At 46.5% G+C, this 144179-nt stretch overlaps 3 protein-coding genes across 5 annotated transcripts in view; 1 reads left to right on the forward strand and 2 right to left on the reverse strand.

Moving 5' to 3' along the window:
• Positions 1-1580: 1580 nt before the first annotated feature.
• Positions 1581-69805, reverse strand: LOC112238227 (exocyst complex component 6-like; the record flags this gene model as incomplete). 2 transcript variants are annotated; one of them, XM_042317117.1, is given in 14 exon segments in its annotated part: positions 1581-1692; positions 4713-4822; positions 5670-5873; positions 6215-6286; positions 7702-7869; positions 8593-8676; positions 11592-11660; positions 15566-15745; positions 17192-17396; positions 23411-23456; positions 32964-33054; positions 33187-33234; positions 36271-36442; positions 69582-69805. In XM_042317117.1, coding segments are annotated over 14 exon segments (1695 nt in total), but the record flags the coding sequence as incomplete, so codon positions are not given.
• Positions 69806-109768: 39963 nt separating this feature from the next.
• Positions 109769-114568, reverse strand: hhex (hematopoietically expressed homeobox). Its single transcript, XM_042317119.1, has 4 exons — positions 114057-114568; positions 112328-112506; positions 112065-112115; positions 109769-111836 (listed from the first exon to the last, which is right to left on the reverse strand). Exons 1-4 carry the CDS (start codon positions 114409-114411, stop codon positions 111573-111575), a joined length of 849 nt encoding a protein of 282 aa, XP_042173053.1. The 5' UTR covers positions 114412-114568; the 3' UTR covers positions 109769-111572.
• Positions 114569-121655: 7087 nt separating this feature from the next.
• The window catches only part of fh (fumarate hydratase), a 26544-nt gene continuing 4020 nt past the window's right edge, over positions 121656-144179 (forward strand). The window contains exons 1-9 of one of the 2 annotated variants that reach the window (XM_042317116.1): positions 121656-121819; positions 127576-127704; positions 127994-128104; positions 130628-130804; positions 131339-131494; positions 131717-131743; positions 133075-133240; positions 133951-134154; positions 140963-141090. In XM_042317116.1, the coding sequence (XP_042173050.1) occupies positions 121712-121819; positions 127576-127704; positions 127994-128104; positions 130628-130804; positions 131339-131494; positions 131717-131743; positions 133075-133240; positions 133951-134154; positions 140963-141090 (1206 nt within the window). In that variant the 5' untranslated portion in view covers positions 121656-121711. Of the gene's footprint in view, positions 121820-127575; positions 127705-127993; positions 128105-130627; positions 130805-131338; positions 131522-131716; positions 131744-133074; positions 133241-133950; positions 134155-140962; positions 141091-144179 lie in introns of both variants that reach the window. The other variant, XM_042317114.1, reaches the window with a different exon arrangement.

Consider the following 144179-nt stretch of genomic DNA (forward strand, 5'->3'; position numbering starts at 1 on the left):
TGTACCGGTACCCCCTGTATATAGTCTCCACATTGACTCTGTACCGGTACCCCCTGTTTATAGCCTCCACATTGACTCTGTACCGTAACACCCTGTATATAGCCTCCACATTGACTCTGTACCGGTACCCCCTGTATATAGTCTCACTATTGTTATTTCACTGCTGCTCTTTAATTACTTGTTGCTTTTATTTCTTATTCATATTTTTTTAACTGCATTGTTGGTTAGGGGATTGTAAATAATCATGTCAGGTTAAGGTTGTATTCGGTGACTAATACAATTTGATTTGTACCTAATAAACTGTCATGGACACCTTTCAATTAGTGGATTGGGCTATTTCAGCCACACCCATTGCTGACACGTGTATGAAATAGAGCACGCACACCTATGCAATCTCCATAGACAAACATTGGCAGTAGAATGGCCTTACTGAAAAGCTCAGCCACTTTCAACACGGCACCGTCATACATCAGCTTTCCAACAAGTCAGTTCATTCCATTTCTGCCCTGCTAGAACTGCCCCAGTCAACTGTAAATGCTGTTGTAGTGAAGTGGACATGGAACAACAACGGCTCAGCCACGAAGTGGTAGGTACACAATATATAGCCTCCACATTGACTCTGTACCGTACCGGTACCCCCTGTCTGTAGCCTCCACATTGACTCTGTACCGGTACCCCCTGTCTATAGCCTCCACATTGACTCTGTACCGGTACCCCCTGTCTGTAGCCTCCACATTGACTCTGTACGGCTCAGCCAGGAAGTGGTAGGTACACAAGCTCACAGAACGGGGATGTCGAGTGTTGAGCATAAAACAAATGATCGGTTACAACACTCACTACTGAGTTCCAAACTGCCTCTGGAAGCAACGTCAGCACAAGAACTGTTCGTCGGGAGCTTCATGAAATGGGTTTCCATGGCCAAGCAGCCGCACACAAGCCTATGATCACCATGTGGTATGCCAAGCGTCGACTGGAGTGGTTTAAAGATGGACTCTGGAGCAGTGGAAATGCGTTCTCTGGCGTGATGAATCACGCTTCACCATCTGGCAGTCCGACGGATGAATCTGGGTTTAGTGGATGCCAGGAGAACTCTACCTACCTGAATGCATAATGCCAACTGTAAAGTTTGGTGGAGGAGGGATAATGGTCTGGGGCTGTTTTTCATGATTCGAGCCCCTTAGTTCCAGTGAAGGGAAATCTTAGCGGTAAAGCAATGACATTCTAGATGATTCTGTGCTTCCAGCTTTCTGGCAACAGTTTGAGGAAGGCCCTTTCCTGTTTCAGCAGGAAGACCCCCGTGCACAAAGCGAGGTCCATAGAGAAATGGTATGTCGAGATCGGTGTGGAAGAACTTGACTGGCCGGCACAGAGCCCTGACTTCAACCCCATCGAACACCTTTGGGATGAATTGGAATGAAAGCAAGTTCCCGTAGCAATGTTCCAACATCTAGTAGAAAGCCTCCCCAGTAGAGTGGTGGGGGGAGGACCGACTCCATATTAATGGCCATGATTTTGGAATGAGATGTTGGACGAGCAGGTGTCCACATACTTTTGGTCATGTAGGGAATAATGTACTGTACCTCAGTTAGTCCTATATGGGGTTTCTTGATGAGGTTCTGTAGACAGCCACTCAGTGTCCTCGTCAACAACAGGTTGGTGGATTTACGGAGCATGTCATCGATCTCTGTCCAGCTGGAAACACAACCAAAACAAAACGACAAGAGAAGTGATGCTTCACAAAGGTTCTCTACTTTTCTATTCTCCATACTTTCTACAGATTGTAAATTAAAAGATAACATGTTTCGATTAACAGTATTATAATTATTGATCGATTGACTATGACTTTTCAGATCACCCAGCAGTACTATTGGCGGAGTTCACGCCCTTCCTGAACCTGCGACCAAAAAACAAGCTACATATGGACAGTATGTAGACCTGTCTCTTCAGAGCAAAATCTGCAGAGCTGGGATTGTTGTATTTCCAATATACTGTATATAAACATTCTATTTTTTGCAAGAATTGTGAACAATTTAAATAAAAAAATCAAAGTTTTGTGTATCAATTCATAAACCATGTGTCATGGAATTGGTACATTGGAAATCTCTTCCGAACTATTTAGGAATCTATATGACACAGCTGTACATTTCTTGGTCCTTAAATGGAAGCATTATACTTTATTTTTCACAATTTCCTTAAACCAATGCAGGTCTTTAATGCAGGTCTTTAATGCAGGTCTTTAATGCGGGTCTTTAATGCGGGTCTTTAATGCGGGTCTTTAATGCGGGTCTTTAATGCAGGTCTTTAATGCAGGTCTTTAATGCAGGTCTTTAATACAGGTCTTTAATGCAGGTCTTTAATGCAGGTCTTTAATGCAGGTCTTTAATGCAGGTCTTTAATGCAGGTCTTTAATGCAGGTCTTTAATGCAGGTCTTTAATGCAGGTCCGGCCAACAAATTCCCTACTTTCTCCCCTTTCCACTTGCCTCTTCCATTTTTGCGCAAATGCTGCAATTAGTTGGTTGTAATTTTGGATAGAGTAGACTTTTCCATATATTTTTGTGTGACAACTCCACCAGTCCTATTAATGATTTCATTTACAAATATTTTTTATGTAAAGAAAAAAAAAGGTTGTTTTTATCAATTAGTATATTTGAGTATAACCATAATATTGGTTGTAATATTATTTGTCTTCTGGTGGATTAAACTGAAATTTCAACCAACTTTCTATGACTTGTTCTAAAAATAGCGATATTTTTGAGATGATTTCATTTTCAAATAACCGAAAGTGAGAGGTTGTAATCTGAATAAAGGGGAAAAGGCCATTCTTGAACACAGCCTCCCAGTTATTAACCCCTGTACTAGGGACCCTAGTGAGGGAACAGACTCCCAGTTATTAACCCCTGTACTAGGGACCCTAGAGAGGGAACAGACTCCCAGTTATTAACCCTGTACTAGGGACCCTAGAGAGGGAACAGACTCCCAGTTATTAACCCTGTACTAGGGACCCTAGAGAGGGAACAGACTCCCAGTTATTAACCCTGTACTAGGGACCCTAGAGAGGGACCAGACTCCCAGTTATTAACCCTGTACTAGGGACCCTAGAGAGGGAACAGCCAGGCTCTGACTCCCAGTTATTAACCCTGTACTAGGGACCCTAGTGAGGGAACAGACTTCCAGTTATTAACCCTGTACTAGGGACCCTAGTGAGGGAACAGCCAGGCTCCGACTCCCAGTTATTAACCCTGTACTAGGGACCCTAGGGAACAGGTTATTAAAACAGGGCCAGGAACTCCGACTCCCAGTTATTAACCCCTGTACTAGGGACCCTAGAGAGGGAACAGACTCCCAGTTATTAACCCCTGTACTAGGGACCCTAGGGAGGGACTCCCAGTTACTAACCCACTAGGGCTAGAGAGGGAACAGACTCCCAGTTATTAAACCCTGTACTAGGGACCCTAGAGAGGGAACAGACTCCCAGTTATTAAACCCTGTACTAGGGACCCTAGTGAGGGACCAGCCAGGCTCTGACTCCCAGTTATTAACCCCTGTACTAGGGACCCTAGAGAGGGAACAGACTCCCAGTTATTAAACCCTGTACTAGGGACCCTAGTGAGGGAACAGCCAGGCTCTGACTCCCAGTTATTAACCCTGTACTAGGGACCCTAGAGAGGGAACAGACTCCCAGTTATTAACCCTGTACTAGGGACCCTAGAGAGGGAACAGACTCCCAGTTATTAACCCTGTACTAGGGACCCTAGAGAGGGAACAGACTCCCAGTTATTAACCCTGTACTAGGGACCCTAGAGAGGGAACAGACTCCCAGTTATTAACCCTGTACTAGGGACCCTAGAGAGGGAACAGACTCACAGTTATTAACCCTGTACTAGGGACCCTAGTGAGGGAACAGCCAGGCTCTGACTCCCAGTTATTAACCCTGTACTAGGGACCCTAGTGAGGGAACAGACTCCCAGTTATTAAACCCTGTACTAGGGACCCTAGTGAGGGAACAGCCAGGCTCTGACTCCCAGTTATTAACCCCTGTACTAGGGACCCTAGTGAGGGAACAGCCAGGCTCTGACTCCCAGTTATTAACCCCTGTACTAGGGACCCTAGTGAGGGAACAGCCAGGCTCTGACTCCCAGTTATTAACCCCTGTACTAGGGACCCTAGTGAGGGAACAGCCAGGCTCTGACTCCCAGTTATTAACCCCTGTACTAGGGACCCTAGTGAGGGAACAGCCAGGCTCTGACTCCCAGTTATTAACCCCTGTACTAGGGACCCTAGTGAGGGAACAGCCAGGCTCTGACTCCCAGTTATTAACCCTGTACTAGGGACCCTAGAGAGGGACCAGCCAGGCTGACAGCTGAAGGTCAACACTCAACACCTGTTACAGATATTACATCATCTGACCCAGATAACAGTCGGATGAGAAAGGTGTTGACCAGCCAGACAAACCCTTAGCATGCTAGTGTAAATAACACACTGTGCAGCACTGACATTTGCAAACCCACTAAGCAAATAGCACACAACAAGACGTTAGACTGACCCACAGTATTAAATACAACCGCTTTATATGGTGTCCCTATCGGCAACCACTTCCCTACATAGTGCACTACTTTTACACCGAAGCCCAATGGACTCTGGTCAAAAGTAGTGCACGACACAGGAAATAGGTAGTGATTTGAGAAGCAGCCAATGATCCGACTGACTCACCTGCGATGCAGTGACTCGGAGAACTTCAGACTGGCGTAGATGAACTCTTTGACCTGAACGTAGATCTGAGGCACAGACTGAGACATCGGTAGCTTCTTTGGAAAGTCTTGCTGTTGGGCGACAACAAATACAACCCAGGTTATTTAACCCCTTGGACCTCTATAAGGAGCATATAGACCGTTGACTCTACAACCCAGGTTATTTAACCCCTTGGACCTCTATAAGGAGCATATAGACCGTTGACTCTACAACCCAGGTTATTTAACCCCTTGGACCTCTATAAGGAGCATATAGACCGTTGACTCTACAACCCAGGTTATTTAACCCCTTGGACCTCTATAAGGAGCATATAGACCGTTGACTCTACAACCCAGGTTATTTAACCCCTTAGGTTGACTCTACAACCCAGGTTATTTAACCCCTTGGACCTCTATAAGGAGCATATAGACCGTTGACGTTACAACCCAGGTTATTTAACCCCTTGGACCTCTATAAGGAGCATATAGACCGTTGACATTACAACCCAGGTTATTTAACCCCTTGGACCTCTATAAGGAGCATATAGACGGTTGACTCTACAACCCAGGTTATTTAACCCCTTGGACCTCTATAAGGAGCATATAGACGGTTGACTCTACAACCCAGGTTATTTAACCCCTTGGACCTCTATAAGGAGCATATAGACCGTTGACTCTACAACCCAGGTTATTTAACCCCTTGGACCTCTATAAGGAGCATATAGACCGTTGACTCTACAACCCAGGTTATTTAACCCCTTGGACCTCTATAAGGAGCATATAGACCGTTGACATTACAACCCAGGTTATTTAACCCCTTGGACCTCTATAAGGAGCATATAGACCGTTGACATTTCCAAGCAGTTGACATTCCCATCGCATCTCGATGTCGTGAAGTTAGTCCGTTTTTTTTTTAAAGGCTGTTGAATGAAGGACAAACCTTTTCAATTTCTGCGTCGTGGAAGGGGAATCTACTAACGACAGACTTGTACTCTTCTTCAGTCTCCACGGGGATAGGGCTGTAGTTGTCCAGTTCAAAGATCTCCCTGAACACCAGAGCCCATTTCTTCAGCAGCGTTTCATTGTACTGGTCTCTGATCTCAAACAGCAGGTCAAACAGTCTGTTCACTGGGTAGCCATAACCCTGGAGAGAGAGAGAGGGAGGTTACAAACCAGAGGCATCACAATCTGCTCCACTGGTTAATGACCAAACTGCTTGGGTATTGGATTAGGATCCCCCATTAGCTGTTGTGAAAGCAGCAGCTACTCTTCCTGGGGTCCACACAGAACACAGAACACGGAACATGGAACACAGAACATGAAACATGGAACACAGAACACGGAACATGGAACACAGAACATGAAACATGACAATATACAGAACATTAACAGACAACAACAGCTGCTTCACTCATACCTTATACGAGCTCTTGGTTTAATTCATACTATCTTATCACCCAGTCTGAAGAGCTGGACAAGACTCACCTGTAATGTGTCTGCAAATATGACAATGAGGTTCTTCAGCTGCAGCACCAGGTCAGGATCGCTGCAGTACGACTGGAAAGGGAAAGGGGGGGGAGTCCGTCACAATCAAAAGGGAAAAGGAAAGTGTTACTCCCAGCCTTCTGGGTGAGGTAAGGGTTTATCTAGAAGCCTTGGTGTTAGGAATGGTAAGGGTTTATCTAGAAACCTTGGTGTTAGGAATGGTAAGGGTTTATCTAGAAGCCTTGGTGTTAGGAATGGTAAGGGTTTATCTAGAAGCCTTGGTGTTAGGAATGGTAAGGGTTTATCTAGAAGCCTTGGTGTTAGGAATGGTAAGGGTTTATCTAGAAGCCTTGGTGTTAGGAATGGTAACCTTGGTGTCAGGAATGGTAAGGGTTTATCTAGAAGCCTTGGTGTTAGGAATGGTAAGGGTTTATCTAGAAGCCTTGGTGTTAGGAATGGTAAGGGTTTATCTAGAAGCCTTGGTGTTAGGAATGATAAGTGGTATCTAGGCCCTTGGTGTTAGGAATGATAAGTGGTATCTAGGCTCTTGGTGTTAAGAATGATAAATGGTATCTAGGCCCTTGTTCCTGGCAGGCCCTCCCAGTAAGCAGCATTGAGCAGGGTTCCCTTGTTCTAATGAAGACCTCAGGGCATTGCAGCCCAATGGGGACAGACTGGCCTCATGGAGACAGACTGGCCTCATGGAGACAGACTGGCCTCATGGAGACAGACTGGCCTCATGGAGACAGACTGGCCTCATGGAGACAGACTGGCCTCATGGAGACAGACTGGCCTCATGGAGACAGATTGCCCTAATGGAGACAGATTGCCCTAATGGGGACAGATTGCCCTAATGGGGACAGAGTGCCCTAATGGGGACAGATTGATGGGGACAGATTGCCCTAATGGGGACAGATTGATGGGGACAGATTGCCCTAATGGGGACAGATTGATGGGGACAGACTGGAACAAGAACAGCAGTTGAACTAGTGTGACTATGGTAACAGGGCTGTGAGCTCAGAGGTGTGGAGAAAGAGGCATCAGGGGCGGTTGAACATCAGCCAGGGATGATGGTGGTGATATCCCAGGGCTGGGACTCACGGGGTCTCACAGCCTGGGTCCCAGGGGCCAACAAAGGCCTGGTCAAACCCTACTGCTAGGGTTAGTGTGACTGCTACCCCGGTCCTCTCCCACTGATAAGAGGCTTTAGCCCCCTGCTAGGACACTTTCAATGGCAAAAAGACACAGGGCTGAGCACTCCATGACCCCACAGACCTTGTCGAGCCAGGACACTCACTCCCCCTCACATCCAGGGGTGTGTTAGCTGTACTCACAGAGTGTGGTTGTGTATTTAGTGTGTGTGTACTCACAGAGTGTGTGTGTGTGTGTGTGTACTCAGTGTGTGTGTGTGTGTGTGTGTACTCACAGTGTGGTTGTGTAGTTAGTGTGTGTGTGTACTCACAGAGTGTGTGTGTGTGTATACTCACAGAGTGTGTGCGGAGCACGGCAGTGATCTTAGACAGGGCCATGTTCCACAGTTCATCAGTAAAGGCTCTGGTCAACAGTCCCTGTGTGGAGTGCAGAACGTGGTCCTCCACCAGGAAGAAGCCTACGATCTGATTGAAGTACCGCCGGTAACCCTCCACGGTCTCCTGCTGGACCAGGAAACAAAACAACTCACATTATAGGCAGAGGTTTGGAACTACTGATCAGGGGATGAACAAGAGAAGGGAGGGGAACAGAGGGAGGAGGGGAACAGATAGAGGAGGGGAACAGATGGAGGAGGGGAACAGGAGGAGGGGAACAGATAGAGGAGGGGAACAGATAGAGGAGGGGAACAGAGGGAGGAGGGGAACAGAGGGAGGAGGGGAACAGAGGGAGGAGGGGAACAGAGAGAGGAGGGGAACAGAGAGAGGAGGGGAACAGAGAGAGGAGGGGAACAGAGAGAGGAGGGGAACAGATAGAGGAGGGGAACAGATAGAGGAGGGGAACAGATAGATAGAGGAGGGGAACAGCAGATAGAGGAGGGGAACAGAGGGATGTAGAAGGGCTGGTTGTGTCCCTCCTCACCATGTTAGACTGGGGAACAGATAGAGGGGGACAGATAGAGAGGGGAACAGATAGAGAGGGGAACCCTCCTCACCATGTTAGACTGGGGAACAGATAGAGGGGGACAGATAGAGAGGGGAACAGATAGAGAGGGGAACCCTCCTCACCATGTTAGACTGGGGAACAGATAGAGGGGGACAGATAGAGAGGGGAACAGATAGAGAGGGGAACCCTCCTCACCATGTTAGACTGGGGAACAGATAGAAGGGGACAGATAGAGAGGGGAACAGATAGAGAGGGGAACAGATAGAGAGGGGAACCCTCCTCACCATGTTAGACTGGGGCTGCAGCACCAGCCTGGCCTGTTTTTTCCTCTGTTTCCTGTAGTAGTTCTCAAACGTCTCTCTGTCACCCTGGAAACACAGAACAACGAGCCAGATGGTGATGACAGGAAGTCCAGTGGCCGGCAGCGGGAGAAAGTTGGCCGACATTCGGCAAATTGTCATTGGTGAAACATTTAATCTACATCCAGTTCTCTGTTCCCAAAACTATAATCTGTTACGACCAGAGGGGACCGTTCAGTAGCCTTCACCCTAGTTTCTAAAAACAACATTGTTTAGGAGCGCAAAGACGAAGAGTTATTGTACAGGCGCACTTCAGAGTAGTCGTTCCCTCACAGAAATATACAAATAAAGCAGATGTTATTGGTCACATGACCAGCCCTTAACCCACAGGTGTAGACCTCACAGTGAAATGCTGACTGACCAGCCCTTAACCAACAGGTGTAGACCTCACAGTGAAATGCTGACTGACCAGCCCTTAACCAACAGGTGTAGACCTCACAGTGAAATGCTGACTGACCAGCCCTTAACCAACAGGTGTAGACCTCACAGTGAAATGCTGACTGACCAGCCCTTAACCAACAGGTGTAGACCTCACAGTGAAATGCTGACTGACCAGCTCTTAACCAACAGGTGTAGACCTCACAGTGAAATGCTGACTGACCAGCCCTTAACCAACAGGTGTAGACCTCACAGTGAAATGCTGACTGACCAGCCCTTAACCAACAGGTGTAGACCTCACAGTGAAATGCTGACTGACCAGCCCTTAACCAACAGGTGTAGACCTCACAGTGAAATGCTGACTGACCTCACAGTGAAATGCTGACTGACCAGCCCTTAACCAACAGGTGTAGACCTCACAGTGAAATGCTGACTGACCAGCTCTTAACCAACAGGTGTAGACCTCACAGTGAAATGCTGACTGACCAGCCCTTAACCAACAGGTGTAGACCTCACAGTGAAATGCTGACTGACCTCACAGTGAAATGCTGACTGACCAGCCCTTAACCAACAGGTGTAGACCTCACAGTGAAATGCTGACTGACCAGCTCTTAACCAACAGGTGTAGACCTCACAGTGAAATGCTGACTGACCAGCTCTTAACCAACAGGTGTAGACCTCACAGTGAAATGCTGACTGACCAGCCCTTAACCAACAGGTGTAGACCTCACAGTGAAATGCTGACTGACCTCACAGTGAAATGCTGACTGACCAGCCCTTAACCAACAGGTGTAGACCTCACAGTGAAATGCTGACTGACCTCACAGTGAAATGCTGACTGACCAGCCCTTAACCAACAGGTGTAGACCTCACAGTGAAATGCTGACTGACCAGACAGGTGTAGACCTCACAGTGAAATGCTGACTGACCAGCCCTTAACCAACAGGTGTAGACCTCACAGTGAAATGCTGAACCAACAGGTGTAGACCTCACAGTGAAATGCTGACTGACCTCACAGTGAAATGCTGACTGACCAGCTCTTAACCAACAGGTGTAGACCTCACAGTGAAATGCTGACTGACCTCACAGTGAAATGCTGACTGACCAGCCCTTAACCAACAGGTGTAGACCTCACAGTGAAATGCTGACTGACCTCACAGTGAAATGCTGACTGACCAGCCCTTAACCAACAGGTGTAGACCTCACAGTGAAATGCTGACTGACCAGCTCTTAACCAACAGGTGTAGACCTCACAGTGAAATGCTGACTGACCAGCTCTTAACCAACAGGTGTAGACCTCACAGTGAAATGCTGACTGACCAGCCGTCATAGGATGCCACCTTTCCAACAAGTCTGTTCATCTCATTTTTGCCCTGCTAGAGCTGCTCCAGTCAGCTATAAGTGCTATAGTGCTGTTATTGTGAAGTGGGTATGTTGTTACCTGGTACTTCCTGTAAAAACTATATAGAACACTACTGTTAACCAGAGCCCTATTCCCTATATAGTACACTACTGTTAACCAGAGCCCTATTCCCTATATAGAACACTACTGTTAACCAGAGCCCTATTCCCTATATAGAACACTACTGTTGACCAGAGCCCTATTCCCTATATAGAACACTACTGTTGACCAGAGTCCTATTCCCTATATAGAACACTACTGTTGACCAGAGCCCTATTCCCTATATAGTACACTACTGTTAACCAGAGCCCTATTCCCTATATAGAACACTACTGTTGACCAGAGCCCTATTCCCTATATATAGAACACTACTGTTGACCAGACCCCTATTCCCTATATAGAGCACTACTGTTGACCAGAGCCCTATTCCCTATATAGTACACTACTGTTAACCAGAGCCCTATTCCCTATATAGAACACTACTGTTGACCAGAGCCCTATTCCCTATATAGAACACTACTGTTGACCAGAGCCCTATTCCCTATATAGAACACTACTGTTGACCAGAGCCCTATTCCCTATATAGAACACTACTGTTGACCAGAGCCCTATTCCCTATATAGAACACTACTGTTGACCAGAGCCCTATTCCCTATATAGAACACTACTGTTGACCAGAGCCCTATTCCCTATATAGAACACTACTGTTGACCAGAGCCCTATTCCCTATATAGAACACTACTGTTGACCAGAGCCCTATTCCCTATATAGAACACTACTGTTGACCAGAGCCCTATTCCCTATATAGAACACTACTGTTGACCAGAGCCCTATGGGTCCTGTAGTATCCTTAAAGGCTTCTTAGAGTTGCGACTCATGAGACTTAAGTACGGTTTAGTATTTAATTGTAACTTAGAATAACATTCTCCAACGCACCTGGCTTAAGCTACCTGAAAGCTTTCTTAATCACAGTTATATAGGCAGACACAGGAAATAGCTACGGATAGCGGGAAGCAAACCCCCGTCTTGAGTCAATACTGCCATCTATTGGTAAACACAAATATACCAGGTTACTAAAGGTCCTATATCAGGAATAGGGAGCCGTTTGGATGGCACGTTAAGGAACAGTAAATAGTGTACATACCAGAACGGTGTAGATGTGGAGACATCTGTAAACAGGAGAGAAGTCCACCAGGTCCTGGGCTGTTAATACCTGGGAGGTTAAACCACGTTATGTTAGATAACACAGTCAGGAGGTTAAACCACGTTACGTTAGATAACACAGTCAGGAGGTTAAACCACGTTACATTAGATAACACAGTCAGGAGGTTAAACCACGTTACGTTAGATAACACAGTCAGGAGGTTAAACCACGTTACATTAGATAACACAGTCAGGAAGTTAAACCACGTTACATTAGATAACACAGTCAGGAGGTTAAACCACGTTACATTAGATAACACAGTCAGGAGGTTAAACCACGTTACATTAGATAACACAGTCAGGAGGTTAAACCACGTTACATTAGATAACACAGTCAGGAGGTTAAACCACGTTACATTAGATAACACAGTCAGGAGGTTAAACCACGTTACATTAGATAACACAGTCAGGTTAAACCACGTTACACAGTCAGGAGGTTAAACCACGTTACATTAGTGAACCACAGACAGGAAGTTAAACCACGTTACATTAGTGAACCACAGACAGGAAGTTAAACCACGTTACATTAGTGAACCACAGACAGGAAGTTAAACCACGTTACATTAGTGAACCACAGACAGGAAGTTAAACCACATTACATTAGTGAACCACAGACAGGAAGTTAAACCACGTTACATTAGTGAACCACAGTCAGGAAGTTAAACCACGTTATGTTAGCGAACCACAGTCAAGAAGTTAAACCACTTTACGTTAGCGAACCACATTCAGGAAGTTAAACCACGTTACATTAGTGAACCACAGACAGGAAGTTAAACCATGTTACGGTAGTGAACCACAGACAGGAAGTTAAACCACGTTACAGTAGTGAACCATAGTCAGGAAGTTAAACCACGTTACATTAGTGAACCACAGTCAGGAAGTTAAACCACGTTACGTTAGATAACACAGTCAGGAGGTTAAACCACGTTATGGTAGTGAACCACAGTCAGGACTCAGGAAGTTAAACCACGTTACATTAGTGAACCACAGTCAGGAAGTTAAACCACGTTACATTAGTGAACCACAGACAGGAAGTTAAACCACGTTACATTAGTGAACCACAGTCAGGAGGTTAAACCACGTTACATTAGTGAACCACAGACAGGAAGTTAAACCATGTTACATTAGTGAACCACAGTCAGGAGGTTAAACCACGTTACATTAGTGAACCACAGTCAGGACTCAGGAAGTTAAACCACGTTATGGTAGTGAACCACAGTCAGGACTCAGGAAGTTAAACCATGTTACAGTAGTGAACCACAGACAGGAAGTTAAACCACGTTACATTAGTGAACCACAGACAGGAAGTTAAACCACGTTACATTAGTGAATCACAGACAGGAAGTTAAACCACATTACATTAGTGAACCACAGATAGGAAGTTAAACCACGTTACATTAGTGAACCACAGTCAGGACTCAGGAAGTTAAACCACGTTACATTAGTGAACCACAGTCAGGACTCAGGAAGTTAAACCACGTTACATTAGTGAACCACAGTCAGGACTCAGGAAGTTAAACCACGTTACATTAGTGAACCACAGTCAGGACTCAGGAAGTTAAACCACGTTACATTAGTGAACCACAGTCAGGACTCAGGAAGTTAAACCACGTTACATTAGTGAACCATAGTCAGGACTCAGGAAGTTAAACCACATTACATTAGTGAACCACAGTCAGGACTCAGGAAGTTAAACCACGTTACATTAGTGAACCACAGTCAGGACTCAGGAAGTTAAACCACGTTACATTAGTGAACCACAGTCTGGAGGTTAAACCACGTTACAGTAGTGAACCACAGTCAGGACTCAGGAAGTTAAACCACGTTATGTTAGTGAACCACAGTCAGGAAGTTAAACCACGTTACATTAGTGAACCACAGACAGGAAGTTAAACCACGTTACATTAGTGAACCAGGACTCAGGAAGTTCGTTACATTAGTGACAGGACTCAGGAAGTTAAACCACGTTACATTAGTGAACCACAGTCAGGACTCAGGAAGTTACACCACGTTACAGTAGTGAACCACAGTCAGGACTCAGGAAGTTAAACCACGTTACAGTAGTGAACCATAGTCAGGACTCAGGAAGTTAAACCACGTTACAGTAGTGAACCACAGTCAGGACTCAGGAAGTTAAACCACGTTACAGTAGTGAACCACAGTCAGACATTTTGGGGATATAAAGAAGGAATGTATCGAACAAAAGGACCATTTGTGATGTTTCTGGGACATTTTGGAGTGCCAACAGAAGAAGATCTTCAAAGGTAAGGCATGAATTATATCGCTATTTCTGTGTCGCACCTGGCTGGTTGAAATAAGATTTTCATGTGTTTGTATGCGGGGTGCTGTCCTCAGAAAATCGCATGGTCTGCTTTCGCCGTAAAGCCTTTATGAAATCTGACACTGCGGCTGGATTAACAAGTTTAGCTGTATTTTGATGCATAACACTTGTATGTTTAATGAATTCTTATTACGAGTATTTCTGTTTTTGAATTTGGCGCGCTGCAATTTCACTGGATGTTGTCAAATCAATCCCGTTAACGGGAGTTGAGCGGGAATGGGGGTGAAGGGATCCCTAAGAGGTTGAAACATGTTGGTATTACAGACTCGGACAGGGAGAGGTTGAAAATGTCAGTGAAGACATTTGCCAGTTGGTCAGCTCATGCTCGCAGTACACGTCCTGGTAATCGGTCTGGCCCTGCAGCCTTCTGAACTTTGACATTACTCACATCGGCTGCGGAGAACATGATCACACAGTCTTCCGGAACAGCTGGTGCTCTCATGCACATTTCAGTGTTATTTGCCTCGAAGCGAGCATAGAAGTAGTTTAACCCTTCTGTTAGGCTTGTTTCACTGGGCAGATCTCGACTGTGCTTCCCTTTGTAGTCTGTATTGGTTTGCAAGCCCTGTCACATTTGAGGAGCGTCAGAGCCGGTGTAGTACGATTCGATCTTTGTCCTGTGTTGATGCTTTGCCTGTTTGTTGGTTCGTCGGAGGGCGTAGCGGGATTTCTTATAAGCTTCCAGGTTAGAGTTCTGCTCCTTGAAAGCGGCAGCTTTAGCCTTTTCCTCAGTGTGAATGTTGCCTGTAATCCATGGCTTCTGGTTGAGGTATGTACGTACGGTCACTGTGGGGACAATGTCATCAATGCCCTTATTGATGAAGCCAGTGACTGATGTGGTGTACTCCTCAATGCCATCAGAGGAACCCCGGAACATATTCCAGTCTGTGATAGTAAAACAGTCCTGTAGCTTAGCATCTGCTTCATCTGACCACTTTTTTATTGATCTAGTCATGGGTGCTTCGTCAGACGTTAAAATAAAAATAAAAGGATTCTGTTAAAGGAGAAAAAGGATTCTGCCAGTCCGTTGTGAGTAATCGCAGTCCTGAAGTTATTTTTGGTCATAAGAAACGATAGCGGCAACATTGTGTACAAAATAAGTTACAAACAATGCAAATAAACAAACAAAAAAACACAATCGATTGGGGACCTAAAACATCAGCCTTCTTCTCCGACGCCATTGTACAATGTAGTGGACCACAGTCAGGACTCAGTCATTCACTCATTTCAACAGTTTCATGATCCCTTTGGTTTTTCTTGTAAATAATGTACATGGTGCCTTCACATTAAGGTTGGATAACTTCACTGTGTTGTTTTAACACTGGACCAAAGAGGATGAAAAAGTGGTTCACCACGTTACGTTAGTGAACCACAGTCAGGAGTCAGGAAGTTAAACCACGTTACATTAGATAACACAGTCAGGAAGTTAAACCACTTTACATTAGATAACACAGATGATCCCTTGGGCTTTTCTTGTAGATAATGTACAGGGTGCCTTCACATTAAGGTTGGATAACTTCACTGTGTTGAAAAAGAGGTCTGAAAAGTTACTTTGAAGAAGAGTCCTCTCTCACCTCCTCCTCCGATTGGTCCTCCTCCACTCCCTCCTCCTCTGGTTGGTCTACTCCCTCCTCCGCCGCTAGGCCGTTGTGCTGCGTTGGCGTCCGGCCGTTCAGGGAGTAGACTGGCTTGGTGTAGCCCATACCACTGTCATGCTTCTGAACCACAATGTTAAACGTCCTGTGCTGCTGAGCCTGGGAGGTACAGACAACACAGTCAGACCTCTCTCCTTCTCAGAGCAAAGCTTCCTAGCATAAGATCAGACATTTTTTGTTCATTTTCTATAATTGATTTAAGATTTTTGATTTATTTCACCTTTATTTAACCAGGTAGGCTAGTTGAGAACAAGTTCTCATTTACAACTGCGACCTGGCCAAGATAAAGCATAGCAGTTCGACACAAACAACAACACAGAGTTACACATGGAATACACAAAACATACAGTAGAAAATAATAAGAATAATATACACACACACACACACACACACACACACACACACACACACACACACACACACACACACACACACACACACACACACACACACACACAGTGTGCAAATGAGGTAGGATAAGGGAGGTAAAGGCAATAAAATAGGTCATAGTGGCGAAGTAATTATGATATAGCAATTAAACACTGGAATGGTAGATGTGCAGGAGATGAATGTGCAAGTAGAGATACTGGGGTGCAAAGGAGCAAGATGAACAAATAAATACGGTATTTGGATGGGCTATTTACAGATGGGCTATGTACAGGTGCAGTGATCTGTAAGCTGCTCTGACAGCTGGTGCTTGAAGTTAGTGAGGGAGATATGAGTCTCCAGCTTCAGTGATTTTTGCAGTTCGTTACAATCATTGACAGCAGAGAACTGGAAGGAAAGGCGGCCAAAGGAGGAATTGGCTTTGGGGGTGACCAGTGAAATATACCTGCTGGAGCGCGTGCTACTGGTGGGTGCTGCTATGGTGACCAGTGAGCTGAGACAAGGCAGGGCTTTACCTAGCAAAGACTTATAGATGACCTGTAGCCAGTGGGTTTGGCGAACAGTATGAAGCGAGGGCCAGCCAACGAGAGTGTACAGGTCGCAGTGGTGGGTAGTATATGGGGCTTTGGTGACAAAACGGATGGCACTGTGATAGACTGCATCTAATTTGTTGAGTAGTGTTGGATGATATTTTGTAAATTACATCGCCGATGTCGAGGATCGGTAGGATGGTCAGTTTTACAAGGGTATGTTTGGCAGCATCAGTGAAGGATGCTTTGTTGCGAAACAGGAAGTCGATTCGAGATTTAATTTTGGTTTGGAGATGTTTGATGTGAGTCTGGAAGGAGAGTTTACAGTCTAACCAGCCACCCAGGTATTTGTAGTTGTCCACGTATTCTAAGTCAGAGCCGTCCAGAGTAGTGATGCTGGACAGGCGGGCAGGTGCGGGCAGCGATCGATTGAAGAGCATGCATTTAGTTTTACTTGTATTTAAGAGCAGTTGGAGGCCACGGAAGGAGAGTTGTATGGCATTGAAGCTCATCTGGAGGTCAGTTAACACAGTGTCCAAAGGGCCAGTCTCATACCTGTTTAGCACCTGTACTCTGCCTGTTTCTATATAATAATAATAACAATAACAACAACAACAACGTCTCTTACCTGTTTCATGGCGGTCTCTCCGATCTTGTCCGAGTGTTTCCTGATGCTCTCCAGGAAGTCCTTGAGGTCGGACATGGAGATGTCCTTAATGTCCTCTCTGAGCTTGGGCAGGTTCTCAGCCATGATCTGACAGAAGCGGTAGCGGCTGACCCGGGGGATGTACACCTTCTCCAGCTGCTCCATGGTCTTCAACGCAGCATAGTATCTGGAACACAGATACCTGCCGTCACATTTCATCCCTCCTCTCTAGTCTGGTTGGCTTTCATACTGCTACTGTACAAATGGATCACTCTGCTGACCGAGGGTTTTATTACTGGAAACACTGTATATTAGTTGAAATATACAGGATGTGGCGTCATACAGTAGATTCAGTCTTTTATCAGTGTAACAGAGTAAAGGACTGTTTATGTGAAAGGCCTGGGCTGGGTGGTGTTTACTGTGGGTGGTGTTTACTGTGAGTGGTATGACAAAGACCTGGGCTGGGTGGTGTTTACTGTGAGTGGTATGACAAAGACCTGGGCTGGGTGGTGTTTACTGTGAGTGGTATGACAAAGACCTGGGCTGGGTGGTGTTTACTGTGAGTGGTATGACAAAGACCTGGGCTGGGTGGTGTTTACTGTGGGTGGTGTTTACTGTGAGTGGCATGACATGTCACAATGTCTTAACCCAGTGATGACATCACAACATAATAACCCCCCATGTCTTAACCCAGTGATGACATCACAACATAATAACCCCCCATGTCCTAACCCAGTGATGACATCACAACATAATAACCCCATGTCCTAACCTTTATAATTTGCTCTGCCCAGAGGCCCCCTGAGAGGCCCCCCTGTGGATAGTCCCAGTACCCCAGGGGTCCTAGTAGTCCTGAAGTCCCCCCCTGTGGATAGTCCCAGTACCCCAGGGGTCATAGTAGTCCTGAAGTCCCCCCGTGGATAGTCCCAGTACCCCAGGGGTCATAGTAGTCCTGAAGCCCCCCTGTGGATAGTCCCAGTACCCCAGGGGTCATAGTAGTCCTGAAGTACCCCCCCCTGTGGATAGTCCCAGTACCCCAGGGGTCCTAGTAGTCCTGAAGTCCCCCCCTGTGGATAGTCCCAGTACCCCAGAAGTCCCCCCTGTGGATAGTCCCAGTACCCCAGGGGTCCTAGCAGTCCTGAAGTCTCCCCTCCCCTGTGGATAGTCCCAGTACCCCAGGGGTCCTAGTAGTCCTGTAGTCCCCCCCTGTGGATAGTCCCAGTACCCCAGGGGTGCTAGTAGTCCTGAAGTCCCCCCTGTGGATAGACCCAGTACACCAGGGGTCCTAGTAGTCCTGTAGTCCCCCCCTGTGGATAGTCCCAGTACCCCAGAAGTCCACTCCAGCGGGAGTAGAGGCCCCCTGTGGATAGTCCCAGTACCCCAGGGGTCCTAGCAGTCCTGAAGTCCAGAGGGAGGCCTAGAGGCCTGTCCCTGTGGATAGTCCCAGTAGAGGCCTGTCCCCCAGGGGCGCTAGAGGCCTGTAGTCCTAGAGGCCCCCTGTGGATAGAGGCCAGTACCCCAGCGGGGGGCAGCGGGAGAGGCCTGTCCACTAGGAGTCCTGAAGTCCCCCCGGGTGGATAGAGGCCCAGTCCACTCCAGGGAGGCGGGGTCCCTAGTAGAGGCCTGTCCACCCCTGGGAGGCGCTAGAGGCCTGTCCACTCCAGCGGGAGGCGTAGAGGCCTGTCCCCAGAGGGGGGTGCTAGCCTGTCCACTCCAGGGAGCGGAGGCGCTCCAGAGGGAGAGGCCTGTCCACTCCAGCGGGAGGCGCTAGAGGCCTGTCCACTCCAGAGGCGGGAGGCGCTAGAGGCCTGTCCACTCCAGCGGGAGGCGCTAGAGGCCTGTCCACTCCAGCGGGAGGCGCTAGAGGCCTGTCCACTCCAGCGGGAGGCGCTAGAGGCCTGTCCACTCCAGCGGGAGGCGCTAGAGGCCTGTCCACTCCAGCGGGGAGGGGAGGCGCTAGAGGCCTGTCCACTCCAGAGGGAGGCGCTAGAGGCCTGTCCACTCCAGAGGGAGGCGCTAGAGGCCTGTCCACTCCAGCGGGAGGCGCTAGAGGCCTGTCCACTCCAGCGGGAGGCGCTAGAGGCCTGTCCACTCCAGCGGGAGGGAGGCGTCCACTCCAGAGGGAGGCGAGAGGCCTGTCCACTCCAGCGGGAGGCGCTAGAGGCCTGTCCACTCCAGAGGGAGGCGCTAGAGGCCTGTCCACTCCAGAGGGAGGCCAGTCCACTCCAGCGGGAGGCGCTAGAGGCCTGTCCACTCCAGCGGGAGGCGCTAGAGGCCTGTCCACTCCAGAGGGAGGCGCTAGAGGCCTGTCCACTCCAGCGGGAGGCGCTAGAGGCCTGTCCACTCCAGCGGGAGGCGCTAGAGGCCTGTCCACTCCAGCGGGAGGCGCTAGAGGCCTGTCCACTCCAGAGGGAGGCGCTCCAGAGGCCTGTCCACTCCACCAGCGGGAGGCGCTAGAGGCCTGTCCACTCCAGCGGGAGGCGCTAGAGGCCTGTCCACTCCAGCGGGAGGCGCTAGAGGCCTGTCCACTCCAGCGGGAGGCGCTAGAGGCCTGTCCACTCCAGAGGGAGGCGCTAGAGGCCTGTCCACTCCAGCGGGAGGCGCTAGAGGCCTGTCCACTCCAGCGGGAGGCGCTCCACTCCAGAGGCCTGTCCACTCCAGCGGGAGGCGCTAGAGGCCTGAGGCCTGTCCACTCCAGAGGGAGGCGCTAGAGGCCTGTCCACTCCAGCGGGAGGCGCTAGAGGCCTGTCCACTCCAGCGGGAGGCGCTAGAGGCCTGTCCACTCCAGAGGGAGGCGGGAGGCGCACTCCAGGGAGAGGCCTGTCCACTCCAGAGGGAGGCGCTAGAGGCCTGTCCACTCCAGAGGGAGGCGCTAGAGGCCTGTCCACTCCAGCGCTAGAGGCCGCCAGAGGGAGGCGCTAGAGGCCTGTCCACTCCAGAGGGAGAGGCCTGCAGCGGGAGAGGCCTGTCCACTCCAGCGGGAGGCGCTAGAGGCCTGTCCACTCCAGAGGGAGGCGTCCACTCCAGAGGGAGGCGAGGCCTGTCCACTCCAGAGGGAGGCGCTAGAGGCCTGTCCACTCCAGCGGGAGGCGCTAGAGGCCTGTCCACTCCAGCGCGGGAGGCGCCAGAGGCCTGTCCACTCCAGCGGGAGGCGCTAGAGGCCTGTCCACTCCAGCGGGAGGCGCTAGAGGCCTGTCCACTCCAGCGGGAGGCGCTAGAGGCCTGTCCACTCCAGAGGCCTGGGAGGCGCTAGAGGCCTGTCCACTCCAGCGGGAGGCGCTAGAGGCCTGTCCACTCCAGCGGGAGGCGCTAGAGGCCTGTCCACTCCAGAGGGAGGCGCTAGAGGCCTGTCCACTCCAGCGGGAGGCGCTAGAGGCCTGTCCACTCCAGTCCACTCCAGGGAGGCGCTAGAGGCCTGTCCACTCCAGCGGGAGAGGCCTGTCCACTCCAGAGGGAGGCGCTAGAGGCCTGTCCACTCCAGCGGGAGGCGCTAGAGGCCTGTCCACTCCAGCGGGAGGCGCTAGAGGCCTGTCCACTCCAGAGCGGGAGGCGCTAGAGGCCTGTCCACTCCAGAGGGAGGCGCTAGAGGCCTGTCCACTCCAGAGGGAGGCGCTAGAGGCCTGTCCACTCCAGAGGGAGGCGCTAGAGGCCTGTCCACTCCAGCGGGAGGCCTGTCCACTCCAGCGGGAGGCCTAGAGGCCTGTCCACTCCAGCGGGAGGCGCTAGAGGCCTGTCCACTCCAGCGGGAGGCGCTAGAGGCCTGTCCACTCCAGAGGGAGGCGCTAGAGGCCTGTCCACTCCAGCGGGAGGCGCTAGAGGCCTGTCCACTCCAGAGGGAGGCGCTAGAGGCCTGTCCACTCCAGAGGGAGGCGCTAGAGGCCTGTCCACTCCAGCGGGAGGCGCTAGAGGCCTGTCCACTCCAGAGGGAGGCGCTAGAGGCCTGTCCACTCCAGCGGGAGGCGCTAGAGGCCTGTCCACTCCAGGGAGGCGGAGGCGCTCCACTCCAGAGGGAGAGGCCTGTCCACTCCAGAGGGAGGCGCTAGAGGCCTGTCCACTGTCCACTCCAGAGGGAGGCGCTAGAGGCCTGTCCACTCCAGAGGGAGGCGCTAGAGGCCTGTCCACTCCAGAGGGAGGCGCTAGAGGCCTGTCCACTCCAGCGGGAGGCGCTAGAGGCCTGTCCACTCCAGCGGGAGGCGCTAGAGGCCTGTCCACTCCAGAGGGAGGCGCTAGAGGCCTGTCCACTCCAGCGGGAGGCGCTAGAGGCCTGTCCACTCCAGCGGGAGGCGCTAGAGGCCTGCCTGTCCACTCCAGAGGGAGGCGCTAGAGGCCTGTCCACTCCAGAGGGAGGCGCTAGAGGCCTGTCCACTCCAGAGGGAGGCTAGAGGCCTGTCCACTCCAGCGGGAGGCCTGTCCACTCCAGCGGGAGGCGCTAGAGGCCTGTCCACTCCAGCGGGAGGCGCTAGAGGCCTGTCCACTCCAGAGGGAGGCGCTAGAGGCCTGTCCACTCCAGAGGGAGGCGCTAGAGGCCTGTCCACTCCAGAGGAGCGGGAGGCCGCCAGCGGGAGCGCTAGAGGCCTGTCCACTCCAGCGGGAGGCGCTAGAGGCCTGTCCACTCCAGAGGGAGGCGCTAGAGGCCTGTCCACTCCAGAGGGAGGCGCTAGAGGCCTGTCCACTCCAGAGGGAGGCGCTAGAGGCCTGTCCACTCCAGCGGGAGGCGCTAGAGGCCTGTCCACTCCAGCGGGAGGCGCTAGAGGCCTGTCCACTCCAGCGGGAGGCGCTAGAGGCCTGTCCACTCCAGAGGGAGGCGCTAGAGGCCTGTCCACTCCAGAGGGAGGCGCTAGAGGCCTGTCCACTCCAGCGGGAGGCGCTAGAGGCCTGTCCACTCCAGCGGGGGAGGCGCTAGAGGCCTGTCCACTCCAGAGGGAGGCGCTAGAGGCCTGTCCACTCCAGCGGGAGGCGCTAGAGGCCTGTCCACTGTCCAGCGGGAGGCGCTAGAGGCCTGTCCACTCCAGAGGGAGGCGCTAGAGGCCTGTCCACTCCAGCGGGAGGCGCTAGAGGCCTGTCCACTCCAGAGGGGAGGCGCTAGAGGCCTGTCCACTCCAGCGGGAGGCGCTAGAGGCCTGTCCACTCCAGCGGGAGGCGCTAGAGGCCTGTCCACTCCAGCGGGAGGCGCTAGAGGCCTGTCCACTCCAGAGGGAGGCGCTAGAGGCCTGTCCACTCCAGAGGGAGGCGCTAGAGGCCTGTCCACTCCAGAGGGAGGCGCTAGAGGCCTGTCCACTCCAGAGGGAGGCGCTAGAGGCCTGTCCACTCCAGAGGGAGGCGCTAGAGGCCTGTCCACTCCAGAGGGAGGCGCTAGAGGCCTGTCCACTCCAGAGGGAGGCGCTAGAGGCCTGTCCACTCCAGAGGAGGCGGGAGGCGCTAGAGGCCTGTCCACTCCAGAGGGGGAGGCGCTAGGGAGGCCTGTCCACTCCAGAGGGAGGCGCTAGAGGCCTGTCCACTCCAGAGGGAGGCGCTAGAGGCCTGTCCACTCCAGAGGGAGGCGCTAGAGGCCTGTCCACTCCAGAGGGAGGCGCTAGAGGCCTGTCCACTCCAGAGGGAGGCGCTAGAGGCCTACCCATTTTCAGTTTGTCTACCGCCAATAAACATATAGAAGAAAGTGGTCTACTTTAAAATATAGATTTCCCTCAGTGGCGCTGATGATGTCACAGAAGCCATCGATGGCAAAGCTAGGAAGTCTCTTTCCAACTCTCTAACCGGCGCCTGTGACAGCAATGTTGTCTAGGCCAGCGCTGTGCTGTGAAGAAGGGCACACACAAGGTCAACTGTCCTGCGTTTGAATGGTGACCTCTCCCCGTGATGTGTTGTGACTGATTAAACAGACGTTAAGCGACGGGGAAGGGTCATCACTGTCAGGTTCAGCGTGAGCTTCACTTCCCCTCTGCTTGGTTCCATTGAAATAGCTTCTATGCACAGTTTCCTTCAGTCATTATTTCTGTGAATTGTTCAGAATTCTGAGACGTAAAGCCTTTTGATTGTGAGCTATATTGAGCCAGAGAGGGTTTCTAGGAAAGCGTTAAGGTCTTACTGTCCAAAGCACCATGTTGTCTAGAGACAGGGACTTTATTGTTAATATATTGTGGTGGAGTAACATTGATGACGACAACAGTGAACATAGTGAGGAGAGTAAGGAGGTGCACATACCTTTTGGATTCCAGCTGCTCCTTCAATTTACTGTACATTTCTAGGACTGCAAAAAGGAACAATAAGAGGGGAGAGTTAGATTTTAGAACAGAGGGAAGAGGTAGCTGTTAGAACAGAGAGAAGAGAGGTAGCTGTTAGAACAGAAAGAAGAGAGGTAGCTGTTAGAACAGAAAGAAGAGAGGTAGCTGTTAGAACAGAAAGAAGAGAGGTAGCTGTTCCAGAGGAACAGAGGAGTCCAAGAGAGCGTAGCTGTTAGAACAGAAAGAAGAGGGAGCGTAGCTGTTCCAGAACAGAGGAGAAGAGGGAGGTAGCTGTTCCAGAACAGAGGAGAAGAGGTAGGCTGTTAGAACAGAAAGAAGAGAGGTAGCTGTTAGAACAGAGAGTCCAAGAGAGGTAGGCTGTTAGAACAGAGGAGTCCACTCCAGAGAGGTAGCTGTTCCAGAACAGAAAGAAGAGGTAGCTGTTAGAACAGAGGGAAGAGGTAGCTGTTAGAACAGAAAGAAGGAGGTAGCTGTTAGAACAGAGGGGAGAGTTAGATTTTAGAACAGAGGGAAGAGGTAGCTGTTAGAACAGAGAGAAGAGAGGTAGCTGTTAGAACAGAGGGGAGAGTTAGATTTTAGAACAGAGGGAAGAGGTAGCTGTTCCAGAACAGAGAGAAGAGAGGTAGCTGTTAGAACAGAAAGAAGAGGTAGCTGTTAGAACAGAGAGAAGAGAGGTAGCTGTTAGAACAGAGAGAAGAGGTAGCTGTTAGACAGAAAGAGAGGAGCTGTTAGAAAGAGAGAGTAGCTGTTAGAACAGAGGGAAGAGGTAGCTGTTAGAACAGAGAGAAGAGGTAGCTGTTAGAACAGAGGAGAAGAGAGGTAGCTGTTAGAACAGAGGGAAGAGGTAGCTGTTAGAACAGAGTCCAAGAAGAGGTAGCTGTTAGAACAGAAAGAAGAGGTAGCTGTTAGAACAGAGGGAGAGAGGTAGCTGTTAGAACAGAAAGAAGAGAGGTAGCTGTTAGAACAGAGGGAGAGTTAGATTTTAGAACAGAGGGAAGAGGTAGCTGTTAGAACAGAAAGAAGAGGTAGCTGTTAGAACAGAGGGAAGAGAGGTAGCTGTTAGAACAGAGAGAAGAGAGGTAGCTGTTAGAACAGAGGGAAGAGGTAGCTGTTAGAACAGAGAAAGGGAGAGGTAGCTGTTAGAACAGAGGGAAGAGGTAGCTGTTAGAACAGAAAGAAGAGGTAGCTGTTAGAACAGAGAGAAGAGAGGTAGCTGTTAGAACAGAAAGAAGAGAGGTAGCTGTTAGAACAGAAAGAGAGAGGTAGCTGTTAGAACAGAGAGAAGAGAGGTAGCTTTAAGAACAGAAAGAAGAGGTAGCTGTTAGAACAGAGGGAGAGTTAGATTTTAGAACAGAGGGAAGAGGTAGCTGTTAGAACAGAGAGAAGAGAGGTAGCTGTTAAGAACAGAAAGAAGAGGTAGCTGTTAGAACAGAAAGAAGAGAGGTAGCTGTTAGAACAGAAAGAAGAGGTAGCTGTTAGAACAGAAAGAAGAGAGGTAGCTGTTAGAACAGAAAGAAGAAGAGGTAGCTGTTAGAACAGAAAGAAGAGAGGTAGCTGTTAGAACAGAAAGAAGAGAGGTAGCTGTTAGAACAGAAAGAAGAGAGGTAGCTGTTAGAACAGAAAAAGAAGAGGTAGCTGTTAGAACAGAAAGAAGAGAGGTAGCTGTTAGAACAGAAAGAAGAGAGGTAGCTGTTAGAACAGAGAGAAGAGGTAGCTTTAAGAACAGAAAGAAGAGAGGTAGCTGTAAGAACAGAAAGAAGAGAGGTAGCTAGAACAGTTAGAACAGAACAGAAGAGAGGTAGCTGTTAGAACAGAAAGAAGAGGTAGCTGTTAGAACAGAAAGAAGAGAGGTAGCTGTTAGAACAGAAAGAAGAGAGGTAGCTGTTAGAACAGAAAGAAGAGAGGTAGCTGTTAGAACAGAAAGAAGAGAGGTAGCTGTTAGAACAGAAAGAAGAGAGGTAGCTGTTAGAACAGAAAGAAGAGGTAGCTGTTAGAACAGAAAGAAGAGAGGTAGCTGTTAGAACAGAAAGAAGAGAGGTAGCTGTTAGAACAGAAAGAAGAGAGGTAGCTGTTAGAACAGAAAGAAGAGGTAGCTGTTAGAACAGAAAGAAGAGAGGTAGCTGTTAGAACAGAAAGAAGAGAGGTAGCTGTTAGAACAGAAAGAAGAGAAGCTGTTAGAACAGAAAGAAGAGGTAGCTTTAAGAACAGAAAGAAGAGAGGTAGCTGTTAGAACAGAGGGGAGAGGTAGCTGTTAGAACAGAAAGAAGAGAGGTAGCTGTTAGAACAGAAAGAAGAGAGTAGCTTTAAGAACAGAAAGAAGAGAGGTAGCTGTTAGAACAGAAAGAAGAGAGGTAGCTGTTAGAACAGAAAGAAGAGGTAGCTGTTAGAACAGAAAGAAGAGAGGTAGCTGTTAGAACAGAAAGAAGAGGTAGCTGTTAGCTGTTAGAACAGAAAGAAGAGAGGTAGCTTTAAGAACAGAAAGAAGAGAGGTAGCTGTTAGAACAGAAAGAAGAGAGGTAGCTGTTAGAACAGAAAGAAGAGAGGTAGCTTTTAGAACAGAAAGAAGAGAGGTAGCTGTTAAGAACAGAAAGAAGAGAGGTAGCTGTTAGAACAGAAAGAAGAGAGGTAGCTGTTAGAACAGAAAGAAGAGGTAGCTGTTAGAACAGAAAGAAGAGAGGTAGCTGTTAGAACAGAAAGAAGAGAGGTAGCTGTTAGAACAGAAAGAAGAGAGGTAGCTGTTAGAACAGAAAGAAGAGGTAGCTGTTAGAACAGAAAGAAGAGAGGTAGCTGTTAGAACAGAAAGAAGAGAGGTAGCTGTTAGAACAGAAAGAAGAGAGGTAGCTTTAAGAACAGAAAGAAGAGAGGTAGCTGTTAGAACAGAAAGAAGAGAGGTAGCTGTTAGAACAGAAAGAAGAGGTAGCTGTTAGAACAGAAAGAAGAGGTAGCTGTTAGAACAGAAAGAAGAGAGGTAGCTGTTAGAACAGAAAGAAGAGAGGTAGCTGTTAGAACAGAAAGAAGAGAGGTAGCTGTTAGAACAGAAAGAAGAGAGGTAGCTGTTAGAACAGAAAGAAGAGGTAGCTGTTAGAAGGTAGCTGTTAGAACAGAAAGAAGAGAGGTAGCTGTTAGAACAGAAAGAAGAGAGGTAGCTTTTAGAACAGAAAGAAGAGAGGTAGCTGTTAGAACAGAAAGAAGAGGTAGCTGTTAGAACAGAAAAAGAAGGTAGCTGTTAGAACAGAAAGAAGAGGTAGCTGTTAGAACAGAAAGAAGAGGTAGCTGTTAGAACAGAAAGAAGAGAGGTAGCTGTTAGAACAGAAAGAAGAGGTAGCTGTTAGAACAGAAAGAAGAGAGGTAGCTGTTAGAACAGAAAGAAGAGAGGTAGCTGTTAGAACAGAAAGAAGAGGTAGCTGTTAGAACAGAAAGAAGAGGTAGCTGTTAGAACAGAAAGAAGAGAGGTAGCTGTTAGAACAGAAAGAAGAGAGGTAGCTGTTAAGAACAGAAAGAAGAGAGGTAGCTGTTAGAACAGAAAGAAGAGAGGTAGCTGTTAGAACAGAAAGAAGAGAGGTAGCTTTAAGAACAGAAAGAAGAGAGGTAGCTGTTAGAACAGAAAGAAGAGAGGTAGCTGTTAGAACAGAAAGAAGGAGGTAGCTGTTAGAACAGAAAGAAGAGAGGTAGCTGTTAGAACAGAAAGAAGAGAGGTAGCTGTTAGAACAGAAAGAAGAGAGGTAGCTGTTAGAACAGAAAGAAGAGAGGTAGCTGTTAGAACAGAAAGAAGAGAGGTAGCTGTTAGAACAGAAAGAAGAGAGGTAGCTGTTTTAGCTGTTAGAACAGAAAGAAGAGAGGTAGCTGTTAGAACAGAAAGAAGAGAGGTAGCTGTTAGAACAGAAAGAAGAGGTAGCTGTTAGAACAGAAAGAAGAGGTAGCTGTTAGAACAGAAAGAAGAGAGGTAGCTGTTAGAACAGAAAGAAGAGGTAGCTGTAGAACAGAAAGAGAGGTAGCTGTTAGAACAGAAAGAAGAGAGGTAGCTGTTAGAACAGAAAGAAGAGAGGTAGCTGTTAGAACAGAAAGAAGAGAGGTAGCTGTTAGAACAGAAAGAAGAGAGGTAGCTGTTAGAACAGAAAGAAGAGAGGTAGCTGTTAGAACAGAAAGAAGAGAGGTAGCTGTTAGAACAGAAAGAAGAGAGGTAGCTGTTAGAACAGAAAGAAGAGAGGTAGCTGTTAGAACAGAAAGAAGAGAGGTAGCTGTTAGAACAGAAAGAAGAGAGGTAGCTGTTAGAACAGAAAGAAGAGAGGTAGCTGTTAGAACAGAAAGAAGAGAGGTAGCTGTTAGAACAGAAAGAAGAGAGGTAGCTGTTAGAACAGAAAGAAGAGAGGTAGCTGTTAGAACAGAAAGAAGAGAGGTAGCTGTTAGAACTAGTTAGAACAGAAAGAAGAGAGGTAGCTGTTAGAACAGAAAGAAGAGAGGTAGCTGTTAGAACAGAAAGAAGAGAGGTAGCTGTTAGAACAGAAAGAAGAGAGGTAGCTGTTAGAACAGAAAGAAGAGAGGTAGCTGTTAGAACAGAAAGAAGAGAGGTAGCTGTTAGAACAGAAAGAAGAGAGGTAGCTGTTAGAACAGAAAGAAGAGAGGTAGCTGTTAGAACAGAAAGAAGAGAGGTAGCTGTTAGAACAGAAAGAAGAGAGGTAGCTTTAAGAACAGAAAGAAGAGGTAGCTGTTAGAACAGAAAGAAGAGAGGTAGCTGTTAGAACAGAAAGAAGAGAGGTAGCTTTAAGAACAGAAAGAAGAGAGGTAGCTGTTAGAACAGAAAGAAGAGAGGTAGCTGTTAGAACAGAAAGAAGAGACGTAGCTGTTAGAACAGAAAGAAGAGAGGTAGCTGTTAAGAACAGAAAGAAGAGAGGTAGCTGTTAGAACAGAAAGAAGAGAGGTAGCTGTTAGAACAGAAAGAAGAGAGGTAGCTGTTAGAACAGAAAGAAAGAGAGGTAGCTGTTAGAACAGAAAGAAGAGAGGTAGCTGTTAGAACAGAAAGAAGAGAGGTAGCTGTTAGAACAGAAAGAAAGAGGTAGCTGTTAGAACAGAAAGAAGAGAGGTAGCTGTTAGAACAGAAAGAAGAGAGGTAGCTGTTAGAACAGAAAGAAGAGAGGTAGCTGTTAGAACAGAAAGAAGAGAGGTAGCTGTTAGAACAGAAAGAAGAGAGGTAGCTGTTAGAACAGAAAGAAGAGAGGTAGCTGTTAGAACAGAAAGAAGAGAGGTAGCTGTTAGAACAGAAAGAAGAGAGGTAGCTGTTAGAACAGAAAGAAGAGAGGTAGCTGTTAGAACAGAGGGAGAGGTAGCTGTTAGAACAGAAAGAAGAGAGGTAGCTGTTAGAACAGAGGGGAGAGGTAGCTGTTAGAACAGAAAGAAGAGAGGTAGCTGTTAGAACAGAGGGAAGAGAGGTAGCTTTTAGAACAGAAAGAAGAGAGGTAGCTGTTAGAACAGAAAGAAAGAGGTAGCTGTTAGAACAGAAAGAAGAGAGGTAGCTGTTAGAACAGAAAGAAAGAGGTAGCTGTTAGAACAGAAAGAAGAGAGGTAGCTGTTAGAACAGAAAGAAGAGGTAGCTGTTAGAACAGAAAGAAGAGAGGTAGCTGTTAGAACAGAAAGAAGAGAGGTAGCTGTTAGAACAGAAAGAAGAGAGGTAGCTGTTAGAACAGAAAGAAGAGGTAGCTTTAAGAACAGAAAGAAGAGAGGTAGCTGTTAGAACAGAGGGAAGAGAGGTAGCTTTAAGAACAGAAAGAAGAGAGGTAGCTGTTAGAACAGAAAGAAGAGAGGTAGCTTTAAGAACAGAAAGAAGAGGTAGCTGTTAGAACAGAAAGAAGAGAGGTAGCTGTTAGAACAGAAAGAAGAGAGGTAGCTTTAAGAACAGAAAGAAGAGAGGTAGCTGTTAGAACAGAAAGAAGAGAGGTAGCTTTAAGAACAGAAAGAAGAGGTAGCTGTTAGAACAGAAAGAAGAGAGGTAGCTGTTAGAACAGAAAGAAGAGAGGTAGCTGTTAGAACAGAAAGAAGAGAGGTAGCTGTTAGAACAGAAAGAAGAGAGGTAGCTGTTAGAACAGAAAGAAGAGAGGTAGCTGTTAGAACAGAAAGAAGAGAGGTAGCTGTTAGAACAGAAAGAAGAGAGGTAGCTGTTAGAACAGAAAGAAGAGAGGTAGCTTTAAGAACAGAAAGAAGAGAGGTAGCTGTTAGAACAGAAAGAAGAGAGGTAGCTGTTAGAACAGAAATAAGAGAGGTAGCTTTAAGAACAGAAAGAAGAGAGGTAGCTGTTAGAACAGAGAAGAGAGGTAGCTGTTAGAACAGAAAGAAGAGAGGTAGCTTTTAGAACAGAAAGAAGAGAGGTAGCTTTAAGAACAGAAAGAAGAGAGGTAGCTGTTAGAACAGAAAGAAGAGAGGTAGCTTTAAGAACAGAAAGAAGAGGTAGCTGTTAGAACAGAAAGAAGAGAGGTAGCTGTTAGAACAGAAAGAAGAGAGGTAGCTTTAAGAACAGAAAGAAGAGAGGTAGCTGTTAGAACAGAAAGAAGAGGTAGCTTTAAGAACAGAAAGAAGAGAGGTAGCTGTTAGAACAGAAAGAAGAGAGGTAGCTGTTAGAACAGAAAGAAGAGAGGTAGCTGTTAGAACAGAAAGAAGAGAGGTAGCTGTTAGAACAGAAAGAAGAGAGGTAGCTGTTAGAACAGAAAGAAGAGAGGTAGCTGTTAGAACAGAAAGAAGAGGTAGCTTTAAGAACAGAAAGAAGAGAGGTAGCTGTTAGAACAGAAAGAAGAGAGGTAGCTGTTAGAACAGAAAGAAGAGAGGTAGCTGTTAGAACAGAAAGAAGAGAGGTAGCTGTTAGAACAGAGAAAGAGAGGTAGCTGTTAGAACAGAAAGAAGAGAGGTAGCTGTTAGAACAGAGGAGAGGTAGCTTTTAGAACAGAAAGAAGAGAGGTAGCTGTTAGAACAGAAAGAAGAGGTAGCTGTTAGAACAGAAAGAAGAGAGGTAGCTGTTAGAACAGAAAGAAGAGGTAGCTGTTAGAACAGAAAGAAGAGAGGTAGCTGTTAGAACAGAAAGAAGAGAGGTAGCTGTTAGAACAGAAAGAAGAGAGGTAGCTGTTAGAACAGAAAGAAGAGAGGTAGCTGTTAGAACAGAAAGAAGAGAGGTAGCTGTTAGAACAGAAAGAAGAGGTAGCTGTTAGAACAGAAAGAAGAGAGGTAGCTGTTAGAACAGAAAGAAGAGAGGTAGCTGTTAGAACAGAAAGAAGAGAGGTAGCTGTTAGAACAGAAAGAAGAGAGGTAGCTGTTAGAACAGAAAGAAGAGAGGAGGTTAGAACTGTTAGAACAGAAAGAAGAGAGGTAGCTGTTAGAACAGAAAGAAGAGAGGTAGCTGTTAGAACAGAAAGAAGAGAGGTAGCTGTTAGAACAGAAAGAAGAAGTAGCTGTTAGAACAGAAAGAAGAGAGGTAGCTGTTAGAACAGAAAGAAGAGAGGTAGCTGTTAGAACAGAAAGAAGAGAGGTAGCTGTTAGAACAGAAAGAAGAGAGGTAGCTGTTAGAACAGAAAGAAGAGAGGTAGCTGTTAGAACAGAAAGAAGAGAGGTAGCTGTTAGAACAGAAAGAAGAGGTAGCTGTTAGAACAGAAAGAAGAGGTAGCTGTTAGAACAGAAAGAAGAGAGGTAGCTGTTAGAACAGAAAGAAGAGGTAGCTGTTAGAACAGAAAGAAGAGAGGTAGCTGTTAGAACAGAAAGAAGAGAGGTAGCTGTTAGAACAGAAAGAAGAGAGGTAGCTTTAAGAACAGAAAGAAGAGAGGTAGCTGTTAGAACAGAAAGAAGAGGTAGCTTTAAGAACAGAAAGAAGAGAGGTAGCTGTTAGAACAGAAAGAAGAGGTAGCTGTTAGAACAGAAAGAAGAGGTAGCTGTTAGAACAGAAAGAAGAGGTAGCTTTAAGAACAGAAAGAAGAGAGGTAGCTGTTAGAACAGAAAGAAGAGAGGTAGCTGTTAGAACAGAAAGAAGAGAGGTAGCTGTTAGAACAGAAAGAAGAGAGGTAGCTGTTAGAACAGAAAGAAGAGAGGTAGCTGTTAGAACAGAAAGAAGAGGTAGCTTTAAGAACAGAAAGAAGAGAGGTAGCTGTTAGAACAGAAAGAAGAGAGGTAGCTGTTAGAACAGAAAGAAGAGAGGTAGCTTTAAGAACAGAAAGAAGAGAGGTAGCTTTAAGAACAGAAAGAAGAGAGGTAGCTTTAAGAACAGAAAGAAGAGAGGTAGCTTTAAGAACAGAAAGAAGAGAGGTAGCTTAAGAACAGAAAGAACAGAAAGAAGAGAGGTAGCTGTTAGAACAGAAAGAAGAGGTAGCTGTTAGAACAGAAAGAAGAGGTAGCTTTAAGAACAGAAAGAAGAGGTAGCTGTTAGAACAGAAAGAAGAGAGGTAGCTTTAAGAACAGAAAGAAGAGGTAGCTTTAAGAACAGAAAGAAAGAACAGAAAGAGGTAGCTGTTAGAACAGAAAGAAGAGAGGTAGCTGTTAGAACAGAAAGAAGAGGTAGCTGTTAGAACAGAAAGAAGAGGTAGCTGTTAGAACAGAAAGAAGAGAGGTAGCTGTTAGAACAGAAAGAAGAGAGGTAGCTGTTAGAACAGAAAGAAGAGAGGTAGCTGTTAGAACAGAAAGAAAGAGGTAGCTGTTAGAACAGAAAGAAGAGGTAGCTGTTAGAACAGAAAGAAGAGAGGTAGCTGTTAGAACAGAAAGAAGAGAGGTAGCTGTTAGAACAGAAAGAAGAGAGGTAGCTGTTAGAACAGAAAGAAGAGAGGTAGCTGTTAGAACAGAAAGAAGAGAGGTAGCTGTTAGAACAGAAAGAAAGAGGTAGCTGTTAGAACAGAAAGAAGAGGTAGCTGTTAGAACAGAAAGAAGAGGTAGCTGTTAGAACAGAAAGAAGAGAGGTAGCTGTTAAGAACAGAAAGAAGAGAGGTAGCTGTTAGAACAGAAAGAAGAGAGGTAGCTTTAAGAACAGAAAGAAGAGAGGTAGCTGTTAGAACAGAAAGAAGAGAGGTAGCTGTTAGAACAGAAAGAAGAGAGGTAGCTGTTAGAACAGAAAGAAGAGAGGTAGCTGTTAGAACAGAAAGAAGAGAGGTAGCTGTTAGAACAGAAAGAAGAGAGGTAGCTGTTAGAACAGAAAGAAGAGAGGTAGCTGTTAGAACAGAAAGAAGAGGTAGCTGTTAGAACAGAAAGAAGAGAGGTAGCTGTTAGAACAGAAAGAAGAGAGGTAGCTGTTAGAACAGAAAGAAGAGAGGTAGCTGTTAGAACAGAAAGAAGAGAGGTAGCTGTTAGAACAGAAAGAAGAGAGGTAGCTGTTAGAACAGAAAGAAGAGAGGTAGCTGTTAGAACAGAAAGAAGAGAGGTAGCTGTTAGAACAGAAAGAAGAGAGGTAGCTGTTAGAACAGAAAGAAGAGAGGTAGCTTTTAGAACAGAAAGAAGAGAGGGGAGAGGTAGCTTTCAGAACACACAGTGTTTATAGATGTTATATTATATCTCACCAGGTATACACAGCTGTAGTCTCTCCACAGTGGTAGTCATGTTCCTCTGCTGTATCCGACAGCGAATCACCTCCTCCGTTTGGGCTGTCACCTTACATAAGAGAGGTCAAAAGAGTTAAGACCTCCCCAATTACGCAGAGAGGTCAGTCAGAGGTTCTTCCTGTCTCCATCTGTCCTCTAACTGACCACAGGCAACACTGACACGGGAGACGAAGAGTCTTACCTCTCTGCCGGCGTCTTGTAGTCTTCTGTTCGTGTCGGTAACCTGGCCCTTAAATAAAAAGATCACTACTGTCAGACAACTTCCTGTCGTAGCTGCTCACCTTGTAATGAGATCAGCCTCCATGAGGGCACAGGGACAAAGGCAAATTCTGATTCAATCTGCAACGGGAACTTGGAACTGTTGGTCGGCATGGAAGCTTTTATGCGGCGTAATAGATTATGACAGTCCTTCCCCCCCCAACAGATTCTGTGACAAACTTGTCAATTCTACGTTGAGGATGTTTGAACTCTACTTGTCTCTACAGGTCTTGTCAAACAATTCAATTCAATGACCCAATTGACCAGTGGGCCCTTTCCTGATAACCTCAATGAGCTCCATGTGCCATTCATTGTCTACAGTGAAAGAGCCCACTGCATTTTCTGGTAATTAAACATTGGGTTTCAGAGCTGAATACAAAACAGTCACTGGCTGGTTGATTCACAGAGTGGAGGGATCCGGAGATAACAGGCTGAGTTAGGAGGGAGGTAGGCAGCTGCAGGTGCAGGGGGACAGTAGGGACAGAACGACCACACAGGGAGGTTCCCACATTGCGTCTCATTAGCTCATGGTAATAAGGAAGCCATTTATTCTGGGGTTAATTAAAAAGTCTCATTAATCTGTGGGAGAAAAATGGCCAGTGAGCTAGTTGATCTGCTGCAGTACCTGCTGCCCTGTTATCTGAACATGCTTCATATACTGGCTAATGATTGGTCCAGTTACAACCTTGGGTCGACCAATCAGACCATCTACTCATCTAATGACCACTTTCAGCTGGGGAAAGAGAGTTAAAGAGAGCTGGCCTCGGTGCAGCTGGGCTGGGGGAACCTAGACCGGCTCGGTCCTGGGGGAACCTAGACCGGCTCAGTCCGGGGGGAACCTAGACCGGCTCAGTCCGGGGAGAACCTAGACCGGCTCAGTCCGGGGGGAACCTAGACCGGCTCAGTCCGGGGGAACCTAGACCGGCTCAGTCCGGGGGAACCTAGACCGGCTCAGTCCGGGGGAACCTAGACCGGCTCAGTCCGGGGGGGGAACCTAGACCGGCTCAGTCCGGGGGAACCTAGACCGGCTCAGTCCGGGGGAACCTAGACCGGCTCAGTCCGGGGGAACCTAGACCGGCTCAGTCCTGGGGGAACCTAGACCGGCTCAGTCCTGGGGGAACCTAGACCGGCTCAGTCCTGGGGGAACCTAGACCGGCTCAGTCCTGGGGGAACCTAGACCGGCTCAGTCCGGGGGGAACCTAGACCGGCTCAGTCCTGGGGGAACCTAGACCGGCTCAGTCCTGGGGGAGGGAGACAGTGAATGATGTCATCTAGGAGGAGAAACCTCTCATAGTTCCTTCTCTATAAGAACCCTTAAAAGGGGAAGTTCACCCATTTCTACATGTGACCTTCTTTTACGTCCTTCTGTGCTTCTAGTTGATCCTCAAAACTTTGAGGGGGTGAGAGAGGGCTGAGGGGGACGCTATCGCTGGTTCAAGATAGAGGTAGACTAGATAGATCCACTACTATCCCTGGTTGAACAGAGGTAGACTAGATAGATCCACTACTATCCCTGGTTGAACATAGAGGTAGACTAGATAGATCCACTACTATCCCTGGTTGAACATAGAGGTAGACTAGATAGATCCACTACTATCCCTGGTTCAACATAGAGGTAGACTAGATAGATCCACTACTATCCCTGGTTCAACATAGAGGTAGACTAGATAGATCCACTACTATCCCTGGTTCAACATAGAGGTAGACTAGATAGATCCACTACTATCCCTGGTTGAACAGAGGTAGACTAGATAGATCCACTACTATCCCTGGTTGAACAGAGGTAGACTAGATAGATCCACTACTATCCCTGGTTGAACATAGAGGTAGACTAGATAGATCCACTACTATCCCTGGTTGAACAGAGGTAGACTAGATAGATCCACTACTATCCCTGGTTGAACATAGAGGTAGACTAGATAGATCCAACACTATCCCTGGTTGAACATAGAGGTAGACTAGATTGATCCACTACTATCCCGGGTTCAACATAGAGGTAGAGTAGATAGATCCACTACTATCCCTGGTTGAACATAGAGGTAGACTAGATAGATCCAACACTATCCCTGGTTGAACATAGAGGTAGACTAGATTGATCCACTACTATCCATGGTTGAACATAGAGGTAGACTAGATAGATCCACTACTATCCATGGTTGAACATAGAGGTAGACTAGATAGATCCACTACTATCCTTGGTTGAACATAGAGGTAGAGTAGATAGATCCACTACTATCCCTGGTTCAACATAGAGGTAGAGTAGATAGATCCATTACTATCCATGGTTCAATATAGAGGTAGAGTAGATAGATCCACTACTATCCCTGGTTGAACATAGAGGTAGAGTAGATAGATCCATTACTATCCATGGTTCAATATAGAGGTAGAGTAGATAGATCCACTACTATCCCTGGTTGAACATAGAGGTAGACTAGATAGATCCACTACTATCCCTGGTTGAACATAGAGGTAGACTAGATAGATCCACTACTATCCCTGGTTGAACAGAGGTAGAGTAGATTGATCCATAGTTTCCATTTCTTTAGCTCTCTTTTTACGCTACTGCTACTCTCTGTTCATCAAACATGCATAGTCCCTTTAACCATATCTACATGTACAAACTACCTCAATCAGCCTGACTAACCGGTGTCTGTATATGGCCTCGCTACTCTTATTTCAAATGTCTTTTTACTGTTGTTTTATTTCTTTACTTACCTACACACACACACACACACACACACACACACACACACACACACACACACACACACACACACACACACACACACACACACACACACACACACACACACACACACACACACACACACACACACACCACACCACACCACACCACACCACACCATTTTTTTCGCACTGTTGGTTTGAGCCTGTAAGTCAGCATTTCACCTGTTGGTTTGAGCCTGTAAGTCAGCATTTCACTACACCTGTTATATTCGCAGCACGTGACTAATACACTTTGATTTGATTGGGTCTCCTGTCTCACCATCAGTTTCTCTGCGTCGGCACGGACTTTGAGCAGCTCGGTGATGGCGTCCACAAACCCCTGGTGGTGGAAGTTGCACATCTTCTCTATCTCTCTGTCATGGTTACGGATCCTGACCTCAAGCTTCTCCATAAACCTCTTGTGGGCATTAGGCTGGTCATCGTACACAGACCTGAAACACACAAAGTCAGGGAACAGGAGAGTTAGATCTGAAACAGACAAGGTCAGGGAACAGGAGAGTTACAAGGTCAGGGAACAGGGGAGATACAAGGTCCGGGAACAGGGGAGATACAAGGTCAGGGAACAGGGGAGATACAAGGTCAGGGAACAGGAGAGTTACAAGGTCAGGGAACAGGAGAGTTACAAGGTCAGGGAACAGGGGAGTTAGATCTGAAACACACAAGGTCAGGGAACAGGAGAGATACAAGGTCAGGGAACAGGGGAGTTAGATCTGAAACACACAAGGTCAGGGAACAGGAGAGTTACAAGGTCAGGGAACAGGGGAGATACAAGGTCAGGGAACAGGGGAGATACAAGGTCAGGGAACAGGGGAGATACAAGGTCAGGGAACAGGGGAGATACAAGGTCAGGGAACAGGGGAGATACAAAAAGGGGCAACAAGAAATGTCACCTAACCAACAGGGTAGTCTAGGCTGAGATGTCACCTAACCAACAGGGTAGGCTGGGCTGAGATGTCACCTAACCAACAGGGTAGGCTGGGCTGAGATGTCACCTAACCAACAGGGTAGGCTGGGCTGGGCTACCGCCACCTAACCAACAGGGTAGGCTGGGCTGAGATGTCACCTAACCAACAGGGTAGTCTGGGTTGAGATGTCACCTAACGAACAGGGTAATCTGGGCTGAGATACCACCTAACCAACAGGGTAGGCTGGGCTGAGATGTCACCTAACCAACAGGGTAGTCTGGGCGGAGATGTCACCTAACCAACAGGGTAGTCTGGGCTGAGATGTCACCTAACCAACAGGGTAGTCTGGGCTGAGATGTCACCTAACCAACAGGGTAGGCTGGGCTGAGATGTCACCTAACCAACAGGGTAGGCTGGGCTGAGATGTCACCTAACCAACAGGGTAGGCTGGGCTGAGATGTCACCTAACCAATAGGGTAGGCTGGGCTGGACTACCACCTAACCAACAGGGTAGGCTGGGCTGAGATATCACCTAACCAACAGGGTAGGATGGGCTGGGCTACCACCTAACCAACAGGGTAGTCTGGGCTGAGATGTCACCTAACCAACAGGGTAGGCTGGGCTGAGATGTCACCTAACCAACAGGGTAGGCTGGGCTGAGATGTCACCTAACCAACAGGGTAGGCTGGGCTGAGATATCACCTAACCAACAGGGTAGGCTGGGCTGGACTACCACCTAACCAACAGGGTAGGCTGGGCTGAGATATCACCTAACCAACAGGGTAGGCTGGGCTGGGCTACCACCTAACCAACAGGGTAGGCTGGGCTGAGATATCACCTAACCAACAGTGTACGCTGGGCTGAGATATCACCTAACCAACAGGGTAGGCTGGGCTGGGCTACCATCTAACCAACAGGGTAGGCTGGGCTGAGATATCACCTAACCAACAGGGTAGACTGGGCTGAGATACCACCTAACCAACAGTGTAGGCTGGGCAGGGCTGAGATGTCACCTAACCAACAGGGTAGGCTGGGCTGAGATATCACCTAACCAACAGTGTAGGCTGGGCAGGGCTGAGATGTCACCTAACCAACAGGGTAGGCTGGGCTGAGATGTCACCTAACCAACAGGGTAGTCTAGGCTGAGATGTCACCTAACGAACAGGGTAGTCTAGGCTGAGATGTCACCTAACGAACAGGGTAGTCTGGGCTGAGATGTCACCTAACGAACAGGGTAGTCTGGGCTGAGATGTCACCTAACCAACAGGGTAGTCTGGGCTGAGATGTCACCTAACCAACAGGGTAGTCTGGGCTGAGATGTCACCTAACCAACAGGGTAATCTGGGCTGAGATACCACCTAACCAACAGGGTAGGCTGGGCTGAGATACCACCTAACCAACAGTGTAGACTGGGCTGGGCTGAGATGTCACCTAACCAACAGGGTAGTCTGGGCGGAGATGTCACCTAACCAACAGGGTAGGCTGGGCTGGGCTACCACCTAACCAACAGGGTAGTCTGGGCTGAGATGTCACCTAGCCAACAGGGTAGGCTGGGCTGAGATGTCACCTAACCAACAGGGTAGGCTGGGCTGAGATATCACCTAACCAACAGGGTAGTCTGGGCTGGGCTACCACCTAACCAACAGGGTAGTCTGGGCTGAGATGTCACCTAACCAACAGGGTAGGCTGGGCTGGACTACCACCTAACCAACAGGGTAGGCTGGGCTGAGATATCACCTAACCAACAGGGTAGGCTGGGCTGAGATATCACCTAACCAACAGGGTAGGCTGGGCTGGGCTACCACCTAACCAACAGGGTAGGCTGGGCTGAGATATCACCTAACCAACAGTGTACGCTGGGCTGAGATATCACCTAACCAACAGGGTAGGCTGGGCTACCATCTAACCAACAGGGTAGGCTGGGCTGAGATATCACCTAACCAACAGGGTAGGCTGGGCTGAGATATCACCTAACCAACAGTGTAGGCTGGGCAGGGCTGAGATACCACCTAAACAACAGGGCAGGCTGGGCTGAGATATCACCTAACCAACAGGCTTGGCTGGGCTGAGATATCACCTAACCAACAGTGTAGGCTGGGCAGGGCTGAGATGTCACCTAACCAACAGGGTAGGCTAGGCAGGGCTGAGATGTCACCTAAACAACAGGGCAGGCTGGGCTGAGATATCACCTAACCAACAGGCTTGGCTGGGCTGAGATATCACCTAACCAACAGGCTTGGCTGGGCTGAGATACCACCTAACCAACAGGGTGGGCTGGGCTGAGATATCACCTAACCAACAGGGTAGGCTGGCTGAGATACCACCTAACCAACAGGGTGGGCTGGGCTGAGATACCACCTAACCAACAGGGTAGGCTGGGCTGAGATAGCACCTAACCAACAGTGTAGGCTGGGCAGGGCTGAGATACCACCTAAACAACAGTGTAGGCTGGGCTGGGCTGAGATACCACCTAAACAACAGTGTAGGCTGGGCAGGGCTGAGATGTCACCTAAACAACAGGGCAGGCTGGGCTGAGATATCACCTAACCAACAGGGTAGGCTGGGCTGAGATGTCACCTAAACAACAGGGCAGGCTGGGCTGAGATATCACCTAACCAACAGGGTGGGCTGGGCTGAGTTATCACCTAAACAACAGGGTAGGCTGGGCTGGGCTGAGATATCACCTAACCAACAGGGTAGGCTGGGCTGAGATATCACCTAACCAACAGGCTTGGCTGGGCTGAGATATCACCTAACCAACAGGCTTGGCTGGGCTGAGATACCACCTAACCAACAGGGTAGGCTGGGCTGAGATACCACCTAACCAACAGGCTTGGCTGGGCTGAGTTATCACCTAAACAACAGGCTTGGCTGGGCTGAGATACCACCTAACCAACAGGCTTGGCTGGGCTGAGATATCACCTAACCAACTGGCTTGGCTGGGCTGAGATACCACCTAACCAACAGGGTAGGCTGGGCTGAGATACCACCTAACCAACAGGGTAGGCTGGGCTGAGATACCACCTAACCAACAGTGTAGGCTGGGCAGGGCTGAGATACCACCTAAACAACAGTGTAGGCTGGGCTGGGCTGAGATACCACCTAACCAACAGTGTAGGCTGGGCTGCTGTGGGACAGAGTGGAGGGAGGGCTCTGATAGCCAGTGCACTACCTTGTACACAAAGCCTGAAGTTAGTGCTTTAAAGTCAGTGGGCTGCAGAAGTAATGGGTTGATATTAGGAGACTGAGGCTACATGATCCTTCTAACAGAGACTCATGACGCCATCTGATGGCTAAACAAACACCAAGCTGAGGGTGGTGTGTGAACTGGGAACAAAACAACAGGGTTGAAACAGATCTGTCCAGTTTGTGAACCTACGACTCCCCCTACTGGACAAAACGCAGAACACCCACAGCAGAACCAGGAAGTGAAAAGGAGTCGTCTAGACATACTGCAGGATGGAGCAAATAGGGCTATGAACGGTCAAACTTTTAAACCAAATTGGGAACCATAACGCTGAGAAAAATTCCTAACCAATAAAAAAACACAATTAAAATCACGTTACAGTTATCACAAAACCTTATTTTCAGTGTTGTAGCCTAACTAGACGGTCGGCTGTAGAGGCCTGGGGATGTTGTGTCATTTAAATGAAGACTCAGCCATATGAAATAGACACAGACAGTGAACAGCACAGTGGGTCAATTTCCACAACAACTAAGAGCGTTTGGAAGTACGAGGCTCGACTTCTCCGCAGTTTTGGTGCCCTGGTTACCATATATGAAGCAAACCCGTGGACATGGCCAGAAACTGTGTGTGACTGTGTGAGAGTGAATCATCTCACCTCATCTCAATATCCTAGCGAGACATTGCAAGATACAGCTTTTCAATGCTGATAGACAGTCAGAACCGTGCACTAGGCCTGTCTGTCTGGTGGCTGACCTGCCAGTACTGATAAGAGAGGCCTAGTGCACGGTTCTGACTGTCTGCCAGTACTGATAGAGAGGCCTAGTGCACGGTTCTGAATGTCTGCTGACCTGTCAGTACTGATAGAGAGGCCTAGTGAGGCCTGACTGTCTGCTGACCTGCACGGTTCTGACTGTCTGCCAGTACTGATAGAGAGGCCTAGTGCACGGTTCTGACTGTCTGCTGACCTGTCAGTACTGATAGAGAGGCCTAGTGCACGGTTCTGACTGTCTGCTGACCTGCCAGTACTGATAGAGAGGCCTAGTGCGGTTCTGACTGTCTTCTGACTGATAGAGAGGTCTGTTCTGATGTCTGCTGACCCAGTACTGATAGAGAGGCCTAGTGCACGGTTCTGACTGTCTGCTGACCTGTCAGTACTGATAGAGAGGCCTAGTGCACGGTTCTGACTGTCTGCTGACCTGTTCTGACTGTCTGCTGACTGATAGAGAGGCCTAGTGCACGGTTCTGACTGTCTGCCAGTACTGATAGAGAGGCCTAGTGCACTGTCTGTTCTGACTGTCTGCTGACCTGTCAGTACTGATAGAGAGGCCTAGTGCTGACTGTCTGCTGACCTGTTCTGACTGTCTGCTGACCTGTCAGTACTGATAGAGAGGCCTAGTGCACGGTTCTGACTGTCTGCTGACCTGCCAGTACTGATAGAGAGGCCTAGTGCACGGTTCTGACTGTCTGTGCAGTACGGTTCTGACTGTCTGCTGACCCAGTACTGATAGAGAGGCCTAGTGCACGGTTCTGACTGTCTGCTGACCTGTCAGTACTGATAGAGAGGCCTAGTGCACGGTTCTGACTGTCTGCTGACCTGCCAGTACTGATAGTGCAGAGGCCTAGTGGCCTAGTGCACGGTTCTGACTGTCTGCTGACCTGTCAGTACTGATAGTGCACGGTTCTGAGGCCAGTAGTGCACGGTTCTGACTGTCTGCTGACCTGCCAGTACTGAGTAGAGAGGCCTAGTGCACGGTTCTGACTGTCTGCTGACCTGTCAGTACTGATAGAGAGGCCTAGTGCACGGTTCTGACTGTCTGCTGACCTGTCAGTACTGATAGAGAGGCCTAGTGCACGGTTCTGACTGTCTGCTGACCTGCCAGTACTGATAGAGAGGCCTAGTGCACGGTTCTGACTGTCTGCTGACCTGTCAGTACTGATAGAGAGGCCTACTAGTGCACGGTTCTGACTGTCTGCTGACCTGTCAGTACTGATAGAGAGACCTAGTGCACGGTTCTGACTGTCTGCTGACCTGCCAGTACTGATAGAGAGGCCTAGTGCACGGTTGTGACTGTCTGCTGAAAGACGCAAGTGTTTTTGTCCTCGGAAGTACGGCAAACTAATCAGTCTCCTCCGTTCCAAAAACATTGAATCTTCGGAGTCAATTCCTTGCGGAATCAAAATGTTGACAAATCAGAAATGGGAGTCGAGGAACCATGACAACACTTTGAGAAGTTAAATGAGAAGGATATGCAGACTTGGTGAGGTACAGTAACAGAGGTACAGGGATGCTTCCCCATCTGAAAAGGCACCGTGAGACCTAAACCATTACTGACCACAGCTGCCTTGTCAATTCACATGGACATTTTTATTTGCATTTGAAATGGAAAAAACGTTATCAGTTTAAACGTTCTGATTTAGTTTCTTTTCCATTTGTCACATAAGCCACACCAACTCAACGACCTCGACCAGGGAAAGCCTCCCACCGGCTGCAACACCACACGCCAATGGTACAAACACAAAGACAGGAAAGGCCATAAAGAAAGACTATTTGGTTGAGTATCTATAACCGACTATTCCTTTATGGGCATTCAGAGCCACAGAAACACAGCTGTGGCAGGTAGTCTGATTACGCTCACTCTGCTTTCCATAACAGACAAGTATTGTTAATGAATCATTTGTTTGACTTTTCCTCTGAACTCCAGGCAGTGACAGGTGCTGAGGGCTCACCACACAGTGACAGCAACCTAGTAAACACAGTCCACATGGTGGCCAAAGAGGAACACAAGTGTCACAGCCACACTTTGGTTTACCAGAACTGTGTTTCAGCAGGAAACTAACTTCAGTTAACCTCTACTTCCTAATGTGACTGGGATCCTCTTCTGATCGTCATACCGTGTGAGATCACCGGGGTTACTACAGCAAACACATCCAAAATCACCTAACAATGAGCTATAATCCTAACCTAGTCCAGAGAAGCTATAGACCTAGCCCAGAGAGGCTATAGTCCTAACCTAGCCCAGAGAGGCTATAGACCTAGCCCAGAGAGGCTATAGTCCTAACCTAGCCCAGAGAGGCTATAGTCCTAACCTAGCCCAGAGAGGCTATAGTCCTAACCTAGCCCAGAGAGGCTATAGACCTAGCCCAGAGAAGCTATAGACCTAGCCCAGAGAAGCTATAGTCCTAACCTAGCCCAGAGAAGCTATAGTCCTAACCTAGTCCAGAGAAGATATAGACCTAGCCCAGAGAGGCTATTAGCCTAGCCCAGAGAGGCTATAGTCCTAACCTAGCCCAGAGAGGCTATAGACCTAGCCCAGAAAGGCTATAGTCCTAACCTAGCCCAGAGAGGCTATAGACCTAGCCCAGAGAAGCTATAGACCTAGCCCAGAGAAGCTATAGTCCTAACCTAGCCCAGAGAGGCTATAGACCTAGTCCAGAGAAGCTATAGACCTAGCCCAGAGAGGCTATTAGCCTAGCCCAGAGAGGCTATAGTCCTAACCTAGCCCAGAGAGGCTATAGACCTAGCCCAGAGAGGCTATAGTCCTAACCTAGCCCAGAGAGGCTATAGACCTAGCCCAGAGAAGCTATAGACCTAGCCCAGAGAAGCTATAGTCCTAACCTAGCCCAGAGAGGCTATAGACCTAGCCCAGAGAAGCTATAGACCTAGCCCAGAGAGGCTATAGTCCTAACCTAGCCCAGAGAGGCTATAGACCTAGCCCAGAGAAGCTATAGACCTAGCCCAGAGAAGCTATAGTCCTAACCTAGCCCAGAGAGGCTATAGACCTAGTCCAGAGAAGATATAGACCTAGCCCAGAGAGGCTATTAGCCTAGCCCAGAGAGGCTATAGTCCTAACCTAGCCCAGAGAGGCTATAGACCTAGCCCAGAGAGGCTATAGTCCTAACCTAGCCCAGAGAGGCTATAGACCTAGCCCAGAGAAGCTATAGACCTAGCCCAGAGAAGCTATAGTCCTAACCTAGCCCAGAGAGGCTATAGACCTAGTCCAGAGAAGATATAGACCTAGCCCAGAGAGGCTATTAGCCTAGCCCAGAGAGGCTATAGTCCTAACCTAGCCCAGAGAGGCTATAGACCTAGCCCAGAGAGGCTATAGTCCTAACCTAGCCCAGAGAGGCTATAGACCTAGCCCAGAGAAGCTATAGACCTAGCCCAGAGAAGCTATAGTCCTAACCTAGCCCAGAGAGGCTATAGACCTAGTCCAGAGAAGATATAGACCTAGCCCAGAGAGGCTATTAGCCTAGCCCAGAGAGGCTATAGTCCTAACCTAGCCCAGAGAGGCTATAGACCTAGCCCAGAGAGGCTATAGACCTAGCCCAGAGAAGCTATAGACCTAGCCCAGAGAAGCTATAGTCCTAACCTAGCCCAGAGAGGCTATAGACCTAGCCCAGAGAGGCTATAGACCTAGCCCAGAGAGGCTATAGTCCTAACCTAGCCCAGAGAGGCTATAGTCCTAACCTAGCCCAGAGAGGCTATAGACCTAGCCCAGAGAGGCTATAGTCCTAACCTAGCCCAGAGAGGCTATAGTCCTAACCTAGCCCAGAGAGGCTATAGACCTAGCCCAGAGAGGCTATTAGCCTATCCCAGAGAGGCTATGAGCCTATCCCAGAGAGGCTATAGTCCTAACCTAGCCCAGAGAGGCTATAGACCTAGCCCAGAGAGGCTATAGACCTAGCCCAGAGAGGCTATTAGCCTAGCCCAGAGAAGCTATAGACCTAACCTAGCCCAGAGAGGCTATAGACCTAGCCCAGAGAGGCTATAGACCTAACCCAGAGAGGCTATTAACCTAGCCTAGAGAGGCTATAGACCTAACCTAGCCCAGAGAGGCTATAGACCTAGCCCAGAGAGGCTATAGACCTAACCCAGAGAGGCTATAGACCTAACCCAGAGAGGCTATTAGCCTAGCCCAGAGAGGCTATTAGCCTAGCCCAGAGAGGCTATAGACCTAGCTCAGAAAGGCTATTAGCCTAGCCCAGAGAGGCTATAGACCTAACCTAGCCCAGAGGCTATAGACCTAGCCCAGAGAAGCTATTAGCCTAGCCCAGAGAGGCTATAGACCTAGCTCAGAGAGGCTATTAGCCTAGCCCAGAGAGGCTATAGACCTAGCCCAGAGAGGCTATAGACCTAACCTAGCCCAGAGAGGCTATAGACCTAGCCCAGAGAGGCTATAGACCTAACCCAGAGGCTATAGTCCTAACCTAGCCCAGAGAGGCTATAGACCTAGCCCCGAGAGGCTATAGTCCTAACCTAGCCCAGAGAGGCTATAGACCTAGCCCAGAGGCTATAGACCTAACCTAGCCCAGAGAGGCTATTAGCCTAGCCCAGAGTGGCTATTAGCCTAGCCCAGAGAGGCTATAGACCTATCCCAGAGAGGCTATAGACCTAGCCCAGAGAGGCTATAGACCTAGCCCAGAGAGGCTATAGACCTAGCCCAGAGAGGCTATAGACCTAGCCCAGAGAGGCTATAGACCTAACCCAGAGAGGCTATAGAGCTAACCTAGCCCAGAGAGGCTATAGACCTAACCTAGCCCAGAGAGGCTACAGACCTAACCCAGAGAGGCTATAGACCTAGCCCAGAGAGGCTATAGACCTAGCCCAGAGAGGCTATAGACCTAGCCCAGAGAGGCTATAGACCTAGCCCAGAGGCTATAGACCTAACCTAGCCCAGAGAGGCTATAGACCTAGCCCAGAGAGGCTATAGACCTAGCCCAGAGAGGCTATAGACCTAGCCCAGAGAGGCTATAGACCTGACCTAGCCCAGATAGGCTATAGACCTGACCTAGCCCAGATAGGCTATAGACCTAGCCCAGAGAGGCTATAGACCTAGCCCAGAGAGGCTATAGACCTAGCCCAGAGAGGCTATAGACCTAACCCAGAGAGGCTATAGTCCTAACCTAGCCCAGAGAAGCTATAGACCTAGCTCAGAGAGGCTATAGACCTAGCCCAGAGAGGCTATAGACCTAACCCAGAGAGGCTATAGACCTAACCTAGCCCAGAGAGGCTATAGACCTAGCCCAGAGAGGCTATAGACCAGCCCAGAGAGGCTATAGACCTAACCCAGAGAGGCTATTAGCCTAGCCTAGAGAGGCTATTAGCCTAGCCTAGAGAGGCTATAGACCTAACCTAGCCCAGAGAGGCTATAGACCTAGCCCAGAGAGGCTATAGACCTAGCCCAGAGAGGCTATAGACCTAGCTCAGAGAGGCTATAGACCTAGCCCAGAGGCTATAGACCTAACCCAGAGGCTATAGACCTAACCTAGCCCAGAGAGGCTATAGACCTAGCCCAGAGAGGCTATAGACCTAGCCCAGAGAGGCTATTAGCCTAGCCCAGAGAAGCTATAGACCTAACCTAGCCCAGAGGCTATAGACCTAGCCCAGAGAGGCTATAGACCTAGCCCAGAGAAGCTATAGACCTAGCCCAGAGAAGCTATAGTCCTAACCTAGCCCAGAGAGGCTATAGACCTAGCCCAGAGAAGCTATAGACCTAGCCCAGAGAGGCTATAGTCCTAACCTAGCCCAGAGAGGCTATAGACCTAGCCCAGAGAGGCTATAGTCCTAGCCCAGAGAGGCTATAGTCCTAACCTAGCCCAGAGAGGCTATAGTCCTAACCTAGCCCAGAGAGGCTATAGACCTAGCCCAGAGAGGCTATTAGCCTATCCCAGAGAGGCTATGAGCCTATCCCAGAGAGGCTATGAGCCTATCCCAGAGAGGCTATAGTCCTAACCTAGCCCAGAGAGGCTATAGACCTAGCCCAGAGAGGCTATTAGCCTAGCCCAGAGAAGCTATAGACCTAACCTAGCCCAGAGAGGCTATAGACCTAGCCCAGAGAGGCTATTAGCCTAGCCCAGAGAAGCTATAGACCTAACCTAGCCCAGAGAGGCTATAGACCTAGCCCAGAGAGGCTATAGACCTAGCCCAGAGAGGCTATTAGCCTAGCCCAGAGAAGCTATAGACCTAACCTAGCCCAGAGAGGCTATAGACCTAGCCCAGAGAGGCTATAGACCTAACCCAGAGAGGCTATAGACCTAACCCAGAGAGGCTATTAGCCTAGCCCAGAGAGGCTATTAGCCTAGCCCAGAGAGGCTATAGACCTAGCTCAGAAAGGCTATTAGCCTAGCCCAGAGAGGCTATAGACCTATCTAGCCCAGAGGCTATAGACCTAGCCCAGAGAAGCTATTAGCCTAGCCCAGAGAGGCTATAGACCTAGCTCAGAGAGGCTATTAGCCTAGCCCAGAGAGGCTATAGACCTAGCCCAGAGAGGCTATAGACCTAACCTAGCCCAGAGAGGCTATAGACCTAGCCCAGAGAGGCTATAGACCTAACCCAGAGAGGCTATAGTCCTAACCTAGCCCAGAGAGGCTATAGACCTAGCCCGAGAGGCTATAGTCCTAACCTAGCCCAGAGAGGCTATAGACCTAGCCCAGAGGCTATAGACCTAACCTAGCCCAGAGAGGCTATTAGCCTAGCCCAGAGTGGCTATTAGCCTAGCCCAGAGAGGCTATAGACCTAGCCCAGAGAGGCTATAGACCTAGCCCAGAGAGGCTATAGACCTAGCCCAGAGAGGCTATAGACCTAGCCCAGAGAGGCTATAGACCTAGCCCAGAGAGGCTATAGACCTAACCCAGAGAGGCTATAGAGCTAACCTAGCCCAGAGAGGCTATAGACCTAACCTAGCCCAGAGAGGCTACAGACCTAACCCAGAGAGGCTATAGACCTAGCCCAGAGAGGCTATAGACCTAGCCCAGAGAGGCTATAGACCTAGCCCAGAGAGGCTATAGACCTAGCCCAGAGGCTATAGACCTAACCTAGCCCAGAGAGGCTATAGACCTAGCCCAGAGAGGCTATAGACCTAGCCCAGAGAGGCTATAGACCTAGCCCAGAGAGGCTATAGACCTGACCTAGCCCAGATAGGCTATAGACCTGACCTAGCCCAGATAGGCTATAGACCTAGCCCAGAGAGGCTATAGACCTAGCCCAGAGAGGCTATAGACCTAGCCCAGAGAGGCTATAGACCTAACCCAGAGAGGCTATAGTCCTAACCTAGCCCAGAGAAGCTATAGACCTAGCTCAGAGAGGCTATAGACCTAGCCCAGAGAGGCTATAGACCTAACCCAGAGAGGCTATAGACCTAACCTAGCCCAGAGAGGCTATAGACCTAGCCCAGAGAGGCTATAGACCTAACCCAGAGAGGCTATAGACCTAACCCAGAGAGGCTATTAGCCTAGCCTAGAGAGGCTATTAGCCTAGCCTAGAGAGGCTATAGACCTAACCTAGCCCAGAGAGGCTATAGACCTAGCCCAGAGAGGCTATAGACCTAACCCAGAGAGGCTATAGACCTAACCCAGAGAGGCTATTAGCCTAGCCCAGAGAGGCTATTAGCCTAGCCCAGAGAGGCTATAGACCTAGCTCAGAAAGGCTATTAGCCTAGCCCAGAGAGGCTATAGACCTAACCTAGCCCAGAGGCTATAGACCTAGCCCAGAGAAGCTATTAGCCTAGCCCAGAGAGGCTATAGACCTAGCTCAGAGAGGCTATTAGCCTAGCCCAGAGAGGCTATAGACCTAGCCCAGAGAGGCTATAGACCTAACCTAGCCCAGAGAGGCTATAGACCTAACCCAGAGAGGCTATAGTCCTAACCTAGCCCAGAGAGGCTATAGACCTAGCCCAGAGAGGCTATAGTCCTAACCTAGCCCAGAGAGGCTATAGACCTAGCCCAGAGAGGCTATAGACCTAACCTAGCCCAGAGAGGCTATTAGCCTAGCCCAGAGAGGCTATTAGCCTAGCCCAGAGAGGCTATAGACCTAGCCCAGAGAGGCTATAGACCTAGCCCAGAGAGGCTATAGACCTAGCCCAGAGAGGCTATAGACCTAGCCCAGAGAGGCTATAGACCTAACCCAGAGAGGCTATAGAGCTAACCTAGCCCAGAGAGGCTATAGACCTAACCTAGCCCAGAGAGGCTACAGACCTAACCCAGAGAGGCTATAGACCTAGCCCAGAGAGGCTATAGACCTAGCCCAGAGAGGCTATAGACCTAGCCCAGAGAGGCTATAGACCTAGCCCAGAGGCTATAGACCTAACCTAGCCCAGAGAGGCTATAGACCTAGCCCAGAGAGGCTATAGACCTAGCCCAGAGAGGCTATAGACCTAGCCCAGAGAGGCTATAGACCTAGCCCAGAGAGGCTATAGACCTAACCTAGCCCAGAGAGGCTATAGACCTAGCCCAGAGAGGCTATAGACCTAGCCCAGAGAGGCTATAGACCTAACCCAGAGAGGCTATAGTCCTAACCTAGCCCAGAGAAGCTATAGACCTAGCTCAGAGAGGCTATAGACCTAGCCCAGAGAGGCTATAGACCTAACCCAGAGAGGCTATAGACCTAACCTACCCCAGAGAGGCTATAGACCTAGCCCAGAGAGGCTATTAGCCTAGCCCAGAGAAGCTATAGACCTAACCAGCCCAGAGGCTATAGACCTAGCCCAGAGAGGCTATAGACCTAACCCAGAGAGGCTATAGACCTAGCCTAGCCCAGAGAGGCTATAGACCTAGCCCAGAGAGGCTATAGACCTAGCCCAGAGAGGCTATAGACCTAACCTAACCCAGAGAGGCTATAGACCTAACCTAGCCCAGAGAGGCTATAGACCTAGCCCAGAGAGGCTATAGACCTAGCCCAGAGAGGCTATAGACCTAACCTAACCCAGAGAGGCTATAGACCTAACCTAGCCCAGAGAGGCTATAGACCTAGCCCAGAGAGGCTATAGACCTAACCCAGAGAGGCTAGAAGGGCTTTATACATGTATTTATAAAGCCCTTCTTACATCAGCTGATGTCACAAAGTGCTGTACAGAAACCCAGCCTAAAACCCCAAACAGGAAGCAGTGCAGAAGTAGAAGCACAGTGGCTAGGAAAGAGAGAGTGTTCCAAACCTCGACCAATAACAGCTAGTTTCCCCACACAGACCACTCCCAGACAGCCCTAGCTAAATTCCTGCTTGAGAAATTGCTCATTGCTGAGAAGCAATTTTTGGTTTATTTTTGACCATTTGAATGGAATACAATCACAATAAGGTGCTTCATTGTTTCCCAGAAATAATTTGATATTAAAAAGAGGTTAAAAAAACATCTGCATTGAACGTTATCAGCTGAAATCCTTAGTGGTGAAAACAGCCACGTCCATTTGTGACGTTACAACAACAGTTGTTACAGCAACGAGGCGTTTTCTCCTCTCGGACATCATGTCCGATAGAAGAGCACAATATGTACAGCAATTTATTTTACCATACTGCTCCTCAGCTCTGCACCAAAAACATGAACAACGGTGGTGGTGGTGCGGCCGTGGTACCATGTGAGACCACCTACAGCGGATTCCATCTTTGAACAATAGGCCTGCGTAAGGACAAAACGTCAAATATTCAAACTTGAATCATTTCTCAATATATGTCAACAATCCTTCCTCCAAAGGACCCTGTGTGGATTACATCACAATCCTGGTCTGTGTTGTTATAGTCTGGTGAGGAATCACCCAACACCAGCATTTCATGGTAATCAGGCTAGATCGGTTCAACAAGACTCATAAAAAAGCCTCTATTTGTAGTATAGGACGATCCTCTTCCAAAGATTCAAATGATATGACCTCACCCTACATTAGACTGGTGTTATCTCTCTGTAATATAGGCCTAGGCTACCTCACCCTACATTAGACTGGTGTTATCTCTCTGTAATATAGGCCTAGGCTACCTCACCCTACATTAGACTGGAGTGGAGATAGCACCATGTGGCCTGAACAACAGGGCCTTAACTGGTGTTATCCATGCCTTTGTCACTTCTAGGTTAGACTACTACAATGCTCTACTTTCCGGCTACTAAATAAACTTCAGTTAGTGCTAAATACGGCTGCTAGAATCCTGACTAGAACCCAAAAATATATGATCATGTTACTCCAACCCCATTCACTATACTGGCTTCCTGTTAAGGCAAGGGCTGATTTCAAGGTTTTACTGCTAACCTACAAAGCATTACATGGGCTTGCTCCTACCTATCTTTCTGATTTGGTCCTGCCGTACATACCTACACGTACGCTACGGTCACAAGACGCAGGCCTCCTAATTGTCCCTAGAATTTCTAAGCAAACAGCTGGAGGCAGGGCTTTCTCCTACAGAGCTCCATTTTTATGGAACGGTCTGCCTACCCATGTGAGAGACGCAAACTCGGTCTCAACCTTTAAGTCTTTACTGAAGACTCATCTCTTCAGTAGGTCATATGATTGACTGTAGTCTGGCTCAGGGGTGTGAAGGTGAACGGAAAGGCTCTGGAGCAACGAACTGCCCTTGCTGTCTCTGCCTGGCCGGTTCCCCTCTTTCCAGGGCTGAGTCCCTGGCTTACTGGTGCTCTTCCATGTCGTCCCTAGGAGGGGTGTGTCACTTGAGTTGGTTGAGTCGCTGAAGTAGTCTTCCTGTCTGGGTTGTGCCGTGGCGGAGATCTTCGTGAGCTATACTCGGCCTTGTCTCAGGATGGTAAGTTGGCGGCTGAAGATATCCCTCTAGTGGTGTGGGGGCTGTGCTTTGGCCAAGTTGTTGGGGTTATATCCTTCCTGTTTGGCCCTGTCCGGGGGTATCATCGGATGGGGCCACAGTGTCTCCTGACCCTTCCTGTCTCAGCCTCCAGTATTTATGCTGCAGTAGTTTGTGTCGGGGGGCTAGGGTCAGTCTGTATTATCTGGAGTACTTCTCCTGTCTTATCCGGTGTCCTGTGTGAATTTAAGTATGCTCTCTCTAATTCTCTCTCTCTCTTTCTTTCTCTCTCTCTCTCGGAGGACCTGAGCCCTAAGACCATGCCTCAGGACTACCTGGCATGATGACTCCTTGCTGTCCCCAGTCCATCTGACCGTGCTGCTGCTCCAGTTTCAACTGTTCTGCCTTATTATTATTCGACCATGCTGGTAATTTATGAACATTTGAACATCTTGGCCATGTTCTGTTATAATCTCCACCCGGCACAGCCAGAAGAGGACTGGCCACCCCACATATGCTCTCTCTAATTCTCTTTCTTTCTCTCTCTCGGAGGACCTGAGCCCTAGGACCATGCCCCAGGACTACCTGACATGATGACTCCTTGCTGTCCCCAGTCCACCTGACCGTGCTGCTGCTCCAGTTTCAACTGTTCTGCCTTATTATTATTCGACCATGCTGGTAATTTATGAACATTTGAACATCTTGGCCATGTTCTGTTATAATCTCCACCCGGCACAGCCAGAAGAGGACTGGCCACCCCACATAGCTTGGTTCCTCTCTAGGTTTCTTCTGAGGTTCTGGCCTTTCTAGGGAGTTTTTCCTAGCCACTGTGCTTAAACACCTGCATTGCTTGCTGTTTGGGGTTTTAGGCTGGGTTTCTGTACAGCACTTTGAGATATCAGCTGATGTAAGAAGGGCTATATAAATACACTTGATTTCATTATCTCTCTGTCATAAAGGCCTAGGATACCTCACCTTACGTTAGACTTGGGTGGAGATAGCACCATGTGGCCTGAATACAAGGTCTTAACTGGTGTTCTCTCTCTAATGTAGGCCTAGGCTACGTCCCAAATGGCTATGGGCCCTGGTACAAAAGAGTGCACTTTTTAGAGCAGGGTATTCAACTCTGACCCTACGAGGTCCGGAGCCTGATGGTTTTCTGTTCTACCTGATCATTAATTACACCCACCTGGTGTCCCAGGTCTAAATCAGGTCCCGATTAGAGGGGAATCACCCACCTGGTGTCCCAGGTCTAAATCAGGTCCTGATTAGAGGGGAAATCACCCACCTGGTGTCCCAGGTCTAAATCAGGTCCTGATTAGAGGGGAATCACCCACCTGGTGTCCCAGGTCTAAATCAGGTCCCGATTAGAGGGAAATCACCCACCTGGTGTCCCAGGTCTAAATCAGGTCCTGATTAGAGGGGAATCACCCACCTGGTGTCCCAGGTCTAAATCAGGCCCTGATTAGAGGGGAATCACCCACCTGGTGTCCCAGGTCTAAATCAGGTCCTGATTAGAGGGGAATCACCCACCTGGTGTCCCAGGTCTAAATCAGGCCCTGATTAGAGGGGAATCACCCACCTGGTGTCCCAGGTCTAAATCAGGCCCTGATTAGAGGGGAATCACCCACCTGGTGTCCCAGGTCTAAATCAGGTCCTGATTTTGAGCCTGTTCAAATTGGCCAACAAACAACAAGCTAAGTTACACATGAAGTCTACTGGACACATGTTATAAAAAGTACATTGAAAAGTTAGCCGTTTTATAAATGAAGCATTTTAAATGTCCTTCTATGCCACAATGTCACATGGATTATATTTTTTTCCATTTAGAAAAAGCCTGTGTTTTAAAATAGTCTCACAAGTATTTGAATATTAAAACATTTGTTTGGATATTTGAATATTGTAATAACCATGCAGATCCCTTTAGCACACCCCACAGATCACAATTTGTCCAGTTTATCATCTCGTTCCCCAGAATGCCCCTCACATCTCCTGCGTTAGAAAGTAGGAGAGAACATGAAACCACTGCTGTGGTAAACCCAGTGATGCTTGGGAAGGAAATGAAGATGAACACAGGGTGTGGTCCAACAGCCAGAGCTGTTTGTGAAATAACTAAAGAAGTAGAGAGATCACTGATAAGACGCCTAGAAAATCTGTTGATTTGTCCGTTTACATTTTTCCCTCTTTTCTTTCTTTCAGGGTTTCGCTTTCTAAATCACACTTTAATTATTTAGTTTTTTAAACAACAGAATTGGATCTTCCAAGTCTTAAAACAACTCACATCAGGAAACCACTTCTGAGGTCTGGAAGAAAGAAAGAAATCTAAGAAATGTACATTTTGGGGTGTAATTACCCTTGAACCGAAGTGCGCAGCAGCCAGAGACCGTTTGGTGCGCTGTGTTTCTGTAGCTCTCACGTGATTGATGAGTTCAAATGGCCACTGGATTGATGCAAATAACCATGATATCACTCAGCCAGGCTACTTTGTAGTTAACATTTCATTTAGAAGGTGGGAGGGAGTATATCCATCTCTATCAGAAGGTTATCATTAGCATCATTGCACATCATCATCACACATTCCTGTGCCGTTTCTGAAACGTTTCAGAAAGTTGTAGGAAAATACAAATCACTGATGCATTTTGGTCATGTGGTATTGATTAACTTGGTCAAATTATAAAATGTTCCAGTTCAACACATTTAGTTGATTTCCTACTAAGGTCAATACATTTAGTTGATTTCCTACTAAGGTCAATACATTTAGTTGATTTCCTACTAAGGTCAATACATTTAGTTGATTTCCTACTAAGGTCAATACATTTAGTTGATTTCCTACTAAGGTCAATACATTTAGTTGATTTCCTACTAAGGTCAATACATTTAGTTGATTTCCTACTAAGTTCAATACATTTTAGAATATTGTTGAATTTCGTTTTAATGTCTGGATTGTGTGGTTCCATTCTGTGTTCTCCACAACAGACCTTCTAGGACCCTGCTGATAGAGAAGTGATGATGTGTTGCTCTTTACACAGAACAGCGTGACCTGACCATGCTACTTCCCTATGACCTTGTCCAAGAGCAGTTTAACCTCATTATTACCACCTATATTTATTCTCACTAATCAACACGAGGCTGAAACAAAACAGTGAACGTGTGGCGGTGATAAAACGCTCGATGGGGACAGATGTTTTCCTCCGGGTCACAATGCAGGAGGACGACAGCTCGTTTCAGCCTCCAAAAACGGCCTCGGAAAACAGTCCATCTTTCAAACGTTGGAGGGCCTCCCGGGCCCCCTCTGTCATGCAGTGATATCCTGACTGGCTGAGGCAGTTAGAGAGAGAGAGAGAGAGAGAGAGAGAGAGCCAGGCTGCAGGTGCTTCCTGTGGGGCTGAGGGAAGAGCTAGAGCATTATGGGGGAGAGGGGAAAGAACTCAGGCTTCCTCTGGCCTGCGGATTGAAGAGGGTGAGCCACAGAACACCCAGCCTGGCACCATTGTGCTCAACCCCCCCACACCCCGGGACACTGGCTGTGCACGACAACGAGACAAACCAACCGCTCGGTCACTGACATCCAGAACCAGGGAATAACTAATAGAATGTAAATGTAGACCTGTGGAACGCCCTGCACTGACTGACCTTGGCTCCTAACTGCTCGCCAACTGTGATTTGTGAACAAGGACCATTGTGACAGAGCATGACGCCATTAGCAACAGTCTGTCCAAGTTATTGACAGACTAAATGGGTTTTATAAATTAGGCTCCAGAATCCTGCATCGATGTCCTGATCTTGATTCACAGAAACACGTGACTCGCTCCACTAGGAAATGGTCCCTGAAGAACTGATTCCAGTGACATGTGACTCGCTCCACTAGGAAATGGTCCCTGAAGAACTGATTCCAGTGACATGTGACTCGCTCCACTAGGAAATGGTCCCTGAAGAACTGATTCCAGTGACATGTGACTCGCTCCACTAGGAAATGGTCCCTGAAGAACTGATTCCAGTGACATGTGACTAAGGAAATGGTCCCTGAAGAACTGCTCCACTAGGAAATGGTCCCTGAAGAACTGATTCCAGTGACATGTGACTCGCTCCACTAGGAAATGGTCCCTGAAGAACTGATTCCAGTGACATGTGACTCGCTCCACTAGGAAATGGTCCCTGAAGAACTGATTCCAGTGACATGTGACTCGCTCCACTAGGAAATGGTCCCTGAAGAACTGATTCCAGTGACATGTGACTCGCTCCACTAGGAAATGGTCCCTGAAGAACTGATTCCAGTGACATGTGACTCGCTCCACTAGGAAATGGTGACATTCCAGTGACTGCTCCACTAGGAAATGGTCCCTGAAGAACTGATTCCAGTGACATGTGACTCGCTCCACTAGGAAATGGTCCCTGAAGAACTGATTCCAGTGACATGTGACTCGCTCCACTAGGAAATGGTCCCTGAAGAACTGATTCCAGTGACATGTGACTCGCTCCACTAGGAAATGGTCCCTGAAGAACTGATTCCAGTGACATGTGACTCGCTCCACTAGGAAATGGTCCCTGAAGAACTGATTCCAGTGACATGTGACTCGCTCCACTAGGAAATGGTCCCTGAAGAACTGATTCCAGTGACATGTGACTCGCTCCACTAGGAAATGGTCCCTGAAGAACTGATTCCAGTGACATGTGACTCGCTCCACTAGGAAATGGTCCCTGAAGAACTGATTCCAGTGACATGTGACTCGCTCCACTAGGAAATGGTCCCTGAAGAACTGATTCCAGTGACATGTGACTCGCTCCACTAGGAAATGGTCCCTGAAGAACTGATTCCAGTGACATGTGACTCGCTCCACTAGGAAATGGTCCCTGAAGAACTGATTCCAGTGACATGCAGTGAACAAGCTTTATTTTGTGTCACAGAATTCCCTCAAATTAAAGACTTTATCCACCACAGATCTGTCGTTATTTTTTTCAAAAACACGAATTGAAACGGTATTGGCTTCACTTAAAAATAAAGAAAAGTTGTGTTTGGTGCAAACGTCAAAGTACACGTAGAGGCCATATATAAAACATCCAATGAATCCCAACGCTCTCACAAAGATGATCTGAGAGATTGTTCGCTCTGGACACCAAGCTGAGCCAAATCCACGACACGCTGGAGAAACGCCGGAGAAGACGATAAATCGCTAAACGGTGAATAAGAAGTTGGAGGGGAAGACGCTAGAAAACCCACAGCAGAACATGAGAATCATTTTAATTGGATCATGGAATCGAAGCTGGTAGAAATCGACAACTTATTGGTCAAGAGAAGCTTGGTCCTTCCCCCTCGGGTGAACATCATCGCACCGGACCAATGACAAATGGAAACCGGTTTATGATAACACGGCTACATAGCTTTGAAGCAAAACTCATTATTCTTTGTCTCGCAGGAGAGATGGGAACACTGCAGTACCAGGGACAGAGGATCAACATCTACCCCGATACGAGTGCAGAGCTACGGAAACACAAACTACCTGCAATGAGGTGAGATAACTAACTACTAAACCAACCTGTAGGTATGGAGTGGTTCACCCAGGAACGCTGCTGATCACCTAACAACAAGACCCGCCCCTTCAACAACAAGACCCGCCCCGCCCCTTCAACACCACAACCCTCCCCTTCAACAACAAGACTCATATAGACAAATCAATACAGATATACCCTACACCAAACCAAGTGAAACATAATTTCACTCCAAAATGTGATTTAACCTTTAGACCTGCCCAGACGGGAACCCACCAATAGAATATCCCAGAGGGAAATTGAAGAGTAATGATCATAAAAATCATGAGGAGTTGAATGGTTTATACTCTGTCCCTGTCAAACAGCGACTGGACACACAGTGTTAGGTTTATTCTGCTATTTCAGCCACACCCATTGCTGACAGGTGTATAAAATCAAGCACACCGCCATGCAATCTCCATAGACAAACATTTACAGTAGAATGGCCTTACCGAAGAGCTCAGTGACTTGTAACGTGACACCGTCATAGGATGCTTCTACATCCGCATTGCTTGCTGTTTGAAGTTTTAGGCTGGGTTTCTGTATAGCACTTTGTGACATCGGCTGATGTTAAAAGGGCTTTATAAATAAATTGGATTGATTGATTGGATTGCTACCTGTCCAACAAGTCAGTTTATCAAATTTCTGAGACGCCCCGGTCAACTAAGTGCTGTTATTGTGAAGCGGAAATGTCTAGGCGCAACGTCTCAGCGCAAAATGGTAGGCCACACAAGCTCACAGAATGGGACCGCCGAGTGCGTAAAAATCACCTGTCCTCTGTTGCAACGCTCACTACCGAGTTCCCAACTGCTTCTGGAAGCAACATCAGCACCACAACTGTTCGTCGGGAGCTTCATGAAATGGGTTTCCATGGCAATCGCTGATCCATTTATTTACATGTACATATATGTATTAATTCCTTTACATTGTGTGTATAAGGTGGTTGTTGTGAAATTGTTTGATTACTTGTTAGACATTACTGCACGGTCGGAAGTAGAAGCACAAGCATTTCGCTACACTCGCATTAACATCTGCTAACCATGTGTATGTGACCAATAAGATTTGATGGCCGAGCAGCCGCACACAAGCCTAACATCACCATGACCAATGCCAAGCGTCGGGTGCCACCATTGGACTCTGGAGCAGAGGAAACACATTCTCTGGAGGGATGAATCCCATTTCACCCTCTGGCAGTCCGACAGACAAATCTGGGTTTGGCAGGTGCCAGAAAAACACTAACTGCCCCAATGCATAGTGCCCACTGTAAAGTTTGGTGGATGAGGAATAATGGTCTGGGGCTGTTTATCATGGTTCGGGCCCCTTAGTTCCAGTGAAGGGAAATCTTAATGTGACAGCATACAATGACATTCTAGATGGTTATGTGCTTCCAACTTTGTGGCAACAGTTTGGGGAAGGCCCTTTCCTGTGTCAGCATGACAATGCCCCCATGCACAAATCGAGGTCCATACAGAAATGGTTTGTCAAAATAGACGTGGAAGAACTTGACTGGCATGCACAGATCCCGTGTTCAAGGAGCGGGACACTAATCTGGACGCTTATGAGAAATCCCGCTACGACCGCCGAAGAGCCAACAAATAGGCAAAGCATTAAAACAGGACTAAGATCGAATACTACTACGCCGGCTCTGACCCTTGTCAGATGCTGCAGGGCTTGCAAACTATCACGGATTACAAAGGGAAACCCAGCCGCAAGATGCTCAGTGACACAAAAATACCAGACGAGCTAAATGCCTTCTATGCTCACTATGAGGCAAGCAACACTGAACCATGCGTGAGAGTACCAGCTGTTCTGGATGACTGTGCGATCACGGTCTCCATAGCCAATGTTAGACCTTTAAACAGTTTGATATTCACAAGGCCACAGGGCCAAACAGATTACCAGGACGGGTACTCAGAGCATGCGCTGACCAGCTGGCAAGTGCTTTCACTGACATTTTCAACCTCTCCCTGACCCAGTCTGTAATACCTACATGTTTCCAGCAGAACACCATAGTCCCTGTGCCCCAGAATACCAAGGTAACTTGTCTAAATGGCTATCGCCCAATAGCACTCACATCTGTAGCCATGAAATGTTTTGAAAGGCTACCCTGTCTATAGCCATGTTATCATTGACTCAGTACTGCTACCCTGTCTATAGCCATGTTATTACCTCATACCCCCGCACATTGACTCAGTACTGCTACCCTGTCTATAGCCATGTTATCGTTTCTCATTTTGTATTTACTGCAAAGATAGCCTGCAGAGTTCTGTCCTACTATCCAGGTCTGTACCCAAACAATTTGAACTTCTACTTTTAAAAATCCACCTCTCTAAAAACAAGTCTCTCACCGTTGCCGCCTGCTATAGACCACCCTCTGCCCCCAGCTGTGCTCTAGACACCATATGTGAACTGATTGCCCCCCATCTATCTTCAGAGCTCGTGCTGCTAGGCGACCTAAACTGGAACATGCTTAACACCCCAGCCATCCTACAATCTAAGCTTGATGCCCTCAATCTCACACAAATTATCAATGAACCTACCAGGTACCTCCCCAAAGCCTTAAACACGGGCACCCTCATAGATATCATCCTAAACAACTTGCCCTCTAAATACACCTCTGCTGTCTTCAACCAAGATCTCAGCGATCACTGCCTCATTGCCTGCATCCGTAATGGGCCAGCGGTCAAACGACCTCCACTCATCACTGTCAAACGCTCCCTAAAACACTTCAGCGAGCAGGCCTTTCTAATCGACCTGGCCGGGGTATCCTGGAAGGATATTGATCTCATCCCGTCAGTACAGGATGCCTGGGTACTTTTTTAAATGCCTTCCTAACCATCTTAAATAAGCATGCCCCATTCATGAAATGTAGAACCAGGAACAGATATAGCCCTTGGTTCTCCCCAGACCTGACTGCCCTTAACCAACACAAAAACATCCTATGGCGTTCTGCATTAGCATCGAACAGCCCCCGTGATATGCAGCTGTTCAGGGAAGCTAGAAACCATTATACACAGGCAGTTAGAAAAGCCAAGGCTAGCTTTTTCAAGCAGAAATTTGCTTCCTGCAACACTAACTCAAAAAAGTTCTGGGACACTGTAAAGTCCATGGAGAATTAAAACACCTCCTCCCAGCTGCCCACTGCACTGAAGATAGGAAACTCTGTCACCACTGATAAATCAACCATAATTGAGAATTTCAATAAGCATTTTTCTACGGCTGGCCATGCTTTCCACCTGGCTACTCCTACCCCGGTCAACAGCATTGCACCCACCACAGCAACTCGTCCAAGCCTTCCCCATTTCTCCTTATCCCAAATCCATTCAGCTGATGTTCTGAAAGAGCTGCAAAATCTGGACACCTACAAATCAGCCGGGCTAGACAATTGGGACCCTTTCTTTCTAAAATTATTACTATTATTACTATTACTAATTATTACTAAAACTATTACTAGCCTGTTCAACCTCTCTTTCGTGTCGTCTGAGATTCCCAAAGATTGGAAAGCAGCTGCGGTCATCCCCCTCTTCAAAGGGGGGGACACTCTTGACCCAAACTGCTAGCCCTTCTTTGGACACTGTGTTAACAACCCTCCAGGCAAGCTTCAATGCCATACAACTCTCCTTCCGTGGCCTCCAATTGCTCTTAAATACAAGTAAAACTAAATGCATGCTCTTCCACCGATCGCTGCCTGCACCTGCCCGCCTGTCCAACATCACTACTCTGGACGGCTCTGACTTAGAATACGTGGACAACTACAAATACCTAGGTGTCTGGTTAGACTGTAAACTCTCCTTCCAGACCCACATCAAACATCTCCAATCCAAAGTTAAATCTAGAATTGGCTTCCTATTTCGCAAAACAAAGCATCCTTCACTCATGCTGCCAAACATACCCTCGTAAAACTGACCATCCTACCAATCCTCGACTTCGGCGATGTCATTTACAAAATAGCCTCCAATACCCTACTCAACAAATTGGATGCAGTCTATCACAGTGCAATCCGTTTTGTCACCAAAGCCCCATATACTACCCACCATTGCGACCTGTATGCTCTCGTTGGCTGGTCCTCGCTTCACACTCGTCGCCAAACCCACTGGCTCCATGTCATCTACAAGACCCTGCTAGGTAAAGTCCCCCCTTATCTCAGCTCGCTGGTCACCATAGCATCTCCCACCTGTAGCACATGTTCAGCAGGTATATCTCTCTAGTCACCCCCAAAACCAATTATTTCTTTGGCCGCCTCTCCTTCCAGTTCTCTGCTGCCAATGACTGGAACGAACTACAAAAATCTCTGAAACTGGAAACACTTATCTCCCTCACTAGCTTTAAGCACCAACTGTCAGAGCAGCTCACAGATTACTGCACCTGTACATAGCCCACCTATAATTTAGCCCAAACAACTACCTCTTTCCCTACTGTATTTATTTATTTTGCTCCTTTGCACCCCATTATTTTTATTTCTACTTTGCACATTCTTCCACTGCAAATCTACCATTCCAGTGTTTTACTTGCTATATTGTATTTACTTTGCCACCATGGCCTTTTTTTGCCGTTACCTCCCTTATCTCACCTCATTTGCTCACATCGTATATAGACTTGTTTATACTGTATTATTGACTGTATGTGTGTTTTACTCCATGTGTAACTCTGTTTCGTCGTATGTGTCTAACTGCTTTGCTTTATTTTGGCCAGGTCGCAATTGTAAATGAGAACTTGTTCTCAACTGACCTACCTTGTTAAATAAAGGTGAAATAAAAAATAAATACATTTATTATGACTTTTATTATAAAACTTTCCTATTATTTCTCTCTGGTCTTTCTCTCTGCATTGTTGGGAAGGGCCAGTCAGTCAGCATTTCACTGCAGGTCTACACCTGTTGTTTACCAAGCATGTGACACAATCTGATGGTGCTAATGGGACCATTAAAATGCAAAGGCCTGTAATCGTCCTCTACAAACACACACCGGTCGGCCCTAGACAGCCTATGCAAATTACAAAACCGCCAGAACAACCCAAAATAATACAATGACGTTTGTTTTGGGCTCTAAAATGTGTTTATTGTGATCAAGTTCGATCCCCATGATCGACTATTTTATGTTGGCTACAAATAGACATTTAAACAGTGATCCATTCTGACTGCTACATATCTATTTAAATAGTGATCCATTCTAACTGCTACATATCTATTTAAATAGTGATCCATTCTAACTGCTACATATCTATTTAAACAGTGATCCATTCTAACTGCTACATATCTATTTAAACAGTGATCCATTCTAACTGCTACATATCTATTTAAATAGTGATCCATTCTAACTGCTACATATCTATTTAAATAGTGATCCATTCTAACTGCTACATATCTATTTAAACAGTGATCCATTCTAACTGCTACATATCTATTTAAATAGTGATCCATTCTAACTGCTACATATCTATTTAAATAGTGATCCATTCTAACTGCTACATATCTATTTAAACAGTGATCCATTCTAACTGCTACATATCTATTTAAATAGTGATCCATTCTAACTGCTACATATCTATTTAAATAGTGATCCATTCTAACTGCTACATATCTATTTAAATAGTGATCCATTCTAACTGCTACATATCTATTTAAATAGTGATCCATTCTAACTGCTACATATCTATTTAAATAGTGATCCATTCTAACTGCTACATATCTATTTAAATAGAGATTAATTCTAACTGCTACATATCTATTTAAACAGCGATCATTCTGACAGTTGCCTTCACACAGGACCACGTGCTGAGACCGACCGGCAGGCTACGAGGAGGCTCCCGGTTGGCTCTCTCAGGCAGGATGAAAACAACGACATCGACCATGATCCTTAGCGATTTTTTGGTGCTATTCAGCCACATTCAGCAACATGACGCGCTTCAAATTCAAATACTTCCAGCTTCATACGCCATCGGGAGTTTTCCATTGGAACACATGGATGACATCACCATTCATACGCCATCGGGAGTTTTCCATTGGAACACATGGATGACATCACCATTCATTGGTTTTCATGTCTATGCCACCCTGCGCCACAGTCCAGCCCCCAGTCCTCCTGCCTGCACCACAGTCCAGCCCCCACCCCTCCTGCCTGCGCCACAGTCCAGCCCCCAGTCCTCCTGCCTGCGCCACAGTCCAGCCCCCAGTCCACCCTGCCTGCACCACAGTCCAGCCCCCCCCCTCCTGCCTCCAGCCCCAGTCCCTGCCCCCAGTCCTCCTGCCTGCGCCACAGTCCAGCCCCCCACCCACCCTGCCTGCGTCACAGTCCAGCCCCCAGCCACCCTGCCTGCACCACAGTCCAGCCCCCACCCCTCCTGCCTGCGCCACAGTCCAGCCCCCAGCCACCCTGCCTGCGTCACAGTCCAGCCCCAGCCACCCTGCCTGCGCCACAGTCCAGCCCCCACCCACCATGCCTGCGTCACAGTCCAGCCCCCAGCCACCCTGTCTGCGTCACAGTCCAGCCCCCAGCCACCCTGCCTGCGCCACAGTCCAGCCCCCAGCCACCCTGCCTGCGTCACAGTCCAGCCCCCAGCCACCCTGCCTGCGTCACAGTCCAGCCCCCAGCCACCCTGCCTGCGCCACAGTCCAGCCCCCACCCACCCTGCCTGCGCCACAGTCCAGCCCCCAGTCCTCCTGCCTGCGCCACAGTCCAGCCCCCACCCACCCTGCCTACGCCATTGTCCAGCCCCCAGTCCTCCTGCCTGCGCCACAGTCCAGCCCCCACCCATCCTGCCTGCGCCAGCCAGCCCCCAAGCGCCACAGTCCAGCCCCCAGCCCGGGTCACAGTCCAGCCCCCAGCCCTCCAGCCAGCGTCACAATCCAGCCCCCACCCATCCTGCCTGCGCCAGCCAGCCCCCAAGCACCACAGTTCCCAATATAGTGCACTACTTTAAACCAGAGCCCTATTCCCTATACAGTGCACTACTTTAGACCAGAGCCCTATTCCCTACATAGTGCACTACTTTAGACCAGAGCCCTATTCCCTACATAGTGCACTACTTTAGACCAGAGCCCTATTCCCTACATAGTGCACTACTTTAGACCAGAGCCCTATTCCCTACATAGTGCACTACTTTAGACCAGAGCCCTATGGGTCCTAGTGCACTAGGGCATAGGGGGTCATTTGGAAAGCAGATCAGGATGGGCTGAGGAAGTCTGATAACCAAAGGACGACAGGCAGGATGGACAAAACAATGAGCCTTGATGTTGTCAGCACTGGACACAACACACACACTTCAATAAGAGGAAGACTGAAGGTTAACTTCCTAACGATATGAACACACCTTGTTTGCCCTTTGAACTGAAAATCATTAACACACTTTCAGGCTCTACTGCAATGTGAAATGACTGTCTGGCAAACTCAATGTATTGCACAGTGTAGGTCTACAGCTGGAATGTTAAGCTCCCAATGCTATGATGAACTGATGATAAATGATGTATTATGACTGGTGTTAACAGTGAACTGACACGCAACTAGGAAGTAGCCTAACCTCTATACCTCAGAGACAATACAATATCCAGGCTGAAACTGGCTGAACAAGGAAACATACCTGTCATAGTTTTGACAGAAGCAGCAATGACTGAGTAGATAGATAAGTGGCCCCATAACAGGCATGTTAGGCCATAACAGGTATATTAGGCCATAACAGGCATGTTAGGCCATAACAGGCCCCAGGCCATAACAGGCATATTAGGCCATAACAGGCATGTTAGGCCATAACAGGCATATTAGGCCATAACAGGCATGTTAGGCCATAACAGGCATATTAGGCCATAACAGGCATGTCAGGCCATAACAGGCATGTCAGGCCATAACAGGCATGTCAGGCCATAACAGGCATGTTAGGCCATAACAGGCATGTCAGCCCATAACAGGCATGTTAGGCCATAACAGGTATATTAGACCATAACAGGTATATTAGGCCATAAGTGGCCCCAGGCCATAACAGGCATATTAGGCCATAACAGGCATGTTAGGCCATAACAGGCATATTAGGCCATAACAGGCATGTTAGGCCATAACAGGCATATTAGGCCATAACAGGCATGTTAGGCCATAACAGGCATGTTAGGCCATAACAGGCATGTTAGGCCATAACAGGCATGTTAGGCCATAACAGGCATGTCCAGGCCATAACAGGCATGCCATAACAGGCATGTTAGGCCATAACAGGCATGTTAGGCCATAACAGGCATGTTAGACCATAACAGGCATGTTAGACCATAACAGGCATATTAGGCCATAACAGGCATGTTAGGCCATAACAGGCATGTTAGGCCATAACAGGCATGTTAGGCCATAACAGGCATGTCAGGCCATAACAGGCATATTAGGCCATAACAGGCATGTTAGACCATAACAGGCATGTCAGGCCATAACAGGCATGTCAGGCCATAACAGGCATATCAGGCCATAACAGGCATGTCAGGCCATAAGTGGCCCCATAACAGGCATGTTAGGCCATAACAGGCATGTCAGGCCATAACAGGCATCAGGCCATAACAGGCATGGCCATAACAGGCATGTTAGGCCATAACAGGCATGTTAGGCCATAACGATATGTCCAGCCCCCATTAACACACTTTCTTCAGCTACTGCACAGGCATGTTAGGCCATAACAGGCATGTCAGGCCATAACAGGCATGTCAGGCCATAACAGGCATGTCAGGCCATAACAGGCATGTCAGGCCATAACAGGCATATCAGGCCATAACAGGCATGTCAGGCCATAACAGGCATGTTAGGCCATAACAGGCATGTCAGGCCATAACAGGCATATCAGGCCATAACAGGCATGTTAGGCCATAACAGGCATGTTAGGCCATAACAGGCATGTCAGGCCATAACAGGCATATTAGGCCATAACAGGCATGTTAGGCCATAACAGGCATGTCAGGCCATAACAGGCATGTTAGGCCATAACAGGCATGTTAGGCCATAACAGGCATGTCAGGCCATAACAGGCATGTTAGGCCATAACAGGCATGTCAGGCCATAACAGGCATATCAGGCCATAACAGGCATGTTAGGCCATAACAGGCATGTTAGGCCATAACAGGCATGTTAGGCCATAACAGGCATGTCAGGCCATAACAGGCATGTTAGGCCATAACAGGCATGTCAGGCCATAACAGGCATGTTAGGCCATAACAGGCATGTCAGGCCATAACAGGCATGTTAGGCCATAACAGGCATGTCAGGCCATAACAGGCATGTTAGGCCATAACAGGCATGTCAGGCCATAACAGGCATGTCAGGCCATAACAGGCATGTCAGGCCATAACAGGCATGTTAGGCCATAACAGGCATGTCAGGCCATAACAGGCATGTTAGGCCATAACAGGCATGTTAGGCCATAACAGGCATGTTAGGCCATAACAGGCATGTTAGGCCATAACAGGCATGTTAGGCCATAACAGGCATGTTAGGCCATAACAGGCATGTTAGGCCATAACAGGCATGTTAGGCCATAACAGGCATGTTAGGCCATAACAGGCATGTTAGGCCATAACAGGCATGTCAGGCCATAACAGGCATGTTAGGCCATAACAGGCATGTTAGTTTATAACAGGCATGTTAGGCCATAACAGGCATGTTAGGCCATAACAGGCATGTTAGGCCATAACAGGCATGTTAGGCCATAACAGGCATGTTAGGCCATAACAGGCATGTTAGGCCATAACAGGCATGTTAGGCCATAACAGGCATGTTAGGCCATAACAGGCATGTTAGGCCATAACAGGCATGTTAGGCCATAACAGGCATGTTAGGCCATAACAGGCATGTTAGGCCATAACAGGCATGTTAGGCCATAACAGGCATGTTAGGCCATAACAGGCATGTTAGGCCATAACAGGCATGTTAGGCCATAACAGGCATGTTAGGCCATAACAGGCATGTTAGGCCATAACAGGCATGTTAGGCCATAACAGGCCAAGCCCTTGATCATGGGTCTCAGTTCCATTACATGACATAAGAGTTTTCTGTACGGGGGAGTTTTGCAAAGAGCCCCGACTCTCAGTCTAAACGTATCACTTGCAGTACGGTTTTGGAAGCATAAGGACCATCCATATCTCCAAGAAATAATAATCATTTAAAGAAAGGTTAAATTCAGAAACACCTTTTTAGGGTTAGTGTTCCCACACAGTCATATCTCCATGTTAGAGCGTGTGCTTACAGAAAACAGATGGAAGACAGAGTCGACTACCTGTGTGCTAATTAGCTATCTGCTTCTCGGAAGACACGGATCTCACAAATGTGTCATCACTGACAAATACTGTAGACTGTAACTGTGTTAAAACCAGTTTGTGAAATTATTTTGATGTGATATGAAAGTAGAGGAATTTATGTTTCTAGAACAATACCACAATTTGAGAATCAATTCACCTTTAGATGGGAGTATTTGGCTGATTTGGCTTCCAGAACCAATTATCCCTTAAAACAGAACATCTAAGGTCCTTGGGACTATATGGAGTAAAGTTAGGCTACTTTAGTCCATTATTGGTCTATAACAGGCCACACCACTTCCCCCTCTGGCTGGTGTGCTGCTGGCAGGCTTTATTTCAGTTCTGGAGGCAATGGGGCTGGAGTGGTGTCATTCATTCAAATCCACACCATGCCACAATACTCCACATCAAAAACAGCTGGGGCCAAATACAGTGTATCTAGTTAGTCATGGCTAACGTGTAGCTAACTATATTAAGATAATTTACGACTGAATAGACAGCTTAGCCGATGACTTACTTGATTGCATTATGGATTGCAAGCTAACGTTGGCTAGCTACATAGCTAATGATAAATATTGCTATGGATGAAACGTTAGCTAGCTAGCTACTTAGCTAAGGATAAATATAACTATGCTGTAATGTTAACTAGCTAGCTACTTAGTTAATGATACATATTGCTATGGATGTAACGTTAGCTAGCTACTTAATGATACATTTAGCTACGGCTGTAAGGTTAGTTATGTGATTAATACTTGCCCCAGTTTGTTTGATAGCTACTTACCAAGCTAACTATACAGCAACGTTTTAAGATCACATCGATATAAACAACTCAGTATTATCAAATGAAGCTAGCTAGCTAACCTGCTAATGCAACTAGCTAGCTAACCTGCTAATGCAACTAGCTAGCTAACCTGCTAATGCAACTAGCTAGCTAACCTGCTAATGCAACTAGCTAGCTAACCTGCTAATGGAACTAGCTAGCTAACCTGCTAATGCAACTAGCTAACCTGCTAATGCAACTAGCTAACCTGCTAATGCAACTAGCTAACCTGCTAATGCAACTAGCTAACCTGCTAATGCAACTAGCTAACCTGCTAATGCAACTAGCTAACCTGCTAATGCAACTAGCTAACCTGCTAATGCAACTAGCTAACCTGCTAATGCAACTAGCTAACCTGCTAATGCAACTAGCTAACCTGCTAGCTTGCCAACAACCTTGGGCATAACGAGCCACACCCATCTATTGCTATGTAGAGTTGTGACATGTCACCCTACCTGACATTACAACCATCCTATAAAACGTTACAACACATGACATATGAATACGATGTTTTGACGTGTAAACACCGGGTTTGTCTAAAGCTAGCTCACTGTAGCATAGCAACTAAACCCTGGTCACTGTAGCATAGCAACAACGGGCTGTAAGATATGTAGCTAACTAACGTTGAGCTGGCTTGGGATTTGGATGCTAACAAACAAAAGGTCTTTCAGTGTACTGTTCTACTTGGACCACCAACGATAAGATAATAAAATACATTTTTCTTTAAAATACACATTTCCGTACCGAAGTGTCGGACCGACACAAGCGGTGTCGGTGCTCTCAATTTCTTGCAAAATCCGTTCGTGCTCCGTTATACACTCCACGGATTCATTGTCCGCCATGTTGCTGGTAATCATCACAGTGTCGAGCGGTGACGGTGACACTGCGGGGAAACGGGTCAGTACCGGACTCGGTCGGTAAGGGGCGTAACGTTACCGGTGTGTGATGTCTTAGTGACAGCCTTAGGCAGATGTTTACCCTGCTAATAACCTACACATCAGTGTCAAATCTGATTTATTCATCTATACAGTTAACTGGCCTTAGATCAGTAGAGTTCTATGATCTATGAATGAATAGTCCCGACTTATAAATTGATATTAATAGTAACAGAATGAACATCATCACCAAATAGTATTCTGTCCATGCTACATTTCATTTAAAACTTCACTTCCATTGTTCAATTAATTTGAAAAAGTACTGTAGCTATTTGTACAGATAATTGTTTCCTGGTGAGAATAAAACTAATTGATTGTAATCACAATGAGCTATTATGAATAGATGAAAATGTCTCACATTTGACTAATGAATCTGTTCTACAATAGTTTGAACCTTGTTTTTTTATCCACATTTGGATTAAATTGAAAGTACCTTAATGTGGTTCCCAGGGGCAAGTCCACGGATTCAAGTTCAGCAAAAACATTTCCAAAGCCCTTCTCATCATCTCTGCTACCATCATCTTCAGGAATATCTGGTAAAGGTTTCTCCACTCTATCGCTGGACATTTCACAATTTCTAGCTTTGTGGAGAGAGTGATGGGAGATTTGTGCAGTAGGATATAGCTGTGGAGAGTTCCTGGTCACACACCTACTGGGGTCAATCAGGCTGTCAGCAGAAGAAAAGCAACGGAGGGGAAACCGTCAACCTTGTGATCCGAGGAACTTTGAATCCAACAAAAGAGTTCATTGCTTTTTTTGTTAAATAGTGCCACGAATAACCCCATTCAACATAGAACGTTTACAAGACGTATGTAAGGAGTTCATTTCTGGATAAATTGATTTTCCGTGCGGGTTTGAACAACACTCCTTCATAAATACATTTAATATATTTAGGTGAAATTGTTACATTTTAGGCTACGTGTCAAACTCATTCCACAGAGGGCCAAGTGTACTCCCTAGTACATGGTTGATTAATTAAGGTCACTAATTAGTAAGGAACTCCCCTCACCTGGTTGTCTAGGTCTCAGTAAGGAACTCCTCTCACCTGGTTGTCTCAGTAAGGAACTCCCCTCACCTGGTTGTCTCAGTAAGGAACTCCCCTCACCTGGTTGTCTCAGTAAGGAACTCCTCTCACCTGGTTGTCTAGGTCTCAGTAAGGAACTCCCCTCACCTGGTTGTCTAGGTCTCAGTAAGGAACTCCCCTCACCTGGTTGTCTAGGTCTCAGTAAGGAACTCCCCTCACCTGGTTGTCTCAGGTAAGGAACTCCCCTCACCTGGTTGTCTCAGTAAGGTCTCACCTGGTTGTCTGGGTAAGGAACTCCTCTCACCTGGTTGTCTAGGTCTCAGTAAGGAACTCCCCTCACCTGGTTGTCTAGGTCTCAGTAAGGAACTCCCCTCACCTGGTTGTCTAGGTCTCAGTAAGGAACTCCCCTCACCTGGTTGTCTAGGTCTCAGTAAGGAACTCCCCTCACCTGGTTGTCTAGGTCTCAGTATTGAACTCCCTCACCTGGTTGTCTAGGTCTCAGTAAGGAACTCCCTCACCTGGTTGTCTAGGTCTCAGTAAGGAACTCCCTCACCTGGTTGTCTAGGTCTCAGTAAGGAACTCCCCTCACCTGGTTGTCTAGGTCTCAGTAAGGAACTCCCCTCACCTGGTTGTCTAGGTCTCAGTAAGGAACTCCCCTCACCTGGTTGTCTCAGTAAGGAACTCCCTCACCTGGTTGTCTAGGTCTCAGTAAGGAACTCCCTCACCTGGTTGTCTCAGTAAGGAACTCCCCTCACCTGGTTGTCTCAGTAAGGAACTCCCCTCACCTGGTTGTCTCAGTAAGGAACTCCCTCACCTGGTTGTAAGGAACTCCCCTCACCTGGTTGTCTCAGTAAGGAAACTCCCCTCACCTGGTTGTCTAGGTCTCAGTAAGGAACTCCCCTCACCTGGTTGTCTAGGTCTCAGTAAGGAACTCCTCTCACCTGGTTGTCTAGGTCAGTAAGGAACTCCCTCACCTGGTTGTCTAGGTCTCAGTAAGGAACTCCCTCACCTGGTTGTCTAGGTCTCAGTAAGGAACTCCCCTCACCTGGTTGTCTAGGTCTCAGTAAGGAACTCCCTCACCTGGTTGTCTAGGTCTCAGTAAGGAACTCCCCTCACCTGGTTGTCTAGGTCTCAGTAAGGAACTCCCCTCACCTGGTTGTCTGGGTCTCAGTAAGGAACTCCCCTCACCTGGTTGTCGAGGTCTAGGTAAGGAACTCCCCTCACCTGGTTGTCTGGGTCTCAGTAAGGAACTCCTCTCACCTGGTTGTCTAGGTCTCAGTAAGGAACTCCACTCACCTGGTTGTCTAGGTCTCAGTAAGGAACTCCTCTCACCTGGTTGTCTAGGTCTCAGTAAGGAACTCCACTCACCTGGTTGTCTCAGTAAGGAACTCCCCTCACCTGGTTGTCTAGGTCTCAGTAAGGAACTCCCTCACCTGGTTGTCTAGGTCTCAGTAAGGAACTCCCTCACCTGGTTGTCTAGGTCTCAGTAAGGAACTCCACTCACCTGGTTGTCTAGGTCTCAGTAAGGAACTCCCTCACCTGGTTGTCTAGGTCTCAGTAAGGAACTCCCTCACCTGGTTGTCTAGGTCTCAGTAAGGAACTCCCCTCACCTGGTTGTCGAGGTCTAGGTAAGGAACTCCCCTCACCTGGTTGTCTGGGTCTCAGTAAGGAACTCCTCTCACCTGGTTGTCTAGGTCTCAGTAAGGAACTCCACTCACCTGGTTGTCTAGGTCTCAGTAAGGAACTCCTCTCACCTGGTTGTCTCAGTAAGGAACTCCACTCACCTGGTTATCTAGGTCTCAGTAAGAAACTTCCTTCTCCCTCTATGGAGATTGACGCCACGTGTTTTAGACTTTAGTATTATTTTATCTGGTAGATGCTTTGAGAATAACAATATATTACATCATATAAAGACTGACTTACTAATTGTCATTATTATTTCTGATCAAAATTCCTACAATTCTTGTTGTTACCCAATTGAACTTATATACAATCATCTTTCCCAGCCATGAAATGGATTGGCCCATTAGTGGTTGGTTGGGTTTAATATTGGACAGAGACTTCTTTAAACAACAAAAGCCCTGACTAAGGGTTTCCTTATTGCTCTGACAAAAACAAGAAGTGGCCTGATGATTGCAGCAACAGCTCAGAGCAGGAAACACCGTCTGCATCCCAAATGGTGCCCTATTCCCTATCGAGTGCCCTACTTGATCAGGGCCTAAAAAGAGGTGTCTGGTTAAAACTAGTGCACTATGTAGGGAATAGGGTGGCATTTGGGACGCAGTCACTGTCTGAGGGACAGGAACAGGCGGCTGGCTGCATGGTATTGTTCCAACGCTGTAGAGACACTGTTTTGCTGACATCTCTGTCCGAGGCTCGTTTATCAGCCAGATTCAGTGTCAGTACTGATCTTACATCACACAACACTCTGATGCACCGGAGGTTGGTGGCACCGTAAATAGGGAGGACGGGCCTGTGGTAATGGCATCATACAACACTTTGATGCACCGGAGGTTGGTGGCACCGTAAATAGGGAGGAGGGGCTCGTGGTAATGGCATCATACAACACTCTGATGCACCGGAGGTTGGTGGCACCGTAAATAGGGAGGAGGGGCTCGTGGTAATGGCATCATACAACACTCTCGGAGGTTTTAAACAACAAAGGGGCTCGTGGTAATGGCATCATACAACACTCTGATGCACCGGAGGTTGGTGGCACCGTAAATAGGGAACGGGCTCGTGGTAATGGAATCATACAACACTCTGGCCTGATGGTAATGGCATCATACAACACTCTGATGCACCGGAGGTTGGTGCACCGTAAATGGGGAGGAAACACCGTCTGGCACCAAATAAATGGGGAGGTAATGGCATCATACAACACTCTGATGCACCGGATGGCAGGGCCGTGGTAATGGAATCATACAAAAATCTGGGTTAAATAGGGAGGACGGGCTCGTGGTAATGGCTGGAGTTGGAATTAGTGGAATGGCATTTCAAATCCATCAAACACATGATGAATTAGTGGAATGGTTTCAAATCCATCAAACACATGATGCCATTTGATTCCATTTGATTCCATTTGATTCCATTCCAAATCAGATGTTATGGGTCACATACACATGGTTAGCAGATGTTATTGTGAGTGTAGCGACATGATTGTAAATGCTTCCATTTGCTCCATTCCAGCGGATTTCATTTATTATGAGCTGTCCTCCCCTCAGCAGCCTCCCCTGACCCTGACCGATAGACACCTGGCCCAGCGCTGATGCACCTTGATCTGGTGGCTCCCCTCAGCAGACCCTGGGACCGATAGCTCTGTCCTCCCTCAATGGCATCATAGACACAGCCTCCCCTGATTCACCGGAGGTAGACACCTGGCCCAGGCTGTCCTCCCCTCAGCAGCCTCCCCTGACCCTGAATGGGGAGACACCTGGCCCAGCGGTCCTCCCCTCAGCCTCCCCTGACCCTGGCTGGACAGCAGAATCCTCCCCTCAGCAGCCTCCCCTGGATAGACACCTGGCCCAGCGGTCCTCCTCAAAGCCTCCCTGACCCTGACCGATAGACACCTGGCCCAGCGCTGGAATCCTGATGCCTCCCCCCTGACCCCATAGATTCACATTGGCCCAGCGCAAATCAGATGACACCTGGCCCAGCGCTGGGTCACATAGACACCTGGTTAGCTGGAATCCTGATCCGGCCTCCCCTGTGACCGATAGACACCTGGCCCAGCGCTCTGATCCGGCCTCCCTGACCCTGAAAGACACCTCCATCTCCGGCCTCCCCACCCTGACCGATAGACACCTGGCCCAGCGCTGGATCTTCATAGACACCTATTCCGGCCTCCCTGGGAAGCTAGAGTGCCTGACCCGGCCCCTGACCCTGACCGATAGACACCTGGCCCAGCGCTGGAATCTTGATCTGGCCTCCCTGACCCTGAGCGATAGACCCTCTCTCTCCTCCTCTCTCTTCCTGTCCTCTGTTCTCTCTCTCTCCTCTCTCTCTCCCTCTACCCCCAGAGAAGGCCTCTCTCAACCTCTCCTCTCTCCCCTCTCTCTCTCTCTCTGACCTCTCTCTCTCTCTCCCCTCTCTCTCTCTCTCTCTCTCCTCTCCCCTCTCTCTCTCTCCTCTCCTCTGACTCAAACTCTCTCTCTCTCTCTCTCCCTCTCTCTCTTCTCTCTCTCTCTCTCTCTCTCTCCCTCTCTCTCCCCCCCTCTCTCTCTCTCTCTCCCCTCTCTCTCTCTCTCTCTCTCTCTCTCTCTCTCTCTCTCCCTCTCTCTCTCTCTCTCCCCATCCCCCTATGGGATCTGGTCAAAGGTAGTGCCCTATATAGGGAATAGAGTGTCATTTGGGACATTGTCAGTGTACTTGAACTGGTCAGGCTGTACCATTCTTTCCTCCATGTGTTCTTCCTGTCCCTGTTCTAACAGCTTCCTGTGTCTTCCCTCTACAGACAGAGAAGGGCTTTCAACAGGTCCTGGAACTACTGACCTCATGTCAATTCAACTCAACCTACAGCAATGACACAAACAACAGGGGATGTTGCCAGGTTTCATTCGCTGTGGGTAATACAGTATGTATGTGATAAACATTTAACCTAATGTTTCTTGCTGTATTCTCTGATGTCACACGTACAGGAAATGACATATCCAGAGCTGTGAAGGATCTTATAAACCTCCCATTGTTCCTGGTAATGAGTGACCACTACAGGTAAAACACTGACTCCACTCCTCCTGTAATGAGTGACCACAACAGGTAAAACACTGACTCCACTCCTCCTGTAATGAGTGACCACTACAGGTAAAACACTGACTCCACTCCTCCTGTAATGAGTGACCACAACAGGTAAAACACTGACTCCACTCCTCCTGTAATGAGTGACCACTACAGGTAAAACACTGACTCCACTCCTCCTGTTGAGTGACCACTCCCAGGTAAAACACCAACCCACTCCTCCTGTACTGAGTGACCAACAGGAAAACACTGACCCAGGCTCCTCCTGTAATGAGTGACCACTACAGGTAAAACACTGACTCCACTCCTCCTTTGAGTGACCACTACAGGTGAAACACTGACTCCACTCCTCCTGTAATGAGTGACCACTACAGGTAAAACACTGACTCCACTCCTCCTGTAATGAGTGACCACTACAGGTAAAACACTGACTCCATTCCTCCTGTAATGAGTGACCACTACAGGTAAAACACTGACTCTCCTCCTGTAATGAGTGACCACTACAGGTGAAACACTGACTCCACTCCTCCTGTAATGAGTGACCACTACAGGTAAAACACTGACTCCACTCCTCCTGTACTGAGTGACCACTACAGGTAAAACACTGACTCCATTCCTCCTGTAATGAGTGACCACTACAGGTAAAACACTGACTTCCTCCTGTAATGAGTGACCACTACAGGTAAAACACTGACTCCAATCCTCCTGTAATGAGTGACCACTACAGGAAAACACTGACTCCACTCCTCCTGTAATGAGTGACCACTACAGGTAAAACACTGACTTCCTCCTGTAATGAGTGACCACTACAGGTAAAACACTGACTCCACTCCTCCTGTAATGAGTGACCACTACAGGTAAAACACTGACTCCACTCCTCCTGTAATGAGTGACCACAACAGGTAAAACACTGACTCCACTCCTCCTGTAATGAGTGACCACTACAGGTAAAACACTGACTCCACTCCTCCTGTAATGAGTGACCACTACAGGTAAAACACTGACTCCACTCCTCCTGTAATGAGTGACCACTACAGGTGAAACACTGACTCCACTCCTCCGTTCCGCCACTCCCAAAACCAACCCACAATTCATTAGACACAAGATGACAAATACCTAGGCTGTGCTGGAAATGGCCCCCAATTCGCTATACAGTACTCTTTGGGCCGCCCTAGATCAAAAGTAGTGCACTATATAGAGGAATAGGGTGCCACCTGGGACACAGCCAAGGTGTTCGAGACAAGGCTGGTACACTGATCAGCCCTGTTCATTGGCATGGCTGGGATAAGGTCTTCTGTTAGCAGAGGCATTTGTTCTCCTCTCATTGTGTTTCTTGTCAATGCTGTAGATTAGATTAGTTAGGGAGAGGGGCATCGATGGAGGCAGACTGCTATTTACTCACTGGAATCGATGGCTGAGCTTTGAAAAGTTTCAAAGAAAGGCCCCAGGTAATGAGGATAGAATGTTTTGGAATAGCTGATAAACCTATTTGATAAATGTCTTGGCACGGTGCGTTTGAACCTTGGACTGCATCACCTGGGTTTGTCCTGCAGAGGGCACCTGAGGAAGCATGTCTGAATCTCTCTCTTTCTCTCTCTCTCTCTCTGAGGAGATGTAATGTCCTTTAAGATCTCTCTGAGAGTAGATGTAATCTCCCTCTCTCTGAGGAGATGTAATGTCTCTTTAAGATCTCCTCTGAGGAGATGTAATGTTCTTTAAGATCTCTCTGAGGAGATGTAATGTCCTTTAAGATCTCTCTGAGGAGATGTAATGTCCTTTAAGATCTCTCTGAGGAGATGTAATGTCCTTTAAGATCTCTCTCTCTCTCTGAGGAGATGTAATGTCCTTTAAGATCTCTCTGAGGAGATGTAATGTTCTTTAAGATCTCTCTCTCTCTCTGAGGAGATGTAATGTCCTTTAAGATCTCTCTCTCTCTCTCTCTCTCTGAGGAGATGTAATGTTCTTTAAGATCTCTCTCTCTCTGAGGAGATGTAATGTCCTTTAAGCTCTCTCTGAGGAGATGTAATGTCCTTTAAGATCTCTCTCTCTCTCTGAGGAGATGTAATGTCCTTTAAGATCTCTCTCTCTCTCTCTGAGGAGATGTAATGTTCTTTAAGATCTCTCTGAGGAGATGTAATGTCCTTTAAGATCTCTCTCTCTCTCTGAGGAGATGTAATGTCCTTTAAGATCTCTCTCTCTCTCTCTGAGGAGATGTAATGTCCTTTAAGATCTCTCTCTCTCTCTGAGGAGATGTAATGTCCTTTAAGATCTCTCTCTGAGGAGATGTAATGTCATTTAAGATCTCTCTGAGGAGATGTAATGTCCTTTAAGATCTCTCTCTCTCTCTGAGGAGATGTAACGTCCTTTAAGATCTCTCTGAGGAGATGTAATGTCCTTTAAGATCTCTCTCTCTCTCTCTGAGGAGATGTAATGTCCTTTAAGATCTCTCTCTCTCTGAGGAGATGTAATGTCCTTTAAGATCTCTCTGAGGAGATGTAATGTTCTTTAAGATCTCTCTGAGAGTAGATGTAATGTCCTTTAAGATCTCTCTCTCTCTGAGGAGATATAATGTCCTTTAAGATCTCTCTCTCTCTGAGGAGATGTAATGTTCTTTAAGATCTCTCTCTCTCTCTCTGAGGAGATGTAATGTCCTTTAAGATCTCTCTGAGGAGATGTAATGTTCTTTAAGATCTCTCTGAGGAGATGTAATGTCCTTTAAGATCTCTCTGAGGAGATGTAATGTCCTTTAAGATCTCTCTCTCTCTCTGAGGAGATGTAATGTCCTTTAAGATCTCTCTGAGGAGATGTAACGTCCTTTAAGATCTCTCTATCTCTCTGAAAGGAGATGTAATGTCCTTTAAGATCTCTCTCTGAGGAGATGTAATGTTCTTTAAGATCTCTCTCTCTCTCTGAGGAGATGTAATGTTCTTTAAGTGGCTCTTTCCTTGTCTACCATGTGACATGGATGTCTATTGCTCTGCACACAAAACCCTTTCAGAGGCTGTTGATCTCTCTTGAGATGCTGGTAAGTGGGGACATGTTCTGGGAGCAGGACATGTGAAGACGAATGTGAACATATCTTTCCTCTCTCTCTTACAGGGGTCAAGGTGGGAGCAGTCAGACTGAAAAGAAGAGCGGCAAGTCCCAAATGGAGTCATACTCACTACATAGTGTGCCGCTTTGGCCAGAGCCCATGGGGAACCACATACCATGTGATCAACAAAGGAAGAAGTAAAGGGAGGAGACTCAGAGTTACATTCATTCTGATGTTAGACACACAGCCAGCTGAGAGAGAGTGGAGGAGACTCAGAGTTACATTCATTCCTACTAGACACCCAGTCAGTCAGCTGAGAGAGAGTGGAGGAGACTCAGAGTTACATTCATAGACAGTCAGTCAGCTGAGAGAGAGTGGAGGAGACTCAGAGTTACATTCATTCTGATGTTAGATACACAGTCAGCCAGCTGAGAGAGAGTGGAGGAGACTCAGAGTTACATTCATTCCTACTAGACACCCAGTCAGTCAGCTGAGAGAGAGTGGAGGAGACTCAGAGTTACATTCATAGACAGTCAGTCAGCTGAGAGAGAGTGGAGGAGACTCAGAGTTACATTCATAGACAGTCAGTCAGCTGAGAGAGAGTGGAGGAGACTCAGAGTTACATTCATAGACAGTCAGTCAGCTGAGAGAGAGTGGAGGAGACTCAGAGTTACATTCATAGACAGTCAGTCAGCTGAGAGAGAGTGGAGGAGACTCAGAGTTACATTCATAGACAGTCAGTCAGCTGAGAGAGGCAACATAACATCACCTTCTAAAACAACAACATGAAGCCGACTCTTCTTTCTTCATCATGGGTGTGAAATACAGTCAGTCTCTGCCTGTCTCACTACAACCCAATGACCTGAATATAAAACCGACAGATGACTACACCAGTCCACTGAGTTTCCTCTTTAGCCTCTGAGTCGTGTCAGATCAGCCCCCTTGTTCGTCTGTGATTGTTGTGAAATTACCTCCGCCCAACAGCCATGCCTCAGTGATACAGCAGGTGTGTGTCCCAAATGGCACCCTGTTCCCTATATAGTGCCCTAGTTTTGACCCGGGCTCTGGTTGAAAGCAGTGCACTACGGGCAATAGGGGGCCATTTGGTACTCATCCAGAGTTCAGCTGGATAGGGGAAGTGAAACCTGTCGTTCTGAAATCCCACACAACACTGCTCTCCGTCCAGAGCTTCAAGAAGAACCAACAGAGAGATCTGTCACCCTGAGATAGCTGTTGTTTTCGTACACCAGTACATATGCAATAAGGTGATAGGGGGTCCTGAGGTCCCAGGAGGGCTGTTGATGAGCACAAGGCACAATGGGCCCTCTCTCGATCTCTCTCTCTCTCTCTCTCTCTCTCTCTCTCTCTCTCTCGCTCTCTCGTATCTGTTCCAAATGGCACTCTATTCCTTGTCTAGTGCACTACTTTTAACCAGAGCCCTATGGAAGTAGTGCGCTATTTAGTGAATAGTGTGCCATTTGGGCCTCGGTTTCTGTAAGGCAACCTGATCATATGATGAAGCCCTAAACAAACTACAACTGGGAGGAAGTGATAAACACAGCTTCCTGTAGCGAGGCTGGCTGAGATAACACTTTTCCAATGGATGCCACAGTGAGTCAAGGCGCTGAGAGAAACCTTAAGGCCGTTTGTACTGTGTGGAACCAGGGTTGCCCTCTGAGTTCTGTCTGACTGGCAGGGGTCACGGAGAAACAGGCCTAATTCTGCCGTTGTGGATTTGAATGAACTTTCTCTGAGGTAAGATTGGCTGATGATTCATCGTGTTGTATTATGTAATACTTTGAAACAAACCACAGAAGTTTAAGTACCTGCTAGAGTGCAGTGAGCTGACAATGCAGGTCAGAGGTCGGAGGCATGAGCCCCTCACACTTATCCCTGTCTGTCACTGTCTGTTGACCTTCCCTCCTGTCTGTTGACCTTCCCTCCTAGACACTGTCTGTTGACCTTCCCTCCTGTCTGTTGACCTTCCCCCCTAGACACTGTCTGTTGACCTTCCCTCCTAGACACTGTCTGTTGACCTTCCCTCCTAGACACTCTCTGTTGACCTTCCCTCCTGCCTGTTGACCTTCCCTCCTGTATGCTGACCTTCCCTCCGGTCTGTTGACCTTCCCTCATAGACACTGTCTGTTGACCTTCCCTCCTGTCTGTTGACCTTCCCCCTAGGCACTGTCTGTTGACCTTCCCTCCTAGACACCTGAGACACTGTCTGTTGACCTTCCCTCCTAGACACTGTCTGACCTTTGACCTTGACCTTCCCCCTAGACACTGTCTGTTGACCTTCCCTCCTAGACACTGTCTGTTGACCTTCCCCCTCCTGGACACTGTCTGTTGACCTTCCTCCTAGACACTGTCTGTTGACCTTCCCCCTAGACACTGTCTGTTGACCTTCCCCCTAGACACTGTCTGACCTTCCCTTGACCTTCCCTTCCCTCCTAGACACTGTCTGTTGACCTTCCCTCCTAGACACTGTCTGTTGACCTTCCCCCCTAGACACTGTCTGACCTTCCCCCTGACCTTGACCTTCCCTCCTAGACACTGTCTGCCGACCTTCCCTTCTGTCTGTTGACCTTCCCTCCTGTCTGTTGACCTTCCCTCCTAGACACTGTCTGTTGACCTTCCCTCCTAGACACTGTCTGTTGACCTTCCCTCCTAGACACTGTCTGTTGACCTTCCCTCCTAGACACTGTCTGTTGACCTTCCCTCCTAGACACTGTCTGTTGACCTTCCCTCCTAGACACTGTCTGTTGACCTTCCCTCCTAGACACTGTCTGTCGCCCTTCCCTCCTGGACACTGTCTGTTGACCTTCCCTCCTAGACACTGTCTGTTGACCTTCCCTCCTGTCTGTTGACCTTTCCTCCTGTCTGTTGACCTTCCCCCCTAGACACTGTCTGTTGACCTTCCCCTCTAGACACTGTCTGTTGACCTTCCCTCCTAGACACTGTCTGTTGACCTTCCCTCCTAGACACTGTCTGTTGATGTAGATACTTCAGTGGCCCTCCTAGACTTTCTGGAAAAACAAACACACACACACACAAAAAAAACACACACACACACACAAATAAATCACATTTTATTTGTCACATGCTTCGTAAACAACAGGTGTATACTAACAGTGAAATGGGCCCTTCCCAACAACGCAGAGAGAAAGACAATAGAGAAATAATAGAAAGTCATAATAAATACACAATGAAAAACAATAACATGGCTATATACAGGAAGTACCAGGTAATAACATGGCTATATACAGGAAGTACCAGGTAATAACATGGCTATAGACAGGAAGTACCAGGTAATAACATGGCTATAATAACATGGCTATATAGAGGGAGTACCAGGTAATAACATGGCTATATACAGGAAGTACCAGGTAATAACATGGCTATAACAGGGAAGTACCAGGTAATAACATGGTAATAACATATATACAGGAAGTACCAGGTAATAACATGGCTATAGACAGGAAGTACCAGGTAATAACATGGCTATAGACAGGAAGTACCAGGTAATAACATGGCTATATACAGGAAGTACCAGGTAATAACATGGCTATATACAGGAAGTACCAGGTAATAACATGGCTATATACAGGAGTATCAGGTAATAACATGGCTATATACAGGAAGTACCAGTACTGAGTGGCTTGTCACCCAAAATCCTCACTAACTTTTACAGGTGCACAATTGAGAGCATCCTGTCGGGGTGTATCACCGCCTGGTATGGCAACTGCTCCGCCCTCAACCGTAAGGCTCTCCAGAGGGTAGTGAGGTCTGCACAACGCATCACCGGGGGAAAACTGCCTGCCCTCCAGGACGCCTACACCACCCGATGTCACAGGAAGGCCATAAAGATCATCAAGGACCTCAGCCACCCGAACCACTGCCTGTTCACCCCGCTATCATCCAGAAGGCGAGGTCAGCACAGGTGCATCAAAGCTGGGGCCGAGAGACTGAAAAACAGCTTCTATCTCAAGGCCATCAGACAGTGTCTCCTGACCCCTCCTGTCTCAGCCTCCAGTATTTATGCTGCAGTAGTTTATGTGTCGGGGGTCTAGGGTCAGTCTGTTATATCTGGAGTACTTCTCCTGTCTTATCCGGTGTCCTGTGTGAATTTAAGTATGCTGTCTCTAATTCTCTAATTCTCTCTCTTTCTTTCTTTCTTTCTTTCTTTCTTTCTTTCTCTCTCTCTCTCTCTTGAAGGACCTGAGCCCTAGGACCATGCCTCAGGACTACCTGGCCTCTTTCTTTCTTTCTTTCTTTCTTTCTGTCCTTTCTAGTCTCTCTCTCTCTTGAAGGACCATGCCTCAGGCCCTATGGACCATGCCTCAGGACTACCTGGCCTGATGACTCCATGCTGTCCCCAGTCCACCTGGCCCTAGGACCATGCCTCAGGACTACCTGGCCTGATGACTCCATGCTGTCCCCAGTCCACCTGGCCCTAGGACCATGCCTCAGGACTACCTGGCCTGATGACTCCATGCTGTCCCCTGTCCACCTGGCCCAAGGACCATGCCTCACGACTACCTGGCCTGATGACTCCATGCTGCTGCTCTTCTGGCCTTTCTAGGGAGTTTTTCCTAGCCACTGTGCTTCTACACCTGCATTGCTTCCTGTTTGGGGTTTTAGGCTGGGTTTCTGTACAGCACTTTGAGATATCAGCTGATGTAAGAAGGGCTTTATAAATACATTTGATTTGAAATAAATTTGATTTGTTAAAGAGCCATCACTAACACAGAGAGGAGACTGCCTACCTCCAGACTTTGATATCATTGGCCTCTTTAATAAATGGAACACTAGTCACTTTAATAATGTTTCCATATCTCTCATTACTCATCTCATATGTATGTACTGTATACTGTATCCTTCACTATCTATTCTTTACCATCTATTGCATCTTAGCCGCTCTGCCACTGCTCATCCATATATTTTATATTTATATATTCTCATCCCATTTCTTTACTAGATCGTGTGTATTAGGTTTTGTTGTTGAATAGTTAGATATTACCTGTTAGATACTACTACACTGTCAGATCTAGAGGCATCAGCATTTCACAACACAATAACATCTGCTGACCATGTATTTGACAGACATCTAGACCACTGTCCTTCTCCCTCTCTGTTTATCTCTCTCACCAAACAGACATCTACATCACTGTCCTTCTCCCTCTCTGTTTATATCAATTCAATTCAATTCAATTCAAGGGCTTTATTGACATGGGAAACATGTGTTAACATTGCCAAAGCAAGTGAGGTAGACAACATACAAAGTGAATATATAAAGTGAAAAACAACAAAAATTAACAGTAAACATTACACATACAGAAGTTTCAAAACAGTAAAGACATTACAAATGTCATATTATATATATATACAGTGTTTTAACAATGTACAAATGGTTAAAGGACACAAGATCAAATAAATAAGCATAAATATGGGTGTATTTACAATGGTGTTTGTTCTTCACTGGTTGCCCTTTTCTCGTGGCAACAGGTCACAAATCTTGCTGCTGTGATGGCACACTGTGGAATTTCATATATCTCTCACCAAACAGACATCACTGTCCTTCTCCCTCTCTGTTTATCTCTCTCACCAAACAGACATCTATACCACTGTCCTTCTCCCTCTCTGTTTATCTCTCTCACCAAACAGACATCACTGTCCTTCTCCCTCTCTGTTTATCTCTCTCACCAAACAGACACCACTGTCCTTCTCCCTCTCTGTTTATCTCTCTCACCAAACAGACATCACTGTCCTTCTCCCTCTCTGTTTATCTCTCTCACCAAACAGACATCTACATCACTGTCCTTCTCCCTCTCCGTTTATCTCTCTCACCAAACAGACACCACTGTCCTTCTCCCTCTCTGTTTATCTCTCTCACCAAACAGACATCACTGTCCTTCTCCCTCTCTGTTTATCTCTCTCACCAAACAGACATCTACATCACTGTCCTTCTCCCTCTCCGTTTATCTCTCTCACCAAACAGACACCACTGTCCTTCTCCCTCTCTGTTTATCTCTCTCACCAAACATACATCTAGACCACTGTCCTTCTCCCTCTCTGTTTATCTCTCTCACCAAACAGACATCTAGACCACTGTCCTTCTCCCTGTCTGTTTATCTCTCACCAAACAGACATCTATACCACTGTCCTTCTCCCTCTCTGTTTATCTCTCTCACCAAACAGACATCACTGTCCTTCTCCCTCTCTGTTTCTCTCTCACCAAACAGACATCACTGTCCTTCTCCCTCTCTGTTTATCTCTCTCACCAAACAGACATCTACATCACTGTTCTTCTCCCTCTCTGTTTATCTCTCTCACCAAACAGACATCTAGACCACTGTCCTTCTCCCTCTCTGTTTATCTCTCACCAAACAGACATCACTGTCCTTCTCCCTGTCTGTTTATCTCTCTCACCAAACAGACACCACTGTCCTTCTCCCTCTCTGTTTATCTCTCTCACCAAACAGACATCACTGTCCTTCTCCCTCTCTGTTTATCTCTCACCAAACAGACATCTATACCACTGTCCTTCTCCCTCTCCGTTTATCTCTCTCACCAAACAGACACCACTGTCCTTCTCCCTCTCTGTTTATCTCTCTCACCAAACAGACATCACTGTCCTTCTCCCTCTCTGTTTATCTCTCACCAAACAGACATCTACATCACTGTCCTTCTCCCTCTCCGTTTATCTCTCTCACCAAACAGACACCACTGTCCTTCTCCCTCTCTGTTTATCTCTCTCACCAAACATACATCTAGACCACTGTCCTTCTCCCTCTCTGTTTATCTCTCTCACCAAACAGACATCTAGACCACTGTCCTTCTCCCTGTCTGTTTATCTCTCACCAAACAGACATCTATACCACTGTCCTTCTCCCTCTCTGTTTATCTCTCTCACCAAACAGACATCACCAAACAGACATCACTGTCCTTCTCCCTCTCTGTTTATCTCTCTCACCAAACAGACATCACTGTCCTTCTCCCTCTCTGTTTACTGTCCTTCTCTCTCTCACCAAACAGACATCTATACCACTGTCCTTCTCCCTCTCTGTTTATCTCTCACCAAAAGACATCACTGTCCTTCCTCCCTGTCTGTTTATCTCTCTCACCAAACAGACACCACTGTCCTTCTCCCTCTCTGTTTATCTCTCTCAAACAGACAAACCAGACTGTTTATCTCTCACCAAACAGACATCACTGTCCTTCTCCCTCTCTGTTTATCTCTCTCACCAAACAGACATCACTGTCCTTCTCCCTCTCTGTTTATCTCTCTCACCAAACAGACATACCACTGTCCTTCTCCCTCTCTGTTTATCTCTCTCACCAAACAGACATCACTGTCCTTCTCCCTCTCTGTTTATCTCTCTCACCAAACAGACATCACCACTGTCCTTCTCTCCTCACCAAACAGACTCTGTTTATCTCTCTCTGTTTACCAAACAGACATCACTGTCCTTCTCCCTCTCTGTTTATCTCTCTCACAAACAGACATCAGTTTACATCCAAACAGACCACTGTCCTTCTCCCTCTCTGTTTATCTCTCTCACCAAACAGACATCTATACCACTGTCCTTCTCCCTCTCTGTTTATCTCTCTCACCAAATAGACATCACTGTCCTTCTCCCTCTCTGTTTATCTCTCTCACCAAACAGACATCACTGTCCTTCTCCCTCTCTGTTTATCTCTCTCACCAAACAGACATCTAGACCACTGTCATTCTCCCTCTCTGTTTATCTCTCTAACCAAACAGACATCTATACCACTGTCCTTCTCCCTCTCTGTTTATCTCTCTCACCAAACAGACATCACTGTCCTTCTCCCTCTCTGTTTATCTCTCTAACCAAACAGACATCTAGACCACTGTCCTTCTCCCTCTCTGTTTATCTCAGCTCCCTCCCTCCCTCAGTCTCTGCTGCTTTCTACCACAGAACATGGAAAATTACTGCTTTCAACCTGTGGAAAATACAGTGTACTGGTGTCCTCCTCTCTCAGTCAGTCCTATTGTCCTCCCTCCCCTCCCTCCCTCCCTCCCTCCCTCCCTCCCTCCCTCCCTCCCTCCCTCCCTCCCTCCCTCCCTCCCTCCCTCCCTCCCTCCCTCCCTCCCTCCCTCCCTCCCTCCCTCCCTCCCTCCCTCCCTCCGTTCCTCAGGTTAGATAGAGGAAGAGCGAGGGGAAACTGTTGACCATTCTCCCTCCTGTCCTCTGACTCCATTCAGAGAAATAGCCCACTGAGCTTGTTGGGTCGGCAGCCGGCTGCATTCCTCAACTCTCAATTAAGGTGTTTCCTCCCATTTTCATCTTTGTTTTCACAGCCCTCCGCGGGCCAGAGGGGAAGCAAAACAAATTAGTGGCCATTGTTCTGGGCCTCAAGCTCTCCCAATAACATTATTTGTGGAAACATACATGTAAGAATAACTTCCTGAGTGGTGGAGATTAATTGTCTGTGTCGTGAGGAGATAGCCCCCACCCCCTCGCCATCAGCCCCTTGCCAACAGCTCCATGAGCCCAACCCAACTAAGACCTTGAAGCTCATCTCTCTCTCTCTCTCTGTCTCTCTGTCTCTCTTTCTCTCTCTCTCTCTCTCTCCCTTCCCTCTCTCCCTCCTCTCTCTCTCTCTCTCCCTCCCTGTCTCTCTCCCTCCCTGTCTCTCTCCCTCCCTGTCTCTCTCCCTCACCCTCTCTCTCTCCTCTCTCTCTCTCCTCCCTGTCTCTCTCCCTCCCTGTCTCCCCCTGCCCCTCTCTCCCCCCTCTCTCTCTCTCTCCCTCTCTCTCTCCCCTGCCCCTCTCCCCCCACCTCTCTCTCTCTCTCTCTCTCTCTCTCCTCCCTCCCTCCCTCCCTCCCTCCCTCCCTCCCTCCCTCCCTCCCTCCCTCCCTCCCTCCCTCCCTCCCTCCTCTCTCTCTCTCTCTCTCTCTCTCTCCCTCCCTGTCTCTCTCCCTCCCTGTCTCCCCCTGCCCCTCTCCCCCCCACCTCTCTCTCTCTCTCTCTCTCTCTCTCTCTCTCTCTCTCTCTCTCTCTCTCTCCCCCTCCCTCCCTCCCTCCCTCCCTCCCTCCCTCCCTCCCTCCCTCCCTCCCTCCCTCCCTCCCTCCCTCCCTCCCTCCTCCCTCCCTCCCTCCCTCCCCTCTCTCTCTCTCTCTCTCTCCCTCCCTGTCTCTCTCCCTCCCTGTCTCTCCCCCGCTCCTCTCCCCCACCTCTCTCCTCTTTCTCTCTCATCAACAGAGCGCTGGTCCATCCTGTACTGCTGAGAGAAGCAGGAAAAGCTGATTGTGACTCAAATCCCTCCAATTGACAATACAGAAAAGGCCCCACAACAGGATATGTGCTTCACAGAAAACTATTTATGTTGAAGCCCATTGAGTGGAGCGCCAGAAAATGCACTATCTAAGGTCTCTTACAAACACGCTGTCGTTATCTAGAACATGATCCAACCGGAGGGGGCTGGAAATGATTCAACTTTCCCAGCAAACGTCTGTTTTACATACCACTGACTGAAGGCTTGGAGGGTTGGAGTGTTATAGTTACCACTGAAGGCTTGGAGGGTTGGAGTATTATGACTGAAGGCTTGGAGGGTTGGAGTATTATAGTTACCACTGAAGGCTTGGAGGGTTGGAGTATTATAGTTACCACTGAAGGCTTGGAGGGTTGGAGTATTATAGTTACCACTGAAGGCTTGGAGGGTTGGAGTGTTATAGTTACCACTGAACTTGACTGAAGGCTGAAGGCTTGGAGGGTTGGAGTATTATAGTTACCACTGAAGGCTTGGAGGGTTGGAGTATTATAGTTACCACTGAAGGCTTGGAGGGTTTGGACTGAAGGTTGGAGGGTTGGAGTGTTATAGTTACCACTGAAGGCTTGGAGGGTTGGAGTGTTATAGTTACCACTGAAGGCTTGGAGGGTTGGAGTATTATAGTTAACCACTGAAGGCTTGGAGGGTTGGAGTGTTATAGTTACCACTGAAGGCTTGGAAGGCTGAAGGCTTGGAGGGTTGGAGTATTATAGTTACCACTGAAGGCTTGGAGGGTTGGAGTATTATAGTTAACACTGAAGGCTGGAGGGTTGGAGTATTATAGTTACACTGAACTGAAGGCTTGGAGGGTTGGAGTGTTATAGTTAACACACTGAAGGCTTGGAGGGTTGGAGTATTATAGTTACCACTGACTGAAGGCTTGGAGGGTTGGAGTGTTATAGTTAACACTGACTGAAGGCTTGGAGGGTTGGAGTGTTATAGTTAACACTGACTGAAGGCTTGGAGGGTTGGAGTGTTATAGTTACTGACTGAAGGCTTGGAGGGTTGGAGTATTATAGTTACCACTGACTGAAGGCTTGGAGGGTTGGAGTGTTATAGTTAACACTGACTGAAGGCTTGGAGGGTTGGAGGTGTTATAGTTAACACTGACTGAAGGCTTGGACTGGGTTGGAGTGTTATAGTTACCACTGACTGAAGGCTTGGAGGGTTGGAGTGTTATAGTTAACACTGACTGAAGGCTTGGAGGGTTGGAGTATTATAGTTAACTGAACTGAAGGTTATAGTTACCACTGAAGGCTTGGAGGGTTGGAGTGTTATAGTTACACTGACTGAAGGCTTGGAGGGTTGGAGTGTTATAGTTAACACTGACTGAAGGGTTGGAGGGTTGGAAGTGTTATAGTTAACTGACTGAAGGCTTGGAGGGTTGGAGTATTATAGTTAACACTGACTGAAGGCTTGGAGGGTTGGAGTGTTATAGTTACACTGACTGAAGGCTTGGAGGGTTGGAGTGTTATAGTTAACACTGAAGGCTTGGAGGGTTGGAGTATTATAGTTACTGAACACTGAAGGCTTGGAGGGTTGGAGTGTTATAGTTAACACTGAAGGCTGGAGGGTTGGAGTGGTAACACTGGAGGGTTGTTATATAGTTACACACTGAAGGCTTGGAGGGTTGGAGTATTATAGTTACCACTGACTGAAGGCTGGAGGGTTGGAGTATTATAGTTAACACTGACTGAAGGCTTGGAGGGTTGGGTAACACTGACTGAAGGCTTGGAGGGTTGGAGTATTATAGTTAACACACTGACTGAAGGCTTGGAGGGTTGGAGTATTATAGTTACCACTGACTGAAGGCTGGAGGGTTGGAGTGTTATAGTTACCACTGAAGGCTTGGAGGGTTGGAGTGTTATAGTTAACACTGACTGAAGGCTTGGAGGGTTGGTGTTATAGTTACTAGGTTAACACTGACTGAAGGCTTGGAGGGTTGGAGTGTTATAGTTAACACTGACTGAAGGCTGGAGGGTTGGAGTGTTATAGTTACACTGACTGAAGGCTGGAGGGTTGGAGTATTATAGTTACACTGACTGAAGGCTTGGAGGGTTGGAGTGTTATAGTTGAACCACTGAAGGCTTGGAGGGTTGGAGTATTATAGTTAACACTGACTGAAGGCTTGGAGGGTTGGAGTATTATAGTTAACACTGACTGAAGGCTTGGAGGGTTGGAGTATTATAGTTAACGCACTGAAGGCTTGGAGGGTTCATTAAGTTACCATTTGGAGGGTTGGAGTTATAGTTACACTGACTGAAGGCTGGAGGGTTGGAGTATTATAGTTAACACTGACTTATGTATTATAGTGACTGAAGGCTTGGAGGGTTGTATTATAGTTAACACTGACTGGGTTGGAGGGTTTGTATAGTTTGACTGAAGGGTTGGAGGGTTGGAGTGTTATGTTAACACTGACTGAAGGCTTGGAGGGTTGGAGTATTATAGTTAACACTGACTGAAGGCTTGGAGGGTTGGAGTATTATAGTTAACACTGACTGTCTGAAGGGTTGGAGTATTATAGTTAACACTGACTGAAGGCTGGGGTTGGAGTTTATAGTTAACACTGACTGAAGGCTGGAGGGTTGGAGTGTTATAGTTAACACTGACTGAGGGTTGTATTATAGTTAACACTGACTGAAGGCTTGGAGGGTTGGAGTTATAGTTAACACTGACTGAAGGCTTGGAGGGTTGGGTATTATAGTTAACACTGAAGGCTTGGAGGGTTGGAGTATTATAGTTACCACTGAAGGCTTGGAGGGTTGGAGTGTTATGTTCCACTGACTGAAGGCTTGGAGGGTTGGTGTTATAGTTAACACTGACTGTTTAGCACTGACTGAAGGCTTGGGCTTTGGAGTGTTATAGTTACACTGACTGAAGGCTTGGAGGGTTAACACTGAAGGCTTGGAGGGTTTATAGTTTTTTGACTGAAGCTTGAAGGCTTGGGTTCTTTGTTATAGTTAAACTTGGGGTTGGAGTGTTCGACACACTGAAGGCTGGAGGGTTGGAGTATTATAGTTATCACTGACTGAAGGCTGGAGGGTTGGAGTATTATAACACTGACTGAAGGCTTGGAGGGTTGGAGTGTTATAGTTAACACTGAAGGCTTGGAGGGTTGGAGTGTTATAGTTAACACTGACTGAAGGCTTGGAGGGTTGGAGTATTATAGTTAACACTGACTGAAGGCTTGGAGGGTTGGAGTATTATAGTTAACACTGACTGAAGGCTTGGAGGGTTGGAGTGTTATAGTTAACACTGACTGAAGGCTTGGAGGGTTGGAGTATTATAGTTAACACTGACTGAAGGCTTGGAGGGTGAACTGACTGCTTGGAGGGTTGGAGTATTATTGACTGAAGGCTTGGAGGGTTAGTTTAACACTGACTGAAGGCTGACTGGAGGGTTGGAGTGTATATAACACTGACTGAACACTGGAGTGTTATAGTTAACACTGACTGAAGGCTTGGAGGGTTGGAGTATTATAGTTAACACTGACTGAAGGGTTGGAGTATTATAGTTAACACTGACTGAAGGCTTGGAGGGTTGGAGTATTATAGTTAACACTGACTGAAGGCTTGGAGGGTTGGAGTATTATAGTTAACACTGACTGAAGGCTTGGATGACTGAATAGCTGGAGGGTTGGAGTATTATAGTTAACACTGACTGAAGGCTTGGAGGGTTGGAGTATTGACTGAGTGACTGGAGTATTGTAGTGACCCGGGGGGGGGCAGTGACTCTCTGGGGGGGGACAGTGACTCCCAGGTGTAGAAGACAGACAGAGGTAAATGTAACACTCCCTCCTTGTTATTCTTACACCGTGAAAACAGTGGGGGCGCAGTGACTCCCGGGGGGACAGTGACTCCCAGTGACTCCCGGGGGGGACAGTGACTCCCAGTGACTCCCGGGGGGGACAGTGACTCCCAGTGACTCCCGGGGGGCAGTGAATCCCAGTGACTCCGGGGGGACAGTGACTACCAGTGACTCCCGGGGGCAGTGAATCCCAGTGACTCCAGTGACAGTGACTCCCAGTGACTCCCGGGGGGCAGTGAATCCCAGTGGGGGCAGTGAATCCCAGTGACTCCCGGGGGGACAGTGACTCCCAGTGACTCCCGGGGGGGACAGTGACTCCCAGTGACTCCCGGGGGGGACAGTGACTCCCAGTGACTCCCGGGGGGGACAGTGACTCCTAGGTGTAGAAGACAGACAGAGGTAAATGCAACACTCCCTCCTTGTTATTCTTACACCGTGAAAACATTTACCACCATTCTAGTTGAGTGTTGAAGTGGTATGCCATGATGTGGGTTCTGCTCTCCTGAAGCCAGTGGAGGAGATCAGCTGAAAGGTTAAGCTCCAGGCCCAGTCAGTCAAGAGGAGAGCTTTGTCAGTCAGTCTAAGTCAAGGGGACTAGTGGAGCTCCAAGCCCATTATCACTGTCTGCGTCTCTAGGTCCTGGCCTGACAAGTGCTGTCTCTATTGACTTAACCTCAGGGTCACTGCTTTTGGTTCACAGGTAACTGGGTCTCTACTTCAGATCTTTTCTTCACTCACTCGTTCTCTCTCTCTCTCTCTCTCTCCCTCTGTCTCTGTCTGTCTCTCTCTCTCTCTTTCTATCTCTCTCTCTCTCTCTTTCTCTATCGCTCTCTCTCTCTCTCTCTTTCTCTCTCGCTCTCTCTCTCTCTCTCTCTGTCTCTCTCTCTCTCTCTCTCTCTCTCTCTCTCTCTCTCTCTCTCTCTGTCTCTCTCTCTCTCTCTCTCTCTCTCTCTCCCCTCTCTCTCTCTCTCTTTCTGTCTCTCTCTCTCTCTCTCCCTCTCTCTTTCGCTCTGTGTCTCTCTTACTCCATCATGGTTGCTGTATAACAACCAATAAACCTTAAATCTGGTAATTAATCAAATGTATTTATGAAGCCCTCCTTACATCAGCTGATGTCACAAAGTGCTGAACAGAAACTCCTAAAAGCCTAAAACCCCAAACAGCAAGCAATGCAGGTGTAGAAGCACGGTGGCTAGGAAAAACTCCCTAGAAAGGCCAGAACCTAGGAAGAAACCTAGAGAGGAACCAGGATATGAGGGGTGGCCAGTCCTCTTCTGGCTGTGCCGGGTGGAGATTATAACAGAACATGGCCAAGATGTTCAAATGTTCATAAATGACCAGCAGGGTCAAATAATAATAATCAACCCAGACAGGAAGACCACGTCAGTGACTCAACCTACTCAACCCCTCGCTACATATTCGTTGCCAGACCCACTGGCTCCAGGTCATCTATAAGTCTATGCTAGGTAAAGCTCTGCCTTATCTCAGCTCACTGGTCACCATAGCAACACCCAACACGCGCTCCAGCAGGTATATCTCACTGGTCACCATAGCAACACCCACCTGTAGCACGCGCTCCAGCAGGTATATCTCACTGGTCACCATAGCAACACCCACCTGTAGCACGCGCTCCAGCAGGTATATCTCACTGGTCACCATAGCAACACCCACCTGTAGCACGCGCTCCAGCAGGTATATCTCACTGGTCACCAAAGCAACACCCACCTGTAGCCACGCGCTCCAGCAGGTCTATCTCACTGGTCACCATAGCAAAACCCACCTGGAGACTTATACCTCCCTCACTAACTTTAATCATCAGCTGTCTGAGCAGCAGGTACACCACAGGTATATCTCACTGGTCACCATAGCACACCCACCTGTACACAGACCAGCAGGTATATCTCACCGGTCAATCTGCAACACCCATCCCCATATTGCGCTATTTACTTTATATCTCTTTTGGTCACCAGTAGCAACACCCACCTGTAGCACATCCAGCAGGTATATCTCACTGGTCACCATAGCAACACCCACCTTAGCACTCACTGTATATCCAGCAGGTATATCTCACTGGTCATTAGCAACACCCACCTGTTTATTCCATGTGTAACTCCATGTTGTTGTTATATCTCACTCCCCAAAGCCAAATCTTCCTTTGGCCACCGTTGTAAATGAGAACTTCAGTTCTCTGCTGCCAGTGATTGATAAGAATAGTGAAAATCGCTGAAAGACTTATAAAAATCACTAACTTTAATCATCAGCTGTCTGAGCAGCTTACACCTACCAGTGAGCCTGTACACAGACCAGATGTAAATAGCCCACCCAATCTGCCTACCTCATCCCCATATTGTTGTTATTTACATTACTTTTGCACACCACTGGGTAATAACTATACACCTACCAGTGAGCCAGTCAGAGGCACATGTGACCAGTTCTTGCACCACTGTATATAATTATTCTACCTACCATTGAGCCTGTGTGTTTATTCCATGTGTAACTCTGTTGTTGTTTCTGTCTCACTGCTTTGCTTTGTCTTGAGCCAGTCGCAGTTGTAAATGAGAACTTGTTCTCCACTGGCCTACCTGGTTAAAAAAAGGAGAAATAAAAATAAATGAGCCATCTCAGGGAAAACTATGGTTTAACATCTACCTACCAGTGACAGAACCATTACACTGTCCTAATAACCACTGGCTCCTAATTGAATCCTCCCAGTAGCACTTCTGTGATGAAACAGAGCAGTCGGGGCAATGACCACTGGGTAATAACTATACACCTACCAGTGAGCCAGTCAGGGTAATGACCACTGGGTAATAACTATACACCTACCAGTGAGCCAGTCAGGGCAATGGGGTAATGACCACTGGGTAATAACTGGGTAATGACCACTAACACCAGTACCAGTGACCTACCCAGTCAGGGGGTAATGACCACTGGGTAATAACCACTGGGTAATAACTATACACCTACCAGTGAGCCAGTCAGGGTAATGACCACTGGGTAATAATACACCACTGGGTAATAACTAATACACCTACCACCTACCAGTGAGCCAGTCAGGGTAATGACCACTGGGTAATAACTATACACCTACCAGTGAGCCAGTCAGGGTAACTGGGTAATGACCACTGGGTAATAACTATACACCTACCAGTGAGCCAGTCGGGGTAATGACCACTGGGTAATGACCACTGGGTAATAACTATACACCTACCAGTGAGCCAGTCAGGGTAATGACCACTGGGTATGACCACTGGGTAATAACTATACACCTACCAGTGAGCCAGTCAGGGTAATGACCACTGGGTAATAACTATACACCTACCAGTGAGCCAGTCAGGGCAATGACCACTGGGTAATAACTATACACCTACCAGTGAGCCAGTCAGGGTAATGACCACTGGGTAATGGGTAACACTATACACCTACCAGTGAGCCAGTCAGGGTAATAATGACCACTGGGTAATAACTATACACCTACCAGTGAGCCAGTCAGGGTAATAACCACTGGGTAATAACTATACACCTACCAGTGAGCCAGTCAGGGTAATGACCACTGGGTAATAACTATACACCTACCAGTGAGCCAGTCAGGGTAATGACCACTGGGTAATAACTATACACCTACCAGTGAGCCAGTCAGGGTAATGACCACTGGGTAATGACCACTGGGTAATAACTATACACCTACCAGTGAGCCAGTCAGGGTAATGACCACTGGGTAATAACCACTGGGTAATAACTATACACCTACCAGTGAGCCAGTCAGGGTAATGACCACTGGGTAATAACCACTGGGTAATAACTATACACCTACCAGTGAGCCAGTCAGGGCAATGACCACTGGGTAATAACTATACACCTACCAGTGAGCCAGTCAGGGTAATAACCACTGGGTAATAACCACTGGGTAATGACCACAGGGTAATGACCACTGGGTAATGACCACTGGGTAATAACTATACACCTACCAGTGAGCCAGTCAGGGTAATGACCACTGGGTAATAACCACTGGGTAATAACTATACACCTACCACTGGGTAATGACCACTGGGTAATGACCACTGGGTAATGACCACTGGGTAATGACCACTGGGTAATGACCACTGGGTAATGACCACTGGGTAATACCACTATACCTACCAGTGAGCCAGTCAGGGTAATGACCACTGGGTAATGACCACTGGGTAATGACCACTGGGTAATAACTATACACCTACCAGTGAGCCAGTCAGGGTAATGACCACTGGGTAATAACTATACACCTACCAGTGAGCCAGTCAGGGTAATGACCACTGGGTAATGACCACCAGTGGGTAATGACCACTGGGTAATGACCACTGGGTAATGACCACTGGGTAATGACCACTGGGTAATGACCACTGGGTAATAACTATACCTACCAGTGAGCCAGTGACCACTGGGGTAATGACCACTGGGTAATGACCACTGGGTAATAACTATACACCTACCAGTGAGCCAGTCAGGGCAATGACCACTGGGTAATAACTATACACCTACCAGTGAGCCAGTCAGGGTAATGACCACTGGGTAATAACTATACACCTACCAGTGAGCCAGTCAGGGTAATGACCACTGGGTAATAACTATACCTACCAGTGAGCCAGTCAGGGTAATGACCACTGGGTAATAATACCTATACACCTACCAGTGAGCCAGTCGGGGCAATGACCAATGACCACTAACCACTGGGTAATACCTATACACCTACCAGTGAGCCAGTCAGGGTAATAACCACTGGGTAATAACCACTGGGTAATAACTATACCTACCAGTGAGCCAGTTGGGGTAATAACCACTGGGTAATAACCACTGGGTAATAACCACTGGGTAATAAACACCTCCCATTGACCACCTCCCTGGTTAAATACAAAAACATTCTAAATGAAGTGACGCCCCCCTCCTAGGGACGGCATGGAAGAGACCCTGTAAAAGGGTTAGAGGCAGAGAACCCCAGTGGAGAGAGGGGAACCGGCCAGACAGAGATTCCCAGTGGAGAGAGGGGAACTGGCCAGACAGAGATTCCCAGTGGAGAGAGGGGAACCGGCCAGACAGAGAACCCCAGTGGAGAGAGGGGAACCGGCCAGACAGAGAATCCCAGTGGAGAGAGGGGAACCGGCCAGACAGAGAATCCCAGTGGAGAGAGGGGAACCGGCCAGGCAGAGAATCACAGTGGAGAGAGGTGAACCGGCCAGGCAGAGAATCCCAGTGGAGAGAGGGGAACCGGCCAGACAGAGATTCCCAGTGGAGAGAGGGGAACGGGCCAGGCAGAGAATCCCAGTGGAGAGAGGGGAACCGGCCAGACAGAGATTCCCAGTGGAGAGAGGGGAACGGGCCAGACAGAGAATCCCAGTGGAGAGAGGGGAACCGGCCAGACAGAGATTCCCAGTGGAGAGAGGGGAACTGGCCAGGCAGAGAATCCCAGTGGAGAGAGGGGAACCGGCCAGGCAGAGAATCCCAGTGGAGAGAGGGGAACGGGCCAGACAGAGAATCCCAGTGGAGAGAGGACAGGGCAGTTAACCCACTGTTCCCCTGAACAAGGCAGTTAACCCACTGTTCCCCTGAACAAGGCAGTTAGCCCACTGTTCCCCTGAACAAGGCAGTTAACCCACTGTTCCCCTGAACAAGGCAGTTAACCCACTGTTCCCCTGAACAAGGCAGTTAGCCCACTGTTCCCCTGAACAAGGCAGTTAGCCCACTGTTCCCCTGAACAAGGCAGTTAACCCACTGTTCCCCTGTACAAGGCAGTTAGCCCACGTTTCCCCGGTAGGCCGTCTTTGAAAATAAGAATTGGTTCTTAACTGACTGTCTCGTTAAATGAAATCCAATAAACTCCTAATGAAGTGACCGTGAAGGAAGCCCCTTTCCAGATGAGGGTCTGACGTTGAACAGTTTCCTGTATTGATTCATTCACTTCTCTCCCTCAGAGTAAACAACTGACCGTCTTTCTGCTCCAACAGACAAATGATGATCCTCTACTTGGGAAACTTTCATTGCTGTCTTGCCCAGTTAAATAAAGGTCAAAATAAATGGCCTGAGTTAGTTTTACAATGGCTTGTGTTTACTTCAGCAGTAAAATCAGTGGTTCTACCATAACAGCAACACAAGGCTGTCATAAAACCTACCTGCAATCAATGGGGTTTCAACCAGCAGCAGATATCACATGTTGTCTCAGAGGGCTGATAACACTGTCCTTCCAGGTTAGAACGGAATCCTAAATCGCACCCTATTCCCTATGTAGTACACTACTGTTGACCAGAACCACAGTCTCTGCACTACATTGGGAAAAGGGTGCCATTTGGGACACAACATATAACTGCCACAATAATCACCTCTAATAGAGGACTACTGTATACTGACTGGTTAGTAGAGATAATCACCTCTAATAGAGGACTACTGTATACTGACTGGCTAGTAGAGATAATCACCTCTAATAGAGGACTACTGTATACTGACTGGTTAGTAGAGATAATCACCTCTAATAGATGACTACTGTATACTGACTGGTTAGTAGAGATAATCACCTCTAATAGAGGACTACTGTATACTGACTGGCTAGTAGAGATAATCACCTCTAATAGAGGACTACTGTATACTGACTGGTTAGTAGAGATAATCACCTCTAATAGATGACTACTGTGTTAATCATCTCTTTTGATCTAGCTGTAGGGAATTACACAGCTCTTTGGACTGTTTGATGGACACTGTGTTATAAAACCATTCTTTGTCCAGAGAAATAGAGATAAGAAATTTAAAAGAAAGATTTATGATTTGGAGTAGAAGGCTTATGTTTGTCTAGCGTTGGCATTCAAGTCTTGACAACTATGTTGGCGTACAAGGCTTGACAACTATGACAGATACAGTATTGCTTTGTTTGACTTCCTGCTCCCATCAGCCACTGGGGTTCAGACCATCATAATGTTAAACTTGTCATGTCTGAAAACATAGCACACGGTAAATGTCCAAGATAATAATAATTAGATATCTGCCATTTATCAGACGGGTTCATCCTAAGAGACTTCCAGTCATGTTTTCCATATGTCTGGTCCTGGGAACATGGAACCATAGAAGTTACAGAAGCAACACAATGTCCTCAAACCATTCAGACACTTCCACAATGGCAAACCTTTAACTATTACAACAGGGTGATCTGTCACACATCTGTAACAGTACAGGGCTAGTACAGGGCTAATACAGGGTTCATACAGGGCTAATACAGGGCTAATACAGGGCTCATACAGGGCTAACACAGAGCTAATACAGGGCTAATACAGGGTTAATACAGGGCTAATACAGGGTTAATACAGGGCTAATACAGGGCTAATACAGGGCTAATGCAGGGCTAATACAGGGCTAGTACAGGGTTAATACAGGGTTAATACAGGGTTAATACAGGGCTAATACAGGGTTAGTACAGAGCTAGTACAGGGCTAATACAGGGCTAATACAGGGCTAATACAGGGTTAATACTGGGTTAATACAGGGCTAGTACAGGGCTAATACAGGGCTAGTACGGGGCTAATACAGGGTTAATACAGGGCTAATACAGTGTTAATACAGGGCTAATACAGGGCTAGTATGGGGCTAATACAGGGTTAATACAGGGCTAATACAGGGTTAGTACAGGGCTAATACAGGGCTAATACAGGGCTTATACAGGGCTAGTACAGGGCTAATACAGGGCTAGTATGGGGCTAATACAGGGTTAATACAGGGCTAATACAGGGTTAGTACAGGGCTAATACAGGGCTTATACAGGGCTAGTACAGGGCTAATACAGGGCTCATACAGGGCTCATACAGGGCCAATGCAGGGCTAGTATGGCGCTAATACAGGGCTAATACAGGGTTAATACAGGGCTAATACAGGGTTAGTACAGAGCTAGTACAGGGCTAATACAGGGCTAATACAGGGCTAATACAGGGTTAATACTGGGTTAATATTGGGTTAATACAGGGCTAGTACAGGGCTAATACAGGGCTAGTACGGGGCTAATACAGGGTTAATACAGGGCTAATACAGTGTTAATACAGGGCTAATACAGGGCTAGTATAGGGCTAATACAGGGTTAATACAGGGCTAATACAGGGTTAGTACAGGGCTCGTACAGGGCTAGTATAGGGCTAAAACAGGCTAATACAGGGCTAGTACAGGGCTAATACAGGACTAATACAGGGCTAATCTGTAGAAAATCCACCACTAGAATCACTTCTATTGCCTCATCCTCTTCTCAGTGACTATACGTTCTGGGGCCTTGGATCAACTCTGGAACAAACAGCCAGGCTCTTGGCCCAAATAGCACCCTGTTCCCTATGGAGTGCACTACTTTTGACCAGGGCCAGTCCCACGGAACACTCCAGTAGAGTACAGAAAGGTATCAGCACCATCCTGTAATAATCAATCAGGTAGAGAGGAAGGTAGACATCAGTTAATGTGTTATTACAATTGAAACGACAGTGGAATGTAGCTGACTGGCTGGCTGGCTGGCTGGCTGGCTGGCTGGCTGGCTGACTGGCTGGCTGGCTGACTGGCTGGCTGGTTATCTGGCTGGCTGGCTGACTGGCTGGCTGACTGGCTGGCTGGCTGGCTATCTGGCTGGCTGGCTGACTGGCTGACTGGCTGGTTATCTGGCTGGCTGGCTGACTGGCTGGCTGGCTGACTGGCTGACTGGCTGGCTGGCTGGCTGACTGGCTGGCTGGCTGGCTGGCTGACTGGCTGACTGGCTGGCTGACTGGCTGGCTGGCTGGCTGACTGGCTGACTGGCTGGCTGACTGGCTGGCTGTCTGGCTGGATCCCTACGGGCCCTGCTCAACAATAGTGCACTATATGGGAATAGGGCTCTGGTCTAAAGTCGTGCACTACAGAGGGAATAGGGCTCTGGTCTAAAGTCGTGCACTACAGAGGGAATAGGGCTCTGGTCTAAAGTCGTGCACTACAGAGGGAATAGGGTTGCCATTTGGGATGCCGTTCACCGGCTACTGCGCCAGCGTCTGTCTGTTGACCTTGGATAAATGGACACCATTATCTCCCCTGTGAGCCCAGTTGATAAATGAATGAGGACAGTGTTTGCATTGATACAGTATCTCCCAGGCTGTGTCTCCACTCGGTGACGGGAGTGACACGGATTAACCAAACGGACTAATAAATGAGCGTTAGTGCGTTGGACGCTGCCATTACCCGGAGCACAGCTATAAATCTGAAGGCGGAGCTATACATCTGAAGGCGGAGCTATAAATCTGAAGGCGGAGCTATAAATCTGAAGGCGGAGCTAAGCTAACACGCGGCCTGGCAGCGTGCGGCCGGAGGCCTCTATCCGCCTCATCAGGGGGAACTTAAAAGGGACTCAATGTGAAATTGACCGTGAGGACGTTTAATTTGTAAAGATAACAAACTCTGTCTCATCTGGCTGGTGGGTCACAGACGCTAAACTAGACCTTTTAAACGTTAGGATCATTTAGGGTTTAAGGTGATTATCTGGAGGAGAGACTCTCCTCAAATAATCAGCCTGAATGATACCACAGCTGCAGAGTATTGGTCATGGTTTAATACCACAGCTGCAGATTATTTGTAATGGTTTAATACCACAGCTGCAGAGTATTTGTAATGGTTTAATACCACAGCTGCAGAGTATTGGTCATGGTTTAATACCACAGCTGCAGAGTATTGGTCATGGTTTAATACCACAGCTGCAGAGTATTGGTCATGGTTTAATACCACAGCTGCAGAGTATTGGTCATGGTTTAATACCACAGCTGCAGAGTATTGGTCATGGTTTAATACCACAGCTACAGAGTATTTGTAATGGTTTAATACCACAGCTACAGAGTATTGGTCATGGTTTAATACCACAGCTGCAGAGAGCGAGGCATTGAGGAACAGTCAGCAGAGGTGAATTATTGCCAGTTTATAGATGTATCCATGTCTTTATTGGAAAAGTATAAATGATTCCCTTTCCAACGTAGACGGAGAAGAGCGTCCCAGTCCGTTACTATGTTTTAAGGACTTCGTCATGTTTCTGACTCGTCATTTAGAAAGTCACATGCCCAGCGTGACTGTTTTATCTTGGATGTAACTTTTGTCCCTGAGAATCACATCAACCTGTTATCAGTCCATTTAGGAGCAGAGATATGATCTGTTGAATCTCTCTATCAAACAGTGGATTGGTTGTTTGGTCAGGTTTAGTCCAGAGCTTTAATCATAGCCAGAGAGAGAGAGAGAGAGAGAGAGAGAGAGAGAGAGAGAGAGAGAGAGAGGGGAGAGAGAGAGAGAGGAGGGAGAGAGAGAGAGAGAGGAGGGAGAGAGACAGAGAGAGACAGGGAGAGGAGAGAGAGAGAGAGAGACAAGCCATTCCATCTATCCAGGTCTTTTTGTTATCATGGAACAACTGAATGGGGTTCTTGAACAGAGAGAACACACAGGATCTAACATTCTCGACTGATAGCACAATCTACCTGACGGTTCATTCCACCTCACTGCTCTAATGAGAACACCTACTAATTGACTAGACGGAGCGAAAATTAGTTTTCAAATAAACAATTCCATCAATGGTAATAGTGGAGTTAGGTCTCTCTGTATCCCTCTTAGACTAAGTCAATATTTAGCCTCTTAGTTGTTGTCACAGAAACCACTTCCCCCCTTTTTTCCCCTTAATAGATAGCATTTAGAGATGAAACGCTTAATAAACATGAATTCAATGAGTCATGTCCCATTTAAAAAAAAGAGATGGAGATTCCTGTGACAGCTAAGGAGATCTCACTCAGTGTTTTATTGTTCACTCAGCTGTACTATTTGTTTTTCAATTAGGGGGAACGTCCAGATGGAGATAGGACGTTCTCCAAGTACTCAGCTACCACTTAAAGGACGACAAGATGTTCTACCTGACCCTCCAATTACAGACAGGTCCATAAAACACATGACTTGCTCAAACAAAAGGGGACTGACAGGATAACAAGAACAGTTAATAAATACTTTGGTCCAAATGCTGCAAACATCCCTCTATTAATGACGGGGTAATTCAGGGTAGCAGTAGGGAATTCAAATCAAATCAAACTTTATTGGTAATGTACACATATTTGCAGATGTTATCGCAGGTGCAGTGAAATGCTTGTGTTTCTAGCTCCAACCATACAGTAATACCTAGCAATACACGCATAATCCCAAACATATAAATTAATAAATATCTTAATATTAATAAATAATAATAATTATAATAATAAGTCTACTGGTATAGCTGTCATAGACTGTATATTCAGGGCAAAGTTATTGACTAAAGAGGTTCAATATAGGGACATAAAAATGTTGCTCTCTCTCTTTCTCCCTCTCTCTCTCCCTCTCTCCCTCTCTCCCACTCTCCCTCTCCCTCTCTCCCTCTCCCTCTCCCTCTTCTCCCTCTCTCCCTCTCTCCCTCTCCCCTCTCCCTCTCTCCCCTCCCCCTCTCCCTTTCTCCCTCTCCCTTTCTCCCTCTCTCCCTCTCTCCCTCTCTCCCTCTCCCTTTCTCCCCCTCTCTCTCTCCCTCTCCCTCTCTCCCTCTCCCTTTCTCCCTCTCTCCCTCTCCCTCTCCCTTTCTCCCTCTCCCTTTCTCCCTCTCTCCCTCTCCCTCTCCCTTTCTCCCTCTCTCCCCCTCTCTCCCTCTCTCCCCTCTCCCTCCCTTTCTCCCTCTCTCCCTCTCCCTCTCTCCCTTTCTCCCTATCTCCCTCTCTCTCTCCCTTTCTCCCTCTCTCCCTCTCTCTCTCCCTTTCTCCCTCTCTCCCTCTCTCCCTCTCCCTTTCTCCCTCTCTCCCTCTCCCTCTCCCTCTTCCTCTCTCCCCCTCTCCCTATCCCTCTCTCTCTCCTAATCTCCCTCTTCTCTCTCTCCCTATTTCCAATAACCTATAACCTGAATGTGTTTATTTGATACTTTATTTGCTTCGTCAAGTAATTGGAGTGATCTCCCATGATAGCTTTGATACGGCACCATGATTTGATAAGTTATTCATTTATATCAATATCATATCAATGTAATATGAGGCATTATAAGTTATTAATGATATCAATATAAAATCGCGTCGAAGAAGAAGACTGACGTTTTACGTGTCCCGAACCAATTGTGTTTTTTTGTTTTGTTTATTTGCGTTGTTTGTAACTTATTTTGTACACAATGTTGCCGCTATCGTCTCTTATGACGGTAAATAACTTCTAGACATCAGGACTGTGTGTTACGGCTTTCTTCCGTCGAAGGAGAGTCGGACCAAAATGCAGCGTGGTTAAATCGAGACATCTTTAATGACGATGAAAACGAACAATACAAAAACAACAAACGGAAAATGTGAAAACCTATACAGCCTGTCTGGTGACAACTAACACAGAGACAGGAACAATCACCCACAAACACACAGTGAAACCCAGGCTACCTAAATATGGTTCCCAATCAGAGACAACGAGAATCACCTGACTCTGATTGAGAACCGCCTCAGGCAGCCATAGACTATGCTAGACACCCCTACTAGCCACAATCCCAAAACCTACGAAAAAAAAACCCATACATAAACACAACACAAAATAAACCCATGTCACACCCTGGCCTGACCAAATAATATTATAGAAAACACAAAATACTAAGACCAGGGCGTGACACTGTGATTCCTCGCCACGGACTGGCACCTTTTTCTCCTTTAACGAGTCTGACGCGAATGATATACTGCTTTCTCGAGAACAGGCCTCGATCCCCGTGATCCGCGTGAAAAAGAAGGTGGAGAAAAAGGGGCCAAAGCGATCTGAGGATTCGTAGGCGATCGAATAAACCCCCAACTTTCTTCCATTCTCCTAGCAAACGTGCAATCTTTGGAGAATAAAATCGATGGCCTACGCGGATGATTAAACTACCAACGGGACATTCAAAACTGGAATATCTAATGCTTCACGGAGTCGTGACTGAACGACGACATTATCAACATACAGCTGGCTGGTTATATGCTGCACCGGCAGGATAAGGCAGCTAAGGACCCTGGGACAAAACACCTCTCTCTGTAACTGGATCCGGGACTTCCTGATGGTCCGCCCCCACGCTGATCCAGTCCCCTCCTGTACTCCCTGTTCACTCATGACTGCACGGCCAGGCATGACTCCAACACCATCATTAAGTTTGCCAATGACACAACAGTGATCACGACAACGACGAGACAGCCTATAGGGAGGAGGTCAGAGACCTGGTCGTGTGGTGCCAGGACAACAACCTCTTCCTCAACGTGATCAAGACAAAGGAGATGATTGTGGACTCCAGGAAAAAGAGGACTGAGCACTCCCCCATTCTCATCGATGGGGCTGCAGGTTGAGAGCTTCAAGTTCCATGGTGTCCACATCACCAACAAACTATCATGGTCCAAACACACCAAGACAGTTGTAAACAGGGCACGACAAAACCTATTCCCCTCAGGAGACTGAAAAGATTTGGCATGGGTCCTCAGATCCTCAAATGGTTCTACAGCTGCACCATCGAGAGCATCCTGACTGGTTTCATCACTGCCTGGTACGGCAACTGTTCAGCCTCTGACCACAAGGCACTACAGAGGGTAGGCGTACGGCCCAGTACATCACTGTGGCCAAGCTTCCTGCCATCCAGGACCTCTATACCAGGCGGTGTCAGAGGAAGGCCCTAAAAATGATCAAAGAGTCCAGCCACCCTAGTCATAAACTCTTCTCTCTACTACTGCAAGGCAAGCGGTACCGGAGCGCCAAGTCTAGGTCCAAGAGGCTTCTAAACAACTTCTACCCCCAAGCCATAAGTCTCCTGAACATCTAATCAAATGACTACCCAGACTATTTGCATTGACCCCCCCTCTTCCACACCCCTGCTACTCTCTCTTGTTATCATCTATGCATTGTCACTTTAATAACTCTACCTACATGTTCATATTACCTCATTTAACCGGTGCCCCTCCACATTGACTCTGTACCGGTACCCCCTGTATATAGCCTCCACATTGACTCTGTACCGGTACCCCCTGTATATAGCCTCCACATTGACTCTGTACCGGTACCCCCTGTATATAGCCTCCACATTGACTCTGTACCGGTACCCCCTCTATATAGCCTCCACATTGACTCTGTACCGGTACCCCCTGTATATAGCCTCCACATTGACTCTGTACTGGTACCCCCTGTATATAGCCTCCACATTGACTCTGTACCGGTACCCCCTGTATATAGCCTCCACATTGACTCTGTACTGGTACCCCCTGTATATAGCCTCCACATTGACTCTGTACTGATATAGTCTCACTATTGTTGTTTTACTGCTGCTCTTTAATTACTTAGGGGCTTGTAATTAAGCATTTCACTGTATGGTCTACTACACCTGTTGTATTCAGCATTTCACTGTAAGGTCTACTACACCTGTTATAGTCAGCATTTCACTGTAAGGTCTACCTACACCTGTTGTATTCAGCATTTCACTGTAAGGTCTACTACACCTGTTGTATTCAGCATTTCACTGTAAGGTCTACTACACCTGTTGTATTCAGCATTTCACTGTAAGGTCTACTACACCTGTTGTATTCAGCATTTCACTGTAAGGTCTACTACACCTGTTGTATTCAGCATTTCACTGTAAGGTCTACTACACCTGTTGTATTCAGCATTTCACTGTGAGGTCTACTACACCTGTTGTATTCAGCATTTCACTGTGAGGTCTACTACACCTGTTGTATTCAGCATTTCACTGTAAGGTCTACTACACCTGTTGTATTCAGCATTTCACTGTAAGGTCTACCTACACCTGTTGTATTCAGCATTTCACTGTAAGGTCTACTACACCTGTTGTATTCAGCACTGTAAGGTTTCACCTGTATTCAGCAAGGTCTACCTACACCTGTTGTATTCAGCATTTCACTGTAAGGTCTACCTACACCTGTTGTATTCAGCATTTCACTGTAAGGTCTACCTACACCTGTTGTATTCAGCATTTCACTGTAAGGTCTACTACACCTGTTATAGTCAGCATTTCACTGTAAGGTCTACCTACACCTGTTGTATTCAGCATTTCACTGTAAGGTCTACTACACCTGTTGTATTCAGCATTTCACTGTAAGGTCTACTACACCTGTTGTATTCAGCATTTCACTGTAAGGTCTACTACACCTGTTATAGTCAGCATTTCACTGTAAGGTCTACCTACACCTGTTGTATTCAGCATTTCACTGTAAGGTCTACTACACCTGTTGTATTCAGCATTTCACTGTAAGGTCTACTACACCTGTTGTATTCAGCATTTCACCTGTATTCAGCATTTCAGGTCTACTACACCTGTTGTATTCAGCATTTCACTGTGAGGTCCACTACACCTGTTGTATTCAACATTTCACTGTAAGGTCTACTACACCTGTTGTATTCAGCATTTCACTGTAAGGTCTACTACACCTGTTGTATTCAGCATTTCACTGTAAGGTCTACTACACCTGTTATAGTCAGCATTTCACTGTAAGGTCTACCTACACCTGTTGTATTCAACATTTCACTGTAAGGTCTACTACACCTGTTGTATTCAGCATTTCACTGTAAGGTCTACTACACCTGTTGTATTCAGCATTTCACTGTAAGGTCTACTACACCTGTTGTATTCATCATTTCACTGTAAGGTCTACTACACCTGTTGTATTCAGCATTTCACTGTAAGGTCTACTACACCTGTTGTATTCAGCATTTCACTGTGAGGTCTACTACACCTGTTGTATTCAGCATTTCACTGTGAGGTCTACTACACCTGTTGTATTCAGCATTTCACTGTGAGGTCTACTACACCTGTTGTATTCAGCATTTCACTGTAAGGTCTACTACACCTGTTGTATTCAGCATTTCACTGTAAGGTCTACTACACCTGTTGTATTCAGCATTTCACTGTGAGGTTTACTACACCTGTTGTATTCAGCATTTCACTGTGAGGTCTACTACACCTGTTGTATTCAGCATTTCACTGTAAGGTCTACTACACCTGTTGTATTCAGCATTTCACTGTAAGGTCTACTACACCTGTTGTATTCAGCATTTCACTGTGAGGTCTACTACACCTGTTGTATTCAGCATTTCACTGTGAGGTCTACTACACCTGTTGTATTCAGCATTTCACTGTAAGGTCTACTACACCTGTTGTATTCAGCATTTCACTGTATTCAGCATTTCACTGAGGTCTACTACACCTGTTGTATTCAGCATTTCACTGTGAGGTCTACTACACCTGTTGTATTCAGCATTTCACTGTGAGGTCTACTACACCTGTTGTATTCAGCATTTCACTGTAAGGTCTACTACACCTGTTGTATTCAGCATTTCACTGTGAGGTCTACTACACCTGTTGTATTCAGCATTTCACTGTGAGGTCTACTACACCTGTTGTATTCAGCATTTCACTGTAAGGTCTACTACACCTGTTGTATTCAGCATTTCACTGTAAGGTCTACTACACCTGTTGTATTCAGCATTTCACTGTAAGGTCTACTACACCTGTTGTATTCAGCATTTCACTGTAAGGTCTACTACACCTGTTGTATTCAGCATTTCACTGTAAGGTCTACTACACCTGTTGTATTCAGCATTTCACTGTAAGGTCTACTACACCTGTTGTATTCAGCATTTCACTGTGAGGTCTACTACACCTGTTGTATTCAGCATTTCACTGTGAGGTCTACTACACCTGTTGTATTCAGCATTTCACTGTAAGGTCTACTTCACCTGTTGTATTCAGCATTTCACTGTAAGGTCTACTACACCTGTTGTATTCGACACATGTGACTAATAAAATGTGATTTGATTTGATTCGATTTGATCAATGTCATATGGGGCCTTATAAGTTATTAATGATATCAATGTCATATCAACAACACAGAGACAGAGGGACACAGAGGGACACAGAGACAGAGGGACACAGAGACAGAGGGACACAGACACAGAGGGACACTGAGACAGAGGGACAGAGAGACAGGGGGACACAGAGACAGAGGACACAGAGGGACACAGAGACAGAAGGACAGAGAGAGACAGAGGGACACAGAGGGACACAGAGACAGAGGACACAGAGGGACACAGAGACAGAGGGACAGAGAGAGACAGAGGGACACAGAAGGACACAGAGGGACACAGAGACAGAGGGCCACAGAGACAGAGGGACACAGAGACAAAGGGACACAGAGACAGAGCGACACAGAGGGACACAGAGGGACACAGAGGGACACAGAGTCAGTGGGACACAGAGACAGAGGGACACAGACACAGGGAGACACAGAGACACAGAGACAGAGGGACTCAGAGGGACTCAGAGGGACACAGAGGGACACAGAGACAGATGGACACAGAGGGACATGACATTGGTGCACCTCACCTCATTCAAACAGACAGATGTGAGGGACTCTATTTATTTATATGTCTATCAGACGGGGCCTTTGGAGCCTGAAGCAATCCACTCAATGTTTCACCTAATATCCACAGACCAAACTGTGTGTTCTTTCACCGTTGTTGATTCTATTGAGCACAATTTGTGAACCATTACACAATACAGGTGAAAATCAATGTACATTCTATTGGTTTTGGGATGGTCTAGGTGATCTACGGGCCATTGAACCCGATGAGTATTCACGTAGGTGCATACAGTTGAAATATTTATCACACACTCTCAGAGCTTAGTTCATTGCAGGTCATATTGCTTCATGTAAACTCTGTAGGGGTTTGTCTTTCTGCTGAATGATAAGCTATTTAATGTTCAATCTGCAGGTAGAGGAGTGGCTGAAGAGCAGAGCTGTGTTGTTGGACAATGTACCAGGTCTACATCCTGATGATTCAACAGAGCTGTGTTGGACAATGTACCAGGTCTACATCCTGATGATTCAACAGAGCTGTGTTGGACAATGTACCAGGTCTACATCCTGATGATTCAACAGAGCTGTGTTGGACAATGTACCAGGTCTACATCCTGATGATTCAACAGAGCTGTGTTGGACAATGTACCAGGTCTACATCCTGATGATTCAACAGAGCTGTGTTGGACAATGTACCAGGTCTACATCCTGATGATTCAACAGAGCTGTGTTGGACAATGTACCAGGTCTACATCCTGATGATTCAACAGAGCTGTGTTGTTGGACAATGTACCAGGTCTACATCCTGATGATTCAACAGAGCTGTGTTGGACAATGTACCAGGTCTACATCCTGATGATTCAACAGAGCTGTGTTGGACAATGTACCAGGTCTACATCCTGATGATTCAACAGAGCTGTGTTGGACAATGTACCAGGTCTACATCCTGATGATTCAACAGAGCTGTGTTGTTGGACAATGTACCAGGTCTACATCCTGATGATTCAACAGGAAATAGGCTTCCTGGAAATGGAATGCATGTCCTGTATTCACACTCATAACATGGATTTAGTCAATAACCAATAGGAATAGAGTAGAAACCATTGAGCACATTTACAAGGAAATTAATTTTTTACTTAAAAGGAAGATACACTCTTAGACAAGAAAAAGGTGCTATCACCTTCAGCTGTCCCCATAGGAGAACCCTTTAAGGGGTTATTCAGCTGTCCCCATAGGAGAACCCTTTGAATAACCATATTGGGTTGCAGGTAGAACCCTTATGGGTTCCATGTAGAACCCTTTCTACAGAGGGTTCTACATGGAACAAAAAAGGGTTCTACCTGGAACCAAAAAAGTTCTACCTTGAACCAAAAAGGGTTCTACCTGGAACCCAAAGGGGTTCTACCTGGAACCCAAAAAGGGTTCTACCTGGAACCCAACAGGGTTATGGTACGGAGACAGCTGAAGAACCGTTTTGGAAGCCTTGTTTCTACCAGTATTTCTATTGGTAACTAAGGGGATCCAGGAAGCTATATTGAACTGAAGACGTGATAAAGACACTTGACACATCCCTCGTCTTTTCTCAGCAACCAAGTGATGACGCACAGAAGCTGTTAAAATGTCCAAGTGAATATCTGACGACAACACGTCTTCATCACTGAAGTGTCATTACACACTGACATGGACTTTTCTCCCCTCCAATGAGTCACCAGTTGGTCGGGCATGGTCCCTTATCGTGACGATACGAGTGTTCAATAATCATCAAGATTAATGAAGATTTCTTATCACTAAATACTGTTTATTAATAATCAATGGAAAATACACTGAGTTTAGAATACATTTGTAAATGCTTCCCATTCGACGGAGAAAAGCCAACAGACAAGGCCTTTTCAACCACAACCAAAAGGACATTCTGAGATGTGGCTAGAGATGGTCAGACAGTCAACTACATTACATTTAAACAATAAGTATGTTTTGAGGTGTCTGCCTTATATCTGAGCACTATAAGAAAGCTCAGGATTCATTTATAATAGTTTAACTGTGGAATGACCCTTTGGCGTAGAAATAGCCTATTCACTTCACCAGTCATTTTCCCGGCCCAGTACTGAGTTACCTTCAGACAGTCAGGTCTGAGTTACCTTCAGACAGTCAGTACTGGGTTACCTTCAGACAGTCAGGTCTGGGTTCCCTTCAGACAGTCAGGTCTGGGTTCCCTTCAGACAGTCAGGTCTGGGTTCCCTTCAGACAGTCAGGTCTGGGTTCCCTCAGACAGTCAGGTCTGGGTTCCCTTCAGACAGTCAGGTCTGGGTTCCCTCCAGACAGTCTTGTGGGCGTGGTAGATCAAAACAAAACTGTTTAGACTCTGGAGACATTTTCCTGAGAAGACAGATTTTCGGGACGTCACATAATGGTCTGACAAACACACCTGCTACGCAAAAGTCAATTATGGTCAATTCTGACATAAACTGCATCCCATCTACAAAACCCAAAACCCGCGCCAAAACCAGCGTCAGAATCAGCGCCAAAATCAGCGCCAAAATCCGCGGATGTGGTATATTGAGACGCAGCCCAGATATCGTTAGTTTAATTAAGAGTGTATTTCAAAAGGGTTCTACTAAACTAACATGTGGAATTGTTTTAAGATGGTCATACCAAGAAACATTTAGCTTTTTGGTTTAGTCAAGAACAAAAAATGCATCAAAAGCAAGTTTGTTTTAAAGTATCTGTCCTATATCTGAGAGGTATAAGAAAGATCAGGATTGTATTTTAATATTTGTACCAATATTTAACAAAAAATAAATGTCACTAAACTACTTCCACATACGTCCTTTCGTGTTTTTAACCGGTACGAGGGGATCTTCAAATCAAATTGTATATGTCAGTACCGTGAAATGCTCACGTTCACGTCCAGTGAGGGTTGTGGGCGTCCTAGAGTAAAACATGTCGTTTGTAGGCCTAACCGTTCCGACGCTCATTTTTTGCTCAATTAATTTTAATTTTTTTTAAACTCATAATGACAATAAAACAACATCACAAAATATACAGGTATTTATATACAAAAACAAATCTATGTCCCAGAAAGATGCTACAACAATGTTTACTGACGGGCTATTGGTCCTCTTCCCGGGCCGTCAGTCACCCAGTGGGACAACGTCCAGATTGACCTGTAAACAGTGATCTGATGACTTCATATCGGTGGATTCAGTGGGAACTCCATGTCATCCTCTATGTCCAGCTCTTGGTCTGTATCGTCTGAAATGTCTGACTCTATTTGTCCTTGTGATAGAGGCGACGTGGAACACTGCAACCGACTGTGAGTGTGCGTCATCTCTGTAGCCCTACATCTCTGGTCCCGGCCCGGACTGAGGCTCACACCGGACTCCGGTCCCTCCTCGCAGTTTCTCCCGGTGCTATCGTCCTCCAGATCTGTCTTACTGCCGGTAGGGTTCTCCTGGGGGGAAATAACAACAACGGTGACCAATCAGCCACAACGTACATTTCACATTGGGTATGACATTGGCATTGTGCATGAATTTTACGCACAGGCTACTCAAGCACGAAATCTACAATAAATGTTTTTTTTTTTAGCTTGACATTAGATATAAATAGCCTTTTCTCTATTCATAATTGACAACTTTAATCGAAAAGTACATTAAACCCCGTCCTAATTTATTCATACCTGCTTCAGTCGCCTCCACTTGGCTCTTCGATTTTGGAACCACGTCTTCACCTGGAAAACAATGTCAACGAGAAATGTTTTAAAATGTTAGTCTACTAGATTGTGTGTCAGATCATTTACCTAAGACTATAGGCCTATGCGGAAATCAGTTGAACGAAATGTCTTTAAAAAAAGAATGTAATTGATGATACGGGTGAAACGGATAAAACCCAACTGACATGAATAGATACTGGATGTGGACCCTAATAACACATACTGCTGACCTGTCGTTCACTCAGTTGCAACATTTTAGCCAGTCGTTTTCGTTCGGGGGGTGAAAGGTATTTCTGTGTCTCAAACTTCTTTTCCAGCTCTATTGTCTGGTCGTTGGAGAATCGGACCTGTCCACCTTTTCTCTTGTGCAGTGGACGCTGAATGAACGGGCTCCATAGAAGTTGTTTACCTTTGAAGACAAAAAAATACAAATAATGATTTAATATTGAAAAACATGTTTAGACAAATGGGGCAGAATTATATGCTTAATGTTAGACCTTTAAAGTAGCCCCCCAAAAAAGTGAAAATAAATCAAAATTGTTTTCGTTAAACTTGATTCGTTTCTCCTCCAGCAGAGGCCTAATTGATTCTATGCAAATATTTACAGTTTTTATCATCTTTCTTGTCCGTGTTTTGCAGGCATCCGTTTAACCTCCGTTTTTAAGGAAGGCCGTGAGTTGAAACTTGAAGCAGAGTGGTAGAGAGTAGAACTATGGCAAAATATCCGTCCTGTGTTTCCTGTTGCTTTGCCTCACCAGTTTCTCTCATTACTAACGACCTTGCCATCAACATACTGCAATTGATGCTATTTAAAATCGACATATGTTTGAATCAGCTAATCTCATTAAACTATAACCTTAACCTCATAAGAATACAATAATAATCACCATTACAATAGTTAAATCCTTTAAAAAAACGATATATATATATATATACACACATATATATACATACGCATACATATATATCTTCCAAAAGGCAAAAAATAAATTATCGCTTTAAAAAAAATAATGATTCATTATACCCCAAAAATATTTTGATTTTGTGGCACAATGATCAAACCCATATTTTTCTTAAAGGCATGAATTGAATTATTTAATAAATGAAATCAATTGGATTAAATAGTGAAATTCAAATCAATTCAAAAGTCACCCTAAAGATGTTTAAATTGCGTCAGTTCATATGCCTATTTCATGTTTTGCAGTTTGATTATTTTAGCAACCATAAAGTCACAATCCACCGCAGAGGAAATGAACAATATCAGACAAACGGATCCCGGCTATCAGAAGTCGAGTGTTTCCTGAATGTGTCTGTATTGAGGATGTCGATAAAATAATCAGCATCATGCACGACTCCCGGGGAAGAGGCTGCTCGAGGCCGCCAGGAAAACATTCAACAGCTTCTGAAAGCAGATTTACTCCTATCGAGAGCTCAAGACTTCCTGTATGAACGGAAAGGGTCAGGCTTGCTGAACAGAGAGGCAGTTCACCCCAGGGCGACACTTTAATGCTGAAATAACAAGTGATTTAGAGCATGTTTTAGTCGCAGGATGCATCGGATGTTTGAAACAATAACGGATTTTGCACCAAAAAAAACCTCAAGGTGGTTGATTTAAGTGGCCCAACACTTTAACAATTAGCAAATTAAACAGACAACTTAATAATGTATTTAAGTAAATTATGCCTGAAGTAAATCAACTATGTTCAAGCATCATATAATGCTTACACATTTTTACCTCTAAAACATACTACCACTTTAGGATGGAAACCTGCAGCACGCAGGGAATGAGAATCTAGTTTCAAAATCAAGTACACGCACACACTTTTAATCTCCTTTCGCCTACACATTGTACATAGGTTATTACAGACGTATAGTAGTTGTCAACATTAAAGTATCTTTAACGAATATCAGCAGAAAAATCATCCAAACAAGTAAGAGATTGATATGAGTTGAACTCACCAAGCGGGTCGTGCCTGATCAGAGTATAGTCCCCCATAGACCGGTGGAATGGATACAGTGAATTAGCGAAAGCCCCGGAGGCATACGTGGCGGTGAGCGCAGCGTGGTGGGAGAACGCAGGGTGGATCGGTGTCGGTTCATAGATGGGGGTCCGGTACGGAGAGACCAAACTGGTGAAGGATGAATTCGGTGACGGTAGATTTGGCGTGGAGACCACCGCTGAAGACTGGGTCAGGGTCTCATTTCTCCCCAGGATGTCTTCGATGTAGAAAGGAGTTGGGTGGACGGGCTGGATAGGGGTCGGCGCGTAAAGAGGAACAGCCATGGCTGAAGGCGCACTGTGTTGGTACTGCATGATCACACTGTGTTGGTACTGAATAATATCTCTATTCAACTATATTATCTTCTGCTGTCAAAGGAAGAAGTGTAGGAAACCTATAGGCGCCTCTCTCTCTCTCTCTCCATGAGTTGGCTGGTGACTGTTACCTCAGTTAAAGCTACTTCATATCTCAGCATTAGAGGGAGGAGATAACGGAGCAGGCCACTTCCTGCAGGTACACACACACACTGCGATTGGTCCCCTCGGCAAATACACTTTATAATTCAATAATATCCAATCATTAGGCTATCCTTTATCTTACCTTTAAGCGCCTATGTTCATTAATAAAATAGGCCTTTACGTGTTATCTGTTAAAAGAAAGAAAGATGGTATGAACATCTCCTGACGCGTGGCACATGTTAAAAATAAATTTCTTTATAAGTGATTCAATAGGCACGTGGTTTTCCAGATTAAATAGAACAGGCTATTCACGTGGTTTTCCAGATTCAATAGAATAGGCTATTCACGTGGTTTTCCAGATTCAATAGAATAGGCTATTCACGTGGTTTTCCAGATTAAATAGAATAGGCTATTCACGTGGTTTTCCAGATTAAATAGAACAGGCTATTCATGTGGTTTTCCAGATTCAATAGAACAGGCTATTAACGTGGTTTTCCAGATTCAATAGAACAGGCTATTCATGTGGTTTTCCAGATTCAATAGAACAGGCTATTAACGTGGTTTTCCAGATTCAATAGAACAGGCTATTCATGTGGTTTTCCAGATTCAATAGAACAGGCTATTAACGTGGTTTTCCAGATTCAATAGAACAGGCTATTCATGTGGTTTTCCAGATTCAATAGAACAGGCTATTAACGTGGTTTTCCAGATTCAATAGAACAGGCTATTCACGTGGTTTTCCAGATTAAATAGAACAGGCTATTCATGTGGTTTTCCAGATTCAATAGAACAGGCTATTCATGTGGTTTTCCAGATTCAATAGAATAGGCTATTCACGTGGTTTTCCAGATTAAATAGAACAGGCTATTCACGTGGTTTTCCAGATTCAATAGAACAGGCTATTCATGTGGTTTTCCAGATTCAATAGAACAGGCTATTAACGTGGTTTTTCAGATTCAATAGAATAGGCTATTCACGTGCTTTCCATGTGCATAAAACGTAGAAAAAAACCCTCTAATCTGTAAAAAGTAAATTATAATGGCCTGAATCATTCGGATATTTGGAGCACATTATCACAGACGATTACTACAGTTTAAACGGCAACAACAGATTGTAAAATACAACTGTGTCTGTGACAGGTGATTAACTCATGATTTGGATGATTGAAATGATCCCGAGGCTGATTCCTGTATCAGTGAGCCAATAGAGAGACACTATAGTAGCCCGTCAGTATAACAGTGCTGTGTGTTGTGGGTCTATTATGAATGTTAGTGGTTTTAAATAGCTAACCGAGTAGGGGCTCTATCGGATTATTCCCGCATCGTTTCCTCTTCTCTGTTAAACAGTAATGAATTAAATTCCGTTATAACTTCTGTAATGTTTCAGTTTGATCAATAACAAGTCATCTGTGCTTTCTCCAGTTTAAAACAGAGTCCATGACTACGAGCAGGCCCTAGCCTACATGTTGAACATTTGTGTAATATTTCGCAGCCTATTTGGGTGTATTCTATATTCACTGAAGCTGCAATTTTGTAACTTGGCTCTTTTCAGCTCTTTTAACAGTTATTTTTCTTTGTCTTGATGCAAAATTGTGCCGCAAAGCTGAAATCCCATTGACAATAGTTCCACTGATTAGCCGATTCGATTTTTCTACAAGCGAGTCACTCTAATAAAGAAAACTTTCTAACGTCGTAATTTAGATAAAAGAGACCCGAAGAATAAACACTGATATGGGAGAAGCTGAGACATATAGCCTCACATGAAAGTCAAATCACTAGATGGCTAATATTTGGACTTTGACAATGATTGCAGTGAATTGATCGGAGTGGCGTCCGGACTTCTGTTCCGACAACAGCTGATAGTTACAGAGAGCAGGGTGGGTGGTCATCGCTGTCTAATGTCGTCCAGCGGCACCGACGTTGTTGGCGACACATGGCCGATTTTAGAGACGTTTTGAATTTAACGGAGTCAATTAATAAAAACGGGTTTTAATAAAATCAATTATCATCAAACACCCAACTGTATCTATTCTAAATATGTGGTATATTATTAAAGCTAATCCCATGAATATCCATAGGCCGTCTAGGCTACTTTATCCAGTCAACTGAGAGAGAAAGTAAGAGGGTGTAGGCACAGGCTTTAGGACCATAATCTGTTGTGTCACAGATGGATATTCGTTTTCAACAAATTATACAAACTAGGTCTTCAGCGCTGTTATCACCTGATTAGGTCCATAGTGTTAAAATGAAGGACCCATTATGATGATTAGGCTACCTACATGTAATTAGGCCCCCAGATTACCAAGTAACATCATAGATTCTTGGACAACAATTAAAATGCTTCTGGTTTGCGACCTGATCTATGCTGCCTAGTGGTTAGAGCGTTGGACTAGTAACCGAAAGGTTGCTAGATTGAATCCCCGAGTTGACAAGGTAAAAATCTGTCGTTTTGCCCCTGAACAAGGCAGTTAACCCACTATTCCCCGGTAGGCCGTCATTGTGAATAATATTTTTCTTAACTAACTTGCCTAGTTAAATAAAGGTAAAATAAAGGTTAGATTAAAAACAACACATAGGGTGGCCTATCATGGTTTCACTTTCCCCATTGAGTGCCGCCTGCCTGTGTGATTTATGGACCACCTAAACAGAAGGAGCATCATTGCTGCCATCTACAGGAAGATAGATATACAGAGCAGACTAGTTTTTTATTTCTGAAGGGTAAAAACTGTGCATCTCTTATTGAATGACAAACAACAACCATGTCATGTTCCCACTCCTACTAGTACTGTTGACCAATCACCGACGAAAGGGGCGTGGACTTCGGATCCAGAATTTTCACAAAATGTCACGTGAACAAACAACCTCAAATCAGAACAAACCAAAACCAGATCAAAAAGGGGCTGATATGGTGGCCGTGACAGGGATTTTAGAAAAGGCCCCCATCTTGGTGGTGTTGAGAAATTTATGCAGTTTTAAAGATAAGGTTCTGCAATTCTACACATTTTTTTGCCATGCAAATGAGAGAGAAAGTGGAAGTTTTAAAACTGATCTCTCCTTTAAACTTCTTTCTCATTCAAGGAGTCAATTGGGCGCTAGACCAAAAATCCAACCTGAGCACCAATTATGTGAAAAAGAAGCTCAACATATTAAATATTTTCCAGGATTTTAGATAATAATAATAATACATTTGATTTGTTTGGCGCTTTATATTACAGTTATCTAAAACTTAACTTGTCCTCTGCAATATCGTACAGCGTTGAAATCATGACATTAAGTACTTTCGAGGAAAATAGGGACGTTTCTGGAGTCATACCCAGACCTTTAGAAGGGACTGCTTGACGATTAGCTTAGCAACCGCTGATAACGGGAACGTGATTGGTCGACAGTCTGCTGGGCGGCGCGTTATATGTTCCTCTATTCATTTCCTGTTGGGATTCTTATCTCCTCCTTTTCTAATATGGCTCAGCCAACCAAAATCTCACCAGGGGGAGCGGCTGAAAGCAGATGTTTCCGGTTTTCAAGATACAGTATTTTCCATAGAATTAGGAATTAGAATACTAGAATCAGTGGCGATATTAGCATGTAAATCTTGGTATGGCAAACTCAAAAAAGATTTTATGCATGCCAGCAAAGCCACTACACAACACTAAACAATACATTAATTGCACTATATAACGGTGACAAACGGTGCCCACAAACTGTTAGGACCTACATAAAGATGTCCCAACAGCAGAGCTTTCTTTTCAGCACCGTGGAGTGAATCCTTACCACTGCTACACCTGGTTATCAGCGGAGCCTTGTCTGGCAGTGAAACAGTTCATTCAGCCTCATTTACTGCCTTTTAAAAAACATACAGTACCAGTCAAAAGTTTTGACATGCCTTCTCATTCTAGTTTTTTTATTTTATTTTATTTTTTACTATTTTCTACATTGTAGAATAATAGTGAAGACATCAAAACTATGAAATAACACATATGGAATCATGTAGTAACCAAGAAAGTGTTACACAAATCCAAATATATTTTATATTTGAGATTCTTCAAAGTAGCCAGCCTTTGCCTTGATGACAGCTTTGCACACTCTTGGCATTCTCTTAACCAGCTTCATGATGTAGTCACCTGGAATGCATTTCAATTAACAGGGGTGCCTTGGTAAAAGTTCATTTGTGGAATTTCTTTCCTTCTTAATGAGTTTGAGCCAATCAGTTGTGTTGTGACAAGGTAGGGGTGGTATACAGAAGATAGCCTTATTTGGTAAAGACCAAGTCCATATTATGGCAAGAACAGATCAAATAAGCAAAGAGAAACAACGTCTATCATGATTTTAAGACATGAAAGTCAGTCAATCGGGAAGATTTCAAGAGCTTTTAAAGTTGCTTCAAGTACAGTCGCAAAAACCATCAAGCGCTTTGATGAAACTGTCTCTCATGAGGACCGCCACAGGAATGGAAGACCCAGAGTTACCTCTGCTGCAGAGGATAAGTTCATTAGAGATTAACTGTCTCTCATGAGGACCGCCACAGGAATGGAAGACCCAGAGTTACCTCTGCTGCAGAGGATAAGTTCATTAGAGATTAACTGTCTGTCATGAGGACCGCCACAGGAATGGAAGACCCAGAGTTACCTCTGCTGCAGAGGATAAATTCATTAGAGATTAACTGTCTCTCATGAGGACCGCCACAGGAATGGAAGACCCAAGTTTCTGCTTAGATAAGTTCATTAGAGATTAACTGTCTGTCATGAGGACCGCCACAGGAATGGAAGACCCAGAGTTACCTCTGCTGCAGAGGATAAGGTCATTAGAGTTAACTGTCTGTCATGCCACAGGAATGGAAGACCCAGAGTTACCTCTGCTGCAGAGGATAAGTTCATTAGAGATTAACTGTCTGTCATGAGGACCGCCACAGGAATGGAAGACCCAGAGTTACCTCTGCTGCAGAGGATAAGTTCATTAGAGATTAACTGTCTCTCATGAGGACCGCCACAGGAATGGAAGACCCAGAGTTACCTCTGCTGCAGAGGATAAGTTCATTAGAGATTAACTGTCTGTCATGAGGACCGCCACAGGAATGGAAGACCCAGAGTTACCTCTGCTGCAGAGGATAAGTTCATTAGAGATTAACTGTCTCTCATGAGGACCGCCACAGGAATGGAAGACCCAGAGTTACCTCTGCTGCAGAGGATAAATTCATTAGAGATTAACTGTCTGTCATGAGGACCGCCACAGGAATGGAAGACCCAGAGTTACCTCTGCTGCAGAGGATAAATTCATTAGAGATTAACTGCACCTCAGATTACAGCCCAAATGAATGCTTCACGGAGTTCAAGTAACAGACACATCTCAACATCAACTGTTCAGAGGAGACTGCGTGGATCACACCTTCATCGTTGAATTGCTGCAAAGAAACCACTACTAAAGGACACCAATAATAAGAAGAGACTTGCTTGGGCCAAGAAACACAAGCAATGGACATTAGACCGGTGGAAACCTGTCCTTTGGTCTGATGAGTTCAAATGTGTGATTTTTGCATCCAACTGCAGTGTCTCTGTGAGACGCAGAGTAGGTGAACGGATGATCTCCGCATGCATGGTTCCCACCGTGAAGCATGGAGGAGGGGGTGTGATGGTGCTTCGCTGGTGACACTGAAGAGGCTATATTGTAGAGGCTGTTTATACAGAAAATTGGCATTAAACCCATATGAACTGTATCTATAATTAAAAATCTAATCAAATCTAATTTTATTGGTCACATACACATATTTAGGAGATGTTATTGCGGATGTAGCAAAATGCTTGTGTTCCTAGCTCCAACAGTGCAGTAATATCTTACTAAATGCTTGTGTTTCTAGCTCCAACAGTGCAGTAGTATCTAACTAAATACTTGTGTTTCTAGCTCCAACATTGTAGTAATATCTAACAATTCACGACAATACACACATCTAAAAGTAAAACAATGGAATTAAGAAATATTTAAATATTAGGACGAGCAATGTCAGAGTGGCATTGACTAAAACAGTAGAATACAGTATATACATTTGAAATGAGTAAAACAGTATGATGAGCTTGAAGGGTACTATGGTGTTGAATGCTGAGCTGTGGTCAACAAACAGCATTCTACATAGATGTTCCTCTTGTCCAGATGGGTTAGGGCAGTGTGCAGTGTGGTGGCGATTGTATCGTCTGTGGATCTATTGGGGCAGTAAGCAAATTGAAGTGGGTCTAGGGTGACAGGTAAAGTAGAGGTGATATGATCCTTAACGAGCCTCTCAAAGCACTTAATGATGACAGAAGTGAGTGCTACTTTTACTGACAATATTTAAAGTTGTCTATAATTCAATTTCACAATTTCTAATGGATCACATGCCTTACTTTTATGTTCCTGCTCAAGTAAAAGCAGGACTGGTGGCAACTCTGAAAAACTGATCTGGGGACTCCTCTCGGGCGTCAATGTAATAGCGTTTCAATCGGTGACGTCACTTGCTCTGAGACCTTGAAGTGGTACTTCCCCTTGCTCTGCAAGAGCCGCGGTTTTTGTGGAGCGATGGGTAACGATGCTTCGAGGGTGACTGTTGTTGATGTGTGCAGAGGGTCCCTGGTTTGCGCCCGGGTATGGGCGAGGGGCCGGTCTAAAGTTAGTACTGCTACATCAACTAACAACATAAACATAAATTCAAGTTTAGACAATTCAATTGGTGGCTGCAGTGCTCGCCTATCAGTTATAGCAGTTTAGGACTCAACATTGCATGATTTCTAGCCTGGAAAGCCGCGTGTGTCCGCTATTTAAAATTCTTTTTGACGTGGAGATCCGTCAAAAAGACATATATAAATAGCGCCCACTAGCGGCTATACAGGATACATGATCGCTTACACATTTGCATTTTCCCAACACAAGTTTAGACAAACCAAAAGGCCAAAAAATGTATTGACAAATACAGTAATATCAAACAACGTCACTTGTTTCAACGGCATGAAGACAGTCAAATGTAGTATAACATTTTTATATCGCTTTTGATTCGGTGTGCTGCTTTAAATAATACCCCCCCCTCACGTGCACAAGAAATGTTGCAAATATATGTTTCCGCCCCCCTAACACAGACGTGTAGTTGGCTCATTTTTAGTTCCGCCCTGGTCTGAAGGGACAGCTGGGTTAATAACGCAATGTATCTCTCTTTGAGAAACGTCCTGCGATTTAACTGCAACCTCCAGGCGTTGCAGAGGAGCCTTTCCAACACAAAGCACAGTCCTGCAGTCATCTCCTCCAGAATGGTACGTTTTGGGGTCTTACCGGGGGTTACAGTCAGTTGGTAGTCCATCGCAGGCCCTGCAAATGACCTTAATAGTTAGCCAAGCTAACTGGTTAGTTAGTGGTACTAGCTCAAATGAAATAGTTAGCCATCTTGCTATCTAGCTTTACATGAATGTAGTAATTCTGTTTTTAGGACAACCGCAGTCTGTCAAACAAGAGAAACACAATTATTCACAGCAATATTCTGGTAGCAAGCTTGTCATTTGGCTAATGTTATCTTGTCAGGCTGGCAGAAGGTCAAAGTCAGTTTACAACTATCTGCTAGCTGGCTAACTTTCACTGCATAACTTACCAAGTAAACACGGAGTTCAAATTGTATTTGTCACTTGCTCCGAATACAACAGGTGTAGATTTGACCGTGGAACAATTATTTACGAGCTATTAACCAACAATACAGATTGAAAACGTAAGAACAATGTCTTAATTAAAAAAAAAAAAAGCAAATAGTTAACGTTACTCAATAAAATAGCAATAACGAGGCTATACAAGGAGTGACTTAGCGAGTCAGTGTGTAGAGGGGTACGAGGTAGTTGGTGAAAGGAGCCCCTAGGAGTCTAACATAAAGGCTCACTTTTGGTGAACAGTCCCATCACAAGTCAGACTGTACAAGGCAGCCGCTACTCTTCCTGTGGTCCAGCACAAATGAAGGCAGTAACATACATAATAATACCATTTTTTAAAAACATTAAAATACATTTTACAACAGATTTCACAATACATTGTGTGCCCTCCGGCCACTACTCTACTACAACACAGTGTGTGTGTGTGTGTGTGTGTGTGTGTGTGTGTGTGTGTCTCTAAAGTCCTCAAATAAATCAGATTTTACTGCTTTTGTTAGTTACTTGATGTGGAATAGAGGTCCATGTAGTCATGTAGTACTGAGGAATAGAGGTCCATGTAGTCATGGCTCTATGTAGTACTGTGGAATAGAGTTCCATCTGGTCATGGCTCTATGTAGTACTGTGGAATAGAGTTCCATGTAGTCATGGCTCTATGTAGTACTGTGGAATAGAGTTCCATGTAGTCATGGCTCTATGTAGTACTGTGGAATAGAGTTCCATGTAGTCATGGCTCTATGTAGTACTGTGGAATAGAGTTCCATGTAGTCATGGCTCTATGTAGTACTGTGGAATAGAGTTCCATGTAGTCATGGCTCTATGTAGTACTGTACTGTGGAATAGAGTTCCATGTAGTCATGGCTCTATGTAGTAGTTCCCATGGCTCTATGTAGTACTGTGGAATAGAGTTCCATGTAGTCATGGCTCTATGGTACTGTGTGAAGAGTTCTGTTTCAAAATTCAAAATCATAGACATAGAGTTTATGCTTATCCATAGACGTGTTTATTATTATTATTTTTAAACCTTTATTTAACTAGGCAAGTCAGTTAAGAACAAATTCTTATTTTCAATGACGGCCTAGGAACAGTGGGTTAACTGCCTGTTCGGGGGCAGAAGAACAGATTTGTACCTTGTCAGCTCAGGGGTTTGAACTTCCTTTAGATTAGATTTCTCCAAGCCGTATGAGCCCAAGCCGAAAGAAAAACCCTGAATTAAAAAGACGATAGTGCCGTTATAACTTACATAGCCTTCCACATATTACCAAGTGCAGAAAAACATAAAACCAAACTGATTTAAGATGTCTTTGGTACATTGGTATGGCCTATACTTCAATTAAACAAATTCGAGCAATCGCCTTTGAGTATGGTCTTTTATTATGCATAATAACTGGCTATGCTCAGTGGTGTAAAGTACTTAAAGTAAAAATAGTATCTGTACTTTATTTTATTTATATTTTTTGACAACTTTTAATTTTATTCCAACACATTCCTATATAAAATAATGTAATTTTTATTCCATACATTTTCCCGGACACCCAAAAGTACATTTTGAATGATAACATGTCTTAGCCCCTGCAGCTGTTCCAGTGTCTACAGATTACATGTCTTAGCCCCTGCAGCTGTTCCAGTGTCTACAGATTACATGTCTTAGCCCCTGCAGCTGTTCCAGTGTCTACAGATTACATGTCTTAGCCCCTGCAGCTGTTCCAGTGTCTACAGATTACATGTCTTAGCCCCTGCAGCTGTTCCAGTGTCTACAGATGACATGTCTTAGCCCCTGCAGCTGTTCCAGTGTCTACAGATTACATGTCTTAGCCCCTGCAGCTGTTCCAGTGTCTACAGATTACATGTCTTAGCCCCTGCAGCTGTTCCAGTGTCTACAGATTACATGTCTTAGCCCCTGCAGCTGTTCCAGTGTCTACAGATTACATGTCTTAGCCCCTGCAGCTGTTCCAGTGTCTACAGATTACATGTCTTAGCCCCTGCAGCTGTTCCAGTGTCTACAGATTACATGTCTTAGCCCCTGCAGCTGTTCCAGTGTCTACAGATTACATGTCTTAGCCCCTGCAGCTGTTCCAGTGTCTACAGATGACATGTCTTAGCCCCTGCAGCTGTTCCAGTGTCTACAGATTACATGTCTTAGCCCCTGCAGCTGTTCCAGTGTCTACAGATTACATGTCTTAGCCCCTGCAGCTGTTCCAGTGTCTACAGATGACATGTCTTAGCCCCTGCAGCTGTTCCAGTGTCTACAGATTACATGTCTTAGCCCCTGCAGCTGTTCCAGTGTCTACAGATGACATGTCTTAGCCCCTGCAGCTGTTCCAGTGTCTACAGATTACATGTCTTAGCCCCTGCAGCTGTTCCAGTGTCTACAGATGACATGTCTTAGCCCCTGCAGCTGTTCCAGTGTCTACAGATGACATGTCTTAGCCCCTGCAGCTGTTCCAGTGTCTACAGATGACATGTCTTAGCCCCTGCAGCTTCCAGTGTCTACAGATGACATGTCTTAGCCCCTGCAGCTGTTCCAGTGTCTACAGATTACATGTCTTAGCCCCTGCAGCTGTTCCAGTGTCTACAGATGACATGTCTTAGCCCCTGCAGCTATTCCAGTGTCTACAGATGACATGTCTTCTACAGCAGCTGTTCCAGTGTCTACAGATACATGTCTTAGCCCCTGCAGCTGTTCCAGTGTCTACAGATGACATGTCTTAGCCCCTGCAGCTGTTCCAGTGTCTACAGATGACATGTCTTAGCCCCTGCAGCTGTTCCAGTGTCTACAGATGACATGTCTTAGCCCCTGCAGCTGTTCCAGTGTCTACAGATGACATGTCTTAGCCCCTGCAGCTGTTCCAGTGTCTACAGATGACATGTCTTAGCCCCTGCAGCTGTTCCAGACATGTCTTAGCCCCTGCAGCTGTTCCAGTGTCTACAGATGACATGTCTTAGCCCCTGCAGCTGTTCCAGTGTCTACAGATGACATGTCTTAGCCCCTGCAGCTGTTCCAGTGTCTACAGATTACATGTCTTAGCCCCTGCAGCTGTTCCAGTGTCTACAGATGACATGTCTTAGCCCCTGCAGCTGTTCCAGTGTCTACAGATGACATGTCTTAGCCCCTGCAGCTGTTCCAGTGTCTACAGATGACATGTCTTAGCCCCTGCAGCTGTTCCAGTGTCTACAGATGACATGTCTTAGCCCCTGCAGCTGTTCCAGTGTCTACAGATTACATGTCTTAGCCCCTGCAGCTGTTCCAGTGTCTACAGATGACATGTCTTAGCCCCTGCAGCTGTTCCAGTGTCTACAGATGACATGTCTTAGCCCCTGCAGCTGTTCCAGTGTCTACAGATGACATGTCTTAGCCCCTGCAGCTGTTCCAGTGTCTACAGATGACATGTCTTAGCCCCTGCAGCTGTTCCAGTGTCTACAGATGACATGTCTTAGCCCCTGCAGCTGTTCCAGTGTCTACAGATGACATGTCTTAGCCCCTGCAGCTGTTCCAGTGTCTACAGATGACATGTCTTAGCCCCTGCAGCTGTTCCAGTGTCTACAGATGACATGTCTTAGCCCCTGCAGCTGTTCCAGTGTCTACAGATGACATGTCTTAGCCCCTGCAGCTGTTCCAGTGTCTACAGATTACATGTCTTAGCCCCTGCAGCTGTTCCTGCACATTACGTAGTGGGCCATTCTAAATCTAAACTCATTTTGCATATTAGTAAAGACCAGATTAATTTGACAGTATGTCTGTTGGGTGAAAATATGATCACTCGATGAGAAAACATCTGCAAGCTTTTTTTTCTGCTCCTTTCTTAAATCATCAAAGCCTGTATTTGCACCATGCAGCCCATGTATGTTGTGATTTCTAAGGGGTGTATCATTCACAACTAAAGTTGCCAAATAACTCTTATCTTTTATGCTCAACATAGCCTCTTCATATGCACACTCGCTCCACAATGGGGGAAAGATCATTTCTATTTTATTCAGTTCAATTCAATTCTTCTTACTATAAAATAATGTCACAGGATTGTTAAGCTAAATGTTGTCATTTAAATGATTACGTCTACAGCCCTATATCATGAAACATAGTCAGATAACATACAGTATCTAGTCTGATAAATGAACTAGTCTACAGTCTATAGCCAGATAACATACAGTATCTAGTCTGATAAATGAACTAGTCTACAGTCTATAGCCAGATAACATACAGTATCTAGTCTGATAAATGAACTAGTCTACAGTCTATAGCCAGATAACATACAGTATCTAGTCTGATAAATGAACTAGTCTACAGTCTATAGCCAGATAACATACAGTATCTAGTCTGATAAATGAACTAGTCTACAGTCTATAGCCAGATAACATACAGTATCTAGTCTGATAAATGAACTAGTCTACAGTCTATAGCCAGATAACATACAGTAGGCCAACTCATTCTGTAGTTCTGAAATAAGTTTTCTTCATATCATAATGTTTCTGACTAAAATATGTAATGGCTGTGTTGTGATGGTGTATATTAAATTAAATTGAATTATTCAACTTTTAAAAAAAAACTGTAGATGTTCCAAAGACATCAGCGGCTTGTATGCGTAGAGGCCTGGAGATGCTAAACATTTTATTTCACGATAAATTACTTTTAGACCGGCGTACTTTTGCATGACAATAATCTGCTGCCTTAATGTTATGACCTCCACAGCCCTAGAGGTTCATTAATAACCTGCTGCCTTAATGTCATGACCTCCACAGCCCTAGAGGTTCATTAATAACCTGCTGCCTTAATGTCATGACCTCCACAGCCCTAGAGGTTCATTAATAACCTGCTGCCTTAATGTCATCACAGCCCTAGAGGTTCATTAATAACCTGCTGCCTTAATGTCATGACCTCCACAGCCCTAGAGGTTCATTAATAACCTGCTGCCTTAATGTCATGAACTCCACAGCCCTAGAGGTTCATTAATAACCTGCTGCCTTAATGTCATGACCTCCACAGCCCTAGAGGTTCATTAATAACCTGTCTACTCTAAACTCTGTGGAGGAGTCGAGGTACTTGGCAAACTGCATACCAACACTACCGCTGGCACAGAGCACTGTCCAAATGGCTGCGTAGTTATTTGTTTAGCTACAATTAGCTAGGAGTTCTGTATCTAAACACCTGATGGGTCAGCCTGAGAAACAACCGTTCTGTTGTTCAGATAGCTACTACTTTTGTTGTTGTTGAGATGCCTCTCTAACCAAATAACCATGTAGTAACCCAGACTAACTTTTCATCTTTGCTATTTGACTGTCTCCATGTTGTTGTTGAGATGCCTCTCTAACCAAATAACCATGTAGTAACCCAGACTAACTTTTCATCTTTGCTATTTGACTGTCTCCATGTTGTTGTTCAGTCTTCAGAGTACAGAATTGAGGCAGACACCTTCGGAGAGCTGAAGGTGCCCGTTGACAAGTATTATGGGGCTCAGACAGTCCGATCCACCATGAACTTCAAGATCGGAGGACCGTCGGAGAGGATGCCAGTAAGTTCAGACTAGATGCTACTTCATCTATCAAGGTGTAGCTTGAGCCCTGAGACACGGCTATGGATCCCTGTGGCTGTAGGTCACCTGTCCCACCATGTCTCAGGGGGGATCATTGTAGCTAGCTCTCGCTACAAATTGGACACACATCCTTGCAACAATTTCTTGTCCTATTTTCCCCAGATTCAGATCCGACTAAAGGTTACTTCCTGTATCCAGCGTATCGTTGTGTATCAGTGAAATCATCATAGCGCCACACGTCCTCACTACTGTCTTTGGTGTCCAACAGATCCAGGTGATCAAAGCCTTTGGGATTCTGAAGAGGGCTGCTGCAGAGGTCAACAAGGACTACGGACTGGACCCGAGGCTGGCTGATGCCATCGTGCAGGCTGCTGATGAGGTGCCTAATACAGGGGAAACAGCCACACCACTACAGGAGAGGGTCGCATGACTGTCAACGTTGTGACAGATCAGCCTGGGTACCTGTCTACTAACACAGATTAGACAGATCAGCCTGGGTACCTGTCTAGTTCTAACACAGATTAGACAGATCAGCCTGGGTACCTGTCTAGTTCTAACACAGATTAGACAGATCAGCCTGGGTACCTGTCTACTAACACAGATCAGCCTGGGTACCTGTCTAGTTCTAACACAGATTAGACAGATCAGCCTGGGTACCTGTCTAGTTCTAACACAGATTAGACAGATCAGCCTGGGTACCAGTCTAGTTCTAACACAGATTAGACAGATCAGTCTGGGTACCTGTCTACTAACACAGATTAGGCGGATCAGCCTGGGTACCTGTCTAGTTCTATCACAGATTAGACAGATCAGCCTGGGTACCTGTCTAGTTCTAACACAGATTAGACAGATCAGCCTGGGTACCTGTCTAGTTCTAACACAGATTAGACAGATCAGCCTGGGTACCAGTCTAGTTCTAACACAGATTAGACAGATCAGCCTAACACAGGGTCAGCCTGGGTACCTGTCTAGTTCTATCACAGATTAGACAGATCAGCCTGGGTACCTGTCTACTAACACAGATCAGCCTGGGTACCTGTCTACTAACACAGATTAGACAGATCAGCCTGGGTACCTGTCTAGTTCTAACACAGATTAGACAGATCAGCCTGGGTACCTGTCTAGTTCTAACACAGATTAGACAGATCAGCCTGGGTACCTGTCTAGTTCTAACACAGATTAGACAGATCAGCCTGGGTACCTGTCTAGTTCTAACACAGATTAGACAGATCAGCCTGGGTACCAGTCTAGTTCTAACACAGATTAGACAGATCTGCCTGGGTACCTGTCTCGTTCTAACACAGATTAGACAGATCAGCCTGGGTACCTGTCTAGTTCTAACACAGATTAGACAGATCAGCCTGGGTACCAGTCTAGTTCTAACACAGATTAGACAGATCAGCCAGCCTAACACAGATTAGACAGATCCTGGGTACCTGTCTAGTTCTAACACAGATTAGACAGATCAGCCTGGGTACCAGTCTAGTTCTAACACAGATTAGACAGATCAGCCTGGGTACCAGTCTAGTTCTAACACAGATTAGACAGATCTGCCTGGGTACCTGTCTCGTTCTAACACAGATTAGACAGATCAGCCTGGGTACCTGTCTACTAACACAGATTAGACAGATCAGCCTGGGTACCAGTCTAGTTCTAACACAGATTAGACAGATCAGCCTGGGTACCAGTCTAGTTCTAACTTAGATTAGACAGATCAGCCAGGGTACCAGTCTAGTTCTAACACAGATTAGACAGATCAGCCAGGGTACCAGTCTAGTTCTAACACAGATTAGACAGATCAGCCTGGGTACCTGTCTAGTTCTAACACAGATTAGACAGATCAGCCTGGGTACCAGTCTAGTTCTAACACAGATTAGACAGATCAGCCTGGGTACCAGTCTAGTTCTAACACAGATTAGACAGATCAGCCAGACCTGTCTAGTTCTAACACAGATTAGACCAGCCTGGGTACCTGTCTAGTTCTAACACAGATTAGACAGATCAGCCTGGGTACCAGTCTAGTTCTAACACAGATTAGACAGATCAGCCTGGGTACCAGTCTAGTTCTAACACAGATTAGACAGATCAGCCTGGGTACCAGTCTAGTTCTAACACAGATTAGACAGATCAGCCTGGGTACCTGTCTAGTTCTAACACAGATTAGACAGATCAGCCTGGGTACCTGTCTAGTTCTAACACAGATTAGACAGATCAGCCTGGGTACCAGTCTAGTTCTAACACAGATTAGACAGATCAGCCTGGGTACCAGTCTAGTTCTAACACAGATTAGACAGATCAGCCTGGGTACCAGTCTAGTTCTAACACAGATTAGACAGATCAGCCTGGGTACCTGTCTAGTTCTAACACAGATTAGACAGATCAGCCCGGGTACCTGTCTCGTTCTAACATTAGGCTACACTGCTGTAGAGAATAGCTATAGCTTTTGATACAGTACAGAGCAAAACGCAGAGCACTAGACCTTGCTACTTACTCTGGTCCCAGACCTGTTTGTGTTGTCAAGACGGCACAAACAGATCTGGGATGAAGCTATTCGCTAGCTACATTAGTCCTACTCTGCCTCATTCTACTGATGAATGCCTTGGTACCAGTCTTGGTACTGGTCTTGGCCTTGGTACCGGTCTTTGCCTTGGTACTGGTCTTGGCCTTGGTACCCTGGTCTGAAGTCCATGTTCTTTGGACCAGACTAAGGCATGTTGGCCTCCCTGGTCTGATGTCCATGTTCCTTGGACCAGACTAAGGCATGTTGGCCTCCCTGGTCTGATGTCCATGTTCCTTGGACCAGACTAAGGCATGTTGGCCTCTCTGGTCTGATGTCCATGTTCCTTGGACCAGACTAAGGCATGTTGACCTCTCTGGTCTGATGTCCATGTTCCTTTACCAGGTGGCAGCTGGTAAGCTGGATGACCATTTTCCTCTGGTGGTGTGGCAGACCGGGTCAGGAACTCAGTCCAACATGAACGTCAACGAGGTGATCAGCAACAGGGCCATCGAGATCCTCGGAGGGAAGCTGGGGAGTAAGGACCCTGTTCACCCCAACGACCACGTCAACAAAAGCCAGGTGGGCTAACCATTCAGAAACGCTTTCTCATTTCATACTAAATGTTGAAGAAGGAAATAAACTGTTTTTCACCCAGATAGAAGTAGCTAGTTTTATTTGGACCCTCAGAAGGGTAACAGACTGTAGCGTTTGCCCTCAGAAGGGTAACAGACTGTAGCGTTTGCCCTCAGAAGGGTAACAGACTGTAGCGTTTGCCCTCAGAAGGGTAACAGACTGTAGCGTTTGCCCTCAGAAGGGTAACAGACTGTAGCGTTTGCCCTCAGAAGGGTAACAGACTGTAGCGTTTGCCCTCAGAAGGGTAACAGACTGTAGCGTTTGCCCTCAGAAGGGTAACAGACTGTAGTGTTTGCCCTCAGAAGGGTAACAGACGACAGCGTTTGCAGCATTTAGTTAATTGTTTTTATTCATGGCTATCTGAAAAGCTCAGGCAAAGAGTTTGTTTGATATTTAATCTGTATTTAATGTAAATGGTTGGGTCTTTCAGAGTATTTGAATGGACCTGTAGTTGACGTCACCTCTTGCCTGCTCTTGCAGAGCTCCAACGATACGTTCCCCACAGCCATGCACATCGCAGCAGCCAAAGAGGTCCACGAGGTTCTGCTGCCCGGTCTACAACACCTCCACGACGCCCTGCACGCCAAGGCTGTGGAGTTTAAAGACATCATCAAGATCGGACGCACACACACACAGGACGCTGTGCCGTTGTCTCTGGGACAGGTACAGTACACACACACACGCACACACAGGACACTGTGCCGTTGTCTCTGGGACAGGTACAGTACAGTACACACAGGACAGGACACTGCCGTTGTCTCTGGGACAGGTACAGTACACACACACAGGATGTTGTCTCTGGGACAGGTACAGTACACACACACACACACGCTGTGCCGTTGTCTCTGGGACACACAGGACGCTGTGCCGTTGTCTCTGGGACAGGTGGGACAGGACGCTGTGCCGTTGTCTCTGGGGGACGTTGTCTCTGGGACAGGACGCTGTGCCGTTGTCTCTGGGGGACTGTGCCGTTGTCTCTGGGACAGGACGCTGTGCCGTTGTCTCTGGGACAGGACGCTGTGCCGTTGTCTCTGGGACAGGACACGCTGTGCCGTTGTCTCTGGGACACGCTGTGCCGTTGTCTCTGGGACAGGACGCTGTGCCGTTGTCTCTGGGACAGGACGCTGTGCCGTTGTCTCTGGGACAGGACGCTGTGCCGTTGTCTCTGGGACAGGACGCCGTTGTCTCTGGGACAGGACGCTGTGCCGTTGTCTCTGGGACCGCTGTGCCGTTGTCTCTGGGACAGGACGCTGTGCCGTTGTCTCTGGGACAGGACGCTGTGCCGTTGTCTCTGGGACAGGACGCTGTGCCGTTGTCTCTGGGACAGGACGCTGTGCCGTTGTCTCTTGCTGTGCCGTTGTCTCTCTGTCTCTGGGACAGGACGCTGTGCCGTTGTCTCTGGGACAGGACGCTGTGCCGTTGTCTCTGGGACAGGACGCTGTGCCGTTGTCTCTGGGACAGGGACGCTGTGCCGTTGTCTCTGGGACAGGGACAGGACGCTGTGCCGTAAATGATACCATGGCAGAGAAAGAAGCGTTTCGCTGTCAGTCCCACTGTATTTAGTTTTACTGAACAAATGGCCACTGGATTGATGTAAATAATCATGATGTCTGCCAGGAAGGCATGGGCTACTTTGTAGTAAACTTTTAATTGAGAAGGTTTTTGGGAAAGCCTTTCCAGCTACCAGCAGACGATTGACATTAGCATTATCGCCTCATTAGCCTTTACAGCTACCAGCAGACGGTTGACATTAGCATTATCGCCTCATTAGCCTTTCCAGCTACCAGCAGACGATTGTCATTAGCATTATCGCCTCATTAGCCTTTCCAGCTACCAGCAGACGATTGACATTAGCATTATCGCCTCATTAGCCTTTCCAGCTACCAGCAGACGGTTGTGCAGATGTTTCGGTGTACTGTACGTGCAACACTAGTGTGATAACATACTAGTCTGCTAGATGTCAAACTGTCCTAATGAGCCATTTAAAATGTATTTCTACCAGTCGACCAACTGTCCTAATGAGCCATTTAAAATGTATTTCTACCAGTCGACCAACTGTCCCAATGAGCCATTTAAAATGTATTTCTACCAGTCGACCAACTGTCCCAATGAGCCATTTAAAATGTATTTCTACCAGTCGACCAACTGTCCCAATGAGCCATTTAAAATATATTTCTACCAGCCGACTAACTGTCCTGTTTCTCTTGGTTTTACAGGAGTTCGGTGGGTATGTGCAGCAGGTAAAGTACAGTATTGAGCGAGTGAAGACGGCCATGCCCAGAATATATGAGCTGGCAGCAGGAGGTACTGCCGTGGGCACGGGCCTCAACACACGCATCGGCTTCGCTGAGAAAGTAGCAGCTACTGTCGCCTCTCTCACAGGTACAGGAAGCTACACACACACACACACACACACACACACACACACACACACACACACATACATACATTTCATAATGGTTATCATAGTCATGTCTGGTCCACGTTTTCTCACTACTGGTGTCCCCCAGGTCTCTGCACTAGGTCCTCTATAATGTATCACTACTGGTGTCCCCCAGGGCTCTGCACTAGGTCCTCTATAATGTCTCACTACTGGTGTCCCCCAGGGCTCTACACTAGGTCCTCTATAATGTCTCACTACTGGTGTCCCCCAGGGCTCTGCACTAGGTCCTCTATAATGTCTCACTACTGGTGTCCCCCAGGGCTCTGCACTAGGTCCTCTATAATGTCTCACTACTGGTGTCCCCCAGGGCTCTGCACTAGGTCCTCTATAATGTATCACTACTGGTGTCCCCCAGGTCTCTGCACTAGGTCCTCTATAATGTCTCACTACTGGTGTCCCCCAGGGCTCTGTACTAGGTCATCTTTAATGTATCACTACTGGTGTCCCCCAGGGCTCTGCACTAGGTCCTATCCTGTTTTCTCTGTACACCAAGTCACTTGGTTCTGTCAGAGGGTTTGCATTGTGGTGTTATGGCCACATTTTACCCTCCCAGCTGTTATCATAAGTCAGACATTACATACTCTGTCAACCTTGAATTGTGTCTGTTTTTATCAAGAGCTGTCTACATGATGTCACATCCTGTCTCCAGGTCTGCCGTTCGTGACTGCTCCCAACAAATTTGAGGCTCTGGCGGCCCACGATGCTCTGGTGGAGCTGAGTGGAGCGTTGAACACGGTGGCCGTCAGTATGATGAAGATCGCCAATGATATCCGCTTCCTGGGGTCCGGGCCCCGCTCTGGCCTGGGAGAACTCTGTCTGCCTGAGAACGAGCCTGGTAGCAGCATCATGCCTGGTGAGTTTCCGTAGTCTGGTTTTCACCATTGTTGTCAAGCATAACACGATATAGTTCACTGTCAAATCAAATTCGATTGGTTGCATACACGTGTTTAGCACGTGTTTAGCAGATGTTATTGCGAGTGAAGCGAAATGCTTGTTTTTCTAGCTCCGACAGTGCAGTAATATCTAACATGTAATCAAACAATTTCACAACAACTACCCAATACACACACATCTTAGTAAAGGAGTGTAATTAAGAATATATAAATATAGATGAGCAATGTCAGAGCGGCATAGACTAAGACACAGTAGAATAGAATACAGTATATACATATGAGATGAGTAATGTAGGATATGGAAACATTATTAAGGAGACATTATTAAAGTAGGAAAGGAGTGAAAGAGATCACAGAAAGAGTGAACAGTATTTGGACATGCCATAGATGGCATAGAACACTTGGGTATTGTCTGTCCCAGTGGTCTGGCATTAGCTAAGTGGAACAGAGCTACATGACCCCACCTAACTCCCAGCTGTTATATATCAGAGCTACATGACCCCACCTAACTCCCAGCTGTTATAACAGAGCTACATGACCCCACCTAACTCCCAGCTGTTATAACAGAGCTACATGACCCCACCTAACTCCCAGCTGTTATAACAGAGCTACATGACCCCACCTAACTCCCAGCTGTTATAACAGAGCTACATGACCCCACCTAACTCCCAGCTGTTATAACAGAGCTACATGACCCCACCTAACTCCCAGCTGTTATAACAGAGCTACATGACCCCACCTAACTCCCAGCTGTTATAACAGAGCTACATGACCCCACCTAACTCCCAGCTGTTAACAGAGCTGTAACTCCCAGCTGTTAACAGAGCTACATGACCCCACCTAACTCCCAGCTGTTATAACAGAGCTACATGACCCCACCTAACTCCCAGCTGTTATAGTCAGAGCTACATGACCCCACCTAACTCCCAGCTGTCTTTATCAGAGCTACATGACCCTAACTACCCACAACTCCCAGCTGTTGAACAGAGCTACATGCCCCCACCTAACTCCCAGCTGTCTGAACAGAGCTACATGACCCCACCTAACTCCCAGCTGTTATAACAGAGACATGACCCCACCTAACTCCCAGCTGTCTGAACAGAGCTACATGACCCCACCTAACTCCCAGCTGTCTGAACAGAGCTACATGACCCCACCTAACTCCCAGCTGTTATTCAGAGCTACATGACCCCACCTAACTCCCAGCTGTTATAACAGACCTGACCCCCCTAACTCCCAGCTGTCTGAACAGAGCTACATGACCCCACCTAACTCCCAGCTGTTATAACAGAGCTACATGACCCCACCTAACTCCCAGCTGTTATCAGACAGAGCTACATAGCTACCCACAAACTCCCAGCTGTTATAACAGACACCCTGACCCCACCTAACCTCCCAGCTGTTATATACATGACCACCTAACTCCCAGCTACCCACAACCTCTTTATAACAGAGCTACATGACCCCACCTAACTCCTTTAGCTGTCAGAAATCATCCACCTCTCTAGCTACCCACAACCTGCCTTTATTCAGACAGCCTTCTCAAGATGCCTTTAGCAGGCCTTTACAACCTGCCTTTTTTGACTAGCCTCTCTAGCTACCCACAACCTGCCTTTAGTCAGACTGCCTCTCTAGCTAGCTACCCACAACCTGTCTTTAGTCAGACTACCTCTCTAGCTACCCACAACCTGTCTTTAGTCAGACAGCCTCTCTAGCTACCCACAACCTGCCTTTATTCAGACAGCCTCTCTAGCTACCCACAACCCTTTATTCAGACAGCCTAGCTACCCACAACCTGTCTTTATTCAGACTAGACCTCTCTAGCTACCCACAACCTGCCTTTATTCAGACTACCTCTCTAGCTACCCACAACCTGCCTTTATTCAGACAGCCTCTCTAGCTACCCACAACCTGCCTTTATTCAGACAGCCTCTCTAGCTACCCACAACCTGTCTTTATTCAGACAGCCTCTCTAGCTACCCACAACCTGCCTTTATTCAGACTACCTGTCTAGCTACCCACAACCTGCCTTTATTCAGACAGCAGCACAATAACATGTTGACAAATACTTCTGGAGGATTTCAAAGGGTAAGGATCCTACACTGATGGACTGATTACAGAACGGTTTCTACTAAAGGCCTTGACATGACATGAAGGGATCGTGCTGTGATGGACTGATTACAGAACAGTTTCTACTAAAGGCCTTGACATGACATGGAGGGATCGTGCTGATGGACTGATTACAGAACAGTTTCTACTAAAGGCCTTGACATGACATGGAGGGATCGTGCTGATGGACTGATTACAGAACAGTTTCTACTAAAGGCCTTGACATGACATGAAGAGGAGGAGGGATCGTGCTGATGGACTGATTACAGTTTCCTCAGAAGGCCTTGACTTTTAGGAGAGCCTTGAAAGTGTTTCTGTCCAGTGTTTACCCTCCTCTCAGAAGTCGTGTTGTTGACCTCTGTTCAGCTGTGTTGTTGTAGGATTTCAACAGGTTGTGATTGGAGCTCGTGTAACGTTACAGCTCTACCTTGGACTGGGTTTAGTTTATTTGCACAAGTAGAACAGTTTGTAACAGTAAAAAACAACAACCGTTTGTTTGGGGGGGAAAGAGCTGAAAGGGGTCGTCGACTGTGGGGTTTTAACCACTATGTGTTTTAACCATGGGGTCTTAATCATGGGGTTTTAACCAATGTGTGTTTTAACCATGGGGTTTTAACCATGGGGTTTTAACCAATGTGTGTTTTAACCACTATGAGTTTTAACCATGGGGTCTTAACCATGGGGTTTTAACTGTGTGTTTTAACCATGGGGTCTTAACCACTATGTGTTTTAACATGGGGTTTTAACCACTACCGTTTTGTTTGGGGGGGTTTTTTTGAAACCTATGTGTTTTAACTGTGGGGTTTTAACCACTGTGAGTTTTAACATGGGGTCTTAACCACTATGTGTTTTAACTGATATGGGTTTGACTGTGGGGTTTAACCACTATGAGTTTTAACCATGGGGTCTTAACCATGGGGTTTTAACCACTGTGTGTTTTAACCATGGGGTCTTAACCACTATGTGTTTTAACCATGGGGTTTTAACCACTATGAGTTTTAACCATGGGGTCTTAACCACTATGAGTTTTAACCATGGGGTTTTAACCACTATGAGTTTTAACCATGGGGTCTTAACCACTATGAGTTTTAACCATGGGGTTTTAACCACTATGTGTTTTAACCATGGGGTCTTAACCATGGGGTTTTAACCACTATGAGTTTTAACCATGGGGTTTTAACCATGGGGTTTTAACTAATATGGGTTTGACCCACAGGGTTTTAACCATGGGGTCTTAACCACTATGTGTTTTAACTAATATGGGTTTGACCCACAGGGTTTTAACCACTATGTGTTTTAACTAATATGGGTTTGACCCACAGGGTTTTAACCACTATGTGTTTTAACTAATATGGGTTTGACCCACAGGGTCTTAACCACTATGTGTTTTAACTAATATGGGTTTGACCCACAGGGTTTTAACCACTATGAGTTTTAACCATGGTGTCTTAACCACTATGAGTTTTAACTGATATGGGTTTGACCCACAGGGGTTTTAACCATGGGGTTTATGTGTTTTAACTGATATGGGTTTGACCCACACAGGGGGATATGGGTTTGACCCAGGGTTTAACCACTATGTGTTTTAACTGATATGGGTTTTTTTAACCACTATGTGTTTTAACTGATATGGGTTTGACCCACAGGGTTTTAACCACTATGTGTTTTAACTGATATGGGTTTGACCCACAGGGTTTTAACCACTATGTGTTTTAACTGATATGGGTTTGACCCACAGGGTTTTAACCACTATGTGTTTTAACTGATATGGGTTTGACCCACAGGGTTTTAACTGATATGGGTTTGACCCACAGGGTTTTAACCACTATGTGTTTTAACTGATATGGGTTTGACCATAGGGTTTTAACCACTATGTGTTTTAACTGATATGGGTTTGACCCACAGGGTCTTAACCACTATGTGTTTTAACTGATATGGGTTTGACCCACAGGGTTTTAACCACTATGTGTTTTAACTGATATGGGTTTGACCCACAGGGTTTTAACCACTATGTGTTTTAACTGATATGGGTTTGACCCACAGGGTTTTAACTGTTTTAACTGATATGGGTTTGACCCACAGGGTTTTAACCACTATGGGTTTTAACTTAACCATGGGTTTTGACCTGATATGGGTTTGACCCACAGGGTTTAACCACTATGTGTTTTAACTGATATGGGTTTGACCCACAGGGTTTTAAACCACTATGGGTTTTAACCATATGGGTTTGACCCACTATGTGTTTTAACTGATATGGGTTTGACCCACAGGGTTTTAACCACTATGTGTTTTAACTGATATGGGTTTGACCCACAGGGTTTTAACCACTATGGTTTTAACCATATGGGTTTGACCCACTAGGGTTTTAACTGATATGGGTTTTAACCACTATGTGTTTTAACTGATATGGGTTTGACCCACAGGGTTTTAACTGATATGGGTTTGACCCACAGGGTTTTAACCACTATGTGTTTTAACTGATATGGGTTTGACCCACAGGGTTTTAACCACTATGTGTTTTAACTGATATGGGTTTGACCCACAGGGTTTTAACCACTATGTGTTTTAACTGATATGGGTTTGACCCACAGGGTTTTAACCACTATGTGTTTTAACTGATATGGGTTTGACCCACAGGGTTTTAACCACTATGTGTTTTAACTGATATGGGTTTGACCCACAGGGTTTTAACTGATATGGGTTTGACCCACAGGGTTTTAACTGATATGGGTTTGACCCACAGGGTTTTAACTGATATGGGTTTGACCCACAGGGTTTTAACTGATATGGGTTTGACCCACAGGGTTTTAACTGATATGGGTTTGACCCACTAGGGTTTTAACTGATATGGGTTTGACCCACAGGGTTTTAACCACTATGTGTTTTAACTGATATGGGTTTGACCCACAGGGTTTTAACTGATATGGGTTTGACCCACAGGGTTTTAACTGATATGGGTTTGACCCACAGGGTTTTAACCACTATGTGTTTTAACCATGGGGTCTTAACCACTATGTGTTTTAACTGATATGGGTTTGACCCACAGGGTCTTAACCACTATGTGTTTTAACTGATATGGGTTTGACCCACAGGGTTTTAACCACTATGTGTTTTAACTGATATGGGTTTGACCCACAGGGTTTTAACTGATATGGGTTTGACCCACAGGGTTTTAACCACTATGTGTTTTAACTGATATGGGTTTGACCCACAGGGTTTTAACCACTATGTGTTTTAACTGATATGGGTTTGACCCACAGGGTTTTAACCACTATGTGTTTTAACTGATATGGGTTTGACCCACAGGGTTTTAACTGATATGGGTTTGACCCACAGGGTTTTAACTGATATGGGTTTGACCCACAGGGTTTTAACCACTATGGTTTTAACTGATATGGGTTTGACCCACAGGGTTTGACCCACAGGGTTTTAACTGATATGGGTTTGACCCACAGGGTTTTAACTGATATGGGTTTGACTGATAGGGTTTGACCCACAGGGTTTTAACCACTATGGTTTTAACTGATATGGGTTTGACCCACAGGGTTTTAACCACTATGTGTTTTAACTGATATGGGTTTGACCCACAGGGTTTTAACTGATATGGGTTTGTTTTAACTGATATGGGTTTGACCCACAGGGTTTTAACTGATATGGGTTTGACCCACAGGGTTTTAACTGATATGGGTTTGACCCACAGGGTTTTAACCACTATGTGTTTTAACTGATATGGGTTTGACCCACAGGGTTTTAACTGATATGGGTTTGACCCACAGGGTTTTAACTGATATGGGTTTGACCCACAGGGTTTTAACTAATATGGGTTTGACCCACAGGGTTTTAACTGATATGGGTTTGACCCACAGGGTTTTAACCACTATGTGTTTTAACTGATATGGGTTTGACCCACAGGGTTTTAACCACTATGTGTTTTAACTGATATGGGTTTGACCCACAGGGTTTTAACCACTATGGTTTTAACTGATATTTTGACCCATATGGGTTTTGACCACTATGTGTTTTAACTGATATGGGTTTGACCCACAGGGTTTTAACCACTATGTGTTTTAACTGATATGGGTTTGACCCACAGGGTTTTAACTGATATGGGTTTGACCCACAGGGTTTTAACTGATATGGGTTTGACCCACAGGGTTTTAACCACTATGTGTTTTAACTGATATGGGTTTGACCCACAGGGTTTTAACCACTATGTGTTTTAACTGATATGGGTTTGACCCACAGGGTTTTAACCACTATGTGTTTTAACTGATATGGGTTTGACCCACAGGGTTTTAACCACTATGTGTTTTAACTGATATGGGTTTGACCCACAGGGTTTTAACTGATATGGGTTTGACCCACAGGGTTTTAACTAATATGGGTTTGACCCACAGGATTTTAACTAATATGGGTTTGACCCACAGGGTTTTACCCACAGGGTTTTAACTGATATGGGTTTGACCCACAGACCCACAGGGTTTGACCCACAGGGTTTGACCCACAGGGTTTTAACTGATATGGGTTTGACCCACAGGGTTTTAACTGATATGGGTTTGACCCACAGGGTTTTAACTGATATGGGTTTGACCCACAGGGTTTAACTGATATGGGTTTGACCCACAGGGTTTAACTGTGTGTATGTATCTCATTTTCCAGGGAAAGTTAACCCCACCCAGTGTGAGGCCATGACCATGGTAGCAGCCCAGGTTATGGGAAACAACGTGGCTGTGACCATCGGAGGCAGCAACGGACACTTTGAGCTTAACGTCTTCAAGCCAATGATGGTAAGAACTGATATTACCGTGGACTAAGACACTGCTAATAGGCCAGTTTCACCGTGGACTAAGACACTGCTAATAGGCCAGTTTCACCGTGGACTAAGACACTGCTAATAGGCCAGTTTCACCGTGGACTAAGACACTGCTAACAGGCCAGTTTCACCGTGGACTAAGACACTGCTAACAGGCCAGTTTCACCGTGGACTAAGACAATGCTAATAGGCCAGTTTCACCGTGGACTAAGACACTGCTAATAGGCCAGTTTCACCGTGGACTAAGACACTGCTAACAGGCCAGTTTCACCGTGGACTAAGACACTGCTAACAGGCCAGTTTCACCGTGGACTAAGACACTGCTAACAGGCCAGTTTCACCGTGGACTAAGACACTGCTAATAGGCCAGTTTCACCGTGGACTAAGACACTGCTAACAGGCCAGTTTCACCGTGGACTAAGACACTGCTAATAGGCCAGTTTCACCGTGGACTAAGACAATGCTAACAGGCCAGTTTCACCGTGGACTAAGACACTGCTAATAGGCCAGTTTCACCGTGGACTAAGACACTGCTAATAGGCCAGTTTCACCGTGGACTAAGACACTGACTAAGACAATGCTAATAGGCCAGTTTCACCGTGGACTAAGACACTGCTAATAGGCCAGTTTCACCGTGGACTAAGACACTGCTAACAGGCCAGTTTCACCGTGGACTAAGACACTGCTAACAGGCCACTAAGACACTGCTAACAGGCCAGTTTCACCGTGGACTAAGACACTGCTAACAGGCCAGTTTCACCGTGGACTAAGACACTGCTAATAGGCCAGTTTCACCGTGGACTAAGACACTGCTAACAGGCCAGTTTCACCGTGGACTAAGACACTGCTAATAGGCCAGTTTCACCGTGGACTAAGACACTGCTAATAGGCCAGTTTCACCGTGGACTAAGACAATGCTAATAGGCCAGTTTCACCGTGGACTAAGACAATGCTAATAGGCCAGTTTCACCGTGGACTAAGACAATGCTAATAGGCCAGTTTCACCGTGGACTAAGACAATGCTAATAGGCCAGTTTCACCGTGGACTAAGACAATGCTAATAGGCCAGTTTCACCGTGGACTAAGACAATGCTAATAGGCCAGTTTCACTAAATACTTTTTAAATACTTTGTATTTATTATGGATCCTCATTAGTTCCAGCCAGGGCAGCAGCTACTCTTCCTGGGGTTTATTATGGATCCCCATTAGTTCCAGCCAGGGCAGCAGCTACTCTTCCTGGGGTTTATTATGGATCCCCATTAGTTCCTGCCAAGGCAGCAGCTACTCTTCCTGGGGTTTATTATGGATCCCCATTAGTTCCTGCCAAGGCAGCAGCTACTCTTCCTGGGGTTTATTATGGATCCCCATTAGTTCCTGCCAAGGCAGCAGCTACTCTTCCTGGGGTTTATTATGGATCCCCATTAGTTCCTGCCAAGGCAGCAGCTACTCTTCCTGGGGTTTATTATGGATCCCCATTAGTTGCCAAGGCAGCAGCTACTCTTCCTGGGGTTTATTATGGATCCCCATTAGTTCCTGCCAAGGCAGCAGCTACTCTTCCTGGGGTTTATTATGGATCCCCATTAGTTTTAGTTCCTGCCAAGGCAGCAGCTACTCTTCCTGGGGTTTATTATGGATCCCCATTAGTTCCAGCCAGGGCAGCAGCTACTCTTCCTGGGGTTTATTATGGATCCCCATTAGTTCCTGCCAAGGCAGCAGCTACTCTTCCTGGGGTTTATTATGGATCCCCATTAGTTCCTGCCAAGGCAGCAGCTACTCTTCCTGGGGTTTATTATGGATCCCCATTAGTTCCTGCCAAGGCAGCAGCTACTCTTCCTGGGGTTTATTATGGATCCCCATTAGTTCCTGCCAAGGCAGCAGCTACTCTTCCTGGGGTTGGTTATGGATCCCCATTAGTGCCTGCAACAGCTACTCTTCCTGGGGTTTATTATGGATCCTCATTAGTTCCTGCCAAGGCAGCAGCTACTCTTCCTGGGGTTTATTATGGATCCCCATTAGTACCTGCCAAGGCAGCAGCTACTCTTCCTGGGGTTTATTATGGATCCCCATTAGTAGCAGTAGCTACTCTTCCTGGGGTTTATTATGGATCCCCATTAGTAGCAGTAGCTACTCTTCCTGGGGTTTATTATGGATCCCCATTAGTAGCAGTAGCTACTCTTCCTGGGGTCCGCCATGATTAAGGCAGTTTATACCATTTTAAAAACATTATATTATGTTCACAGATTTCACAGCACACTGTGTGCCCTCAGGCTCCTCCTCCACCACCACCACATATCTACAGTACTAAATCCATGTGTACATATAGTGCTTATGTTATCGTCTGTGTGTGTGTGTCAGTGCCTATCTGTGTGTGTGTCAGTGCTTATCTGTGTGTGTGTGTCAGTGCCTATCTGTGTCTCTTCGCTGTCCCCGCTGTTCCATCAGGTGTTTATTTAAAAACTTAATCTGATTCTCCTGCTGCATCAGTTACCTGATGTGGAATAGAGTTCCATGTAGTCATGGCTCTATGTATCTGTGTGTGTGTGTGTCAGTGTATCTGTGTGTGTGTGTCAGTGCCTATCTGTGTCTCTTCGCTGTAGCTGTTCCATCAGGTGTTTATTTAAAAACTTAATCTGATTACTGTGGAATCATGGAGTCATGGCTCTATGTAGTACTGTGGAATAGAGTTCCTATGTAGTACTGTGGAAGTTAGAGTTCCATGAATAGAGTTCCATGGAGTCATGGCTCTATGTAGTACTGTGGAAGTTCCAGAGTTCCATGGTAGTCATGGTCATGGCTCTATGTAGTACTGTGGAATAGAGTTCCATGTAGTCATGGCTCTATGTAGTACTGTGGAATAGAGTTCCATGTAGTCATGGCTCTATGTAGTACTGTGGAATAGAGGTCCATGTAGTCATGGCTCTATGTAGTACTGTGCACCTCCCATAGTCTGTTCTGGACTTGGACTGTGAAGAGACCACTGGTGTCATGTCTTGTGGGGTATGACTGGGTGTCTGAGCTGTGTGCCAGTAGTTTAAACAGACAGCTTGGTGCATTCAATACCCC

This window comes from Oncorhynchus tshawytscha, unplaced genomic scaffold (assembly GCF_018296145.1).
Source record: "Oncorhynchus tshawytscha isolate Ot180627B unplaced genomic scaffold, Otsh_v2.0 Un_contig_4162_pilon_pilon, whole genome shotgun sequence".
NCBI lineage: Eukaryota > Metazoa > Chordata > Actinopteri > Salmoniformes > Salmonidae > Oncorhynchus > Oncorhynchus tshawytscha.

Excerpts from the sequence above, each read along its gene's own strand:
- hhex (XM_042317119.1), bottom strand. The coding sequence starts at position 114,411 with ATGCAGTACCAACACAGTGCGCCTTCAGCCATGGCTGTTCCTCTTTAC. Across the intron at positions 112,116-112,327 it reads TGCAACTGAGTGAACGACAG|GTGAAGACGTGGTTCCAAAA; the intron begins GTCAGCAGTATG and ends ATTGTTTTCCAG. Across the intron at positions 111,837-112,064 it reads AGTGGAGGCGACTGAAGCAG|GAGAACCCTACCGGCAGTAA; the intron begins GTATGAATAAAT and ends ATTTCCCCCCAG.